The 143,339-nt window shown below is 39.1% G+C and overlaps 10 protein-coding genes across 18 annotated transcripts in view; 5 read left to right on the top strand and 5 right to left on the bottom strand.

Moving 5' to 3' along the window:
• LOC113128431 (serine/arginine repetitive matrix protein 1) overlaps positions 1–6,235 on the top strand; it is an 18,822-nt gene extending 12,587 nt beyond the window's left edge. For 2 of the 3 annotated variants that reach the window (XM_026303757.1, XM_026303755.1), the window contains exons 6-9: positions 1–873; positions 1,562–2,391; positions 2,634–2,867; positions 4,405–6,235. The exon at positions 1–873 is cut by the window's left edge and continues 248 nt beyond it. In XM_026303757.1, coding sequence (XP_026159542.1) covers positions 1–873; positions 1,562–2,391; positions 2,634–2,867; positions 4,405–4,658 — 2,191 coding nt within the window. In that variant the 3' untranslated portion in view covers positions 4,659–6,235. The remainder of the gene's footprint in view (positions 874–1,561; positions 2,392–2,633; positions 2,868–4,404) is intronic. The other variant, XM_026303756.1, reaches the window with a different exon arrangement.
• Positions 6,236–19,012: 12,777 nt separating this feature from the next.
• On the bottom strand, positions 19,013–24,453 carry ankrd49 (ankyrin repeat domain 49). 4 transcript variants are annotated; one of them, XM_026304360.1, is made up of 3 exons: positions 24,338–24,453; positions 22,952–23,197; positions 19,013–20,987 (listed from the first exon to the last, which is right to left on the bottom strand). In XM_026304360.1, the coding sequence occupies exons 2-3, from the start codon at positions 23,168–23,170 to the stop codon at positions 20,511–20,513; spliced, it is 696 nt and encodes a 231-aa protein (XP_026160145.1). In that variant the 5' UTR covers positions 23,171–23,197; positions 24,338–24,453; the 3' UTR covers positions 19,013–20,510. The 4 variants fall into 4 exon arrangements, with proteins under 4 accessions (XP_026160145.1, XP_026160146.1, XP_026160148.1 ...); XM_026304361.1 differs by having other exon boundaries at positions 22,952–23,191; positions 24,338–24,435; XM_026304363.1 differs by having other exon boundaries at positions 24,279–24,384.
• Positions 24,454–30,263: 5,810 nt separating this feature from the next.
• Positions 30,264–38,687, top strand: LOC113128620 (probable G-protein coupled receptor 83). The gene is made up of 5 exons (XM_026304078.1): positions 30,264–30,509; positions 31,403–31,528; positions 36,427–36,560; positions 37,970–38,560; positions 38,627–38,687. Exons 1-5 carry the CDS (start codon positions 30,264–30,266, stop codon positions 38,685–38,687), a joined length of 1,158 nt encoding a protein of 385 aa, XP_026159863.1.
• Positions 38,688–50,362: 11,675 nt separating this feature from the next.
• Positions 50,363–54,536, top strand: cdk2ap2 (cyclin dependent kinase 2 associated protein 2). Its single transcript, XM_026303605.1, has 5 exons — positions 50,363–50,464; positions 52,162–52,317; positions 52,424–52,515; positions 53,255–53,375; positions 53,850–54,536. The coding sequence occupies exons 2-5, from the start codon at positions 52,263–52,265 to the stop codon at positions 53,915–53,917; spliced, it is 336 nt and encodes a 111-aa protein (XP_026159390.1). The 5' UTR covers positions 50,363–50,464; positions 52,162–52,262; the 3' UTR covers positions 53,918–54,536.
• Positions 54,537–54,653: 117 nt separating this feature from the next.
• On the bottom strand, positions 54,654–61,136 carry aip (aryl hydrocarbon receptor interacting protein). The gene is made up of 7 exons (XM_026304425.1): positions 60,987–61,136; positions 60,289–60,471; positions 60,013–60,201; positions 59,217–59,393; positions 58,889–59,030; positions 55,814–56,043; positions 54,654–55,697 (listed from the first exon to the last, which is right to left on the bottom strand). Exons 1-7 carry the CDS (start codon positions 61,083–61,085, stop codon positions 55,692–55,694), a joined length of 1,026 nt encoding a protein of 341 aa, XP_026160210.1. The 5' UTR covers positions 61,086–61,136; the 3' UTR covers positions 54,654–55,691.
• A 540-nt stretch (positions 61,137–61,676) lies between these two features.
• tmem134 (transmembrane protein 134) lies at positions 61,677–64,856 on the bottom strand. Of its 2 annotated transcripts, none has more exons than XM_026303563.1 (8): positions 64,665–64,856; positions 63,983–64,239; positions 63,827–63,894; positions 63,629–63,715; positions 63,462–63,550; positions 62,933–62,977; positions 62,142–62,195; positions 61,677–62,031 (listed from the first exon to the last, which is right to left on the bottom strand). In XM_026303563.1, exons 2-8 carry the CDS (start codon positions 64,193–64,195, stop codon positions 61,949–61,951), a joined length of 639 nt encoding a protein of 212 aa, XP_026159348.1. In that variant the 5' UTR covers positions 64,196–64,239; positions 64,665–64,856; the 3' UTR covers positions 61,677–61,948. The 2 variants fall into 2 exon arrangements, with proteins under 2 accessions (XP_026159348.1, XP_026159349.1); XM_026303564.1 differs by having other exon boundaries at positions 63,462–63,538.
• Positions 64,857–66,124: 1,268 nt separating this feature from the next.
• On the top strand, positions 66,125–70,604 carry serping1 (serpin peptidase inhibitor, clade G (C1 inhibitor), member 1). The gene is made up of 11 exons (XM_026303603.2): positions 66,125–66,242; positions 66,567–66,614; positions 66,779–66,887; positions 66,988–67,149; positions 67,257–67,556; positions 67,756–67,965; positions 68,194–68,337; positions 68,465–68,668; positions 68,758–68,897; positions 69,622–69,844; positions 70,078–70,604. Exons 2-11 carry the CDS (start codon positions 66,567–66,569, stop codon positions 70,320–70,322), a joined length of 1,785 nt encoding a protein of 594 aa, XP_026159388.1. The 5' UTR covers positions 66,125–66,242; the 3' UTR covers positions 70,323–70,604.
• Positions 70,605–73,530: 2,926 nt separating this feature from the next.
• On the bottom strand, positions 73,531–101,972 carry doc2g (double C2-like domains, gamma). 2 transcript variants are annotated; one of them, XM_026303730.2, is made up of 11 exons: positions 101,878–101,972; positions 97,594–97,999; positions 97,019–97,098; positions 96,381–96,455; positions 92,634–92,743; positions 86,936–87,062; positions 86,638–86,694; positions 85,862–85,986; positions 78,264–78,345; positions 77,897–77,993; positions 73,531–73,986 (listed from the first exon to the last, which is right to left on the bottom strand). In XM_026303730.2, the coding sequence occupies exons 2-11, from the start codon at positions 97,979–97,981 to the stop codon at positions 73,847–73,849; spliced, it is 1,281 nt and encodes a 426-aa protein (XP_026159515.1). In that variant the 5' UTR covers positions 97,982–97,999; positions 101,878–101,972; the 3' UTR covers positions 73,531–73,846. The 2 variants fall into 2 exon arrangements, with proteins under 2 accessions (XP_026159515.1, XP_026159514.1); XM_026303729.2 differs by lacking the exon at positions 101,878–101,972 and adding an exon at positions 99,913–100,034.
• Positions 101,973–115,258: 13,286 nt separating this feature from the next.
• On the top strand, positions 115,259–129,035 carry cabp4 (calcium binding protein 4). Its single transcript, XM_026303483.1, has 8 exons — positions 115,259–115,314; positions 115,491–115,592; positions 115,984–116,122; positions 121,013–121,043; positions 121,407–121,550; positions 125,256–125,365; positions 126,777–126,924; positions 129,007–129,035. The coding sequence occupies exons 1-8, from the start codon at positions 115,259–115,261 to the stop codon at positions 129,033–129,035; spliced, it is 759 nt and encodes a 252-aa protein (XP_026159268.1).
• Positions 129,036–129,607: 572 nt separating this feature from the next.
• On the bottom strand, positions 129,608–140,713 carry lonrf1 (LON peptidase N-terminal domain and ring finger 1). Of its 2 annotated transcripts, none has more exons than XM_026303481.2 (12): positions 139,961–140,713; positions 138,306–138,424; positions 137,285–137,407; positions 135,482–135,637; positions 135,121–135,352; positions 134,893–134,998; positions 134,659–134,773; positions 134,417–134,538; positions 134,160–134,318; positions 133,777–133,939; positions 133,510–133,662; positions 129,608–130,999 (listed from the first exon to the last, which is right to left on the bottom strand). In XM_026303481.2, exons 1-12 carry the CDS (start codon positions 140,571–140,573, stop codon positions 130,841–130,843), a joined length of 2,220 nt encoding a protein of 739 aa, XP_026159266.1. In that variant the 5' UTR covers positions 140,574–140,713; the 3' UTR covers positions 129,608–130,840. The 2 variants fall into 2 exon arrangements, with proteins under 2 accessions (XP_026159266.1, XP_026159267.1); XM_026303482.2 differs by having other exon boundaries at positions 135,121–135,334.
• Positions 140,714–143,339: the final 2,626 nt, after the last annotated feature.

The following is a 143,339-nucleotide window of genomic DNA, read 5'->3' as shown; positions in this document are numbered from 1 at the left end:
TCCACATCATATCCGCCCGCTTCCTTCGCCCCACGCTGCAGCGCAGGACACTCCTCCTTGCTCATCTTCCTCCTCCTCTTCAACCAAGCCTGTGTTTAAAGCCCCGGCTCCACTGGGCTCCAACAGCACAAGCAACGGCAATGCAAATGGACCTCGAGGAGGAGTGTCAATTGAGTCCATGCGGCAAACCTGTGACTACTGTGGACGCCACTTCCGCTCCCTTGGCCGCCACTTAGACAAACACCACGCCCACCAACCCGAAGTGTGCTCTGCCCTTGTTGAGCGTTACACACAGATGCCCCGCTTGCATGCACAGAACACAAACCCTACACACGCACATACTCAGCAGCACTCAAAACCAGCACAGGTCTTGGGACAGAACTGCAGCTCAGATCTTGCTCAGAATGGGATCCAGGACCTCTCTATTTCTTCTCCCATTCTCACTGCAGCCAACCAGGCACCTGTTTCCTCTGGAAGGAACTCCACGCCTCCTGTGCTGACTCCTCCAAGAGGGCAGAACGCGGTACCGGTGTCCGTCTTAAAGAGGAGCCCTCCGCCTGTGGCTGTGACACAGTCCAGAAAGGGAGCGGTGAGAAGGCTTAAAAAGGAACGACAGGATGAGGAGGACGAGGATGAGGACAATGAAGATGAAGAAGATGTGGAGGTGGTGGAAGTAAAGAGGTCCAAAGAGGAGGAGGATGTAGAGGTGGTGTGTCCTCAGTCCTTCAGCAGCAAGTCAGCCAAAGAGATGGATCCATTAAAAGAAGAGGATGATGAGGATGACGAGGAAGAAGATGAAGAGGAGGAAGAGAATGGAGTGATGGAGGTGGAAGATGAAAGTGGGACAGAAGATAAGGAAAAGCACTTGCTGAGGTAATTTAAGGTCTTTGCCTACTTCTAGACAAATTTGTAGGAAAGTTTGGATAATTCTGCGACACTAAAGAGTAATTTGTACCCACCAATTACATTATTTTTTCTCTTGGTTGCACATGATTACCAATGTTTTGCAGCTGTAAATACATTTGGGAAATGCAAAAGACTGTGTTTGACAGGCAAATTCACATATTTCAGGCCAAAATCAAAACAGAAGTTGACGATTAAACACTGTAGCATTAAAATTGTACGGGAAAGAGTGTTGAGGGAAAAAGAACAAAAGGAATTAAAATAATACTTTTAATTTGCGGCTACCAGCACGCCTACACCATAACATATAATAGGTCTTTGCAATCTATTAAGCTTTTTTACCCTCAGGGTGCCTTTGGTATTATGAGTGTAGCTTATATAGCTACAATATGTAGCACACAATATATGTCAAAATGTGAGTAAGTGAACCCCCTCCAAGAAGAGTGTTGAATAAAACTCAACCATGGCTTCCAAAAATTTTGAAAAATGCGAGGTAATGCAAGGGTTAATCACCTCTAATACCTACTGGGCTTTTTAGTAACATGGCAGCTGGTATATTAAAAGTTACATTGCATGATACAGTAATAAAGTTGATCCTTAAGTGTTGTAAGGTCATAGAAACTTTTAACTTAACGGCTCACTGTCTCTCTTTTTTCAGTAGTTCGGGACGTCACCACATGCTGCCGCTGCTCTCATCGTTGTCCTCTCTAGTGCTGTACCTTCGTCGGCTGCAGCACTCAGCCTTCTTGTCTCTGTCTCGGCAGCTGCAGTCAGCCGAGGCCTGGCGTCTTCTCTGCCACTCTAGCCTGGCGCTCCTAATACTGTATAACCGACGTCGTGAGTGTGAGGTCTCTAAGCTTTCCATTGCTGAGTATCGCGCTCGCTTCACTCCCCAGTGCCCTGTTCCCGTACCACCTGGAACCCCTCCAGCTCTCACACCATTGGAGGCATCCCTGTCTCCCTTTGAGCGGCTGGTGCTTCCTCACCTGCCTCGGGTGGGGGTCCAGGGTAAACGTGGACGTGTGCAACCTCTTATCCTCCCCCCTCACTGCGAGCCCTGCCTGGAGCTCCTTCTGCAGACGAGGCAGGATGTAGGCGTTGATCCTGCAAATCCATATGTTTTCGCCAGGCCCTACCACTCCCCAGCCACACCACTGCGTGGTACTGACCTTCTCCGCAGCCTAGCCCGCTCCAGCGGTACCCGCAATCCCCGTGCCCTGACTCAGACCAGGGTCCGTCGCCAGGTAGCAATACTAACCCAACTGCTCCTTCTGGGAGAAGGAGAGGAGCCCGGGCAGCTGGGAGGCAGCGCTGTGGAGAGGCTGGAGCACTTCCTTGAGAGGGAGTACCATGTGACACAGAATTGTGCTGGAATTGGCCAAGACCCAGGGCTGATGGGCAGAGTGGGCCGAGTTGTTCTGTGTGGAGAAAGAGATGGAGTGCTGTTCAGAGGAATGAGCCTGAACCACATCTGCCTGGAACTGGATGGTGAGAAGGATGGCTGAATGAATGAGTGGGATTAATGTTTTGTTCTGTTGTCCAAGGCAATTTATGTCATCCCTCTTGCTATGGTTTTTGCTGGAAAAGCCCCCCACCCACTCACCCGTTTTTGTTGGTGTTCATATGTGAATGGAAACAGGAGTTTTAATAACAGATTAAATTAATCTGCTTCTCTCCTGTCCTTTCTTACATCATCTTTCTGTGCAACACCACCCCCCGGCTCTCTCTAGTCATGTCAGGAAACTCTGCAGACTCGTACTCAGAGGGAGAGTCTGAAGGGGAGCAGGTGAAGGAGAAGCCTGAGCCGCCCACCCCTGCACCTGCTCCAAACCCTACACCTACCCTGCTGTATGTCAGGAAGGGCAAGAACAACGGGCGGGTGGGACGACCCAAGAAACTTAAGAACCCCCAGCCACCCCCTCCACCTCCTCCACCTCCGCCTGCAAACCGCAGGAGAGGCACAGGTCAGTATCAAGTGACAAAACAGTAGGTAACAAAAAGCAGAAAAAATATTAAGATGGTTAAAAAACATTGTAGTCACACCTGAAGGGCAAATGTCAAAACAAAGACAATTTGTCATAATAAAATATAGAAAACCACAAAAATGGCAGTAATAAAGTAATGAAATGAAAATATCAACACCATTGTAAATCTAGAACAGGTGGAGAAAAAAAAGTATGCTTAGGTGTCTTGTTTAGGTGTCTTTTCCCTGTGTGTCTGTGCAAACAAGTTATCAACATTAGTATCAAGGTGAGAGGAAAAAAAACTGGGGAAATTCCAGTTTGTCCGACATATTTTCAAGTTAGTATTTGAACGTGATGCACAAGATGTATCAGTGCATTTATCTAAGCTGATAGTGTTCACTGCTTAAATTGTGGGTAATGCACATAGCCGAGAACCCATGCAAAAGAAACAAAACAAGTTGCACAAGTTGAGAATTCTGCATTGAAAGTGACCTGCTGCATTCATCGTTCTCAGTAATGTTGGTGATGTAGACTGATAGACAGGTGTTACTGTTCTGGTCAGGATCCTCTGCTTATAATGAAGAACAACATTTATTTAAGACAAGTATTATTATAGATAAATACATTCCTCATGTGCAGTGATTTCAATTTCAAATTAATTGAAAATCTGATACATGAAAAAAATAAGGAATATGCAGTATATAAATTAATTGGGAAAGATTTGTAATTTTGTAGTTAATTCAAAATGACCTAGATCTGCTTAGAAGTGGCCTAGATTGTCAGTAAACTGTGTTGTAACACTTTCCCTTAAACATCAACATCAGAAGCAGCTCCCATTCCTAGTTTCAGTGCTTATGTATTTTCTGATTTGAGGGCTGAGGACACACTAACCTGAACCTCAGGCCTTGGTGTGGCTGCCAAAACCAAGAAGCATATGTGGAGCCTTTTCTACCTTCAAGTGGAACATTTGAATCAGTATTTAAGCAGTTGAGTACATATTATGCTTGCTGTTGAAAATTTCTAGGAACTACTACCCTATGACCCTACTATTGCATTCCTCCCTGTTTTAAAATTGCTTACCTTATTTTTTCAGTTACAATATCATGGAAACATGGAAACTGTAGGCTGAATTTGTCCACATAGAAATTCAGTATAATCTGATACATGTACGTTGATAAACAAAGACCTTGTGGCCAAGCAATCTAAATATCAAATGTTCTGATCATAAACATTGTAGTGAGATTGATTTTGCAGTTACAGTAACCCTACCTGTTTTCTGTTTGTGTGTACTTTTGCCATGTTCAATGAGCACAGTAGCAAGTTTAGAAATGAGAGCAGAAAAACAACTGAAATGTTTTATGATCCACAACAACTGTGACTTTTGATGTCTCAGTCTTTGTGGTTGCAAATGTTTTTAGAGTGTGAGCAGAAGTGCGTGGTATAGATCAATGTGAGGTCCCACTATCCTTGTGCCAAATTACAGAAGCTGTTAAAACACATATAGTCTATAACTCCATTTATCTCTAACCCCTTACAGGAAAGCGAGGTGTCCTGAAGCGTCCTTGGTCTGAGGCAGAGCGTGCAGCAGTTGAGGAACACCTGACCAAAAACATCAAAGAGCTCAAAGTCCCTGCCAAGGCTGACTGTGAGCGCTGCCTGCAACAGTGCCCTCTGCTGGTCAGCAACCATCGTGACTGGCGAGCCATCAAGTTTTACTGCCACAACCGCATTCAGCTTCTGAAGAAAAATCAGCGGCGTGAAAGCGAGCCCCAGCCCCTCACAGTCTGTTAAGAGGGGAGAGTGTTCGGAGGAATGTGCAGCTGATCAGAGCAGATCTCAAATGGTACTCTGGTGCCCAGGAAATGCACTAATTTTGATAGGACGGTCCTAAATTTCATTGTACTCTGTTGGTAGCATGGTTTGCTTTTGAAATGCCCTCTAATTTGACTTTTTTATTTGAGTCATCCAAGAACAGAAATTCTGATTAACTACTTATGCTGCTCTACTTTATAGTCTTAAAAAAATTACACTAGTCTTTATGGTGCTCCTGGTTTTAGGGTTACAATGCAAGTCTTGTCAAAAGCAGTGTACTTGGTCGGGTGCCATTTGAGACATGCCTTCAGAGACCATAGCACTGGCCACAGCCTATGTTGTGTTGTATATGAGCATTTTTTTCTCTTTCCGAAACAAATACACTAAACCGAAATGTAAACAAGGGAGGCAGTTGAGCCCTACAGTGTTGTTATATGAACGTCGTGAAGTAGCATTAGTGTTTTATGCACTTGGAGACGTTAATAGGACAAATGGCCTGTGCTCGGGCCACACTTTTCTTAATAGTGGCTTTATAATTAGAGTAGGCCTAACTACTGCTAACCTAGAAGAATAGCCAGATATTTCTTTAAACAAGTTCTTCTTTTCATACAACTGACTGTGCAATTCTGACTATGGTTTCCTTATATTTGCACCTTAATTTTCATGTAAGGTACTATTGATGAATGAGTAAACGCTTTTGAAGTTATTATGAAGTTTTGTTTTGTTTTTTTTTTTGTATGATGAAATGTTAAGTTGTGGGTTTCATGACGGAGAAAACTGAATGGCATCAGAATGTTGTGAAGTTGTGGATACCTAAGATGTTTAGTTAAACCAGAAACATATTAGTAAGAACTGTTTTGACACCTGACACATTGTTCTCTTTCCCTGAAGCAAATATACTGAAGATGTCAGCAGCTATTATTTTCCCCCAAAGCAGTATATTCATCTTTCCTACTGTTTGTTGTTTCTTTTTTCTGCCTGTTGCACATTTGTTATTCAGAGCAGTAAAAAGGTGCTATAGGCCAATCAACTGAATATCACTTTATATGTAGAGAGGAGATTACCCATGCTTATGTTAAAAGTTTTTTAAAAGTGGGCATTTATGAAAGCAGTGATTGTTCTGTGTTTGTTGTATTGTCTGTGTTTTTTAACGGCTAGAGCTCCTTCTGTTCCTTTCCAGCCACACTACACAATTTGCAGCTAGAACATGTTTCTCTTCAGTGTTGCTGGAAATCTGTATCCATCAGACTAAAAACCTCCATGAAACCTCAAGACAGATACTTGAAGTTATTTAAACCTTTTTCAGAATCTTTGTTTGTTCTTGCTCTAGCCTTGCCAGTTACACTGTACATAACAAATATATTAGCATTATGCTAACTGGTTGTTTGTGCTAGACTTTATGTAGCTTTTTCCCATTTCTGAGTTATTGCTATCTGTACATAAGCTTGTTTGTAAATACTCCTCAGAGAAACGAAGAAAAAACACAATGTATGACATGCCTTGTTTATTGTGTTATGTTTTTTCTTTTTTATAAGTCTTATAAAAATTTAAACTTCTATGCTTTGTGCTGTGTTTATTTCAGTGCTCTATTTTTCAAAGGTGAAAAGTTTATTTCTGGTGGAAGCTATACAGTGATTTATAATGTCAAACCTAAATCTTTAAATTTTGCTACTGTAAAATTTATTTGCAGCTTAGAAGTTTGTTTTATGCTTGGACAGAAATTTAAAGATTTAAGTCAGAAATCAAATGTGCTGTTATGTACATTCAATATAGAAGGTCATGTGAAAAGTTGGTTCTCAGAGAGAGGAGATGGACTGTAACAGGTGAATCAGGGCATGCATAATTATATATTCAGAAAACAATTTATACAGGGACATGAACATACAAAAGTGAACAAGTGCAGTAAAGTCATTTTACAACAGTGCCACAGATATTTATGTAAAGAATGAAGAAAGCAGAGTGGCTTTGGTATACTGGGCCCTATAGCTGTCAGTATGCTACTTCAGAGGTGCTTGTCCAATAGTTGAATAGTTTCAGAAATTCCCTCCATGTGTCCAACCATTTATGCAACTTTCCAAAACTATCAGTCCGACATTCACACACCCATTTCACTCTGACTGGTCACTTGTGTGTGGAAGACAATGTACACTGGATATCACTTTTTATTTCTAGCTCTTTTTTAAGTTGTTAGACTATGTATAACTATTTATGACCTTTTCATTTGAACAGTCAAGTGCAACACTATGAATATCATCCATTTTTTCTTTATTTAAAAAACACGTCGACTCTATGTAACTGCCAGCTTTTCTACTCTGCCTTTAAGAATGGAAGTTCATATTATTGTTAAACACAATTTCCTACATGATCAAGTAGTATTCTTCCATTTGCAATTCACAGATACGGACACTAGATGGAGGTGTTGGTTCATAAACAAGTTCAAGTAAACATAAATCCTACACATCAAAGTGTGTTTTCATTCCCTCTGATGGCTCTACATTGACTTACATTTATTTCCTGGAAACTTGCCCTAACCTTAACCTTCACGACTACTTGCCTAGCCCTAACCCTCATCCTACAGACCCCACAATGTGTGTACGCAGGTTTTGGTTCCCACAACATGAGTAATACCAAGTACACACACAGACACAGATGTATACTCGTATTTCTATCTTTGTGGTATCTTTGACATAATGCATTTCCTAAACCCTTACCCTAACCTTAATCATCACAACTAAATGCCAAATCTCCAAATGTCCTCAATTTGCCTAAATGTCCTCTTTTGGACAGAAGATAGAATTACAAGAACACACACACACACAATTTTCTTCTTGAATTCAGGCAGGCTTTGTAGACCACTCTGAGGGCCAACTGATTCAAATAAACACAGATATAAAGATCACTTATAGCAGTTGTGGGGAAGATTACATTTGTGAAACAAAGGTGCCTGTTAGATTAGTTGTTAAAATATATGTACCATATATATATATATATATATATAAAAAACTGTTTCCAGCTGGGGACCTAGGTTGCATACTCTCATTCACTTTCAACAGCAAAACTTTCTCTGAATTCCACCCAATAAGCTTGGCAACAACACCCAGGAATCTCATTTAAAAAAGGTCAAATGCAAATGAAACCCTCAAGCTCTGGGCAATTTTTCAGAATTTCTGCCAAATTTAATCAATAATATCTCCACAAATTTAAGACCAAAATCTATGTTGATAATCCATTTGGGAGAATATTCAGATTCAATAAACCTCCCTAATCCCATCATCAGGCCAAACTGAGATTTGAAAAGTTCCAGCAATTTTTTTTACTTCCTTCTAATCAGTATTCAGGAAAAAAAAAAAACTCCCAGGATAATTCATTAGCTGATACTGATTCTATTAAACCTGTCCTAAAAGTTCTGAACTGTAACTCTGCTAAATTTGATGCAGTGTGAGTAAAGCACAATGAGGTAATACTATCAATTTAAACCATTTAGTAAGCTTTGGAGAGCCAAATGTGCCAGTCATAACAACCATCTCAAAATGGCAGTGGGGTGTCACATTTTAACAGATACAGCCTGGTACTGTCCCAATACTGGGTGGAAAGGGTGAAAAAACACACCATGACTCAAGCAGCTAACAAAACACTTGAAAACCATTAACAACATGAAAAATGTAATCTGGGATGTTAAGATAAAGATAAGCTGAGGTGTCACTGAAGATGAAATGACTGCTAAATGCCAAGATTTTCAGATCATATCTTTTATTTCTTTTATTTTCCAATGCTTTTTTAGTATAATACTTTAGTGCAATCTCATCACAACAGGCTCCTCAAGCTACAGAACTACATAGAGGCTGACATTTTTCAGGGATCTTTGTTCACACAAAGCTTTTTTTTTTTTTTTTTTTTTTTTTGAACCTATTTCTATTTTATGACTTTTTCATATATAAAGCATTTGCAGAGGTTTTCAACAAGGTGAAAATAAAAGGCAAATACAGCTAGCATTTCTTCTCAATAAATGTCAGTGCTTTTAAAAAAACAACTGAGATTAGGGTGCTCATGTTTTTGAGCCAATATTGTTAAAGAATGTTGTTTGCAATCATTTGTATGTTAAGAATTTAGGAAATGCAGGAGACACTGCTGTTTTTGTTTATGTCCAGGAAATGGCAGAACACCTTGACAATTACATGCATTACATATTATAGAGAAAGCGGAAGTTGATTTACCCACTAAAATACTATGTGGCTGCCAATCCTGCCTTTCATGATAATTGCCATATAATTTAGCCCTCTTCAAACACTTCAATCACACTGAAGAGGAGAATCAACGTAAATGTCATCATTGCCCTCATGAGATTTGAATCAATTACAATGGGTAATGTGTCTGCAGATGAAGAGAAGCTGATCATTTATATGAGTAATGTCTAAGCTTAAAGTGAGTGTATTTTTTGTTAGGATTAATAGGGTTAAAAAGATTTTCTGTTAAAAAAATAAATCAATCATCACAATACATGTTACATGTTATTAGAACAGGTGCTGAGTCCAAAAAACAGATAAAAAGGTGTTGTATAAAGACTTGCAACTTTGTTGACTGTTCCCCTTGAAACCTCTTCTTTAAAACATACAAGAGGTATACAAGATTGCAGGCTGCGGAGTCACGCTCACAGTACGGGCCAGATTGTTCAACACCTGAGGAAAATCGATACCTTTCTAGCTAAAGGAGGGTCATTTAGTAACTGCGACTTTGAATTGCTTTGGTATGTAAAAAAATAGAGATTTTTAAGGGAGCAGTCAGAGATTTGAGTGCCCCTAGAGTCGGGCCCTGTAATGGTCCGTGCCACCCTCAGGACAGACCACACTTTTGGCTACAACACCCTCTGAGGGTCCAGACGTCATGCAAATTATTTGCCTCGAAGATTCATTTATTTACTGTTATCAGAGCTGCTCCGCCTAGGGCTCATTGTTCCACACAGACCGTAATCACTGTCGCACAACGCATTTCAAATTTGGCGCCATGGCAGAGAGAAATCGTCCGTAAATGGCAGAACGTGCCCCAAGTTTGGGATCGTTTCAAACTTAAAAAAGATGACAACAGTGTAAAGTACAACTGGTTAACCACAACAATACTTCCCCAATGCTTCAACATCGGAACAGAAAACATCCAGTTGTGAACCAGACCTCCTCACCCGGCGGAGCCGACACGCGGTAACGTCATTTCAATATAACCTGTCGCTTCTGTCATGTATAACACAATAGTATTATTGTTTCAAAATGCAAAAGTCTATTTTATCCGATTACTCGAATAATCGCTGAAATATTCGGTAGAATACTCAACTCCGAAAATGATGGATAGGTGCAGCCCCTAGTTTTAATTAAAGCCTTTGCTGTACCTTGAAGTTGTGCATTGCCGTCTTTATATTTCTCTGTGATGGACAACGTAAATATACGGTTCTCCAGCTGCTTTGTCTTTGTGAGCCTGTGCATGATTTATTGTTGATTTTGTTAAACGTGAAGCTAGAGACTCCAGCGACCATAGTCAAATCTTTCCTGGGGCCAGAGCCACATCGAGTCAAATCTGAAGCTGCTGTGTCTGCTCATCGACCATCTCAATGATCTAAATTATATTAATCACAAGAGGAGTTTTTCATAAAAATGAATAAATCTCCATCAGTCATGAAAATTGCCAAGTTCCTCGAAGCACAGGCCGAGCTGAAGAGTAGCTGCAATCTTCCACTCAGACTTAATGAACTCTAATCCTAGAAACAGGTATAAGTCAAACTGGAAAACACAAAAACCAGTTCTATTTGTCATTGTGTACCGTCCACCTGTTCATTATTCAGAGTTTTTAACTGAATTTCCAGACTTCCTGTCTGATTTAGTGCTTAGTTCAGATAAAGTCATTATAGTGGGAGACTTTGACGTTCGTGTAGATGTTGAAAATAAGTCTCAGCACTGCATTTAATTGAATTGAATACACCCAGTGTTTTAATCACACCCTTGATCCTTTTCTGACAAATAGCATTGGAACTGAATATTTAATAGTTTTTCCCCAAAATCATCTTTTGTCAGATCATTCTTTAATAACTTTTAAATTTGAAAAAATGGATCATGCAGCATTTGGGAGAAAACTCCACTACAGTAGATGTTTGTCTGACAAGCTGTTAATAAATTTAAGAAACCGATTCGGATCGGGGCATCGGCAGCAGTAATGCGGTCGGTGTACCGGTCCGTTGTGGTGAAGAAGGAGCTGAGCCCGAAGGCGAAGCTCTCGATTTACCGGTCAATCTACGTTCCTACTCTCACCTATGGTCATGAGCTCTGGGTCATGACCGAAAGGACAAGATCTCGGATACAAGCGGCTGTAATGAGCTTCCTCCGCAGGGTGGCCGGACTCTCTCTTAGAGATAGGGTGAGGAGCTCTTTCACCCAGGAGGAGCTCGGAGTAGAGCCGCTGCTCCTCCACATCGAGAGGAGTCAGTTGAGGTGGCTCGGGCATCTGTTTCGGATGCCTCCTGGGAGCCTACCTGGGGAGGTGTTCCGGGCATGTCCCACCGGGAGGAGGCCCCGGGGAAGACACAGGAAGAGCTGGAGGAAGTGTCCAGGGAGAAGGAAGTCTGGGTATCCCTGATTAGGCTACTGCCCCTGCGACCCGGTCCCGGATAAGCGGAAGAAGATGGATGGATGGATGGAAAATAATTCCATCTTTATTTACATCTATGGCATGTGCCAACACAGTGGCCTCAGTATCAGTGGCCTGGTACTCCCTACCAGGTTGATTATCTTGACAGTGCTGTAGCCTCACTGTGTGAAACACTTGGTACTGTGGCCCCTCTGAAAAAGAAGTTAGTGAATCAGAGATTAGCTCCATGGTGCAGTTCACACACCTGTACCTTAAAGCAGGTATCACGAAGGCTGGAAAGGAAGCGGCGTTCCACAGCAAAGTTTTATTTAGCCTGGAAAAACAGTCTAATAATATATTAAAAAAGCTGTTCGTGAAGCCCGAGCTGTATACTATTCATCACTAATACAGGAAAATAAAAACAATCCCAGGTTTCTTTTCAGCTGTTGCCAGGCTGACAACTCTGCTTAGCTCTTTTGAGCCCAGTGTTCCCTTATCTCTCAACAGTTACGGCTTTGAGGTTCTTTACAAATGAATTCATAACTATTAGAGATCAAATTTAGCAGATGCTTCCTACAGCTGTCACAAATGTATCTTCTACTACAGTAACTCTTGAATCATCTGTTATGTTTAGACGGCTTCTTTCCCGTAGATCAGAAGCTGGGGGTTACTATTTCACTTTGTCTTCCCTTACCTCCATCCTCATCTGAGATGATATCTTCCAGATAATAATGGTCTGAACACACCTGATCCAGGTAATCAGCAGTGGGTAGGGCAGGGATAGTTAAAAAACAAGCAGGACAGTGGCCCTTGAGAACCAGGATTGGGCACCCATGCCATAGATCTCTCTGAATTCACGTCAGCAGTTCCTTCTTCTAAATCATCATGTCTCTTAGACCCCATCCCGACTAGACTGCTCAAAGACACCCTGCCATTAATCGACTAATCTTTATTAGGCTTGATAAATTTGTCTCTAGTAACAGGCTGTGTACCTCAAGCTTTTAAAATTACGGTAATCAAAACCCTATTCAAAAAGCCTAGTCTTTATCCAGGAGTCTTGGTTAATTATAGACCTATATCCAACCTACCTTTTATGTCTAAAATCCTTGAAAAAGATGTTGCTAAGCAGCTATCAGACTGCTTACACAGAAATTAATTATTTGAAGATTTTTTTTTTTAATCAGGATTTCCCATTGTGGGAAATAGTTTGATATGTGGGGAAAGTCATATCACGTTCTTAGATCTGGGAAATGCATTTATGCAAATTAAATGCAAAACACAAACAGTAGCCCACCAATATCAGGGGATTTAATTTTATAATGGTTTTAGGCACATTAGGACCATTGGGGGCTGCTTAACAGATCATAGATTGGGTTGAGTTTTGCTGAGTGCATTTTGTGATATTTCCTAGATGTTTAATTAAATTGAGTTTTGAGACTTTTCTATTTTGCTACATGTCAAACCATTGGTATTTCTGGTAGAAAGGGCTAGGGATCAACAAAATCATTAGGAAAAACTCAATTAAACTTTTGAATTTATCTGGTGGAAGCTTCTTTCATTAAAATGTATTTTATCATCACTATGCAGCTGGCATGTTATGTCCAAAGTATATAAAAAAAATTTCATTATGTAAAATAGATTTCTAAACACATGGGTGAACCTGTTTCACCTCAACTCCCCCATGTCAAAAAAAACAAACATTAGAATATCAGGCAAATGGTTTTGAAAACGTGTTGATGTCTGGAGTCTAAGGATCAGAGGTGCCTTCAGGGCAGAAGCTTGGTGGCAAGAGGCTACTCACCTTATGCCTTGTCCCTGTCCGTAAACAAAAGAAAAGCATTCCTTTATTAAAATATAATCAAAGACTTCACTATATTTGCCTGTGTGTAACTTTTTTTTTTTTTTTTAAATTTTGATTTTTTTATTATTGAGCATGGGCACCTCGCAGAAAGAAGGTCCTTGACTGGAATCCCACCATTGGCTTAGAGCCTTTGTTTGTTGCATTTTCACATCCTCCCTTTCTTCATGTCAACAAGTCCAAACTCACAAAGCTCTGAAAAAACACCTTATAATTCAAAACTCAGATCTGTTTTTGTGGTATAGGTTTAATTGGGCTCCTGATGGACCTGTCCAGGACAACTCCCCACTTCTGAAGTGATGTTTGCTGTGACTAGCTCCAGGATAGCTGTGCACGAGCATAGTAAGCTGGTAAAGAAAAAACATGGATAGAATGAGAGGCCATGATAAAACACATTATTTGATAGTTTTGTGGCTTGGAGCAAAATATTATATGAAGGCACTGGGGGAAAAATAGATGTCCGTCCCCACTTTTAGTTTCTGTGTGATATTAACCAGTGGCTAGCTCCGGCTTCATGTTTATCTACAGATGTGAGTGGTATAGATTCAACTCTCAGCAAGAAAGTGAATATATAATATATTCACTTTCTTGCTGAGAGTTGAATATATATATATATATATATATATATATATATATATATATATATATATATATATATATATATATATATATAATATATATCTTCCTTCAAGTATCCCTGGCTTTACCTCATGTACAACTTGGCCTCTGCACCTGGCCCTTTCATCACATTTAAATGATTTACTTTATTTGCCCTTAAATTAAATTTCCCATGGCTATCCATTTTGACACTTATCTTGGTCCAGATTGCATCACATTAATTAAAACCTAATTCATTTGACTTATCTAGATTTATTTTTTAATTAAACTATAAAATAAAATGAGTTAAACTGAAGTTGTAATTTAGACATCTTAAGCTCTAAATTTGATATATATTAATTTAATTTATTAAGATTACATAAATAGAAACCTAGATTATCTTTAATACAAAAAAGTTGAATACATTATTTGTTACAGCAAGCCAACCTATAAGTTAAACATATTCAATTAAATTGTTTGAAATGTAAGTACCCTGCTAGGTGAATGGCTGCAGCAGATGCCATGTATTCACAAGAATGATGTTGCGTCACATTATTTGTTACAGCAATCCAATACAACATTAAATAGATCAAATTAAAATTGCGGGAGCTAGGAGCACCCTGATAGCCGAATGATTACAACACATGGCACAGAATCACAACATCCATGGCAGTGGAACATATTGCAGGTCATACCCCCTGTTTCTGTTTCTATGTATTTTTATTATTGCTATTGTTACTATTGTTATCAATGATATTCAGAGGCTCTTTGTAGTTCTGGCCCTGGGGCTTCATCCCAGGAAGGCCCATATTTTAAAACACCCACGCTTACATATAATCTATAATACTGCATCATATCCTAAAGATATTGTTGTTGTTGTTCTTCTTCTTCTCATTGCTATTGGTATTTTATATGAGAAGTTCCAGCTTTAAAGGAAAATCTCAGAACTGGCCCTTATCCTCAAGAATCATCACATCATTTGTATGTAACATTTTAATCTGTAAAGTAACCTTAAGTAAAATTGTCAAATTAAATAAAAACTACAATAATAATAAAACTGTAGTACTGTACTGTAAAATTAACTAAAGTAGTAATTTACTGTCATTGTGTTGTTTAATTAGGTAATCATATAACGCCAGTTACCAACAGCATGGTGATTACGTGGTTAACACTGTTGCCTCACTGCAAGAATGTTCTGGGTTTGAATCCCACTCGACCTGGGGTCTTTCTATGTGTTGTTTGCATGTTGTCTTCTTGCTTGCATGGTTTTCCTCCAGGTACCCGGGCTACCTCCTACAGTCTAAAGACATGCAGGTTAGGGTTAGTGTAATTGGTGGCACTAAATTATCCATTGGTGTGAATGTGAGTGCAAGCGTCTGTGTGTCAGCTCTGTGACAGACTGGCAGTCTGTCCTGAGTGTACCTCACCTCTCACCCAATGTCAGCTGGAACTGGCTCCAGGCCCCTGTGAAGATCATACTGGATTCGAATATTGTGAAAAGTCTTAACTTGCTTTCCAAAGTGATATATCACAGTGTCTGAAACTGAAGCAGGAGCAGTCTTTATATGAGGTGAGTCATGATCGTGTGACTCACAGTCTGGAGGAGTGAACTGTCTGTCTAAACAGAGACTTATACACAGCGATGTATTATGTCAAATATGTTCTTTTATATATATATATAGCTAATTAACTATCCACAATCCTAGAAAAATATTTTGTCAATTTTAAAGGCCAGGCAGCAGTTGATGAAATGAAATCAGATGTCTGTTTAATCTTGTCTCAGAAATAGTCATTATGACAGAAATAGTTTGGATTTATTTTCCTTGTTCAAAGTTACATCAGTATTTTTCACGTTAACAGTGCTGGTTCGCTTTCATTGCTCGTATAATGTAATCTTTCTTATCCTTTCTGTGAAAAGGCTGAGTTGCTATGGATTTGATGAAAACCATGCAGTGAGGTTGAAAGTGCTTGTGTGTGTGTGTGTGTGTGTGTATGTGTGGTGAAACACTGTAAAATGCTTTCTCTACTACAATAGTGTGCTATGAGGTGCAGTCTATGACTTTTCTTTTTTTTGTACCAACCTCTAACACGTATACAGGCTCAGGGGGCAGAACCAGCTCTAACGCAACCACTAAAGGACTGCAGAGATAATAACACACTCGACCAAGAAAAACAGCACAAAGGAAGAACATAAAGTCTAATTACTTCCCTTTCTATCAGCATGTGCCTAGTTTCCAAGAGACAGCCACATAACCTAAACAGTGTGGCCACATCATAGATCCCCTAATCCTCCTGAGACCCTTTTCTGCCCATCTCTTGCTGGGTAAGGGCTGTTAAAACTGCTCCCTCTGCTTGCCCTGTCTAACTGGTCCTGTTTTGCAGGTGCCTGCAGGAAGCAGGGGCCATTAGTGTAATGTGGTGGCAGTGCTTTCAAAAATCACCACCTTCTCACTGTCTATGTCCCTTTCCTAGTCTCCACAGCACCTGGATTTTGTTTGGTTTAACATTATGACTTGCAACATCGCAATCTTCACATTGTTCACTCATCCATATGCTCCATAGACCACTGATTCTCACACCCCATGTCGTTTTAAGTAGTTACGTTTGTTGATTTATAAATAAAACATTTATTGACAGGTTAACTTGACTTGCATCGCCCCTCCTTGCTGCAAACGTTAAGCCGGTTTGGGACATAACACATGCTTCATTCTCCCTTTTGATTAATTACCTGCCATCTAATTAAATTCCCTACACTATAAATGGAATTGCTAAATTAACTACGCTCCTACCAGTGAGTTATCCAGCTGAAAAATTAGCAATCCAACCCTGGTATTCATTGTGTGAGTGTAACATCTGCAGTTCTGTTTTACTATCTTGAAATTTCACACAGCTAGGCAAACACACTTGTGTTAGTGTGACCTTAAATATCTAGTTTATATCTATTCCCCAGTTCATATGTTGATTAGAGAAAATGCTATAATTAATATGCCTGTCCTTTCCTTCTACAACCTAGTACTTAATTAACTTTATCAAATTAAAACTAAAGTAAAATGGTGTTTCTCATTATAAATAGGAAACACCTTACCTCCTTGTAGCTTATTCTGGTGTGTAATGAAATGTACTGAAACAATCAGCGATGCTCATGGGGGGGCAAACATGTTTTTATTTACACTGAACCACAAAAGATGTCTCTAGCTGCGAGGTGCAATTTGTAACCTTGAGCAGAGTCAGGGTAGCTGTGTGGCTCTTTCTAATCACCTCCTGGCTGTAGCTTCATTCTGAGTGGATATTCCAGTGAGACCAACCTTTTTACCTAATGCCCAGCAAATGAGCATATTCCTCAAAACAATTTAAGATTATCTAACATTTAATCTAAAATCACATTTTATACTATTTGGGAAGCTGGGATTTAACCTACAATTATACAAAGAACAAACAAACTAAGTATGAACAACCGAAATATATTTATGTAGACAGAAATGCAGTATGCAAATTAGGCCACAAAGAAAGAGGAAAAATATAAACTCTTTTGTCATTGCTAGATGGATGTAATTAAGGGATGAAGGGAACATGGTGTAAAAGATGTGAAGCACCACTTTGATGTGCCCCGGGGTGATCTGCTGGTGTTTCTACAGTAAATACTGCCAAAAACTGAATAGTAATTATAGTATGCTTTAGAGTTGTTTTGAAAAACCTGATCAGGATTTAACAGCAGCTCATGTGAGAGACTATAGGACATATATCGACACTAAACGATGACACCACTAATGAACACCTGTCTGTAAGAGCAGTGACGGCATGAATCTGTTGCAAACCTAGTACGGTCTTTGCTTTATTACTTGGTTTTAGGAAAAAAAAAAAAGTAACCCTGTAATAGAACACAGACACATTGTCATCTATGTAATTCTAATGATGCCTGTGCTGTCTACACCACTATGGAGTGATTGCATTGTGAGTGCTGTTTTTATTTGTATTTGTTTCACTAGCTGGAAAAACAAGACTGAAAAATGTAGGCATTTATGCTGTCACTTTTTGAGACTTATTGACTTCAGCAAAATTACAAAGCAGTGAGGAAACTGCGTTTGAAAGAGAAATCCTTGTCTTCATTCACTAATTGATTATGTTTGTGGGTGTACAGAAAAAGCTTAAGAGTGGTAAAAGCTCAGATGTGTATGTGTGGGGAATATTGAGTGTGGAGTGATTTGGCACAAAATCACCTGCTGCCTCCCTGATTAAATGTTAAATCATCCCTCAACTGTTTTTCTGCAAGTAAATAATTACATAAATATAGCTCATCGGTGTGTCATTAAACATAAATGTTGCATCTGCGCTGGCACAAGGGGTGATTTAGCTTTGCAGTAATGGATCTGAGGTTTTGGTAGAGCTTGCATGAAAATGTGATTATCAAGCATTTTTTAGGTATTTTTAAAAATGTATTTCTGATAACAGTTAAACTTGTTAAAGCTGCCCTAATCAATAGCTTTATTTGTGGTTACATTGCGAGTCCACTTGTGGATATAGGCAGAAATTTATGATGTATATATATATATATATATATATGTATGTCTGTGTGTGTATATGTATGTATATATATGTATAGAAATTCTTTGCTTTGGTGTACGGCGCTTTGTGTCAGCTCTTGCTGTTCCTAAGGCGCCTTATAAATAAAGGTATTATTATTATTATTATTATTATTATGTCAGTGACAGAAATCATGAATATAAAACAAGATCAATCTATAGTAATTCCACGCTTTAATCTTTAAACCTCAAACAGCCCTCAAATATCAAGGCCTCCTAGTGGCTGTACACCCTGTATAAGAATGTGTCCTGTAGCTTCATGTCCAGATTATCAATTAGAGAATAACTGCCTTAGGTGGTCTGTCAGTGAGCTGTTTGTCCATACAAAGGACTGTTTTCGAAGAACTGGGAGTTCTCATATTCACCTCTTATGTCAAGAACTGATGTTTGAAAGTATAAAGAAAGTAAGATCAAGACATAAAGTTACCTATTGCCATCGCCTGGAGCTACTGACTCTTCTGGGATGCTGATATCTTAAAATTTATTCCTCCCCGAATTCAAACACTCTGCAACCACTCATCATATTATGCTTGATGTTCAAAGATGAGATGAATGACCTGGGGCCATTTATTCCATATGGCTGCAGGTCATTTACCTGCAGGCTTTTTCTCCTTTCTGAATTCTGTACAAAATTGTAAAAGCCAAAGGTGCTAATCAAACTAAACATATGACAGAACTTTCTCACAATGTACTTTTATAATTTTTCACTTTAATATGCTCAATCATTATTCACCAGTTAAGTCAATTTACGAGTTATCTCTAAATGACTGAAAATAATATAGCATTGTCCTGTTGGTACCTCCTTTCATGGGACCAAAATATTATATGTATTATTATTATATTATCTGCCCCTTAAGGCCTTAACCCAGTGTCCTGGCATGTTCTGATGTAACTTCACTTCTATAGTACAATTAAATGAAAGGAGCCTGTTGAATGCACAGTAGGTGCTACCTCAAAACTTGTCTTTGGCATTAACACAGAGAGAGAGGGAAGGATGTGTGAAATTCCCCTGCAGAGCAAGCCTTCCTTGCAGGTAACCCCCATTCTGCTTTTCTAATACCTAAGGATCAATCTTTGAGCCTGACCTTTGTTTTGTCCTTTTACTAACAAGCCTTACAAATTCTGAACTTGTTACTGCATTCTTGCACTATTAGTAGCTGTTTGAGGCTGCTGGCTGGCTTTAATTCCATCTTACAGGTTTGTACAAGAGTCACAATAAACAGTTATTCAGAAGGCCCCACCTATGGGAAAGAGTTATTTAAAAACACTGAAAACTTGAGTATTAAGTTTGTCTTAGGTTGATGCGAATCAGTTTCAAGTTGTTTACTCAATTGGAAGTAAAAAACTGATTAGTTCATTGTAAGAAGAAATATCTATTTTGGTAATTAATCATTTGTCAGTGACGGAAGCTAAAATGCCAACATTGAAGATTCCAGCTTCTTAAATTGTGTATGAGCATTTGACGTGCTACAAACACTTCAAATATCTTTGCACTGCGGGACAAACAAAAATGGCATGGAGAGGCATCACCTTGACCCTGGCTAAAAGAGAAAGGGAATATCTAAAAACCTTTTTATATCTTTACAAAAAAATATTTTCAACAAATCCACTGCTCCCTATAACCAGTATGCAACACACTGAATTAAAGTGCTGAAAATGTCTGAAACTGTCCACATATGGCAAGGCCATTAGGTCCAACTTTCTGCAATATAGCTGTATTTTTGCCATGGTATTAACACAAATCCTCCTGAGATTTCACATTCATTAAACATATAGGAATGCACTTTCTGTTACTGTTGAGCCCACCAGAGCTTAAGCGTGTATTTCAGAAACACCAAATGGAACCAATTTTATGCAGCCGTTTACTATGAAATATAACTATGGGCCAATCTCAACAGCGTGAACTCTAAAAATTTGGTGCCATTCATCTGAGGGTGCTAGTCATTTAACTCCAACAGGGACAGCATTCTTTCAAAAATCACCTCATCAAGACCATACAGAAGTGGCATGGATATTCAGGTGAGTCTATCAAAACATTCTCGTCATATCAGTTTAACAAATACATGTACGTGTAAGCACTAAATGGTAAGCAATAGGATACTCATGGTCATGTCTTTTTTTTTTTTTTTTTTTTTTGTCCATTTCCTAATAAATTTTTATGTACTTCAGTGAGTCCATCTGTGTTTCCGTTCACGAGATGGGTACCACATTGACACAGTCTTCTACCATCTCAAACAGGAAGTGATGCGGCCCACTGCGTCGGGCCACCTCACTGGCTGTCTCCCCGCTGCTGCTGCAGAGCCTTGGCTTCAGGTGTCGCTGGGAAAGGAGGAGCTCTAGGGTGCGGGCGGAGTCTGTTTTTGAGGCGCTGGTGTGACAAGCAGCCAGGTGTAATGGTGTGAGCCCACCGTTGGTCTGGGCATTTAGCTCTGCTCCATGCTGCAGGAGAAAACTTGCCACAGTGACGCGGCTCCAGCGACAGGCGCTGTGAAGAGGCGTCCAGCCGTCAATGGTGCGAGGGTTAACTTTAGAGCTGGCAGCGAGCAAGGCAGAAACAACATCAGTGTGTCCGCTGTATGCTGCACGGTGCAGCGGGGTGTAACCATCCTCATCACAGCAGTTCACCAGAGAAGGATCAGCAGTTAACACCCTGTGGACTGTGGAAAGCTGGAAGGAAAGCACAGAAATAACTGAAGGTTGGGAAACTACAAACTAATAGTGTCACATTTTCCTTGAAGATGGATTATTACTTATCACTGTCATGACTTTAATCTTGTTCCAGCCTACAATGTCAATTATTTATATCTCTCTACACATTAGATATCCCAGACTAAATTCTATTTTACTTTGAGAAAGTCATCTAGTCACACTTAACCTGCGTAAATACATAGTGGAGTAGCAAGATGTCTGTCTTCACAGGTATGAACTGCCATTTTTCTTATATATCTACACTAAATAACCCATAAAGTTGTGACAAAGTGAAAACACACATCTGGACATTTTGTATTATATAATATTTATCTCTCATTATATACATAATGAAGTATGATTAAGTCAGGTTGTAATTTAATTGGAAGTGAATCCATTTTTAATTATCCACACGGTGTACTGTTTTCTTTGACATCGCTTTAAATGTGTTCATTCTTCGTCAACTGTGTGTCCTTGTGTTATTAATTGCCATGTGGTAGGCAGTATCATGCAGCTTTTGCAGACTAATTTCACCATTGATTTTCAAATACATTGCGGTTTTGAACACTTTATTTTTTTCTCTTTCTAACAAGAGGCTGAATATTCATTTAGATGTAAAGAAAAGGCAGATTCATTTTCAGGCATTTTCAACAATTCATGTAGAGGTAAACCCAACAATGAATTGCTCATGGTTAACCAACAGGGTGGTTATTCACACTTCTCCTTTTTTGTTAGCTGTATTTTTTACAAGAAGAAACAATATTCAAAATGAACGTGATTATTCAAGGAAAACACTTTTAACCACATGGCTTTTTTGTAGTATTGGTTGTTATTCCTATCCTCTATGTGACAGGCAAAATTATCAATTTTATCATTCTTTCAATAAAAACTCAAATAGTTCTCCTTTGTGTCTGTCCATTCAGCAACCTTTGATAAATAGCATTCTGACATAGATAATTCACTGTGTAAACCCCCTTAGCTGTGTAACAGTACATACTTTGTTCCTAATCAACATTCATAGCAGCTGTTCTCTCACAGACACCCTAATAAGGCTCAAATGAATTTTCATTAAAATGTAAGTGACAATATCAAAAAGCAGGCACACAATAACATCCAGGTATTGTCAGTAATAGACAGTAATTGCTTCTAGTCTTGGTTCATAATTATTTTGACAAACGATGGGGGTGAGTATGGTAGGGCTGGGTTAATGTACATCTTATTCTCCTGATCTAGATTTTTTTTTTTTTTTTTCCCTCCAATTTTTTGTTAGGGTTGTGCAATATCACAGAAGTAGACTGATGCCTCAGTCAGGTTGGTATACTGGCCAATAACAGTTTAGAGCAGATACAATATATTAGTATTGTTATATAGTTTACTATATTGTGTTGTTTATTATAGTTTATAGCCACATTATTTATATCACTTCTGTGATGGAATGGTGACCTGTCCGGGGTGTACCCCTGCCTTTTACCCAAAGACAGTTGGGATAGGCTCCAGCAGATCCCTGTGACCCTAAATAGGAATAAGTGGGTAGAGATAATGGATAAGTAAAAAGGACTGTTTTTTAATCCTATCACTATTTTTAGTATGATTTTGTATATCTTAGATGATTTTTCATTGTGGTTTGTGATGATGTGAGATGATTTTTCTGAAAATGTACTTTAAGGATGATACTGATTATTGTTGATAAAAACACTATTCTATTTGTAGTGTTTGTAGCAGATGCTGGTACTGAACAATCTCCTCTATTGCTGTCCCATGTGAATGACTCTCAGCTGACACTTTATGGTGCCCTCTGCTTTTATAACTTTACTATGACTTTACACTGCATAGAGTTTGTTTCTCTGTGTAGATAGTTTCACATCAACTGATCAAAGGTATAAAAACATAAGTTTGGTGGGTCATGAGTTCTGAGGGTGGTACCAGAGCAAAACATGACTTACACGATTGTTTTCTGCCGCCCACAGAATGAGCTCCTCTGGTTTGTCTTTGAGAGTTTCCTCCTGTTCCAGATACCACTGCTCACTATGTTCTCCCTCGTCATCCTCCACTTCTTCCTCCTCGTTCTTGCTTCCAGTCCACAAGCTGCTGGCCCCACGTGGGATCAGATGTCCATGTGTATTCAGAAGCTCAAGCTGGTTGAAATCTTCAGGAAACTCCATCACTCATATTTGTCAGACAATCTAAGACTTAGACACAGAGATGTAGACACATATACTGACCTAAATTAATTACAATAAATCAGAGATGATACATTATGCTTTACCAATACAGAAAAGGTATTAACATTCCATACTTTTACCTATGGTGCCCCTGGACTGAGTTTTACACAAACCCACACTGATATTTACAATTTGCTAATTAATATTTTGTGTTAAACAGCATATTGGACGCATTTTAAATCTTCATATTTGAAAAGCTGAACTGCCTCTGGACATCGTTGTTACTTAGTTGTCATTTGTTACCTTGACTTTGAATATGGCCAGAGTAACGGTCTCTGCCCTTCAGAATAAGGGTCATTTGAAATCCAGCTTTGTTGCTATATGGTAAATTTTTCAAACTGGCCCACAAGGCCCCCTAGCACATTATGAAAGCCAGGACTGTAAGTGTCAGGTTAAAGTATACAGGAACAATGATATTACAATGAGCATTGTGCTCAGATATACGACCCATATACAAATAAACAATTCAGCACAAAATTAAGTTTTAAGGCAGTAGTGGAATGTGCATTTACATTTAGCTACTAAAGTAACGCTACTGGAGTTAGCTAAGTACATTTTGAGGTAACGCTAACTATATTACTATTCAAAGTACTTTTATAGTTTTCATGTCACAATACAATATTGAAAAAATATTCCACTAGATTTATTTACTCTATATAAGTATTCCGTACTTATATAGAGTAACGCTAGGCAGTATTTTTACACTGTAGTACTAGTACTTATACTTACGTAACGTCAGCTAAATGTTCTGAATACTTCTTCCACTATTGACTGTGGGACTGTTGTATTAGCTACAGCTAGAGTAGCTAAGTCAGGCTGCTAGTTAGCTGTTCATATAGTTAAACTAGTCGCAGTAACTGGACACTGTTGGTGTTACGACTAGTCCGTTAGTTAACGTTAACTAACGTTAGTGAAACAGACTTTAACGTTACTGACCGTTCAACGGTTATAAGTTAACGTAAAGGTTGAAGTTGACGTTACGTGTAACCGCTGAGGCTAACATTTGTGGAGCGTCTATTATCTAAAAACAGCAACTATTCTCACTCACTCTGGAGATTTTACTATTAAAAAGAGAAACCCTAAGAGCCGACACGCTTCCATCCTCACCTTCCACTTCGCTGGTTCAGACAACTGCGGTGAACACATCATGGATATGTAGTTATTTACCAGGTTAGCTTCAGAGAGCTACAACGGTGAAAGACGCCATTACCCATAATGACCAGCGGCAGAGTACTTCTTCTTCGGCTCAATTAAAGATGGTCTAGACGATGTGTCCGCCTGTTTCTGCCACCAACCAGTCATGGTTTGCTTTTGGCATCAGAATGACGGGATGATACCGTAGACGAAATTAAATTAAATATGCCGCGGTGTTTTTGAGTCCTGGACTGTCTAATTTAGACTGTATGTATCTATTTATCCATTAAAACACCCAGAAGTTAATCAACAAGAAAGACTGCAGAAAGAGACTTTCAGTCATTGCGTGTGATATTTAACAATAAGAGAACTGAGCTTTCTATAGCGTTGGTCCCAAGAAGCTTTGTATGGAGAGTAAATCCATCAGATGGAGGGGGAAACAACAGAGGAAAGACAGGCTCAGGCTTTAATGAAATAGCAGTTAGCATTAGCATTCAGTTGAATGGATTCAGCCTGGCATATTTAAATAAAAAAAAAAGACAGACAAATCACAATAATGTACAAAATTTGCAGTATGAAATACTGTACTACGCAGGTGTTTCATCCTTTCGTCACAGAAATACAAGACTCAAATCTCATTAAAATAAACTTTTTCAGTAATAGGTTTGGTTTGTAAATTTGAAAGTATATACTGAAAAATATTCCTTGAATGTTTTTCATAAAATATTACTGATGAAAACATTTGACGCACAGGTGTAGGTGCACGTTATCGAAAAAGGCGCAAAAGTCTTCAAAATATCTGCTTTATAAATCTGTCATTTACTTTTAACTGTCACTGTAACCATTAACATGCTTATTAACATGCACACTGCATTGTGACTGTTCAGCTGTCATGTACTTTGACCCTAATTTAATTCAGTGGAACAGCAATAACACATAAAAAAAAAAATCAGACCAAAACTCTTTGCACACTGTACAAGGGGTCTTTTGATAGCTTGGAGTGGAAAAAGGACAGGTTGAGTTTCTGCCAGCCAAAAAAAAAGACATCTCAAATTAGTCTTTGCATGAGCCGCATCTCTTGTCTCTGTAGTACAGGAGCCTCTTGATTAATAAGCACAATGTCCCTGTGTCTACATTTCATTGTTATGAGTTACACATGGTTCGTGTAGTCCTTGGCAATCTGATGTTCATTGTGCTTGAACTGAGAATATAACTAGAACAGCACCAATATGGAGCTTCATAACAGATAAATTGTGTTGTTTCAGGTGTAATGATAGTGCTGAACCCTCTTAAAGTAGTGTCATATTGTTTTTTCCACTTTTTTCCAAAGAATTGTGAGAGCATAAAACCAGTAATAATAACCATGATATAGGTAATATAGTTGTTAATAATATAGTTGAGACTCTGAGATAGGTTTTGGGGGAAAAATGTGCCCTGGGCCATTAATCCTCTAACAAATGAAAAATCTTCTCATGGATCCTATGTCTTTGTTACAAAAACTCATTTTACAGCAGTGTAACATATGATGTATATGAATGTCACACTGAAGTAAAACTGTTCCTTGATCTTGAACCATACATAATTCTGAAAATATGAACAATCTTTATTATTTAGTTTTTGAAAACAAAACAAATTATAATCAACGATGATACAAACAAATACAAGCAGACTTGTAAAAGCCTTAAAGTAATTTGTAACACATAATATCAATCCTCAAGTTCAAGTCTGAAAAATGATAAGGCTGCTAGGCAACATGGTGGATTAGTGGTTAGCACTGTTGCCTCACAGCAAGAAGGTCCCAGGTTCATAACACGGCAGGGGCCTTTCTGTGTGGAGTTTGCATGTTCTCCCTGTGCTTGTGTGGGTTTTCTCCAGGTACTCTGGTTTCCTCCCACAGTCCAAAAACATGTATGTCAGGTTGATTGGTGACTCTAAATTGCCCATAGGAGTGAGTGTGAGTGTGTGAGGTTGTTTGTCTCTATGTGGCCCTGTGATGGACTGGTGACCTGTCCAGGGTGTACCCCTGCCTTCCACCCAAAGAGAACTGGGATAGGCTCCAGCTGATCCCAGTCACCCTTAATAAGGACTTAGTGGGAATAGATAATGGATGTAGAAATTATAATTAATTACTGATTTGATTAACAACTGCTTCCCATGTCCTCACACCTTCCACACTTCCTCTCATCAACAGTCATCACTTACAACCACGTTTTAGGCCAAGAAATATTAGTGTGTAATAATATAGTGAATGAATGAGTCTGTGACTGAATCTCACATTATTATATTCATTGATCGTATGAATATTTCACACAATTGTTACATGTTTTTAAGTGATGACTCAAGGTGAAAAGAAATGATCAGTGACAAATTTGTTCTTTCAAGTGATACATTTTATTATTCACATCATGTTCAGGGTACCTTACAGCCCAGCAAATTTGCAGAATGTTTTTTTGCTTGAAGTAGTGAGGAACTAAGTCTCTGACTTAGATACTTGTTCATCATTGTTCAGGATCCATCCCTCCATCTATTATCTATCTTATTCCTATTTAGGGTCACAGGGATCTGCTGGAGACTATTCCAGCACTCTTTGGGTGAACGGCAGGGGTACACCCTGGACAGGCCTCCTTTCCACCGCAGATGGTTCAGGGTCTTCTCTCCAAATAGTTTTAAACTTTCTTTTATTTCTACTCTTCAGATGGTAATCAGATTTTGATTACAATTCAACTCTACCCACCACATTATCCCCAGCCAAATGTTACACTGAAAACAAGTAACAGCAAAAGTCATTTCATGGTTCCTTTAGTATAAAAAGTGATCAAATAAGTTACTAACATGAATAATTTGACAACCCTAGCCTGAGCTCTAGACAGAAATAATAATCTTCCTGCTTTTAATTTGCTGTTACAGAAGTGGAACCACTGGGCTTCAAGCTGCTCTGTTCATTTAGCTGCTTTAATGCTCGTATTTGTATTTGCCATTTGCCCTTAGAGCATGTAAAAATGAATTCCGTACTACAGTAAAAGTGTATGCTGCTTTTTTGAGAGTTATTGAAACCGTAGCTTTCAAGATGGAGTCTGTCGAGTACATTTACATTTGATGGAGTTGATTTAAATAACAATGAAGCTGTCATTTGATCATTATGCTACTTGATTGTGAAACAGGCTCATATGCAAATACAGGGTCTGTCTATGTGGACAGTTTCAGGCCTCTTTGGTAACTAAACTATGAATATACACCATATATGCACAACATAAACTGTAGACTTAAGACTTTATGTTAGAGCCTTTCATTAAGGAGACATATATAACTACCCCTCTGGCTCCTTACTATCATCCCACACATGAATATCTGACAAAACGTAAAGCACATCACTATTTCAAAGCTCCTTTTCCAATAACACTGTACATATTTAGTTAGTAATACTCATTAGTTATAATTCCCCTTATCTATCTGAATGCAGCTGTGGAGGGATGTTGGCCTTCAATGCTCTGAACTATTCCTGTCTGCTCGTTTGTGCCCTCAGGGCTCTGTACTTTTTCCCTGATGGTAGTGAAACACACTGACTATATCCTTTTAGATAGAAATTAATCAAAATCTGTGGAGATAAATTGGCCCCCTTCAATTTCCTTTAAACAAAAGCCTTTTGCTTTCTTGTGGTGGACAGTCTGAGTGAGGCAATGTGTTATAGAGACTCCTAGAAACCTAGTGCTTCAGACTTTCGCACTTCCTCACCCTGCATAGCAAGAGCGACGTGGACAAGCCTCTTTGATTTTCTTCAGTCTGCAATAACTCGGTTTTACTGGTCATCGTCTGTGTGTGCACCACACTACTAGATGCTGCACCTCACCCCTGTAGACCATCTCATCACTCTCCACCTCATCATAGCGGTATCATCGGCAAACTTTATTAAGACATTAGATCAGTGAAATGGTTTTCAATCATGCAAGATGAGTCAAAAACAACTGGTCTCATCACACAGCCTTGTGGTACTCTTGTATTTAACCAGAATGTCGAGAAGTGGAAGTGGTATTTGCCTATTCTAACATTTTGTGGTCTGACAGCAAATCCATAATCCAAGAGCAAAGTGAAGCGCTCACTCCCATATTCTGAACTTTATGAATGAGTTTGAGAGGATTTACAGGAGGTTTTTAAAGGTAGAGCTAAGATCAACAAATAATATCTTCACATTAGTGTTTTGTTGCTCAAGGTGAGACAGCACCACATGCAGTGTGAGGGAAATTGCATCATCTGTCAATCTGCCTGCCTTATAGGCGAACTCATACCTGTTCAAGTTCTTTGAAATGATGGTCTTTACTATGAGTAAACACCGGTCTCTCTTGAAACGCCCAATGATGAGTCAAAGGCACTGGTCGATAATCACTGAGAGATCTGACCACAGGCCACGGACAGGAATATAGGGGTATGGGGTAGATATTAAACAGGAAGACAGTGTTTTTGGCTTTAAGGAAAAATTGAACAAACCTCCAAGAGCTGGTTGGCAGACGTCTTCAGTGTTCGACCAGTAACTCGATCTGGTCCTACTGCTTTATCTCCCTTAGACCAGCCCTCACCAGATGATGTTGGAGGACCATTGTTCTTCAGCGATGTTATAGAAGTATCTGCTTTGTTCATTTGACTGTCAAAGTAAGCAAAGAGCTGATTCAAGACCTCAGGGAGTGAGCCATCATCACTGTGAGGAATTTGCATTTGTAATCCATGAGTTTTAATCCCCATCCACATGGACCGGGGGTCTGTTTTTCAATTTGCTGTTTGTACTTAGCTTCCCTGATGCCTTAGGTTCTTTTCTATGCTATTTATCATTTGATTTGAATGTAATGTTCCCTTGTTTTTCGAACAATGGCTTCTGATTTGGATAGACTTCAAAAATGTTAATATATAAGCATGTCTCTGCATGGGCCAAGACCGCACAAAGTTATCGTCTTGTGCAAACATTTCCTGGTCGATCTGGTCCAAACAGTCCTGTACTGACTACAGCTTCTTCTTTCTATACTTTAATTGACAGCGGCCCTGATTCTGCAGATCTGAGGTTTATAGAGAAGAATAAATTCAATCAGTGATCTGCTGAACCTGAATGTGGAGAAGGTTACATTATAGGGACTGTATCCTCTGGTAAACAGTCGGTGTTGTTCCTATCAAATAAGGCTACCTATAAGCCGACCAAGAGTATGGTAGGAAAAAAAAAACAAAAAAAGACTGAGGTGTTGCCAGAGTGATGCCTTGTTTTGTGCATCTGACTTCTAAAACCGTCAGTCCATCCACCCTGCAGACAAACATAGCTCTGCTCATACCCTGCCCAGTACACTGGGCCACATGAAGTTTTAGGAGCGCAAATCAATACGAGTGGAAGGCAAATCACACACGCTCCAGTTTCGATTGCTGAACTTTTCATTCAATTGTTCATCTTTCAAAAGCCAAGACTTGAAAAGAAAAGGCGAAGACACACATATATATGTGTGTGTACGCGAGCGAGAAAGCGAGAGAGAGGTTCAAATACTACCATAAGAGGGTCTCTCTCACTCTCTCTCTCTCTCTTACGCACACACACACACACACACCTATATATAGGCTATGCGCTCGACATTTGCAGCATCAGACAACCTGTTGCTTTTGCGTGTCCTCGGGCAGCTGGCAGTCCGCATATCATCACATAATACAAACTGCGCCGTGGGAAACTGGGAGCATGAGGTCTGAGTGGTTTTGGTTATCTGTGGTCCTGTGGACGTCCAGCTGCGCTAGCTGGGCAGCAGCTGGACAGGAACTCAACGACTCTTCAGCTCTGGGAGAGGAGATCTTTTCCTACTCGCAGCGTTTAACTAACGTTTCGGGACAGTTGGAGAACCGGACTTCGGGCTTTTTCCTCCTGGACTTTGACGAGGGGATGCTGGAGGACTGGCGCTCTTTGGCTACCAAGAAGCGCCGCGGAGGGGAGTGGCAGGACGGCAGCGTCAAGGCGCTGCTGGTGGCCGCCTACTCTTTGATCATCGTGATCTCCCTGTTCGGGAACACCCTGGTGTGCCATGTGGTGGTAAAAAACAAGCGCACCCAGTCCTCTACCAGTTTGTTTATTATGAACCTCGCCGTGGCAGATATCTTCATCACTGTCCTCAATACACCCTTCACCCTGGTAAGGGCAACTATGTCACGCTTGATCTGTTCACTCACTCGTATTGGAGATTCTTACACTTTTAGGGATCAAAGTGGTCAGATGCTTATGGATTTAATTAAATGCCACAAAACAAACTTTCAGAATAAAATACTCAAAGTAGGTGGGGGAAGAAGAGCTCAAACCTCCTTGGTATTTTTAAAATGTGTCCTGTCATGAAAGTGTTATTAAAACTGGAAGAGAATTTTTTTTCTTAGAAACTCTGCAAATGGAGAAGTGGTATGAGAACATAGTTTCCCTGGTAGGTGTGAAAAACACAGCCACATGTCATTAGGAGTAGTGTAGTGGTACTTTTCAATCCCACTCCTGGTGGCAGGCTGTTGAGCCCCCCCCCCCATATCTCCCTGTCCTCTACAGCAGCTAATGAGCGTCAGTCTTACTAGATCAGGTATGGATTATTATCAAGTGCTGCTCTGAGCTGGGTGTGCTGGAGCAGGAGTGTCATGTGTCTACAAGACCAGCACTAAACAACACTCTTGTTTTAACTTTTTATAATGTAACCTCCTTTTAACATGCAACATGCATTGTTGCTCTCTGCTGACTTGGGTCCATTAAATGTATCAGACGTGCTTTTTATTTTATTTTTCGCCCCCCCCCCCAGCTTTTCAGGAAGCCTAAGCCCACCAGTGGTTTGTGGGCAGAGATACTTCTTTCCCTGGAGGTCTTATGGCTTACCTTGAATAAGAAGAAGTTTTTGAAAGCGTATTCCCATTGGCAATTAAATATTTAAAGACATGGCATTAATATGTGATAATTTTTTGTTTGATGAAAATCATCACATGCCTGAACTTGACAGTTTGGGAAATTTGATGCGTGTATATGGCCTTAAACTGTGTGTCTGTGTCTTCCCTCAGGTCCGCTTTGTGAACAGCACCTGGGTTTTTGGGAGGACGATGTGTCACATCAGCCGCTTTGTACAGTACTGCTCCCTGCACGTCTCCACTCTCACGCTGACCGCTATAGCACTGGACCGACGACAGGTTTGTCCATCAAGAAATGCAGCAATGGTACTCCTCTCTTCTTGGAGAGGGTCACAGTTCTGTGATGTACGTTATACTATGAGTCAAAATTGTGGTATACATTACATTTAGTCTGCCATAAATCCTAAATCCCTATTTATTAAGTAGTTTTGTCTCAGGAACTCCTACCTGGCAATGCTTCGGTTGTCTATATCAAGCTCCTGTAGTCTTAAATGACAGGTAATCGTACATTAAAGATTTTTGGATATTTTGGAAATGAAGTCCTTATATTAAAGAATTTAAAATCAAAGTCACTTAATCCACATCACATATTTATTATGTCCAGTTGTCCACTGTAGCTGCTTCTCTGGTCCATCAGGATGTTGGGAAGGGGGTGATCGGTGTATTCCAAGATGGACTCTGTCTTTGTGTGTGGACCTAAGGTACCTTAGGAGAAAAAGTCATCTCTGCCCTTTTTTATAGACTGTCTGTGTTCAGTAACCAGTCAAACTTAATGTCCTGCTATACACTAAAATACACTACCATTGCCTTTATCTTAGATGTGTTCAGTTGGAGGTATTAGTAAATAGACAACTAAATCTGAAGCATTGAATCAACACACACACAGACATTTGTTTTTGAAAACTCTTCTTTTAATCCTGCTATCCAAATAATGCTGCCTATGTTAACATGCTTTCTTTGGGTCTTGACAAGGTAATAATATTATCTGACAAAACTGATCAAAGAAAGCTGTAGAGTGTCATATTTTCACTGATTTAAAATGTGAAGACATTGTATTTGTGTGGCTTTAGGAGCACTGTGAAAGTGTGGACATCTGTTTCTTTTGAATATTTGGAGAGAAAAATCAATATGCATTCACTCTATAATAAGGATTTGTCCACTCCTGCTCCACTAGATGAATGAATCTGGTTATTAGTAACAAAAGTTACACATAGCACACTCTGACTGGCGCACTCCTTCAGTGTGTCAGACTACATGGGAGTTTGCATCTTGTGGTGCTAGGACGCTCAATAATGCATTAGATCTGGTTGCTTTACTGATATCTTTTAGTGCGTGAGCACTGACATCAGCTGAACTGTGTACAATACTGCAATGCTGGATAACAATACAGTAATATGAATGTAACACGGCACTCAGACAGACCATCTACACCATTGTTCTTAAGCACTAAGCATCAGGATGAGAAAACCCTTATCTCCTGTCGAGTCCCCGAAGCAGGGCCCTGCTACCATTGTTCTAGAGAGCTATAAACCCTTGTTAACCACCATCTGCTGTCAGCCCCCTTGTTGAGAATCAGTCAACCCAGCAGTCTCCAACTTTTAACCTCTGAGCCAACTCAGATTTTGGGATTCAAATAACAGGCACAGAAATACCCTGGATACACAACCTTATGCAGCGAGTCAAATTGGAAACAAAAAGCTGTTGCTGTTTAAATGTAGTTTCTGCTCAGGTTCTGTGTTATGGCAGTCAGTGCTGTATGTTTATATGTGTTTGTATTCAATATGTGTCTGCTTTAGTTAGATCCGTGTTACTGTTCTTTATTATTGTTGGTAGTACAAAGTAGTTCAACTTGAATTCTCTTGTTGTATCTGAAGGTAATAATGTAATTGTGTACCATGCAGACAAACACTGTTATTTATAGAGGTAATACCTGAGAACACCATGTTTGAAATGAACTTTTCCCTAAATAAATTCGAACAATTTGACACAACCAAAGTTTCCAATGCCAAAAATCTATTCTCACCATCAAACATTTCCCACATGGAAAGCCCTCTTAGGATATTTTACAGTGAGTCATAAACAGGGATTTTAGACTTTCATGGCTCATCATTTCTTCTTACTGCTGCAGGCGTAGTGTTGAACAGCTGTAATTTCCGACTATTACTTCAGGAGCTGAAGCAAAGTAGTGGAAATGCAATTGCATTTTTTTTTAAATTTCAAAATTAATTTTTGACTTTGGAAATTGCTGCTGAATAGGCAAAATTACCTCAGAGTATGAACTAATAGGGAGCAGATCCTCATTAGAAGATCAACCCTGACTTTTGAGTTATGGCATTGGATTTTAAGGACTTTTTGCCCATGCTGGTTTAAAAGTTGTTCACACTTTTAGCTCCATTTAGATTTCTGCAGATAACTCAGACTTTGAATACACTCTGGCTAAATGGTTCTCCTCCTCAAGCTCAGGACAACTGGCTGATAAGCGAGAAACATTATTCAGCTCTTGAGGCTCTGAAGGCCCAAAACCATTTGTATCTGTCTGTTCTCCTCCTTCCTGCATCCACACACACACACACACACACTCACACTAAAATCAATGTAATTCTCAGTCTCACTTGTTATTGTGGGATAGTAGTGTCCATATTATTATGCTACATAGTATAGTGGTGTGCATATTTTATTATGCTGCCATAGACAGTGTTATAATTATACTGTATTTCTTCATTTTGCACTGTGAACATACTCCCTATTGAAAATCTGCTCAAAATGAATATTGATTTGGGCTGTAGTGTGGTCCTGTCCATGCTGCTGAATTGAAAGGGAGACTGTTGCTTTTCATGTAAAGCCAGTCATTTTCTTTTGGACCTTTGGTTATTAATAATTGAGTTGTAATTATGCTTTCAGTCCAGATGTACCTGTATATTAAAACATTTCCACTGAAGTAGCAGGTATACCTCCAATTCAGTAAATTGTCTCTACACAGCATAAATGTTTAGACACAGTGTCTCAACAGCCTTTGGTCAAATTGTTAATGGTAGCTGTGATGAATAATGTGACCTCTGCCGCTGCTAGAAATTACTTTGAGCCATTTTTATTTGCTTGTAAATTGTGACTCCACATGTCTCATCACCATCAATGCCTGGACCATATATTAGGGGCTTGCAACCACTTAAAAATATAGTTGTAAAACAAAGACGTGAGTGTCCCTGTCAATACCAGTGCAGTTAACAGTGGCCTGTATAGGTTAAATATAAATTTAAATGTTTAAAGCATTGTGGCTTACACTTGCTGCCAGTAAACAATAAGAGACATGACATAATGTTCACCAGGAATGTTGTGTTGCCCCAACAAGAGAGCATATGAAAAATTACAGCCTTCAACTGGCATTGAAGCATCTGTAGCAGCTATGATGTTTTCTTAGGGTTTCTAAGGCTTTCAATAAATTTCATTCATCAGCCAGTGGTTATTGCCTTTATCTGCCCCATTGGTTAAGCAGATGTTCATCCTCTCCTACTTTCTTTGCAAGTGCTGGCATGCCTCTGGATACAGCAAATATCGTGTATTAGAATCTCTATTATTTTCATAATGGATGGTGGATGGCATGAAGCAGCATTATGAGCAATAAAACTGTAGAACAGAGTGATGGTCATTCAAAGGGTGAGATGATTCATTTGAAAAGAAGGGCTGAATGTGCAGGTCTTTAATGAGGCTGCCAAATTCCAAAGAGCTTCTATTCTGAGTTTTTTAAAATGAACGCTTTAACATCTCCATTTTTTTTTATCTCCAAAGGGCAATAATAACAAGAATCACTAACAACAACAAATAATCACTGTTTTTATTTTTTATTTATTTAGACCCCACATTTTGTTTGTATGGGTTCTGTGTTCAACAAGAATGTGCTCTACCAAATGGTTGATCTGAATTCATAACGGGGATGTTTGAGTGGTTTGTTAAGCTTTGTTAGGTCTGAGAAAAGATGCTGTACAATGAACAGATGGTGATTATTAGTAGCTTTTCATGTAAGACCAGTTGTTCTTGGATCTTTGATTATTCATAATTGAGTTCAATTACTGGATGTTTTCAGTACAGAGCAGCAGTACTTCCAGCTCTGTAAATTGTCTCTGTAAGGCATAAATCTTTAGTCACAATATTGCAACAACCTTTTGGTCAAATTGACCTTTTCTGCTGGTGGTTTTTATTCTGTGATAAAAACGACAAATGACATCCATTGTTTGCAAGCAGAATGAAAAGGATTTATTATGGCGGTTTTGAAAAGTAAGGGTTTTGTAAGTGTTTTGTTTGTGCTGAGAGATCTTTCATTCTTATCAGAGTGAGTTGTGACATTTATTTGAGATGCTCGAAGAGGTCGGTCAAATCATGAGTAACCCTGAGATTCCTGTGGGAGGGAGTTCTTGATTGTGGGTCCTTTTCTCTTGTTTTTGCCGCTGTTTGTTCATTTTCATTCTGTGGAGTCTGTTTTCACCCAAGAAATGTGTTAGAACAGTCTGTCTCCACTTATTGTTAAGAGATGCCCACATGAACACTGAAGCGGGTTGTGCTTGCTGTAAATATTTCTCCTGTTAATATTGGCTAGTGTACACTTTGTAAGTGATTGGGACAGAATCCATAAATAAATGTGTTCATGTATGAAGCTTATATGGGCTTCAGCCAATTAAAATTAAAAATTAAATTAAATTAAAATGGTTTCATTCAAAGTAAAAAAAACCTTTTTTATTCATAATTTTTTTGAAAATAAATGTGTTTATAGCTGAATGAATATGAAGACAATTGGAAACTGGATGTTAAAGTGAGAAACTGCATTGACAATATAAGGTGATAAAACCCCCATTCCTTCAGTTGTGTCCCTGCTGTTTGCAGTTGTCCTACAGTCTCTTGGTGCTGCTGATCGCCTTTCAGGTTTCTGGTAAATATTCTGAGCTATACCTGAGCTTCAGGAAAATAATTCTTTTGGGAAGTGGTGGGTTTACAATCAGATATATGTCAGATATATATCTGTAATGGGCCACTGATGAATAGGAACTAGAGCTCATATTACACTCAAAGATGAATATATAGGTGTTGATGAATGTATTTGAGGTATGGATCCAGTGTGTGTGTATTTGCCCTGACTTTGATCTGTGTGTGTGTGTGTGTGTGTGTGTTGTTTTTTTTTTCCTCAGGTGATTTTACATCCTTTAAGACCCCGGATGTCCCCTGCTCATGGTGCAGTCTGGGTTGCTGTTATCTGGATAATGGCCAGCTGCTTCTCCCTCCCTCATGCAATCTACCAGAAACTCCTGACTTTCACATACAGGTAAAATAAAACATACTCACACACTTCAAAAAGCTTAGAGCATTTTGAAGTGTCTAATAATAGTTACTGAGGTTAACAACAGAGGATGGCTTCAGCATTTAGACTATACTCACTTGATGTGAAGCGTCTTTGGAGTTTTATCACCTTGAACATCCTGGAGGTCACTGTGGGGATGGAGGAGTGTTCAAGAAACTTGGCACAGAATGAGAGCAATCAGGTATAATGAGGTTAGAATTACTTAATAGAGGAAACTTGAAAATGTGGGAAAACAGAAATGGCTGTGAAGATGAGATGAAGAAGAAATAGCAGAAATGAATCTAGTAATGGCAAAGACATGAGAGAAGAAGATCTTCCTTGTTTAAATTTTGCCAAAACTTCACTCTTTGAATTTCTGGATAGGCTTGGTTTGCATTTATTCTGCCACAAAACAACCTACAATTAATAGAAATTTCCACATATTGAATACAGACAACCAGCAAAAGCACATAGATTCAATTGAAAACAAAACCTGGAAACCGAAAGACAGTAAAAAGAAACCAAAAAAAAAAAAAAAAAACTCCCTACACAGCAGGAATGAGTGGGTCTTATCCTGGTCTGTCTTATCCTGCTGCCACTGTCCGAATACATGCAGGTTAGGTTGACCGGTAACTCTAAATTGCCTGTAGGTGTAATCATGTTTGTGTGTCTCTATGTGATAGACTGGAGATCTGTCTGGGGTCTGCTTCATTCACTACATTCACAATTTGGAAATTTTACAAACAAAAGAAAACAAACTGATCAACATTATAATTGTTAATGAAAATGATCTTTAGTTACAGTCTTACACCTGTGATCCTATAGTGTGTTCGGACATACAGATAGTTCTATATGTCTGTAGTTTCTGTATTCAGAACCTGATTTACATACTTTACTCAGGCTGTGGACAGTTGTTTTCTGACACATCAGTAGCAGTGGTGATTTATTTCCATGTGTCATTCTTCTTTCTTATGTCAGGACAACTTACGTTATAGACGTGATAGAGAATTGGAAAAGCAGAGACTACCTTGGTCAGCTTTTCTCTTATTTGTTTAAAATTCCTTCATGTATTGGAGCGTAGTCGTAACTGCCTCAGTCCTTCGGCTTCCTCTGGAATCACAATTGGCTCTCTGTCAGAGGAAATCTGCATAGGTTTGAGACTTTCTCTCCTTTCCCCTGTAAAAGGGCCCTCACAGTGTATTTGACTGCTTTTTTAATCTGTCAAGATAACAGCGATCTCAGCGGGGAGCACAGAGCTGCAAAAGCAGATGTCATTCAAAATAACAGCTTTTTGGGCCTGTATGTGTGAACGGTTTGTAATTCTCAACTTCTTTACGTTCTTCCTCTATTTACTTATCTCTTATTTTTTGTTGCATTGTAATTCTTCTCATCAGTAAGGAGAAGCAGCGTAGCTTGTGTGTCCCAGACTTCCCAGAGCCATCAGATGTCTACTGGCAGTATATTGACCTTCTGACCTTCATACTCCTCTACATGCTGCCGCTCCTCATCATCACTGTCTCCTACACCACAGTTGCCCGCCGGCTGTGGCGCCACAATGCCATCGGTGACGCAACAACAGCCCAGCACGCCACCCAGAGAAGGAAACGCCGGCGGACATTAGCCATGTTGCTCCTGGTGGTCGGGGTGTTCGCTGTGTGTTGGTTCCCTCTTAACTGCTATGTGGTGCTGCTATCCAGCCAAGCCATCCATTCCTCCAACGCCCTTTACTTCTGCTTTCACTGGCTGGCTATGAGCTCCACCTGCTACAACCCATTCATCTACTGCTGTCTGAATCCCACTTTCCGCCAGGAGCTCCGGCTCCTCTTCAACATGTGCAGGAGGAGGCGGAGAGTGGTGGCAGGGTTGGAACCTGAGCTCCACCCTGCAGCCGACTGCGCTCCTTGTCACAGGACTGCCTGGCCCGACAACCACGAGTCCTCCAGACCAAGACGTGCTTTGTCACACCAAGATCCCGCTTTGTCACAGCAAAATCATGCCTCTTCCAGTCAGTCCCACAATCTGAAAGAAACACATGTGCTTTTTACTGCCAGGCAGGCCCTCACAGGGAGAACTGACATCCTCTCAGTAGAGCCCATTGTTGCTGTGAGCTGAGTGCAACCACTATATGTTGTGATTGGCCTCAGTATTTGAAATCCTTATTAATTCTAATTTAGGATTTCATCCTGTTCCAAAGAAGACAAGAAATCTGAAGATCACAGAAATATATAGACAGGACTTTAAGAGCAGCAGAGCAAGATGAGAGGGTTTTTATGATGGCTTTCAATTAGAAGAAGAAAGTCTGATGTTGTTTTTCCATTCCATTTCCACTTCAATCATGAACTGGTGAGTGGTTGTATTCACCTATTTCTCTTTCCACACTGCTTTTAAAAATTTCCCGATCTCCTTTTTTATATTGTCAAGAATTGAGACCCTTACAAATTGCCCAAACAGTCTCATCTCAAGATCCATTTAAATGTCTTTTGATCATCAGTCTCTGGGCAGGAATTTTATTTTGGCTCGTTTCATATTTGACCTTGATAAACAAATATTGACAGAAAGTTGTCATTTACATTCATTTCTTGCGTTACACAACACAGTCTGATGTTTTTTCTATCGAAAATATCTTTTCAGGCATAGTTTTCATAATTTTCACTTCACTGGCCTGCATGACTGGCAGGGAAGCAAGAAAGTTCATTCATCTTCCAAAATCTCCCTGAAACTGTGAAAAAATGAATTATTGAGTAGTGATTGGATCTGCGCATTGAAGATTTGATATTTTAAAATATGGATGAAATCACATTCACATTGATTCATAGGCCAATAGGTCAAACCTGCTGCTCATACTTCTTGTTTCTCTTTGATTCACTGTCAAAGACTAGGCAGAAACAAAAAATTATATGCCACAAAATATTGCAGCAGTTCAGGAAGAGGAAAATCTGTGATATTATTTTGAGAGTTCTCATGTCTCTTTGTTACCAAAGGTTTTATGTTGTTTCCTTGTTGTACTTAAAAACATTAAAAAATCAGCAATGTTGATATTGTAGACTGATATCTGTAATGTATGTGGGATAGTGAAGTTCTTCATATTCTCTTAAGTTGTCATCAACCATACAATATTTATTTAAAAAAAAAAACAACAACATAAGGATACAATAAAGAAACAAAAATTTTAAGACTTTTCTATGACACATCAGCTCTTAAACCCAGTGCAACCAAATACATTTTGGTGCACTGAGCTGACAATTTTAAGAGGACCTAATATGACCACAGTAATTATGGCTCACTCTGTTTTGGAAAAAAAAAAAACTGCAGGTGTTTGTCCATTCTAAGGTTGAACATGAAAGCTTGCAGTTCAGTTGACACTGTAATTTCATCAACGTACTTTTACTGTTTTTCAGAATATCTGGGGTAAGAGGGAATATAAGCAATGAGCTAAGGAGGAAGATTTAGTATGATGTCAGAACTCAACATGGTTGCATATTTTTAAAGAAAGGGAAGACAATATGAGTTGCTATATAATATATATAACTTTTTGTTTGTTTTTTATGCACATATATTGTTTCATTGTAGTGCAACATAATAAAATAGAAAGGTGTTCATTAATTCAAAAATGTGAATTTTGTGCCACATGTTCATGACAATCAAAGAAGAATGTTGAGAATTTTTGTGGTGGAAAAATATTTGTTATAGACATTTGAAGATGTTATGGTGTTCGAGCATTATTAAATGAAATGGATCTGGAAACATCTTTCTCTCAGGCACTTTATGATGCTGCCTATCACATTTACACATCCAGGCAGTTGAAGTGTAACCATAACCATTGAATATACTGAAATTATAACGTTGTGAGTGTTTAGTGTTTCTTGTAAACAAATTATGTTTATGTTTAATAAAGTGAAAATAGTGAAATGTGCAGAAATGTAACACAAAGAGATGAGAAAATGTTACCAGAATAACAATTTTTGCAACTTTTATTGTGGTTTCATCTTCCATAGGTATTGGTTCAGGAATTTGAGTGACACGTATATGTAGCCTTGTGAAATGAAACCAGCACAGTCTTTGGTGTTTGTTGTAATTGGTGTTCTGAAATAAAAAGTAAAATGTTCGAAAACAATGTGCTATTCTATGCTGTCTCCCAAGCAGCTCACAGGGGTATCCCAAAGACGACAATGCTGTGGTGTGGCATTAAAGAAAAATGCAGTATTTTTCAGCTACATGTGTTTTACTGTGTCTTGATTCTAATTGAGACTTAATTTGAGACCGGCTAGAATGTCTAACAACTTTAATTATCAACGTATCATGCTGGGAAGAAAATGTCTCAGCATTTCACAACATAATGAAAATACTTTGAAAAAGAATTGAGAATAGGTTTTTAATATAATTAAGACACAAGATTTCATTAGGTGTACTGGATGTGTCCAAATAGGAACAACAGGACTGGAAATGTTGGTGGGACCTTTATATATCTGGTTTAGTCATATGCTATAGCTCTGAACGTGTTGCCAGGGGAAAGCCGAGATGCTCCATGTCTGCTGGGTGAATAAATAGGTAACTGCAAAGATGTTAGCCATATTAGAAGGTGAGAATCTACCAACACTCTGTTTACAGCTTGCTCCAGTTGGCCTCAAATGCAGACTCTTCAAGGCCTTAATGCTAAACCTACCATAAACGAAAAGATCTGTATGGAATAAAACCTTTTTGGATTCAGAGAAAAATCTTTAACAGGGTCTATACAGCAGCTCGGGTGACATAACGTCAAGTCTATAAGATTTGTATTCTGGCACTAAAGCTAATATCCAATTTATGTGACTGGACCAGAATCTAACGAAAATCAAAATATATATCAAGGATGTCTTAGACATACTGTATTATTCTTTCTCTGCAAAGTAACAGATATAAGTAATCTTTTAACAGTCATGTTATGTGACATGGCTCTTAAGAAAAGACTGTAAATGCAGACAGCATGCATCAACCTCCTCATTGTGAGCATGCTGGGCTTTTCAGTGATTTTAAAATGGCTGTGTCTGGTGAGACTGAAATAGTAGCTGTTAGTAGCATTAGTCAAAGGTGATGCAGTTTTATTGACAGCCTATAACAAAGGTTTCTGAAAGAGGGTAGTGGGGTGGATAAATTATCTTTTTATTATTAATAATTTTTTATCAGATCAAAGGAGAGGTGACATGCCATGACAGGTCTTCTCATATTGAGCCCCTCAAAATTCAGCCCATGACAACTTCACTATACTGCTCCTACAGAAGAGCTGCAGGGGAATTCACACTACGCCACAACCTGCTTCAAATTATTCTGTCACAGATCAAAGTAGAAATGAGTTGAGTGATAGATCAGAAGTAAACATGTCAGATTAGGAGGTCTAAAAACCTACAATGGCAATACAATGACATTTGCAGAAGTTGTGTATTAAAGCTGGGGTGATGGGCCAGAAACACACTCTCAGCATGAGTCAACGTTAAATTGATTGTGCCAACACTGACCTGCTGTACGTTTGTCCATTATGAAAATGCCACTAAGCTTTATATCTTTGAAATGATGGAGAAAAGTGCACAATGATTACTCTGGAAGATTTGCAGTAGCATAATAATTTAACAAATTTTATGCATTTTACCGCTTTTCCTTCAGTTTAAAATAGTATTTCTTCTGCACTCTCACTGTCGTATGCCTCCTCTAATAAGCCATAAAGTCACCAACAAGCCACGATGCCGATACAGCTAAGAAGACCCCTCTCTACATTTGTGAATGCTGTCAGTAGTGTTCAATACCCAAATGCCCAGCTGTTCAACCAGCCAAATGCAGCTGGGCTTGTTTCTGTGGTAGGAGACAAACGAAGTCACCAAAACTGCTAAAATCTTGCCTTTCCTTTTTGCTTGCAAAATTTCGTATGCAAAGTTTTGTATGCAACACTTGTGGAGGGTCATTGCTGTTTTGGTAGTGCAAGGGGACTCTTCAGAATATTAGGTGGGTAGTTTTGAATATGGTATCTAATATAATCTTGTAGTCAGAGAATATTTTGAATGTGTCTTTAAAAAATTTAATTAACCCACATTTCTGCAGAAGACTGGGCCATCATTCGTTGAAAATTCATTCAACTTAATTATGCAAATAAAAACTGATGTCTTGGAAACCTTGGTCTTGTTCAATACACAGTTGGAGTTCTAAAGTCAACCAAAGGAGGAAGTGCAGCTTAGGGAAGTTCCACGCCATTTTAGACATCAGCGTCAGCATTCACCATGCCCACCTGCAGTCTGGCTGCACTTTCTTTCCTTGCAGGCGAGAATGTTTTGCTGATTGGCAGAATCCTGACCATTTTTTAGGTTTTAGCTGATCAATACTGTTACTGTTTTGCAACTGTTTGATTTTCAATAATGTGTTTTTCTATGATCTCTCTCTAAAGTAAGTTGACATTTCCATTTTTCCTTTTAAAGTCTATACATGTCTGTTATGTGAGCAACCTGGCCCTCACTTGTTTCTGTTTTCATTCTGTTCATAACTAATGTCATAGTTACATAACTCAGGCACAATGTGGGCGACTGGCAATCTTTCCTCCTAAACTCCTTGACCGCAATGTTGCAGTCTTCAGCAAAGCCATTACTAAATGGAAAAATGTTGTCACATTTAAACCATGTGCACATCTTTATGCATGCCCTTGTGAATGTATATTTCCTATTTTTTTTTCTTTTTATTACATGATTTTCTATCCATTATCTACCACTTATCTTCATACATCCGGAGTCAGTGGGGGGTAGAGGGGAGTTGCGGGAAGCTGGAGCCAATTCCTGCTGACAATGGCTGAGAGGTGTACACAATGGGCAGATTGCCAGTCTATAGGATGGCTTTCTATGAATCTGTAAAACAAAAATATGATAAAGTAAATGCACAAGGTTGGTGAATTATTATTATGAAATTACCTGTGGGTGTGAATGTGAGTGTTTGTCAGCTGGGATTGGCTCAAGCCACTGACACCCTGAATCGGACTAAGTGGTATACAGAGGTTTGCAAGCTCTCTGTGGAGTTGCAATTTTCTCCCCATGCTTGTGTGGGTTTATCCCTGGGTACTCTGGGTATTTCCTCCCACAGTCCAAAAACATGTATGTCAGGTTGATTGGTGACTCTAAATTGCCCATAGGAGTGAGTGTGAGTGTGTGAGGTTGTTTGTCTCTATGTGGCCCTGTGATGGACTGGTGACCTGTCCAGGGTGTACCCCTGCCTTTCAACCACAGAGAGCTGGGATAGGCTCCAGCAGATCCCTGTGACCCTGGTTAAGGAATAAGTGGGTATAGATGATGGATGAATGGATGGTATATAGAGAATAGATGGAGAGAACACTATAGTTCTAGTCTGTTATTAAAGGATGTGAAACATAAATAATTTTTTTACTAGGTGTGCAGGAGATGAAGAGGCATTCTTAAAAATGTCTGGTCAAAGTGTTGATGTAATACAAAATTTTATCTCTGCTACAGTTTAGGTAAATAATTGTAAAAGGCAGTTTTTATTGTTGTAGCTGATCAAGTTGAGGCTAGTTTTGCTAGTCTGACTTCTTGTAGGCCCTACCTACAAATTCAAAACTTTACAGCCTTTCAGTCCAGTGAAAATGTAAAGAATGATGTAGTATAAGCTAGAGAAAACACTTAAGATTGGTTCAGTCTTAAAGAACTAACAGCTGAACCTCAGGTTTTTTACTGAAAAAAACAACCCGGTCAATATGCACATCTTTCCTTTTTCATTACCTCAGTGTTCCTGAATTTGTTTCCATGTTTGAAAAGGTTTCTGACATAATCTGAATCCACACAACAGATCAGCCTATGTTCTCTTGGCCTTTTGACTCTGCGTCCTGCCATGCTGTGGCAAAGTAAATAGCTTAAGTAATAGCTTTTGAAGAAGCATAAAAGAAAAACAGGCAAGATGTTCTTTTTTCCCCGCTGTTATATAAAAAGAATGGGCAAAATGCAGACACCAATTGTTATCTTTCAATAGGTAAACAGGTCTGAGACACTAGCGTGACCTGAGATTATGTTATTCATGTGTCCAGGTACATCACACTCAGAATCACATTTCATGTTGTCACTTGTCATTTCATATATTGTAAAAATATATGCATTATAGCAGCATTCATATATTAACTTGGTTATATATATATATTTATATATAGAGAGAGAGACGGGGGGGTGGGAGATGTTAGCACAAGTTTTAATGGATGCAAACCTAAAATAACATAATTTATGTGATTGTGGCACCAGTGTTATGAATTGAATACCTGCTGTGAAAGAGAAGGACAAGGACAGTAGGTGGACATGCACAGAGCCCATAAAAATGCCATTAACAACCTCTGGATTTTCATGCATATATACTACCTTCAGTGAGCATAGTGTACATTGGACATAACATTGCATTTTCCGCACTATGACGTACGGCTCAAAAACTTGAACTGCCAGTTCTCAGCAGTTCTTTAGGATTGAACACTCCATCTGCTCCTTCATAGTGACAGCCATTTGTGGTGGTAGACATTGAGGCTGTAATGTCTCTTTGGGAGAAGTGTTTTTCCACTCTGAAGTGGCCTATGCCATCTACCTGCAAAATAATATTTTTTTCTTTTTCTTTTTTTTTATTCCTGGCACTTTGTCATCCACCGTTTTGAAGAGGGGAGAAAAATTCAGCTCATGGTTGTTAAGGAATAAGCAGTCAGTCAAAGCAAAACTAACATTAGCTCTCTGCTCGATGGTCAGTAAATCCCCCCAAATTCTAGGATTGTCTGCTTTTTAGACCACAAAGTCTTGTGTTCTGTTTCAACATGTGCTAATTACAGCATATGTAACATAGATGTGGAGGGGTTGGACGGGTTTAAAAGCATCTCTGCCCTCACAGCTTCTGTGGCTGTTTCAATGAATGCACACTGAATTTCAAGACTGCTACATTCACATTAAGGAAGAAAAGGAAACAAGTCACATACATAATCCCGTGTTTAGACTCTGTAGCGTCTGGGTAAATATTCCTTCTCCCCAGCCGTATTTCATGAACATAGATTTTGTCATAATTGCCATATGAGCTCAATAATTGACGTAAGATTAAGTGGATTTCCTGAGTTTTTATTGATGTAGTTTTTATTTATTTTTTGTCTAGATGTGTCCACAGAATAAAAGTCTATGTTAATTAGTAACATGCTGCATTATGTGTAGAGCAGCAATCTTTTGCTGTTGAGAGCTCAGCTAAATGACAGAGTGTACCTGCTGACCATGTTTTCAGCAAATGGAGTATGTCCACACACTATAAATATTACAAAGGCAATTGTGCTACCAAAGCCTGTAAAAAAATAGCCTGTAAAAAAATAGAAATGTGCTCCAGAGAGAGCTGGCAGGTCATGATGCACCTGTTTCAAACTCTAAGATCTGCAGCAGCAACATACAGGTAAGTGTAATAAACAAAACAAGGTAAGGGAATTAAAAGCAAATAACTATAGTAATTTTAATTTCCTCAGTTAGTGCACACAGTACAAGCCTGTAAAAGCAAAAAGAACACAGATGTGCCTTTTTTCACAGACAACATTTTAGTTTAGTCACAGCAGAAAAAAATATGGAAATTACAATTGATGAATTCCATTTAGTGTCTTCATTTTTTGTGTCTTGCTGTAGTGCTTGCTAACTCACACACACACTCACACTCACCCACAGTCACACACTATCACAATTATGACTTTTAGAGGCAGTTGACCTGGGTACAGCCATCACTGATGCTACTATGCTTTTCCTAATATAACAAATCTGCTGCATCCTGTTTAAAAGGATGAAAGCCTCCAAAGGCTGGTACAGAGAAGCAAATGGTATCACCAACAAATTATAAATAAGAAACTTCATACCCAAGGCAAGAACATGGCTGGCAGAGATGCATATTTAATCTCACTGAATCTGTTTGCTGAAGGAGTTTTTTGCTAAATCTAGTGTGAAACCTTAGTTGTGTTGTTCTGCAAAGGTTACACTTTTACTTTAATACCAACTGAAAATATTTGGAAAGCATAATAATATATTTTATTCAAGTTTTGTGATGAAAACTGCTCTCATCCATAGAAAGACAAGACATCTGACTGTGAATCACCCAGTTCTTTTAGCATTTTTCATACACCATCCAGAGAAAAAAAGCTTCAATAACTACTTGGGAACAACATATAAATGTGTTTGTGCTTTCCTGGCCATTTCAGCTATCTAAATAAAAGTCTCAGTCCTGTCAGCTATATCAAAAACAAAACAGGGCCGATAACAGTCCAGAACCATTTTCACACTCATAAACACTATGACAAGGCATTACCCTTTTTAACGTTTATTCATCATCTCTCACCTTATCTAATGAGGAATAAAAACACCTGGCCCTGATTATTGGAATCCCTTCCTGGTTTTCTTATCAGGATCACAAATGCTTCCTTCTACCCAAATAAGAAAACATTTCTTACATTTCTTTGGTTTCTTTGGTTTCTACTTGGTACTCCGGTTTCCTCCCACAGTCCAAAAACATGTATGTCAGGTTGATTGGTGACTCTAAATTGCCCATAGGAGTGAGTGTGAGTGTGTGAGGTTGTTTGTCTCTATGTGGCCCTGTGATGGACTGGTGACCTGTCCAGGGTGTACCCCTGCCTTTCACCCACAGAGAGCTGGGATAGGCTCCAGCAGATCCCTGTGACCCTATATAGGAATAAGTGGGTACAGATAATGGATAGAAGGATGTATTTGTTCATGTAATAACTTCATTGTGGGTATGTTTAGGCTGTGGCAGCATTTGGTGACCATCACCGGGAAAGATCACGGTGTGTTTTGATTGCAAAAAAAATGAATAAATAAAATAACAGAGACATAATGTCCATGAAGTTTTACCAAAATTATTATCTCTAAAGAGCCTTATTTTGCTTAAACACATAACCTCTGGTGTCATAGCCCTGTGCTTTATTCATTCACTCTGACCCTGCTACATAAGTGCTGAGAAAATCCAAGTTAATACAGGCAGTGATTATATTTGAACTACAATATAAGTAGAAAAACAACTGCAGCATTTTAAGAAATTAGATTGTTTTCACAAAGTTCTGTGATATTTTCCATCTTGTCATCGTCTCATCATTATTCTCATCACGTGTCGCTAACAGCAGTTTTCTTTTACACTATCCCATCTTTTCATTTTTCCATGTTCCACTTATTTCTCAGAATCCAAAGCAGCATTTGTTTTTGTTCTGCATTTTGTTTCTACAGCCTCATTTGCAATACACAACCAGGATACAGTCACTGGTGCACATAATTTGTATTTCACAATACCAGTAGCAAAACAAGCATTTATTGTGACTGTTTAGGAACCTGTGTTGTGCAGTGGGTAAAACTCTAGCTGTGCTAAAACTCACCAAGCAACACTCATTCCATGCAAAAGAATTTGTCATTCATGCCTTGTAAAATGGCATCTCTGTTTTACTAAGGTTATATTCCTCTAGCCTACACAGCTGAGTTAACTCATTTGACCTACATTGTTTACCTTTAGAAATCTATAATAACAAATTATTATCAGGGTTTCTTCGACCTTGTCCTTTATTCTATTTTCATGTAATAATAGTGGAGTTATTTTTAGAGTATGAAATAGTAGTCTGAGTCATGGACTATTTAATTTTTGTTTTTAAAAAAACAGACAAATCTTTTAAGGCTTTTAAGCTGCCTGTGCCTAAGGGTTGAGCTAAACACCTCTGTACTTTATGAAATTTTAATTTAATTTCTGCTTATGTGTCTTTGAGCAAAACCTTTAATATCGTCCACCTTACAGGCCACTGATCTGTACAGCTATTCCTGCACCCAATGAAAAAAAATGGCACAAATTCAATTATCTGCTCACTTATGTGTTTCAATTAATATCTCTTAAGAAACTGCAAGTAAAATGGAACATTATGAAAAAAGATAGGAAGAAAAAATGGTAAAACAACCTGAATTCTGTATGTTTTTGCCATGACCAAGTTGAAGTATCGTTAAAACTATTTATCAAACATTTAAGAACCAGTCATAAAATGATCAGCCCTGAATGTGTCAACGAATGAAAACCTTTCAGACAATCAAGGGGAAAAGATGAGACATATAATGGACCTTTATTTGTCCCACAATGGGGAAATTCACAGTGTTACAGCAGCAAGTGTTCAACACAGTGAAAAAAAACAAAAAAACAACAGAAAGTCACAAACAAGGTCATCACGACAAGTACAGGACAAAGGACTGGATGAAATGCTACCTCTCAAGTGCCACATGTTTTTTGACAAAATGAAGGTAGCTCCTACACTACCTGATACCCTTAGGAGTCAAATAAGGAACATTCTGCTCTGGTGGGAGTGATCAAAAGCACTGTCCATCCTTGCACAAATCTTCTAGAAAATGATGAGGCACCATCTTCAGCATCTGCTGTATTACACTCAAACTTTGTAGTGAGTCATATCTTTCTATTTTATGCTGAAATCAAGTTCAATCATTATTAGTTAAGTTTAAAAATAATAGATGTGTTTTGATGCATTTTTAAAGACCTTCTTTCAGTGTATTCTGATGTCAATATGTGAAAATGCCACAAAAATGCCAAAGCATTTTCTGTCCTGAAATCTCTAGATTTAGCAGCACAAAGGGGTCAAATGTTACAGCAGTGGCATGTCTACAGTGATGAAGCAAGGTAAATGAGGAGCTGTGGTAATGTGTTTGAATTATTTTGTATATATAAAAAAAAGATTAATTCAGTTTCAGGCATCCAAGCACCCTGGCACAATTCTGACCCAGAGCTGGAGAAGCCAAGAGCACTGACCGTCAGGGCCTCCTTTCCCCACTCATCTGCCAGATGTTGTGCTGGAGTTCAAGCTGTTTTCCATCTCTCTCGATCTAGTTCAATCAGACATGCACTGACAACCTGAAATTTTCTACACTTTGTGCAACTGAGCTGCACAAACATCCAGGTCTTTCAGCAGACTTTACTCTGCCAAGTCCCTAGTACAAAGTCCGGGTTTAGTACAAATGAGCAAATTTGAGAAGAGCAGTTTATAGTCCGGACAATTCGCATTGAGATATGGAGGTGCCTCTACCCACTCATTGTAGATTGCACAACTGCAAAAATCAAATGCAGTATTTGCTATGTGAGGACACATCTGACCAGGAGTATTGTGTGCAACTCTAGAAAAAGGCACAAACGTTTTGTTTGTTTTGTTGTTACACTGGTAATAGCAATATGAGGTGAAATAGCACTTACATGGGATTCAAACTTGCGTGGAAAGGTAGCCCCAGTTATGTTTTTTACATACTGCAGCATAACACAGATATATCTGTGTATGGCAAGGCAGCTCACTATGGATATCACTTGGAAATAGGGCATTTGATTGTGCAACCTATGGTTATTGAGTTGGTTTACATGTGCCTTTTGTTTTTTGGAGACAATGTACGCACGCTGCCCCTTCCTCTAAAATTTAACCTTTGCATCCCATTTAGCCCAACAAGCAGTTTTACTGGCATACTAATAATATATATATATATATATATATATATATATATATATATATATATATATATATATATATATATATATATATATATATATATAAATAGGGGATCTGTTAGTGATAAAACGGTATGACACAGTTTTTGATTTTAATTTATTTATTTATTTACATGTGTTTTAATTTTTAGTAAATCCTGAATTTTTTCACAGCGAGTCCTTGGGGTGACTACGTTTTGAACAGACGTCATCATAGTCGCTCCATCAGCCAATCACATCGCTCCCAAAGTAAAAAAAAAAAAAAAACAGCACTCCACTACTCGCCTCTTCTGCGCAGACTCACACACAGAGGAAGAGCCAGGGCTCGCGTCCCGCGGAGGATTTCAAGTCTCCTTAAAAAGGTAAAAAGAAATGCAACTCTTTTGAATCGTTTGTGCTGTTATCAGTGGCCACAGGTGTAGGTAGGCCTCCTGTCTTTCACCGTCTATCTACAGAGTGTCCCCGCGGCCTAACAGCTGTTTTCGTGCGCTGTGTTTTTGTTGTTGTGCTAACCGGCGAAAGCGAGCTAACGTGGCTAACGCTACCATCCGTGGTTAGTTAGCACGGACGTAGCTTTTGTTTCAGCCCACACCTTTGGTTCCGCTTCAGACAGACACGTCAAACTAATCAGTAACATTGTAAATACGCACCTTATGTCACATCTGTTGGGTTTGAACCTCAAGTGAACACTGTCACTATGAACTATTTACATAGCCAATTTGAATGCCCTCACGGTGTCAACATCAGATATGGTATTGGTATAACATTTGCACCATTGTAAAGTTTTCGCTTGGTGTTCATCCGCTTAACTCTGGGAAACCTATCGTCTAAATGGCCATTTAGAGATTTTTGCTCGAATATGTCTCTTATATATTCTCGATATTAGTGTTAATGAAGTTATAGGGATTTATTTTTTTTGTCAAAAACTGATCAGCTGTAAGATATGACATTATTATTCGTCTAACATGCATCAGTAACTAGTTGAGTGGACTACTTTTTACTTTACTTTTTAGATAAATGTAACGGCCTGTGAGATGATTCATAGAAAAGAAGCAAAAACTAAGTTCTGATGCACAAATCTGTTTTCAGCCTTTGCACTTTATCTAATGATTAATTTTTAAAAAAGTATATTATATCAACCACAGCTAATACACATCTGAATCTTGACAAGGTGCCTCAATTAGACAGTCTATGAAGGTTGGGTATTTTGTTAGTTATAATCTCATAGTATGTTATTTTTACATTTTTAGTGTGAAACGTAACTACAGCTGTCACTGTATCTCTTATCTATCACTATCACTGTCTCCCTTTGAAATGTAGTGAAGTTGAAGTAGCATAAAATGTAAATACTTCAGTATAATACAAGTATCACAAAATTGTGCTGAAGTACAGTATTTAAAAATCCTTTTTTCACTCCGACTCTCTATATATAGTGAAATATACTGTGTAATACTACCTATTTATATTGTGACCCATCCAATTATCTTGCTGGTTACTCCAGTTTCCTCTCACAGTCCAAAGACATGTAGTTTGGGGTTAGGTTCATTCTAAACTCTAGATCCTAAATTGGCATAGGTATGAATGTGAATGTAAAGGAGTGAAAGTGAAAGTGAGCTGTCCAGAGTGAACCTTATAGGAATTTATTTTGCCCATTGTCAGCTGGGGTTGGCTCCAGCCCTCCTTGACCCTGGATGTACCAGGAAAAGCAGTAGATAATGAATAGATGGATGGTGTTTTCCAGGGAGGGTTAATTTGTATATCAAATATAGCCACAAAGATTTGCTGACAATATTAGCAGATTTTCTGTAGTGCTTTTCCATGAAAAGTCAGAAACTAAAAACTTTCCAACACAGTTTCTGTTCTATAATTTGGTATACTTGACGATAAACCTGAGAAAATGGGTTTGAATTTTGGATTCTCTTAATTAGTTCTCATGTTGAGGTGGTGGGTCTCTACTAGACAGGCTGCGATACGACTGCAAACTTCCAGTCATTTTCAGCATGAATATAAATGTGATACTATCTTCTTTTTTTGTTTGTGCTTCTTTTCTTTGCATCAGCTCTTAGGAGCTCATCACCACCAGTAAAACTGTATAAGCACCGGGTTGACGGGACCGAAGGAAGTGGGTCGTCGTACGGGGAGCTGCCTGCTGACATCGCCATGAGTTACAAACCCATTGCTCCTGCGCCATCTGGCTCCAACCACACTCCTCCAGGTACTCTGACACCACACAGCCTATTATGTTGTTATATTATTATATACAATATTGTGTATATCAGCTATAGTGTGCTATATTAGATCTATTCTCCTCTTCTGTCCAGGCTCCTCTGTGCCTTCTCCATCTCTCCCATCGTCGTCCAACTTTAGGCCAGCTTTTAGTGACTTTGGCCCCCCCTCCATGGGGTTCGTCCAGGTTTGTCTGCGTTACAGTTATCTTTCCTGTTCTGTTGTGTTATACACTGGTAATGATACAAATAAACCACAACCACTCTTTATATAGGTCAAAAAGTTGAACTTGGCATGAGTTTGACTCTGAACACAATACTAAATGAATGAAGACATTAAATATTTTAATGTACAAATGAAACAAAAATGAAAGAACATGCAACTTTCTGTATTAATTATTGCTCCGTTTCTACACCGTGCTATTGAAGTACAATTAATGTTGGTAGTGCTGGAAGGCTGTTAATGTGAGGTGGCTGCAGGCATGTGACCTACACAGCTGGTGCTGAGATAGGCAAGGGAGTGGCTGTTGGATTGAAATATGTATATAAAAAGCTTGTTTTTTAAGATGTTTTAGGTAAACATATTGGAAATGATAGGAAGAATAGATGTCATTACTGTCAATGCCCATCAAAGTGGAGAGGATTAGACAGGAAGAGCTGGGGCACTCTGTTGGAGAAACAAATCCATGAATCATTTGAGTGTAGTTTGAGTTATTCAAAGTATTTTATTTTATTTTTTTTGACTTACTGTCTTGAAAATAGAGATACCCAGGCCTTTGTACTTTACTCCAAATTAATACAGTGTTATTTTAGTCTACACCCTTCATTGATATTTCTCTTCACCTGTAATGTTAATTCCCAGACAAGTCATGATGAATTTTCTTCCTTCTCCCCCTACCAAAAAAAAAAAATGGGAAAAATATACAGCCTGTCAAAGTATCTCAAGGGTCCACCTACAGTGAGCTTCTGTCTGTCATTGAGGAGATGAGCCGTGAGATCAGGCCTACATACGCTGGGAGCAAGAGCGCCATGGAGAGACTAAAGAGAGGTATGTTTTAAACAATATTAAAACACAGCACCTGTTGTCCTTGCAAATAATTTTTTCTATGTTGTGTATTGTGAATAGTTAATCCATAGAATTTGGGAGTTGTTAATTCAATTATGTTAACTAATGGAAGTAAAACAAATTTTTTGCACTTTTTTGAGCAGTAGGTCTGTGTCATCTATGTAGAAAATGTAGCTCGGTAACGGCAGTGGCTGTGATGTTGATTTAGTCAGTAGTACTGTGTCTGTTAATTAACAGGCACAAAGACACTAAACCTATTTTTGCCTTGACCTGCAGTTTGGTTAAGGGCAGCCCTATAACAAATGCATCAATAACAACTGTCTAAGATGATTGTTTGTATTTCAGAGAAACCTAGACAGAATACTTTAAAATTGCTGCTAATTATTTGTGCAATTAGTCTCATTAATGTGAGACTGTCGATTTAACACGTCCTTGCACTTTGTCTGTCTTCCCCAGGTATAATCCATGCCCGTGCGCTGGTCAGGGAGTGTCTTGCAGAGACGGAAAGGAGCGCCCGCACATAACCTTTTGGAAAGAACCCTTCACTCCTTCCCATAGCAGCCTGCCCTAAACATCATCTGTTTTAAAACCATTTTTTTTACTCTCCCACCTTTTGCTCTTTCCCCGCTGGGTTTTTATAGGTGCAGAATGTCCTTCTTGTGTCCACTGTTTCCTGCATTCACACTCAGTTTGATAATGACAAACTTTTTGTGACCTGTGGGGTGTATGCAACATGCAGTTTTATATCTATTTTGAAAATGGGTGAGGGGACCTTACGCATATTTTTAAGTAGACCTGTGGGTAACAACTTTAGGAAAAATGGAAGGTAATGTTCATAGTATCTATTTCATAATAGCAGTTGACCAACAAAATTGGCTCTAAGTCTAAATCTAAGTTGAAGGTGCCCTTGTCTTCAAGTTTCTATCCTTAATGCAACCACTGAATATTTTCTGAGCATCTTGAATATACCCCCTTTCCCTTCACCCTTACTTTGTCTTCATTGTATTTTGTAGTGTTATCATGTTAAAATGTCAATCCCAAGAAGTCTGTACATCAAGTCAATTTGTTAGTATGAAAATTTTGTAAACCAGATTTTTGCAGTTCAGTATGTATATCTTAATTAAATAAGAGAAAGTTCAAATATGTTTTTTTTTTTCCATTAGTGAAACATTATCAGTGGGTTTCTGTTAGTGGGTATATTGATTAGCCTAAAATATTTCAAACATGTATGAATTATAAATTTAACAAAAAAAAACAAGGCAAGGGATAAACACTTTTAATTTCAGTTGCATAATGACAACCTTAATGTCTCACTGTAGAGAAGCTGAGCTCCCTACCTCACATGTAACTCTAAACAAATGACAGAGTTTTTCTGAATACACTGACAGAAGCTTTAGCATTTCTTACATAAATGAAATAAGTTCACAGGAGAAAGCAAAGACAACACATGTTCATTTGTGTTACATAATGACTACCATGAGGTCTGTTTCCACGTTACACCTACCAGAAATAATGGTCTCGATTGCTTCTGCAGTCACTAAGACAGAACAGTGGGCCTGGTGGGGTGTGTGTGTGTGTGTGTGTGTGTGTGTGTGTGTGAGATGTTCCCTCTACAAAAACACAAAGATTTTCTGAGGGGTAGTATTTTTGTAAGAATTTCTAACCTTTTCTTATTAGGCCTTAAAATAGAAATATTAGGGATTCAACAATTCTGCACATACAGTATTTCAGAGAAAGCAAAATAACATAAAATGTTCAAGCTACTCATTTCTAATACCGTGGCAAAATGGGGTATATACATATATATTAATTGTTATATAATGACCATCACAAACTTTAAAAGCCATTACTACCTGTGTAGGGAGCTCATTACTATAAGTTTTTTACCAATGAATATTTAGATTTCTGACACCTGTTCGCTTAGACTTGAGGACCCACAATGCACTGAATTATTAGTGCTGCGTGACAGACCTAGGGTTTCTATGGCAAGTTGGACTTTCATTAAAGCCATGCTAATAATATCTGCATGTCTTCATTAAAAGGAGAAGAGTTTAGAAGAATAAGGCAGGAATGCATCATCACTGCATCTTGGTATACAGTATATGTCAGTGACTTTTGGGACTGCTTGAGTGTATGACCTCACTGTGAGAATGCATCTATGTGAACCATGGAGGGCAAGGTGGAAGAGTGGCTTGGACGCATCAAGGATAAAACTAAAACACCAGCAGTGTCTATAGTGTCTCCTCCATCTCAAGATGAATATTCACAGGCATCCTCTTGTTTCCATCTCATAGAGATTCAACCCTGTGAGGAAAAGAACAATAAAAAATTCCACATTGTACACCATGCAAACTAGATTTTAATTTCAATATTTAGTTCCCACAGAGGGCAGAGGTGTAATTAACACAACTCAGACTTACGGTCGTGGCAGTGGCTGGTGGTGTGTTGTAGTTGAACAGCCCTTTGTAGCGACCTTTTTCCTCTTTTTCCTTAGTGCGGATCCTCTCCTCCATGGCTCTCAGCTCTTTGCTTATAGACGGCCCCAGTGATGGGTCCAGCTCCAGCACCTTAGCAAAGTCTGCTCGTGCCTCTGCCTCATTCCACACTGCCGCATGGGCCTTAGCCCGCTTGTAGTAGGCCTTCACATTGTCTGTTAGGAAGAATAGGAAACAAATGAATAAATATTTTACATATCTAATTTAGTAGCAGGTTCTATAAGTCATCAAAAGTATTCAGACCCCCTTCACTTTTTTCAATTTTGTTATGTTACAACCTGATACTATAATTCTTTAAAATACTTCTTTTTTTCATTAATCTAGACTTAGGTGCCATATAATGACAATCAAAACAAAATTTTAGAAATAATAAACCATTTTATTTTAATGTTTTAATAAACCATTATCACAGCACAGCAGGGTGCTGTGATAACCCTCAACACAAAAACACAACATTTAGTAGAATCTAAATGAAGCAAATGGTGATGTGCTTTTGTCACACTGTCCTTATTTTCCACTTGCCACAGCAAGTCAGTTTGCCTATGCCCCCTGCTGGCAATTTTGGATTACCTTTGAGAATATACAACAGGTAAATTAAGGTATTGAACACATCACCATCATGACGTTTCTTGTGTGACACCTTGGTAATGAGACATCTTTTTCATAGGCCACTAGTTGGGACTGAACCAGTTGATATTAATTTGTGCTGATGATTTTAGCTGTTGTCTTGGCTTTCCATGTCTTTTTGCTCCTCCCTTTCTCCATGTGTTCAATACTTTTTCCCTGTCATTTCAAATTATCACACATTTATGGACATCTATGGTTTGATTTCTTTGCATGTGTGGATTGCTTGGGTTGTTACCAACGTCTGCTGAAGATTTCATGACAATAGCACCTTTAGAAATATATTTACTGAGAAAAATGGTGACGTGTTCAAGATTTATTTTACCTGCCGTACCTGCTGGGGTTATGAATGACTTTTGTTATTAAATTAGGGAAAATTAAATTTTCTTTCCTTAACTCTGAATCCTTACTTAGTTCCTGCTAAAGAGAAGATTCAGTTGCCTGCGCTATAATTTTGTAAACTGTTTTCTTTTCGCTCTAACGGGGATGCAGTAAGACTTAAGCCCCTGGATCAAGTCTCAATACACTGCCTACAACTTCAACATTTTTCTGTATCCAGTATCTCTATATTTAGTTGGAGTTATAAAGTTATTCATAATTTTTTTTCCCTTTATATAGTTAGTTATGTTAGTCATGTTATCACTGTCAACTTCACAAAGCTCAAATTTACATACCTATTAGACTACTCCATCCCTGTAATCACAAGAAAATATACAGTGGGTACGGAAAGTATTCAGACCCCTTTAAATTTTTCACTCTTTGTGTCATTGCAGCCATTTGCCAAAATCAAAAAAGTTCATTTTATTTCTCATTAATGTACACTCAGCACCCCATCTTGACAGAAAAAAACAGAAATGTAGAAATTTTTGCAAATTTATTACAAAAGAAAAACTGAAATATCACATGGTCATAAGTATTCAGACCCTTTGCAGTGACACTCATATTTAACTCACATGCTGTCCATTTCTTCTGATCCTCCTTGAGATGGTTCTGCTCCTTCATTGGAGTCCAACTTGATTAGGAAAGGCACACACCTGTCTATATAAGACCTTACAGCTCACAGTGCATGTCAGAGCAAATGAGAGTCATGAGGTCGAAGGAACTGCCCAAGGAGCTCAGAGACAGAATTGTGGCAAGGCACAGATCTGGCCAAGGATACAAAAGAATTTCTGCAGCACTCAAGGTTCCTAAGAGCACAGTGGCCTCCATAATCCTCAAATGGAAAAAGTTTGGGACGACCAGAACTCTTCCTAGACCTGGCCGTCCAGCCAAACTGAGCAATCGTGGGAGAAGAGCCTTGGTGAGAGAGGTAAAGAAGAACCCAAAGACCAATGTGGCTGAGCTCCAGAGATGCAGTAGGGAGATGGGAGAAAGTTCCACAAAGTCAACTATCACTGCAGCCCTCCACCAGTCGGGGCTTTATGGCAGAGTGGCCCGACGGAAGCCTCTCCTCAGTGCAAGACACATGAAAGCCCGCATAGAGTTTGCCAAAAAACACATGAAGGACTCCCAGACCATGAGAAATAAGATTCTCTGGTCTGATGAGACCAAGATTGAACTTTTTGGCGTTAATTCTAAGCGGTATGTGTGGAGAAAACCAGGCACTGCTCATCACCTGCCCAATACAATCCCTACAGTGAAACATGGTGGTGGGAGCATCATGTTGTGGGGGTGTTTTTCAGCTGCAGGGACAGGACGACTGGTTGCAATTGAAGGAAAGATGAATGCGGCCAAGTACAGAGATATCCTGGAAGAAAACCTCTTCCAGAGTGCTCAGGACCTCAGACTGGGCCTAAGGTTCACCTTTCAACAGGACAATGACCCTAAGCACACAGCTAAAATAACAAAGGAGTGGCTTCGGAACAACTCTGTGACCGTTCTTGACTGGCCCAGCCAGAGCCCTGACCTAAACCCAATTGAGCATCTCTGGAGAGACCTGAAAATGGCTGTCCACCAACGTTCACCATCCAACCTGACAGAACTGGAGAGGATGTGCAAGGAAGAATGGCAGAGGATCCACAAATCCAGGTGTGAAAAACTTGTTGCATCATTCCCAAGAAGACTCATGGCTGTACTAGCTCAAAAGGGTGCTTCTACTCAATACTGAGCTCAGGGTCTGAATACTTATGACCATGTGATATTTCAGTTTTTCTTTTTGAATAAATTTGCAAAATTTTCTACATTTCTGTTTTTTTTCTGTCAAGATGGGGTGCTGAGTGTACATTAATGAGAAATAAAATGAACTTTTTTGATTTTGGCAAATGGCTGCAATGACACAAAGAGTGAAAAATTTAAAGGGGTCAGAATACTTTCCGTACCCACTGTAATCTGTAGTAGCACTAGAAACCATGCACAGCATGAACAACAAAACCTTACCCTCATATTTGAAGATCAATGATGAGCAGTGTTCAATGACTTCGTAGTACTGGTCCTGAAGTAACAGGCACTGGCAGTAGTTGAGGAGCAGTGGTGTGATCATATGGTCCAGCTTAAGCCATGCCTGATCTCCAGGATGCTCCTGAAATAACAGACAAAATCAGTGAGAAAAGTTAGACTGCATTAAACAAGATAGGTCCAAAGCTACACAACATTAATTCAGGTGCAATACTTATTCAAGAAATAAAATACATTTCTATATGTGCTGTTCAATGTAGATATTTTGTATTCATGCTAATTACAACAAAGCCATTAACTGTCCCCTAACCTTCATCTGTAAATTTTTAAGGCAAGCAATGCCATTGTAGTATTTCTGGGTAGCCTCCTTAATTTGGCCTTGTTTGAATAGCATGTTGCCCTCCTCGTGCACCTGAGGCACAAGTTCAAGTTTCTCTTTGTCTGTCATAGCCCACACATCAAGCTGGAACGATCCTGGAGGTAGAACCTGGGCAGACAAAGAGACAGGAGATCAGTGGCTGCTGCAGGTTTCACTGTAGCTCAGTCTAACTTTAGTCATATGGTACAGTTCTCCATGGCATGCTCTTTACTATGATGCAATATCACGATATGAATCCCATCTTAGTGAGAAGTTGATAAACTTCCCTTTTTGCCAAAAAACAAGTCCATGGTCATTTCTCAGACCATATGGTAGTGTCTGAACTGAATGATACTGAGAGGTGTTTCCAATATATTGCAAACTGGACTCAGTATTAAACCTCAATGCTTTTTTGGTGTTGACCACAAAGTGTCTGTTAAACATTGCATATCAACTGCAATCAGTGACTTCTGGTTTCTAATTTTTTTTCTAATTTTTGCTGAGATTCGTATACCTATTTAAATTCTACCAACCTTTATGTTCAGGCCAAATTCTTGCACACCTTATTTGCTTTGAAGAGATTTGATGTTTCTAAGAAAACTTTATTTTTTCAGCTGTAAAAATGTTTATATTTCTCAAAGTAAGATATCAAAATAAGTACCGGTATCAAAACTCAAGCATTGTGTTGGCACCATGATAATACAAATAAATACCATCTCAGTCATATTGAACTCTGCTGTTTGCTCACCTCCAGCAGCTCAATTGTGAAGACAAGAGGCTGTGGATTGGCCTGAAGCTCATCCAGGTCATTGTGTCCCAGAGAGTGGTGGGAGTGGATCTGGGCAATGCCGCAACAGTGCCTCTGGCCTTCCAGAGGGTCCTTACCAGCGCTGATGTTTCTCAGGGACTGTGACACGAGTGGGTACAGAGCTGTGTGCTGAGAGACAAGGACAGAGCCAGAAAGAGTCAGCAGGGAGTAGGGACAACACAACTATGCCTCATCTAGTATGGCCAGCTCACACACCTTAGTTTCGCAGGTAAATTCTGCAATTTCCCCTTGTCGCATGGTGATGATGACTCTCTCCCACGCAGCCAGTTTGAACTTCTTGCCCAAGATGAGCTCCATGGGTTTGTTGCGGCCCCCCATGGATCTGGAGTCGTCAAGCAGTGTACCATTGCACAGGCTGGTGCGATAGTGGAAGATCACCTGGTGGAGTAAATGTGAGTTGGCCCGAGAGCAAAACAAAACACTGTTGGACACAGCTATGTTGTTCAAATCCGAAGATCGATGTAGATTTAGCAGAAAGACAAAGCGCAATCACCACTAAAAAAGGCCTGGAAAACGCCACCACCACACACCAACTACAGCCATAAAAATGTGACTGACACGGAAGTTGACCAATCAGCAATCACAAACACGCCATCCTGTCCCGCCCTCCATCTTTCCATCAGATGAAAAAACTGAAGAAAAAAAATCTACCCCGGATTAAAAAAAAACAAACCCATGACCAAATCTAACACTGTTTCACCACACAGCTAACACAACAAAGCTTCGGTTTCTTTACACAAGCAAAACGTTTACTGCAATATAAACAGTTTGTTAGTCATAACGCTATATGTATTTAGCTAAGCTAACAATAGCTACAGTTAACTGTTGACAGCGTTAGCTAGCTAACACGCTATTTCTTAGCCGTGACTGAACCAGTGACTGTGTAGTTTTACCTTGGTGCCATTGGGGAAGGTGGAGAGCTCTCCTTTACCAGGACTGACCAATTTCTTTCTTATTCCTTCTTCGAGCAGCTTGCGTGCCTCTTCCTCCATCCTTGACTGAGTCTTTCTTTACGACAAATAACGATGTTTGCCGAAGCAGGACGCATCGTCAGAGGAGACAGAGCGCCCCCTACAGGTAGACCAGGCTACATGAGGCTGGTAAACAACCTCTGTCATTGCCATAACACAGAAAATACAATGTCAGCTACCTTTCTTACTCATTTATTAAATTGTTTATCACACAGCAGGTCATAACTAATTAATCTTAATCTGTAAATACAAGCTGTGGAAGAAAGTACAAAATTTCCTTCAGTAATAAGTGCAATTAGTATCAAACTGATCTTGTTTGTTTGTTATTTTGGTTAAGCATGTCTTTTTCCTCATGCTTCAAAAATTCTAAATGAAATTTAGACTCAAAAATGAGTGAATGCACTTATGGTATATCTTTTGACAACAGACTTTATAAGCAGAATGATCCACTTTAAGGCGTACATTAAATTATTTTAGTCCAATTCTTGGAGACAGCTGCATCTGTATTGAACTTTTCCACACACACTATCATAGATTATTCCGACCAGCAAGGCAGAGCAGGTAAAGCTCTCACAGTGACCTTTTTGGGGAAACTAACCCAACCCAAACAAATTTAAATATACAAAGGTTTTATTTTAATTTCACAGTCATTATTCACACAATGTAGAAAACACAGGCAAGGCCAAGCTTCTTCTTTTTTGTGTACACATACAGCAAAGTCAGTTCATGTAGTGGAAACAGGCACTGAGTGGTTGAATTAGTAGTGGTCTATGCAATGACAAGAAAAAAAAAAAACAATATATTTTCGTTACAGGTGACAAAACACAATTCATTTTAAAAAGCAAATAAAGAAATGTAGTGAAAACATAGTGTCTCATAAATTTTCATTTTTCAAAATAAGGTAGGTAGAACAGTTTGAAGCCTCTTCTTCCACGCACAGCACAGCTGATGTATATCACATGATACACTGAGGACATACAGGGAATGACATTGTTATGATCAACAAAACAACACATGCATTAAATGGTACAATCAAGAGGCATGCAAAGTAAGTCCCAGCAACTAAAATCAACTTACCTCCAGGGATAAAGAGAAGAAATCCAGGTACAAAGAAAATAGCACTTGAAACATCTACAAAGACAAGTTTCATTAGTTACAGCACGTGGTAAACACACAGTTGCCAACAGGAATCAATACAAGCACACAGAAAAGAACCAGGTATACACTTTATTTACATGTTTATCTTCTTTTTTGGTAGGAGCTGCAAAGATTAACACAATTCTCAAGATAAGACCCACATAAATGTTCCTCTACAACCCAAAACTCACAAGTCCACCTTTCCTGAATGCTTTTTGTTTTGTTTTTTTTCCGTTCTTTTCCTTCACACCAGTAGCAAAAGCAGAGCTAAAAGACAACCAGGACAGATTGGCCTTGAGCGTCTGGTTGGCAAACAATGCTGCAGATCATCGAAAGGACTATGACCTTGAAAGACTGGTGCTTTTTCACCATCGAAGCAGAAGACTGTGCAAAGTGGTATCATAGAGGACAGTATAAAGTTGCCAAGCAGCCGGGATACATATTCATTGTTTCCTATAGAAACATACACTCTTAAATTATACCATTAAAATAAACCAAGAGACAAAGACATATGTTGTTTGTTGATAAGTACTGTTTTGTTTATGATTTGGTAATTTGTCTGATTTGTACAGAAAATATTTGTTTTGTTTTGTTTCCAGTGTTGTTGTTTTTTTTTTTAAATTATTCTTCAAGACAAAGATCTTCATTGATATTTCCACTACACACATTTACCATTGTGTCACTTGTGAAAAACCAGTCTACTTTAATGGTTTCTTTCGTATCTTCCTTACCTGCATTTGGATTCAGCTGTATGACAACACCAGTGAAAATTAGAGCTAAAAAGAAACAACAACAAAATATATTAGTGAGGTGGTGAGACAACCCAGTACACATATCAAGTATGTAAACACTTTTTTTCTCATTAACTCTGATATTCTGGCAAAAAATCTATTACAAACAGTGGATCAACAAAGGGGCCAAAGTTCGCTATGTGATGTGCCAAGCATGTCCCTCACTTGACACAAGAATAAACCACCTGGTGTTAAACTGAACAACTATTTAAAGCGATATGCTTGTGTTAAAATAACATATTTAGAAATTCATACAGAGTGCAGTTCCAGCATTTTCTGTGGCTTTTAAAAATTCACATTTACTTTTGTGTGATCCATCCAAGTGTAAAGCAGAATTCATTTTAAATTCCATAAATTACCAACAGTTTTGAACAACTGATTCTAAAGTGGAAAGCCTAAATTACTGGGACACTACAAGAATCCAGCAAAAAGAACTCTAGGAAACAAATGACAATAACAAATGACTCACCAACTCCAGTTATGAGGAGAAGGAATGAAGCAAGAACTACTTTTCTGTTTTTCTTCACCAGCGGATGGGACACCCACCTGAGAGAGGCACTTTTTAAAGTAACTGTGTATATTGTTGTTCTTCTGTTTGTGAGCTTGTGTATGTGTGTTGGAGTTGTTTTAAATTACCCGCAGCAGTGTGCAGAAAGCTGTGTGACAGAACTCAAGGTGCTGAAGGACCACTGGGAGCTACAATAAGAAAGAGTTGCAGGGTCGCTGTGGAGAGAGCAGAAAAAAAAAACTGGGTTGATCTCACATTCTAAGAACATGCTGGCCATGACAAAGAATAAACAAAACCACATCAATAGCCCTTACTGCAGAACACACCTGATTTTGAAGAAGTTATTGAAAGAGGAATTGCCGTTGTTGTCCATGGCGTCTTCATTTTCCAGATTCTAAGAAACAGGAGATCATAAAGGAATTGCAGTTTCAAGTAAACAACTTACAGCCCTATGTTTATACACACAGATGATGCACATGTACCTGATACTTCAAGTTACTGTGTTCAGGGGAGCCGGGGGCAGCGGGCGAGGGATGAGTCTGTTGTTTGGAGAAAGTCAGGGGGCCAAATGTCATCTCTCCTCCTTCTCTGTCCTTGTCTAAGTCCTTCCACCCCTCTGTCTCTCCGTCGGATGCAGCTCCCTCCTCATCTCTCTCCAATACGAAGGCGTCATCGATGCTGAACTGCGTTGCCATGGCGATCACCTCTTACACCCTGAGATCCTGCAGGTTGATGCTCACTGATGGTGAAGAGTTAAGAATAAAACAAAACAAAAAAAATAAATCAGTGTTTCTCAATATATACTGTGCAAAACACATCACATCGTGGTAGCTTTTAGTGATAATCACTGCCTTCAAACCCATGTTCCTACATCAGCCCAGCTGAGCACACTGCAGTCTGGTTAGAGAAACATCTAGTACCATGAAGGCTTTGCTTTCTGTTGTTAACACTGGCAGTCCTCTTTAGATGCTTCGAAGTAGAGGCAATTTTCATCAATGTAACACAGTTAATCACTACCAACAAAGATAAACCCAGTTGTAAAGCTTGAAAATAACAACGTAAATGACCGGACCACCGTTATCTAAAATAAAGCTGCGGCTCCATAGCGGCTCTCTGCCATTGTTTGGGCTCTTTCCGCTAACGTTAGTCCATTACAAAACTTACTGTCTTAACGAGGCGAAACTCAACTTCACGTTGTTAAAACACGGGTCACATATTTGCACACTCGGTGACCAATTTGTACAAAGCTTTCCTAAAACTCTTTTCTGGCTTTAAGTTATGAAAAGCGCTCTAGTCAAACTTTTGAGCCCTATCCTTTTTTAACACCCGGCTCTCGATTACGCACGACTGATTACGCCCAAAGCTCTTCAGCCAGTCAGTCCACTCAATCGAGCCTCGGTTCGTCGATGGAGAAAAAGACTTGGAGCAGTTGTCAGGAGCCTCTCATGGGGTGCAGGTGTTAGAGATTAGAGAAAATATAAATCTTTAACATTGAGATTTAACTTTGATGAGAAGAATCGAATAACTTTTGGTTGGGAAAAAAGAGAGAATACAGCACCTGGGCCCCTGGACACAGACATGTAAAAGGCCCCTGTGTCTCTACATCACATGATTTGTGTCTTCTTGTAGTTGTTTGTGTGTAGGTGTTTTTCTTTTTTTTTTTTTGGCATTTTGTGCCTACATCTCTCTCTCTCTCTCTCTCTTTGTGTATATATATATATATATATATATATATATGAGAGATACATACATACATACATACATACATATGTATTTAGTGCTAATCTTACTTCTGCACTCATATTTGTATTTATGTATAGTACCTCATGCAACCTTTGGTAAAATCCCATTGTATAAATCACTCGGGGCAAAAAAATATCATGCGACATGAAAATGAGCCAAAGTGAAGTAGCTACAGTAATTCACCCCCATCCGCTGATTATTATTTTCCAGCTGCCAACACTGAGTAAGTGTAATTGATGAAAAAATAAAACATAATACAATATTAAACATTTTACATTACAAAAGTAAATTGCATTCAGATAAAATACCAAAATATAAATAATCTTACTTAGTATATGTTGCCAATGTGAAATCATGTGACTTTCAGTAAGTCATGCAAACACAAATCTCTAAACCAACAATCATAGATTAATCATTGCTGGTTGCTCCTGGTAGTCATCCTACTCCTCTAAGGCATTGTGATGGAGCATGATGGAATTTACCATTGTGAATCTGAGCATTGCATGCATCACTGGTAAAGGCATGTTGGGCATACTTCTCTCTATATTACTCTGTTACTGCAAGCAAATTTAAACCATTTATTATTGTTGTAAATGGCACACAAACAAGCTATGAATGGCTATTTATTTTAATACCAATGCAGACTCTAATCTAAATACCTCAGACTAAATACAGAGTTAAATAGTAGACCATGATGAGGTGTTGTTATAAAACATATGTACAAAATCTATGTACATTTTTAACCATAACTTTCTGTTAGCTGTTACCCCTATTGCCATCTGTTGCCAATATGTGCAATCATGTGACTTTCAGAAAGTCCTGCTTTATGCAAACAAACATCTCTAAACCAACAATCACAGATTAATCATTCAGGGTTGCAGTTTGTGGCAGTAGTCAGAGGAGGCAGATGAAGTGATCAGTGGTTGATGTGGCAGAGGCTTTACTGGTAAAAACTGGTGCCATTACTGAATTTGGATACAGTTAGAAAATTCAAGCGATGTAAGTTATTTAATATTTTTCTGACTTTTTATTGATTAATCACTGAACCAAAGGAATCTAATTTGCTGTGCATTATGCATTATAGTTATAATCAACTACACTTAATTGTTTTTATGGTGTTAATCTCTGACAATGGTGTAATTACCATATTATCCATAGAAAAGCCATTTAAAAGGTTTAATTCTGAGAAATATCACTGACTGGGCCACATATCGCTATTTTTTCCGGCTTGGTGCCATATTCATTTCGAAATCCTCAATTGCAAAACAACTCCACTACCATGCTAATTTTTTTTCACTTCGTTTGCTCTCTGCCCTGTCTTAGATGAAACAACAGGCCATACTTTGCCTCTTGCTGCAGCTCTTTTTTGAGGTAAACATAAGAAATGTTGAATTCGCTCCCTGCAGCTCCGGTAGAAAAATAGCTTCCAAAGCCAGGAACTGCAGTAACTGACTGACAAGAGGACTCAAACCTTGGCATTGTCTTGACTCTTGAGTTTGTCTGTTTTGTGTTGCTGACATTTTGTTTCTGTTCAGCTTGCTTCATGTAGACATCTCTGGGCTATACCTGGATCCTCCCTGGTGCTGCCCTGTGTCTCATTCCAAGGGGGCTCCAGTGGAGCTACCATTACCTGGAAATTCAATGGTCTTATTATATTTCTATGACTATCACCACTGATATTGGTATATTGCAAAAGAACACTGTTATATATTTTCATATATTGTTTGATCTTGTTTAAATATAGGTATAGCTATAGATGCACGGTCACATGGCCCATTTAGCATTGCAAAGGATGGTTTGGAACTCTCTATATCCCCCGTTACTGCTGCCAATGAGGGCAAGTATGAGTGTGTGATGAAGGAGGAAAATATGGAGATGACAAGGATGTACAACATCACAGTTGAAGGTGGGATACATGCTTCTCAGTATCATACATACATGAATGTGCCTTCTGGTTTTATTTTTTGAGTTGATTTCAAAGCTTGAATTTAAGTGTCATCTCCTGCTCTACAGCACTGATTGACTACACCATTAAGGTAACTAAAGGCTCAAACATTCATCTGCCATGCCATTTCCCACCTACAAGCCAAGGCACGCCCAATGCACTCTGGTTCAAAGAGGTGGATGGTGGAGAGAGGATATTACTGGATCTTGAGGAAGATTCAACATTTGATAAGAAACTCTTGCTGCTTTATCCGGGTGACAAGGATCAGACCCTACTACTCACAAACACTGAAATGGAGAATGCTGGAATTTACCACTGTGAATCAGCTAATGGGGAGAAACTGAGCACTGTACGCATTACTGTTGAAGGTAGGTTGGGAAAACTTTTCTTCTATGTTACTGCAAAAAAAATTGAACCATTTATTATTATAGTCAATTCTAAACCAACAAGCTCCAAATTAGTATTTATTTTAACACAAATACATTTTTTAGACTAAAATCCTAGACCATGATGAGATGTTGTCATAAATTTACATTTACTCACATTTTTAACTCTAACTACTTTTAGTTGCTACCCCTGTCCATCACTCGTGCAGCAACACTACAGCTTGGGAGCCCTGCCAGGACGAGAACAGCCGCTTATGGGAACCCATGTTGCAGGAATCAATGACAGAGTTTTCCATGAAGCTGTATTCTTTCCTCAGAGAGTCACTTCCCTCGAGCAACCTGCTCTTCTCTCCAATCAGCATCAGTGGGGCTCTCTCCCATTTGTTATTAGGTAGGAAAAAGGGAAGCAAGTTATATCTTATTCCTCTGTGCCACACTGTTGCAATGTATGAGACATTTCTTGATTATGATGAACACATGCAGAGTAGTAGGATGTAACTTTTCTTGCTTTGAAATGCCACAGCAGTTTGCCTCTATTTATATTAAATGTCAGACATACTTTGAAGCTTTCTAAAGTACTCTGAAGTAAATCTCTTTCTATATTATGTCTTTTCTTCAGGTGCAAGGGGTGAGACCCGTAAATCCATTGAGACAGCGGTCTGTGTTCCTCACAATTTCCACTGTGTCCACCATCAGATGAAGAAGCTGAGAGAGAAGTTGGTTGGCTCCTTGCAGATGGCTTCTCAGATCTACTGTAACCCAGGTATTAATACAACTGTGGGAAGCTCATAAAACAAATGCAATCAAAGAGAACGATGCAGAGAATTCCACACCAAACTAAAATGGTTTGTGCCTCTGAAGCGCTCGTGTTTTTCTGTTCTTTTCCTCAGAAATGAATCTGCGTAACTCTTTTATTAACCAGTCCATTCAGTTCTACGAGGCAGAGCCCACCAGGCTGCTGGAAACCAGTGAGAAAAACGCACAGATGATCAACAGCTGGGTGGCAAATAAAACAAAAAACAAAATCACAGATTTGGTTGATTCGGTCTCACCCGACACACAGTTGATCCTGCTCAATGCTGTGTCCTTTAATGGTCAGTAAAGTGTGTGTGCCGAAGTGTGTGTGTGTGTGTGTGTACGTGCATGTGAACATAGAAGAAAATAATCTTTGTGTGTGTGGCAGGTCAGTGGAAGGTCAAGTTTGATTCGAAACCAAAGAAGGGACTTTTCATAAAACTGGATGGTGACATGGTAAAGGTGCCTCTTCTCTATCACCAGAAATACATGATGGCTATGACATATGTTGTTCCACTCAAAGCACAGGTAAGAAACACAAACACCCATCATCACCTACCAATTCATGTGCTATAACAGATTTCAGACTGTAAGGTGCCTGTTGACTGCAGCACTTTGAAACCTCGTGAAATCGTGAAACCGGCATGAAAATCTGTACTTTTTAATTCAGCCAAATCTGTCTGATGCCTTGATACATATGTTTTTAGAATCAGTGTGACAACAGTTGCTGAACATTGACAGACATGGTTAAAAGTCATTAAAAACAATCCCCCTATAACTCCAGAGTTTACATCGTCTTCTAAAGTTCTGTTTAGTATTCAAGTTATCCAATCAGAGCTGTCCACAGCTGTAATTCATAGGTTCCTGAAACTGCTAATAGTGAATTTGGCATAGTGTTAATGATGTCAAATAATCATAAATAAATAAATAAATAGGGACTGAATTTATAGTCTACTAAACTGCTCCATGGCAACATTAAACCTCATGTTTACATTGTACCATGGTTACTACCAATGCAGCCTCTAAACTGAAACCCACAGACTTGCATGGATATCCCCCAAATGAAGTTAAACAACGAATAATCATGGACTTGTTAATATGGCCTGTCATGTTGGACTGTCTACATTTGTTACATTATAAGAACAGACTAGAACCTTTTGGAGTTGTGGCACAGATTAATCCATTTTGTCTAAGAGCAGCCCCACAGAGTCTGATTTTTAAATAGCTTATTTTTTTTTAATCTTGCCAACAGGTGGCGAGGCTTGCTCTCACAGGTGACAGCAGCCTTTATATCCTGCTGCCGCTTTCCAGCGGAGTAACTGACCTACAGCTAGTGGAAGAGAAGATGACAGACACGGCTGTGCTTCAAATGATAGAACAAATGAAGACGACAACTCCTCAGCATGTAGAGGTCACTCTGCCCCAAATCAGGCTAGATATCCAGCCAAACATGAACATACTTTTGAAGAAACTAGGTTTGTTTCCAATTCTTATGTTCTTTTCTGTCTTTCAGATTCAGATTATTAACGGCACATATTGCACATAATTTAGCTTGTCTACCAGCCAGTACACACCCATTAAGTTGCATTTGTGAAATATGTCTTCCCATCCGCTCTTTGATCCTGCCATATCAGATCCAATTGCTTTCCTCTCTAGCTTTTCCCACCATAATCTTTTCTGGTCTTTTCATTCCTTATTTCCAAAACAGGGCTGTCATCACTGTTTGAGGGTGCCAACCTGTGTGGCCTCTCTGAAGAGAAATTGGTTCTGAATGATGCCAGACACAGGGCTTTCCTTGCACTCACCGAACAAGGAGTGGAGGCCGGCGCTGTCACCACTATGTCGTTCTCTCGCTCCTTCCCTTCTTTCTCCGCCCTGCGGCCTTTCATCATGCTGCTGTGGAGCGACCAGGCCAACGTGCCGCTCTTCATTGGCAGAGTGACTGACCCATGAGAGAGAGGAAGGAGGGCAAACACAAAAAATTAAGGCAAAATTAAGGGAGTGGAAATGTAACAGAAGCACGAGGAGAAAAGAAATAAAGAAAAAGAAAAGACAAAACAAAACAAATGTAAACCAATACTGCCTGATACGTTTGAAATACTAGCCATTACTTTACTATCCTTTTTCTGAAAAATCAGTTGCTTTTACAAAACTTGCTGTAATACAAAAACATTCAATATCAAGATTGTTTTAAGTAGCCAAAAAATTGATATAAAGACATATACAACATGCAAACGCTTGGATTGTTTTCAGAAGTGGTGGTGAATAAACACATATTTAGCCAACATGCATGCTGCCTGTTTTATGGTGCTGAAGAATAAAGCAAAAATGTCGCTCATGTCATTCAAAGAAAGACAGACGACCATTGAAACAACCTCGATTTATTTTGCGAAGTAGTTACACAAACCCACCACAGGATGGCAGTCATACTGCGTGGTTGACATTGACAGTGAATACACAGGGACCGCAGTAGTTATTTCCCCATCTCATTCCCTTCTCAGCCCTCCTGCATCATTACCACTGATATCAATTTTAGGAAGACAAGTGTCAAAGTCTGTGACAGTAAAGGTTTGAAAGCAATAGCTTGCTTGGTAAAGCACAGCAACTGAGCAAAAAAATACCCTGAATCATCGCATTCACAAACAAACAAACAAATACACACTGACAGTAGGAGACTTAATGGATGGCATAGACTGTAAACACATCAACATTCAGGATGATTAGCTAAGGTTGCACTCTATTATACAAGCTGGTCGTGACTATTAAACATGCAGCTTTATTGCACATAAAATGATTACATAAGCAAAGCGGGGTCAGTAGACAAGAGTCAGAAGATTGGATGGCTGTAAACAAAACCAACAGATCCAGACATTGAAATAAGCAACTTTCCAAGCAGAACTGTGCACCCAATTAGATCACTGTCAGATCAGCCTAACCCCAAACAAAGTACAGAGTGTTCCCAGAAATTCATCATGGAAAACATGATAATGTTGTTGTTTTGGTTTGATTATCTGGAGTTTTAATGTGCATAGAGCAAGTACAGAATAAACCTACCATCTCTGCCAAAACCTTGTTAAAGTCATTTAAGGTCCTACTGAAAATGTGTTTAAGCTGTTACAGTATATAATTTAATTCTAAGCTTTTATAATGCCCAAGCCCTTTTTATCCTAATTAGTTTTAATTCACCACTGAAAGATCCATTTTTTGCAGTCACTGATGAGACATTCACAAGGTTGTCGAAGGACACCAAGAATATGAGCAGCCGGATCGATTCAACAGTTAGAAAACTCCCGGAGGCCACTGCCTGACTGTGGGTGTGCTTTTGTGAACCAGCGTATGGTCAGATCAGTAGTGACAGATGAATCACAGGGAGTACATTTGATGTCCAGGCAGGCAACAAGCCAGCCCCTATACACTATGAATATGCAGAGATGTGCATAGAGACACATAACACACATGCAGGTTAAATTTACAGCATAGTTTCTCAACATCTTGGATCCTGGTCTGTGAATCCACTGTCCCCCTGCACTCAAATGTGTTAAATGCAGTACGTTAACTCATTTCACCTCCTGAGGTTAAACTGGTGTGTGGGAAGGGGAGGTGGGGGGTGTAGGGGTGGGGCTTTATTCTTTATGTCTGCATTTCTACTAAGTACATACAGTTTATGTCAGTAGTCAATACTGTGTTAGACAGATATAGATAGATCAGTCCCAGTGGTCCTGTCTCCTGTCCAGAGGATGAAATATGCCACCGAAGCTGATATTTAATAGATCAGAAATTATGGGATGGATGGAACATTGATCACAGCAATGACTCCCAAATAGTGGCTGATATAGATTTATGTATTTATAAACATACATACTACATATTTCTTTAGAAACTCACAAGGAGACTGGGGGAGTAATGTAGGTTGATTAGGGGTCCCTATTCATGCAAATCAGATAACAGGACCAATTAAATTTTCAAAATAATATATTACTGGTGTGATGTTGCCCTGCATGAGTAAAATGTTGCATCATCTCTGACTCCGTTGAGCACATTTGGAGACACTGAGCTAAATTCACGTGGATCATGTTTAAATCTGCATCATAATACTGCAGTGAAGTGAAAGTACAATCAGCACCTCTAAAAGCAATATCCGTTGTGCCTGCCACAGACACATCTTTAACCTTTCATCAGTAAAAAAAGAAAGAAAAAAAAAAAACAGTCAGAGATTATCTATGCAAATATACTTTGTTTTTATAGTTGCTCTACTACTTTCTGGGAATGGGTGAAAGAGATGAGGCTCCAGCACCTTGTCAAGTATTCCTCCAGCCAGGAACACTCACACCACTGTGGTGGTGCTGGAGGATTTCTCTGTTGTGCATGTCTTTCTTATCCATTGTTATCATTACTTCACACTGTGCTTCTTAAGATGGATGGAGATGTTTTGAATTGCGCATGACATGACTGCAGATAAACACATGCTGCACAGACAGAGAATGTAGGCACTCATATTCTCATAGCCCTCATGCACACACACACACAGACACACACTGTGAGGACATTCCTTGACATAATGGATTCTCTAGCTCCTTACCATATGCTTAACATCACAACTATATGCCTAACCCTAACCTAACTCTAATTCTAACGCTAAAACCACGTCTTTGCCCTCACACAGGCATTTAAAGGGGTATGAGAAAGTGTGGACTAACCAAAATGTCCTCACTCCTATAACATTATACTCAAAAAGGTCCTCACTCTGCAGGCCATACAAGCACACACACACACACACACACAAACGCACACATGCTGACATGTTGATGTATAACATGGAGGTGTATAGAAAGCTACTGCAATTGAAAGATAATGAAAAGACATACCTCAGAACATGAGCACTGAAACAGTAAAGGTACAAATCCACTAAATGGATCATTTTGTGCTTTATAACAGGGTGCGTTGTTTTGCATCAGATCACCAACCACTAATATAGAAACTTCTCCGAACAATCGCTCATTTATAAAATCCCCACCCCAGTAATTATATACCACATTTTGAGTCACTAGGATGCACGTTCTGTTGATCTCCTTACACTGGATGAATTTGGAGTACATTAGTGTCAAATCTCTTCATTGAATTTAGGTGTAACGACAAAGTATGAGCCACTTCCACAATACAGTAAGGTAAGTAAGCACAATTTTGTGATTATTGTTTTGTAACGTCAAGACTTTAATGAGGACATTGTCACAATTTGGTTCACCTTTAAAAAATGTGTTCAGATTACACCTTATTACTATCGCTAATATTAGTATGAATATAACAATATTTGTAATTATTGGCATTCATGAGGGATTTCATTATTATTATTATTATTATTGCATGTTTTTTCCTTTTGCTCTTCTTACCGCTTTCAACCATCACTCAGTGAGATAAGTGTGTGTGTGTGTGTGTGTGTGTGTTTACATGTATATGTATGCATGAATGTCTTGTGTAATCTAGTCCGGTTTGTCACTGCTCGGGGCTCCTTGCTGTGTGAGTGTATGCCAGTACTCCACTTTCTTCCCTTTGTTTTTGAGACACTCGAACCAGTGTCTGAGTCTCTGACCGCTTGCATTAATACCCAGCTCCACTCCACCTGAAACAAGAAGCAGAGTATTCAGAGTCACCACTGTGCTTAAGATTAAAGTGTGCGCTGTGGTTGTAATATATTTTGAACATGAACATTTATCCCATTCGTACTGTTGGTGATGTTTGTAGTTCTACATGATTACTTTACACCCTGCACACGTTTGGTCCTCGCTTCCTTCTTTAAAATATCAAAGTTAAATTTGATAAGTAAAAATGTCAGAGTACCCCCAGGGCTTGATACTAGATCTGCTCCTCTTTGGTTTATACATCAGTGTCCTGCTTTCATCTTTATATGCACAAGAATGACAAAAGCGATTATTCTCAACAACATTCGGTTTAGGTATTAGGTCAGAAGTTACAAGTGGTTTCCAGTTTTAGCATCGTTTTAGATTCAGCCCTCTGCTTCAAAAAACACGTTTCATAAGCATGTTGCTGCAAAAACAAAATTCATCCTGAACTATTAGAGATGTATTTGAAGAAGTGCTACAGATGCCTGACATGCTAAGGTGTATGTCTATCCTATCCTATCTTTTCACTTATACTGCACCACTGGACTGATACAATAACAAAACCAGTGCACTACATATTGGCTGTTCAACTGTTCCATGTTTTGCCTGGTGAAAGTTTAATATCTTTCATGTTTTATTGTTACTGTAATAAATAATTACAGTCTCACTCATGGAGGGTTAGACTGGCATATTTAAACTGGCATATTTAAACTGGCATATTTAGAGTAATATGGATTAAAGTGCATTGTCCCTGGAAAAATAAATAAAAGCAAATAAGAAGTCAGTGGAATTTGGATGAAAATGGGTGATAAAGGGAGACAAACATTTAGAAGAAGCATGGAAAAGAATGAAAGAAAGGAGGATAACAGTGTGGCATCTGCAGTGGAAAAAAGCACTCAAGTACTCTATTAAATAGAAATACCCTAAAACTCATAATTACAAGTGATAAAATGTCCCTGAAATGATTATGAATTACATTATTAAATGGTTAGTACTGAAGCATTAATGCACATTTCATTTTTGCATTACAAGGAGCAACAACCATTTAATTCTTTTTTGTATGTGGTCACAAAACAAAGAGGTTGGGAACCACTTCTTTAATTTTTGACAATGCGTTTTTATAACTGTGTTGTATTGTTTTAATGGAAAATCATAATGGAAGAATAACTCATAATTATAGTTGTCAGATAAATGTAGCATAGTAAAAGTTAAATGAATAAGTAAAGTTAATATGTAACTCAGAAATATAATGGGGCAGAAGTGGCATTCTCAAGTACAAGTAACCTCACAACTGTAGTTTAGTACAATATTTAAGTCAATGTACTGTTGGTACATTATGTACTTTAGACCATAAGTGAGAAGACAGACAGACATTTGTATTGTTAAAATCTAAGCGTCAATATTATATAACTGATCTTCTGCAATATTATACTTTACATACTTTACATTTATGTAAATAAAGACTATTATTTGACTGACAGGGGAGCAAAGAAGGAAGTCAGTAGATATTCAAGAGAAATTCCTCAGATAGACAGAGAGAAATAGACAGGGAGATAGGAAATTACAACAACAGATTTAGATAACAAAAGATTTATTGAAAGAGCATGGCTACTGAGCATGATGGGTGGCGGAAATAAATATATATACGGAGAAGCAGGAAATGTCTCAGATGAAAGTGAGCGGAGGTGATGGAGCTGTTGTTGGAGGCGTAGACTGTAAGGAAGAGAGATGCAGCCAGTTGTCATATCGAGGTTGCAATACAGCCATTCTCTTTGCTGTGATTGCACAAGTAATGAAGCATGAAGTTTTAAACATGGTATTTTGGCAATACTGGCTTCTAACACCACCTTGGAAAAAGACAGTCGTGAGCAAACAAGTCTCGATTGTTGAACTGCGACTCATCTGAGCTCAGCATTGAACACTGCCTGTAATGCTTCTGCTGGGAGGAGAGAAGCATCCTTTAAGTACTTCCTAGCTTCGATCCTCCTTTTCATTCCTCTTACCAACAGATAGACAACTTGGAGAGCGCGTCTAAACCTGTTGACAGAGTTTCAATAGGATGATCACACAAAACAGGTTGTCACTGCCATCCCCACCCCCCACACCACTCCCACCTCGTCTGAACAGAAATCAATGGAGTGTTCCCTGAGCCGGCAGATTGCTAGTGACAAACAAACGGTCAGCCAATCTGACATGTGTTTGGGGGGCTGGAGTAGAAGGATGACGAATCGGTGCTGGAGGAGATGACATAGACAAGGGTGAGGCTGACACATGGAGCGGCAATCAGATGTGCACAAAGATTCACACAGCTTTGACCCTGTTGTCTCTCTTCTTATTTTTACACAAAATATCAGCCTCGCTCAGCAAAACATCAGCCTCGCTCAACCAGCAGCTACATTATTTTTTTTTGTAATGAACCAAGTATCTAGCTGTTACGGCCCCTGAGGTGCCGTTTGGCTGGGACGTAACACTAGCAGAGATGTAGACCTAAAGACATCGGTATGCTTCAAATTTCTTGCTAGAACATAAAACAATATTTCTTAACATCCTTTGGGGCCTGTTTGTGACACTTTTTTGAACTTTCTAAGACCCAAAGTTGCACTTTTTTCTCTTAGGCTTTTTCACACATCACTGCTTCCCTCATATTTTAGTGTACAGTACCAGTAAGTGAGTGCGACACTACGATTATCTGTCAAAAAGTGTACACCATCATCCGCATTGGCTGTGACACTGATCTGGTTCATTGGATCATCTTATTTCCCCTTTAGAGGGTACAAAAAGTATTAAATAACTCTGGTATCTATAGTGTAGTTTTTTTTCAGCAGCTATTCTCTGTAAAATTTTACAATTTTGCTGTAATGAGACTTTTTATTTGTAACACAAAACACTGACAGCCTTATAGTGGTTTAGATGTGCTTCATGGTAAAGATGAAACTTCCCATTCATCATGTGTATCAATTGCTCCCCCTAAGTCTCCCACTTGATTTATGGCCTGTGTTTTCTTCTCTACTTTTGCTCTCACATTTTCTATTGTTCGGTTTTCTCCTCCATGTATTGCTGAAATCTCACACTTTACCATTTGACATCTTCTGCATCATATGCTAGGCCTATTAGCACACTTGTTATTGCTCTCAGTCATATATTAGTGCATTGGCAATACAGTCTGCCTCTTCATCCACTTGTTTTCTTCATTCCTCTCTGTCTCAGTGTCATTTTTCTCCCAGCCCCAATTAAAACAACTGGCAGGCGACTGGAGCTAAACGTGTAATGATAATGGTCAAGGGAATGGTTGTTATCTGGAGCTTTATGTGAGACCGATAGCCTTTTCTCCCAGCAGGGCTAATAACTCACTGGGTTTATCTAAACACGGGGGGTCTCCTGCCAACCCACGTGCACACACACACACACATATATAAGACAGAGTGAGATGCTTTTATATGAAGATGTTCAAGCTCACAGGATGGTAATCCATTTTCACTGTGCCTGAGCACTAGTTCCCCATCACTCCCTAAGCTCCCATGTGCTCTATTGCTGTGATATACACACCAGGCCATGCCAAAGCTGTTTAACAGTCTGACGAGGCAGCAGCGATCTGATGTGCCAAGTCCATGAAAAACGGGGATTCAGTGAAAATGTCTTCCTTTTTGATTTCTAAAGCCTCTCCACTTCCTTTTTCACTCAAACTCTCCTTTGCTCGCTCAATCGTTCTCCACAATCCTCATAATTACCCCTCATCTCTCCACATTTTTTTTTTTTTTTTTTTTTACTCCTCTCTCCACCCACGCTTGGCCTGGTTTTATGTTGTCTGCAATTGCTTTGCTTTCATTCAAACACTTGTACAGTCATCTACTTTACTGCTGCTGCTTTCCTCCACTCCTCCCTTCCACATTATAGTTTTCCTCAGCGTACCTATGAAGTCGTTGCTCATTCCCAAGTCATAGTCCCACACAGAGATCTCCAGGGTTTTCTTTGCCAGCAGGTCCAGGGAAACTTCATATGAAAACTCCTGTCCAGGTGGTGCACACAAGAGCATATTTATATGATGATTGCACAATGATTCATAAACACAAGAGCTTGAAAGATATTGAATTCATAATTTAGGTAGAAACATGCAGATTGATGGTAATGACACATTCAACAAGATGTCAAAAGGTCAAGTCATTTTGAAAAGATAAGCTTATTTGATATCCTATACATAGCATGAAGGATTGGAGCTCAGTGGAGGAATGAAAAATGTTCCCAGGTGGATTGTGGCTATTTGTAGAGCAAGATTTACCTCATTGAATTCAGGGTTGAGTGTCTTTTTCTTCACTGAAGTCTTATACTTGGATTTTTTCCCCATATCTGGTTGCAAGATGCTGAGAAATGAAGAAAAAAAAAAGTAGACACAAAATCATTCGGTTCTTACAAATCCTCCGTATGTGTTCGACCACAAGACAACACACACACTGAATGTACAGTAGTTCGGAAAATCAGCCTCACTTTAATTTGCTTTGTTGTCATGAGTTACATCAACAAAGTGATACCACTCTTTGTTGATTAAAAACTGAACTACAGCCTGTTAACTTAATTTGGCATAAAGACAGGAAGTAGAGGTTAGCCTGATACTTCTCTTTTTGTAGGAATTAAACAAATGGGATATATGTTAATGGGTCAGCTCGACAGCCTCTGGTCCATAGATTTTATTACCTTCCGAAATTAGCAACTTTAGAAACAGGATTTGCACAACATTTGCTATTCAAATACCTTTTACATTTCAAACAGAGCTAGAAGATTTATTATCTCTGATAACCAATTAATCAGACTTGATTTCCATTTGCCCTGTTGTGACAGTAAACCTTCCTCAATGGCAAAGAACAAAGGAAGACAGACAGTTTGCAAAATCATGGGTAGAGATAATTGTGACCTAGAAGTCTTTCGAACAAAGGCAGGGACAGAGAGCCAGTTAAAACAAAAAGACACAGAGCGAGGCAGACAGTAGGCTACTGCAAGATCATAATCACACTGATGTTTGAGGCGTACACACTCCAGCAAAGAGGCAACAGAAGGATCACTGGAGGGCAAGGGGAGTCATCTTGAGCATAAACTCCAAGTCAAGATGTTCACGGCAGTGAGATATCTCACTCTTCCTGCCTCCCCCACCCCGACAGTGACGAATCCGGGCCTGACAGCTGATGCATGAGATGGGCTTGGGGCTGTCACTGCAGAGCCGGAATCAGAGCAAGGGAAGGATGGATGGAGGTACAGAAAGAACAGGAGGAGGAAGAGGAACTGATAGAAAGCAAGGTGGTAGCAAAAAGGCTTGAGTGTGCTACCCTTTTCTATGATATGAAATGATCTGTTAAAGTTCAGGTTAACAGATTCCATTAGGACTTAAGGCCTCCTTCTTCTTCTGCAGAACTAGAAAAGGCAGAAACTCACACAATTACAACTTATGAAATAACAATATTTAACCTGCATTTATGAGAGGAACCTCAGGATCAGAGAATGCCTTTACCATCTCATTTAGTATCATACAATAGTGATTAAAGGTCAGGACAGAAAGATACCAGGATGCCAGGAGAGGCAATAAAAATCTGAGGAATCAAACAATATTATAAAATGGAAAAGAAAAAAAAATTGTATTGCATCTTTCTAACATGTCTTTTTTGTTTTTTATAAAATACTTTGAAGTCCAGTCCAGTACAAAGCCATATCCTTTTTTGCTGCAGATCTGATTTAACTGTTAAACCTGCATTTATTGATTTTTTTCTGGTTAGTGGGCATTGAAACAAGCTGTGCACACCTATGATTATATTACAGTATATAAAGATGTTTTGATAACAAATAGCTGCCTATTTCCACATCCAGTAATTTTGTTACTACAGTAAATGCTGATTTGTTGGTGCTGGGCAGTGTATAGTTTATCAAGGCTTTTTCACTGAAGACAGTTGCCTGCTATGGCTGAAAATGAAGCTCAGAGGGCAATGCTGCAGGTCTTAAAACAAAAACAATGAACTTGTAGATGGGAAAAGATTCTAGAGGAACAGCAGAGTTGAATGAAGTTGGCTTCCCACCAGATGTGTTTGGAAAATTGCTTCAAGGGACATTATGATCCAGTTTTGCACATCATATGTGGTTAGTGTGCTAACTTACGCTGCCACTGTAATGTTTATCCTGACAACTCGCATCAGAGAAAACAGGAGTAAAACTCGAAACTGAGAAGATTCTTAGAGTGTCTCTCTTCTTTGAAAATGAGGAGAAATCTCTTCAAATAAGTATCAACCAGTAAAAAACTGTCTACATATTGAAACCCTGACCTGCATTGCAATTAAACATTGTCTTGTCACAGGTTCAGTTGGATGTATTGCACTTTAAAAGGAGATTTTCTCCACGAGGCAATCAGCATTTATTCTCCAAAATACCTGGTGCGTATACAACAGTGTGTCTACCTTCAAAAGAAAAGAAAAGGTAAAGTGGATGAAAAGAACGAATAAATTGAAAGAGGCAGCCAAACAAAGCCTCTATTTGACCAGCAGCATGTGAGAGGGAGAGGTGAAAGCCATGGGGGACGTCTCAGCCTGAGCTGTGCCAAATCACATTTTACATATGACTCTGAGGCAGCTCAGACAGGGGAATTCCAATTTTCAGAATAACAAAATGTCATTTGACAGCAATATTCCGAATATTGATAGCATAAATAAAAAGATATTCCATACAGCTGCAAACAAACTATGCTCAGATTACCACAAACAATTCAAAGGAAGGCTGGTCTGTTGAGATGGGGATGTCCCTGTTTTTTTCCCCCCTTAAAAAGGAAAGTGGTTCTCTGTAGAATACAGTAAACTACCTAGTCACACATTTAGTGCTGTATTCTTCTACCATTTTATATCTGTCACCAGCCTCCACTGTCTGATAAGGTTCAAAGGCTGTCTGCTGTTCTCTAATAACCAAGATGGTGTTTAAACACTATTCAGGAGAAAACTGTTTTTCGCAAATGGAGCAATGTGAGCAACCAAGGTTAACTAAGAAAGACTAATAAAGGTTGGGTAAAATAAAAGCTACACCAACCTGTATACATATTGAATTCAGAACTATTTCTGCAGGGCTTGCTGTATGTGTTAAATGTATGTATTGCAGGTTTTTGTTCTTGCCCACCCTTACCGTATTGTCTTTACATTACAAGAATCTGTTATTGTAGCTGACTTGACCAATTATTTTCTAACCTGCACCTTATTTGCATGTATGACTTTTTTTTCTTGCAGATTCTATTCTTCTGTAAAACAGTATTCACGTACCTATAGGTGCATTTGTCACAAAGTGCTCTCTCTTTTTAGCTTGACTACACTGGAAATTATGGGTGTCAAACCATTATATGGTATTCCCTCTTTGGGTTATATAATGAAGCTTCATATTAACTCCAGATGAAGTTTTTTGCACAGAGTAGTGTATTTGATCCTATTTGATCTTACATTGGAGCATAACAGGATCACTTCAGATCCAGCATGGAACCTTAGAACTCTTTCAAAATCCATGTGGGTATGTCAGGAATGTGATAAGAACTTTTAATCTTTTAATCAATTTCTTATCTTATTTGATCATTTTATTCCTTGTTTAAACTTGGTAAGGGATATCAACTACAGAGACTTCGGCATCAATAATGTTTTTTAGCTGTTTCACTCATGTTTTCATTTTTTATGTTGCATGAATCTAACAGGCTGGAAGTTGTAGCTTCACTATTTTCTGTGCTGACATGAAAATGGTATTGATTTTGTCTAATTCTTAGCATAAAAACACACTTGCATATAGCCACTTAATGTTGAACCAAGCCTTTAAAGTTGGTGTACATATCTGCAATTTATATTACATGAATGTTACAATTCTCCATCACATCTGCTGAGGAGCACATGACATTTTTTGATCTTGCTTCTTTTCTCACTTCTCCCAAAATACCCCTTTCATGTCACAGACGTCACGTTGCACAGTCACATGATAAGTTGACAACTCTCTAATGGGTCTTATCATGACAATACGATAGATTAAACCATCATCACAGCATGTTTAGGTTAGGGAGAGAGCATCCTTGAGAATGAGAAAAATAAACAGCAAAAATACTGATTTGTGTCTGGGAAAGACCAAGATGTGGTGTTAAGAACAGAAACCAAACCATAGCCACAGTCATGTGAAAGTTAAAAAAAAAAATGTGATAGTGAAAATGAGTGATAATTGGAAAAGGGGGAGCTAAATATATGCCTGCTGCAGGAAGGACTCGTGATTTTCACGTCACATGAGTGTTCAAAAGGAAAAAGAGAGAGAACAAAATGTAAAGCATGACATTGTGCTTAGTAAGCAGAAAATATCTGCCATGTTTTGCGTTTTTTCCACCTTTTCATGTCTTTTTCCTGACAGGAACATTTATTTATTTATTTATTTATTTGATATTTTAGGTAATACGAGTACCAGGGGACAAAAATGCAGGCCCTTTTGACAAATGTAAACTCATTTGCTGCTGAAATGTTAATTTGTCCTTTTAAATGAAAGACAAATTAATTGTAAGATATCTTGACCTTCTGCCACTCAAATGGCTTTGAAAGGTGAAATGAGAGTCACAGAGAGAAAACCATTTAGAAAAACCTTCTGGCCAAATGCACACACACATATACACACACAAACAGGATGAACAAAGCATGAGTGGCATCCAGATCGTTTACATCATTTGGTTACAGATTCCTCAGGAGGATTGCTATCTTTACAGCTGCAGGACATCACCACTCTAACACCAGTCAGAAGGCCAGCTTAGCAAATTAATTCTTGTATTGATTCTCATATTGACTGCTCAGATGTAATTCACTGGTGCCAGAAATACATTCACCCCATTTTTTTTTTTTTTGTTTTTTTTTTTTTTTTTAACTTGAGTAAAACCTCTGAGCATTAATTGTGTTGGGTCTATGGTGGAAACCACAGACGGATGCATTTAAAAGAGCAGCATATACTCTGTAGACCATCCCCTGAGCTGAGGTAAACAAAGCTCTTTGTGATGGATACAGAGTGTTGGTGGTACAAAAACATTGAAATAAACAAAAGGCAGACAGGCAAATGAAAACTCCAAAAAGCTGGAGTGCCAGAAATCAGAATTGGATAAAAGCCGTGGCTTAAACAAATCATGTAACCTACTGTAAAAGTGTCTGTACAGAAAGAAATAGCTGGTGTGAGGATGTTGAACAATAAAACAGACAAAAGCAAATAAAATGCAACAAACAGAAACAAACACAGAGAGAAGGGGGACAGAAAGAGGCACAAAACTAGACTGCATACGTAATTCTCTAGTGTACTCATAGGCCAAAAAGGCATAAGGCATTAATAAATCAATAACAAAATCAATAAATTCTCATTTGGGCATTTGAAAGTATTCTTTTTTATAAGATGTGAGATTTCAGGTTTTTGTTGCTCACATCTCCTGCTACAGTACAAGCCCTTCAAAATCCCATTACTGTGGGTGAGTGTTGAAAGTGTTTCACCCAGTGCTTCCCAATCTTGAAAACAACATCCGATAAAAATGTTTTTCCGTACGGTAATTCTAGCTATCCCTTTTATTCAGTCTAAACTTCCCAGTATTGAAAAAACAATCTGTGTGGATCTCTGCTTCTAATCTTCCCTTCACCACCCAGTCCTTCATTTATGGCTGGACTTAGTTCTGCAAAACATGCGCATACACTTCTCTGCAACTCTAGGAAGAGAAAGCTTACTGGTGAGTGCAGAGGCAGACAGAAGAGCCAAGACGCACTCTTCTAAAATCTGAATATGTCAGGCAACCCTGTATGGCTGACTGAAATTCCTGTCAGGAAATTGGTTCAAAATAGAAAAATACATAAAACAACTAAGGTATGCAAATGTTTCTGAGTGACACCAGCCGACAGCATCTTTAAATGTAGGTTAAGCGCACAAGGTGCCCAGAGGATATTGAGGCTAATCCCTCTTCTTTTCTGCAGCTTTTACCATCATTTGTAGGCCATAAACAAACATCAGTTTGGTCAAAACTCAAATGGGTCAAAGTCAAGGCAAGAATGTATCCAGCCTATCTGTTATTCACCCCTTAAATCATCGTATTCCGATCACACTGTTGCACAACAATCTAATCCACTGAACACGAAAATTTGCTTTAAAACTTCCTTTAGAAGCCATTTCAGCATCCCAGTGCTCTTTCTGCTGTGAACCTTCCCACTGCTGGAGGTGGTGTTGTTTACATGATTGGTTGTCCTGTGTGGGAGCTCTCACTCCCTGCACAATTGGTATTTAAGTGCTGCAGGCAGATCAGAGATTGAGCTGTGTGGGTTTAATCTGTCACTGCCCATGCCTTACAGGCAGGTTGGCTCAGGTGTACAGTGTCAAACACTTTGCCTCTCTCTGTTTTAGACTTTAAAAAAGGAAAATCACCAAACAAAATTGTATTATCGAGAAAATGAGTCCTCACCAGTGTGGGACTGCACCACCTGAATGGCTGCAATTTTTAAGTTTCCTATTTATGTTGACTTTACAGTCTCGTCTGAAATGCAATAATGTCCTGAAATGCCACCTCTGTACAGTATGTGTTGTTTCCTGGGTTTGTGGGTGTTGTGTCACATGCTGGTGTCAGAGCAGACCATCTGGCTACTCCCCCTCAAACGTGTCTAAGTGGTTAAAGTGAAAAGCATGTATGAAACAAAACAAAGGTTGTGCACTCTAATTCCAGGCTCAATGAAGAGTCTCACAGCTTTCTAACCTCATCTGCATGTAGACATGTCCGTAGTGTATTCAAAATGGGCAAGTGACAAAAGTGAGGATTCTCAAAAAGTCTGTACAATGCTTGAATTTTGAGTGTGCTCTTAATGTACATTATTGTACCACAATGCACAAAGCAAATAGAGGAGCTTCTAAAAGTTGGAACTTTTTAAATTAGTTTTACTGTGAGTGCTGCAGCTCCAGAGGCACCCTAAAAAAAACCATATTATATATATGTACAGAGTCTCTGGGAAAAGATGTTGCTATCTCTGTGAAATGTAATGGCAGTGGCATTCTAAATGTGCAGCTTGACTGGTGTTTTTTCATTAGCACAAAAGAAGAATATATGCAGTTTATTTGTGCATGCTAACTGCACAAGCAGTGTCTAAGTATAAGGTGCATTATATATGCAGTTAGTAGGCAGTATGTTATGGGGACACACCATCCTGATTCTTCCTGACTTGTGGACTGTGAAGTATAGGTTTGTGTATGATAACTGTATTGTAGATGCAAATTTTAGCATCCTGTGCTACAGGGGTAAGTAAAGTATGTTAACACAGTTATAATTTTTGTGGGTTTGGCAGTATTGGGCAATATGCATGAATCTAAGAAGACATTAACTCTGTTTTGGTTAAATCCTTTATGTTTGAGCTTATATTGAGTGTGGCAGTATTGAAGATGGGATGTTTCGAGGCTAGGAAACACAATCTGTGCAGAGTGGGAGCAGTGAAATTCAAATGAATCACCCTGATTCCCAAATTAAAGCCTTTGTTGAGTCAAGTTAACACCCAATGGTTTTCTAGTGTTATATATTACAGTATAGTTGTTGTAAACATCTTTACAGCAAATTTTCAGTATCAGTTCATTCCCTCAATATCCATGTATGGCAGCTAATAGTTAAAAGAGAGTTAATATTATAACCCTTTAGTTTTGGTTCAATACATTATGGTTAAATTAAAAAAAAAAAAAAGTGAACACGCACTAATCACATCAGACTGGTGATCCAGACATGCTGACATCCACACCCTAATTTTGCACTGCCACTAAACATTGCATGCAATGTGAATTGCTAATGTAAACTGTTGCGTTTGAGAATAATTTGTAGAATTGTGTTCATGAATATTTGATGTGACTTACATTTTGACAAAAGGGTCAGAGTAGCCATTGGAGTCCATGGCGGCCAGATGGGCACAGCGTATGATACCAACCAGCAGACAGCCCTTCTCTGTGTTATAGCACAGTGACACCAGGATGCGGCCACGCTGGGGACACCAAAAACAACAGTCAGACACAGCACAGGTTTCCACCCTGACGTTTCCCTCTTCAGTGAACGCAGGAGTGGAGAGTCCTACATTAAAACACCTTTTTATTCCAAGAAACACAGACAAAAGTGTCACTAGATAGAAATGGGATTAAAATACTAAGTGCAAATAAATTTGTTGTGATTTATGACTATTGGAAATCGTGTTTGTGTGAGCAACAGGGCAAATTAGAGTTTGTAATTCAAAGCCTTATCTGAGTCTGGCAGAGTGACACTGATCCCCCAGGTTCAACCAGTCTAATCAAAGACTAAAAGCCATTAGCCAAAAATGAAAGAAGATAGTGATCACCAGAGAAGAAACACACAGGACTACCAGTACTGGTGTGATTTATAGTCTGTTGCTATATCGTGCCCATGTTAGCTATTGTCCTTCACACTAGTCCTATGAAAGTTCATGCCACTGAGATGTGATAATTACAAACTAAGCCTTTTTTTGCTTTTGGTTGGAAGGACCTAGAGGATAATTGAGAATTGCTGGAGCGATAAGAACATGGATTATATATAGAAAAGAAAGAGGAAATTACATTTTGACACGTTTTGGCTAAAAATGGAAATAATAAGATTGGTGATGATAAAGTTGACTATCTATTACCTCTTCTTCTGCCACGAGTGCTCCTTGCTCCACCAGTTGATTGTTCGTTTCTTTATTCTGAAGTGAAAAAGAGAGAGAGAAAGAGAGATTATGTTTATAGTCTTCAGAGCCTCCATGTGAATACCTATTGCACAATATAATGCAGCATTCGAAATCGATGCCTTATATCCCCCAGGCAAACATGCACAATGGAAATAAGACACAGCTTGATATATATGTCCACAGAAACCCATTTGGTATGTACAGTACGTATATATGAACAGTCCATTTCCCGTCATGCACACAAACACACACCTACCTGTGCAATTCTCTCCAGGCCCATATTGTAGCGTTTGCTCTCGCCTTCTTTCAGTTTCTTCAGAGCCACTCTCACCTCTCCGATGAATTCATTTCGTCCAAGTCTGTCCATGTCACATACACACAGCCTTCACACACAGGACAGACACACACACGTGCACAGGGAACCAGAAGAGAAGCAGACAACTTAGTGAAATGTCAAAGATGAATCCTGCCACTTATTTGCCTTGCTCATTATTGTGAAGCAAGTGTAGACTGTGCCAAATATATCCAAAGTGCATCTGAACAATCAATCAGCTCCTTCATCTGCAACACAAGATGAGCCCTCTGTGGTTTCCTATGAGCTGCATTATGAATGATGAGAAGATGCATGATTGCTAAAGAGAAAGAGGGTTTCCAAAAGGTTTCAATCACTTCCTTCTTAGCTGTTACTCCATCAGACACTAATTTGTCATAATTGAAACACGTAAAAGGAAAAAGATTGTTTAAAGCAGGTAATCAGTTTTCATCCTGCATTTCCCTGAGCTGAAAGGATGTACTGATTTTATATTGTACGCAGGCAAAAGAATCTGCTATCAAATCACTGGCATTTATTGTGTCGTAGATTTAAAGCGTCTCTTGCTCCTTCAATATGTTAGTTTAAAGATTATTAAGATAATTATTCAGACTACATTACTACAGACTGAATGAATTCTAAATTATGTTTGTATCAATGAAAGCTGGCAGTCGCCCGTTCGAAGAAAATCACGGCATACAGTGGCTTGCATAAACGTGGAAGTAAATTACCCACAGAATACTTGCATGAATAGTTATGAATCAAGCTTTGTGAAGCAAGATTAAACAAAGCTTTTAAATATATAAACCAAAGTACTGGACAAATGATCTATGGATGGTGTTAGAATAAAAGCCATCGGATCACTGAAGTCACTAGGATTCATCCTCTAAGGAGCATGTATGTCCATTCATCTAATAGTTTTTGAGATAATGTAGTATAGACCAATGTGATGGACCAGTCGGCCAACTAACCATGTCATCCCAATAGAACACTATTAGCATCAGTAGAAATAACTAATAACATAATGCACCAAATCTGTGTGTGTGTGTGCTTTTTGAAACAGCTGGTGAATTTGGTGGTGTATGCAGTCCATGAAGTGTGAATTCACCACGGTGATGATTGCTTAAATATTTCACCTTGATCCTCAGACTAGTCTATGAACTGTTTTCTGTTTTGTACCTCTCTTTGTTTGCACACTAAATTTAAAAAGAGACACCTGAATCAGTATCTTCCTATATGCTGCTACATGTAAAATGATTTCTTCCACAGTGTGCACTTATTCACTGACGGTGACGGTTGATGAAGAGTGAATATTCCCTCAGCTGCGGGAGAGTCTTCACAGCCTCATCACCTGCTACAATATTCCCTCTGTGCAGAAACATTCTCTGATGGACTGTCATTGCTCTTGATTTCTCCCTCACTCCTCGCTCTCTATTCTCAAGCTTTCTGTCTCACGACACGCATACGCAGACACACACACCATTCACCTCGTCCTGTTCTCCTCCTGTCCCTCTGACGTTTGAACGTTTGACATGCTGGTTCCAGCCTTTTACTCATAACTGATGAGTATCTCTAGCAGAAGCTTCTGAATAACTCTGACTCATTGACCACAGCTGACAGATGATTTATGCGCCTTTGCTCTGTCATACATGTAGAGTGTCTGTGATGAGACGAAGGTTGTGGTGAAATGTGACACCATTTCCACTCAAACTTTTGCCACCCACACTTTTCCGGCTTTAGGATCCCTATAAAAACTGAACAGGTGCATGTGGAATCTGTTAATTCTGTGGTGCCAAACTGAATTAAGTATCTATATGTGTATGTATATGTATGCAGGTATTAATCATAGAACAAAACACTGGGTAAATTAAAAATTAAACCTCATAATGGCACTAGATGAAAAGTGAATGGATCACCAGAGTCATCACAATTCATCCTTAGGGGATCATAAATGTCTGTACAAAATTTCATGGCAATCTGTCATTCAGATATTGCAGAGTGAACCACAGTACTGGACCGAACAATCAACCCTGGAGCATGCTGCTGGCATGGCTAAAAATCAAGCAACCCCTGCCAAAAATATACAGCTCAAAAAAAAAAAAACATTAAGGGAACAATTAAGGGAACGTTACAGACAACATGATATTCACCACGGTGTCTCCAGACTCGTTCACGCCTGTCACATGTGCTCAGTGTGAATCTGCTCTCATCTGTGAAGTGAATGGGGCACCAATGATGGATCTGCCAATTCTGGTGTTCCCTGGTGAATGCTAATCAAACTGTACAGTACTGGGCTTTGAGCACAGGTCATGCTAGGGGGCGTCAAACCGTCATGCCACCCTCATGGAGTCTGCTTCTGACAGTCTGGTCCAAAACATGTGCACCATGAGCTGCTGGAGGTTATTTTCTAAGGCTCTTACAGGGTTCCTCCCATTTCTCCTTGCACTAGGGAGCAAATACTGGTTCTGCTGTTGGGTTGTTGTCCTTCTAAAGCCTTGTCGAGCTCTCCTGGTGTATCCCCTCTGCCTCATATCTCATTTTTCTGTGGCCACCACATAAAAAACAATTCCCTTTATGGGGATTGTCTTGCTTTTGCTTCTCTATTTCACCTGTTGTCACTTTAATATGCACCGAAGCAGGTGAAACTGATTCACAATCACTTGTGCTTCCTATATAGACAGATTGGTGTTATACTGTGATAATTAAGTGCTCCCTTAATTTTTGAGTAGTTTATTTTTCTTTTAGCTAAACAAAGAATTTTTTTCTGTCCGTCAATATAAAACTTCACCTGAGGCATCCAACAACAAATTTCAGTCTCACCCTTCATTCAAAACCAAATCAAGTCCTAGATTTGTTACAATTTCCCCACAGCAAAGGACAGTGTGGGTCTATCACAAAGCCTGACAGAGGACGAGACAGCGATGGGGGAATAAACTGAGAAGACTAGACTTGGCACTTACATCATGTCGATAGTCCTCAACATTTTAGTGATACAAGCCATCAGAAGTCTTAAAGATGAGACTCTGCTCAAGGTATGAATGAATTAATGCATAATTCACCTCCATTGTATTGTGTGTCATTAAAATTAGAGAAAGGACTGAGGCAACACTTTCTCACCATCACTGCTTTTTAAATTATGAGACATCTGCCCACTAGCAGAGACAGCCTGCAGCAACTGGAATCTCGACCCAATCTCAAATTTCGATAGAAATTTGTCAACTCTCACAAAATCATTCTTGAAACAAGCCAAATTTTAGTTCCAAACAGTAAAACAGTTTCAAATGACATTGAGTTACTTAGTCATAGACTAAAGAACAAAAGTTTTTTTTTTTTTTTTTTTGTGGCGTATTTCAGTTCGGTTGACTTTTAACACACAACATAAGCACCTCCAGCATCCTTGTGGCTTCAATTAAAAGATTAGCCAATATGAGGCCAACCGTGAAGTCTGGATTGAGGACATTAGTTATTAGTTTACTCAGCTGGTTCATTCTTAGTAACAGACTGGCCCTCCAGTGGCCCTTAAAGATAAAGTCTGCACACTGAGAAAGTTGGTCAATGGAGAATGTAAAAAAATGAATGCTGTTATAAACTTTGAGAGGTTTTTTTTCTCCGAGCCATTTCATTACCAACTTCTATTTAGCCTTCCCTTTTGTGTTAAGTGCATTTCGCCTCGGCATAATGGCTTTATATAATCACGGTAACTACAAATGAGTGAATGAATAGGAAAATAAATAATTATACAAAGTCAGTCTTCTCCCTCCAATTTGTGCACTGGAAACATGTTTTTTTTTTTTTCACTGTAGCAGAACAGACTTGACAGCAAAGACATTTTTAATGACTGAAAGGATTTTTACCTGCACACTCATTCGTTCTTGCTCATATGCTCCACTACTATACCATCACTCTCATTACCACCTCAGATATGGGCAGAAGTGCCAAACAGCAAAAAGCTTAATATTCTTTTTCTTTTTTGTTATGATTATAGTCTGGCCCAGGTTAACGATAAAGTTTGCACACAGGCAGGTTTACAGGTAGGCTGAGTCCCACTCAACAGCCCTCAGACCATATGGATCATCTGTGGAGTATCCCCTCCTCTGCACCCTGCTGGGACAAGCGGGATGCAGCAGGGTGCAGCTCAATGAGTAAACACCTCTGTGTGAAAGCCACTCTGTTCCTCCATTCTCTGACTTCTGTGGAGTAATGAGAACAAAGTGTGTGTATTGGCTGAAGTATCATGCTGGCCCCAGAACACATCCAGAGAGCGTTTGAGCAGATTTTCTTCTCCTTGTTATCTCTGTCTGTCGCTCACCCCCCCCCCAGCCTCCTCTCCTCGTCCCTCACGATCAGACAGTGTTTCATTCACTTTCGCTCGTTTGCTGCCTCACATATTTTCTCACTGTCCTCATTCTTTCGTTTTTTTGGCTTCCCTCTGAGTAAACTCCTCCCCATGACTCGCTCTTTTCTCTCAGCTGAGAGAATTTTCTAATTTATTCCTTTCTCCATCTCACTGTCTGAGCCCATCTCTCTCTTTCAATTGACCCTTGGATTCTCTCCATCCCTCCATTCTGTCATCTTCCTCAGTCTTGGCCTCCCTAGTTTCCTCTTCCACACCCCCTTATCTGCCACTTGACATCATTCACGCTTTTCCTCCTGCTTTGTTGATCTTGGCAGCCACCTCTCGCTTGACACTGGTCACAATCCTCCTCCTCCTCCTTTTCCTCCTTTTGGCAAACTAGAGCTCCCCTGCTGGTTTGTGTCTGTAGGCTGTGTCCTTGAACAGAGGTCAGGAGGGTTTCCTCTAGTTTGAGGGGTTTCTTCACAAGCTGCTGTTTGTATATATATATATATATATATATATATATATGTGTGTGTGTGTGTGTGTGTGTGGGTGTATGTTTGGGAAGGGAGAGTAAATGCTATTTCCAAATGTGTACTTTTGTAAAAGCTCAAGGACATGTGTTGTTTGAGTGTGTGTGTTTTTTCTCTACATACAGAGGAGGGGCCATGTATGTTCTTTCCTGCCAGTGATTGCCCTTGACATACACACAAGAGGATACACACACACACACACACACACACACCTGACTGCCTGGATTTGTGTGCTCTGGGTAGATGAGAGTCACGCTTATATATGTGTGTGCGTGCGTGTATATCTGTGTGCATTAGTGCTTGTGTTTCCTCAGGATAAACAATGCCATCCAACTCTATTTTGAATCCACTGAACAAACTGACACTGACTGTATGCAGCGCACGTGTTCACAAGCAAAACACACACAAAACTCTGTCACCGAATCAACTTATACATGCAGGATGACACAAATGCGTCAGAGCTTTTTGGGCTGAGATGGCTTTGCTTGACCTCAATCACACTATATGGAGAGCACTCTTGGAAGGAGGGGACGGAGACTCACCCACAGTTACACCTGAGCAGTTACCACAGTGAGTGGAACAGTTGGCTGGGGTCACCTGGCTGCAATAATGAATTACCTGGAAAAGCCCACAGGGAAGCATAGATGTCTCCTGGAAGTTCACTGGAGGATTAGAAGCATGGATCTCCATCCTCCATATAATAAACTGGTCTTTTGGCTGTTTGGGATATAGATCTAATTGATGTCCAGTGTGAAGTGTAGATATGAGCATCTACCTGAGCGTTTTGGTGGTCATGTCGGCTGCTGTGATGCCATGATACACCAGAGTTTCATTCCAGACTGGGTTCAGTGTATTCTTCAGGGTTTTTGTGCGTAGCTTGTTTGCCTGGGGTGAAAGAGAAAATGAAATATGAACTCTGAGGAAAGGGAAGGATCAAAAGAAGAAAACAAGACTGAGGAATGTATAAAGGTTGAAAGAGCAAATTCGTCAGATCAGAATGAGAGAAAGAGAATAAAAGATCACGAAGAGTACGCGAAATGAAGGACACTAAAAGATCAAGGAAGAAAGACACCGAAAAAGAAAAAGAGTGGGGAAACATCATATGTCTCTGTCCCTCAGGAAATTGCAGACATCTGCTGCCTACTTTGTAGAGGAGAGTGAGAGGACACCTCCCCTCACCTGTCCGTCTGTGTCCTCTCCAACACTATGAGACAGGGCCTTAGCACCAGCAGGAACCAGACCTCCAAATTAAGCATCAGGTCTCAAATGCAACCCAACACAGTAGCCAATTAAATTTCACAACACAATCAGCGTGAAAAACTTTCCAAAAGAGAAAATTCCATGATCCCCTGATAGTCTCACCATCAATAAATAAAGTTTGCAGCCACTTTCTGTCTTATCTCTCAGTTGACTTGGGGACGTGTTCATCTGATTTAAGTTTAATATTTCTGTTTTTTTGGTATTTATTTTAATTATTATAAACCCTTGGAGAAATTAGACTTGCATCTGAGTAAAATAAAATCCCATAAATCACGTAAATTCCTTCACACAACTTTGGCAAAGCAAAAACTCTGGTTCAAATGCTGCTGTATTGTTTTCTAATAGTAACTGTATACAGTATTTACTTTAAATTTAAATTTAAAAATCTTGCAATGGACATATACACTAAATTACAATGCAGAAAGACTTACAATCTACAATACTGTAAGATAAAATAAGCTAAGAAAACCTTTATTTGTCCCACAGTGGGGAAATTGCATTGTTGCAACAGCAAAGAACAAGTACACAGCAGAGTGTCAGAAGTAGCAAAGAGTCTGATCAAATTGAGTGTTGGTCAAAACAATCCCATAAATGTCAAACTCGATTTGGTCTGACATAGTGTTTCCTGTGTGTATTAGATCTCTACGGACAAAAACTATTAAAAACATAAACGATCTACATCACTGCACTGGCATGATGTGCTCTTTCTTGATGGTTAACACTGTACAGTAGTTTATTTTGAGTCAACCACGCATACCGTACTCTGCCCTGGAGCTATATGTATTTACTTGCACCCAAATGGGTATCGATCTGTCTCCAACAGATGCACTGTTCAATCCTTTCTGAATAATGCTTGCCAAAACCTACAGTGCCTAGCTTTTAATTAAATATTTTTTTTCACCTTTGGAGATCACTATCTTCAATACAGACAATTTGAATGTATAATAAATAATAGAAATATTAGTATGTTAAACCGCTGCATAAAGTGACAGTGACAATCATCCAGTTAATGCATTTTTCTAGGAGCCTTGGCAGGAGCGTTGAATAATAAGCAATTTTATTCTTTATATCAATAATTCCAAATTTTTAGGAAATTGTGAATGCAGATGTTTGGCATATTGTACATTGCTGATCTATTACTTTTGTTTAAGTAAAGGATTTTCCGCCACTGGTAATCATGTCAAACTACACTCTATTTACAATCAGTGTCTCGAACTGGTAGGGAAAGTGTCTAGCTTATTTTCTAACATGCTCCTGCTGAACCTTATTCTTTCTCTCACTTTTTCTGTTCTGTCACAGCCTCTTGCTACAGTGCCTTGGGGCCAGATGCAAAACAATCCCTTCCATCTCCTTTCTCTGTCTGTTTTTGTCCCCACATCTCATTGTTCTGCATATGCTGCCTCCCCTCTTCCTCTCTTTCCACCCACTGTCCCATTTTCATTCTGCATTTTCAGCTGGGAACTTTTGGCTTATCTATAAGAGTCAGCCCTCCAGAGCACGCTCCATGAAGGGAACAAGTGTTTTCGATTCATGTCATTTGTTTGATTCATTAATGTGCAGGAGCAGTCATACACAGGCAGTCATGACTTGCAGCTCAGCTGTATGTGTGCCAGCACAACTCAAAAAACAACTACTTCCCAAATGATCGAATCAAATAATAATCAAATTATCAGTCCTTTTTGACTGAATTAGGTTGGTTTTCTGAGCTCACGTCTTAAAACATGCTCAGTCTACAAACATTTAACGGTTCCATCTTCCTGCCCTCTATCACCCCGTTTTGATTTTCCCTGTATACTTCTGCATCTGTTTCTAAATGTTTTCATCTCCAGTCGTCCATCCGTGCCTCACACTCTCCCTTTTGTTTGTCTGCATGGATCTTTTTTAGTTATTTCACAATCGCTCTCTCTTAATCCCTACTTCCTAGAGCTCGGCGTGAACAGTCTGACTGTGAGTAAATGAGTGAATGAAGTACTTCTTTTTGACTGTGACTAAAAGCACGTGTCTACACATATACACAAGGTCATGTGCGGCATGTGCTAGTGTGTGTTTGACATCATCACACGACAGCTTGCCTAACTGCATACAGCTAAAAGAGCATGTTCTGAAGGATGTGAGTGTAACAAGAAAGGAAAATGTGTGGGATTGTTCTCAGTGTTTTGACAACTCAGAAACTGAAACCTATTATGTGCTAGATTATTCACTGGAACATTTGCATGCTGAGTCCAAATCTGGACAAAAGTAAGTGCGTGAGTGTGTGTCCCTCATCCTCACTTCTACTTGTGCCATCCGCTCCCACTTTTTAAGTGACGATGGTGCCTGTCTGGGAGGGTATTTAACAAACTGCAGTTCATGGGTACTTACCTACTAACTGACGCTTTCTCTGCACCCCACCCACCCCCACACCCCAACACACTACCACCTCCACCACCCCTCAACATGCGGCTGTTGACGTGAGCCGAGTAACAATCATCCCTGTTTCCATGACAACCACCTGCTGCTGTCCTCCCCTCATCTGTCTCTCCCTCCCTTTCTGCACTCCCTTCCTCACCCCCCCTCTGAGTTGTCTCCCCGCTTTCTGCACACTGTTGGTATTTCAAGGTCAAACAGGGTCACAGCCAGATAGTGAGATTGAGACTGAGATAGGGGTGGAAGTGGGGAAAGAAGAGCATCGGCAAGGAAGGGAGGCCGACAAAGGCAGGCTAGAGGACAAAAATCCCCCAGACAATGTTATTGTTAGCACCTTAGACCTCCAACAGCAGCCTCATTCAACCTATCTGCTCAGCGTCCTCCCCATGCTTATCATAACCTCATTTCGTGGCAACCTTGAGCCAAGATGGCTGACAACAGGTTGCATTTCGCAAAATGCGAGGCTTTCTGTTGTGGGGACCCTTATCTTTCCTGCTGCTTGAGCTGAAAACAAGACAAGAGCAGTGCAGCAGACCTGAACATGTTTTTGCTCGATAAAGCAGAGCGCTGGACGAGCCATATTAAGCAGAAACCAACAGAAATGCTTCCTGCTCAACGGCTTGAAACAACACACTAATTTAACCCACTGCCATGTTACGTTGTTTTTTGCATGAATATTTTGACCTTTTCATAATGTCTGATAAACAAGAATTGACAAGGGAGAATATTATTTACAAATACCAAATGACTGTTTTTAGTTTTTATAGTTAACTCTGTGTGATGCAGGAGTGTCAGTGTTTGGGAAAGCCCAGTCTGGTTACATTTCATGCCACTGAGGTGAGATTGGAGGAGTGACCTTGCTGGCCCCGGGGAGAAGATGAAGCTTGACGTATGGATCAGCCAGCCCGTTGGAGTCCATGGCTTTCAGTCCCTGTTGACACAAGCAGAAACCCACACAAACACAAACACACACTGTAGTGTCAAAGGTGACATCATCATGCCCTCAAACATTACACACAAATGACAGGGTCAAAAGAATAAAGAATAAAGTGAATATGACAGACCTCCTCTTGCTGTAGTTAGATCCCAGTAAAGCTTCTGAGTGTTATTTTCTACCTTCTTTGACTTCTTTGTGTTGTCCTAACCGTTCAGCAAGATTTACATAATTAACCATGCAATCATGTGACAGTACACAATATGTAATACTAGACTTCTGTCCTTGTATGATGGCTATGACAAACGTATCCGCTACAGCAGCGGAACAACAACATCTAACTATTTGAAGCGCCATGACAGGACTTCATAGAGAACTGACAGGTTTTCAAGGGTGTGTGGCGAACGTGTTTGAGAGAACTCAGTCTTGCGCAGACATAAAAGCAACGCATGAGAATTATTTGATTGGGTCTTCAAGGAGGATTATGCAACCACCCACAGACAAACAGCCAGACAGACAGTGGTGTGTTTTGATAAAGAAGATACTGAAAATTTGTGTACCTTTGCCTTGTGAATAGTACAATGAAGACAGTTGTTCTCCTGATCAAAGAGCAGGCTGAACTCCAGCGTTCCCAGGTAGGCTGAAAAAAACCCAAACCACAGCAATTACTGCCAGTAAAAGGACAGACAGACACACTCAGTCACAAACACACACTCAAAAGCTCTGAGTCATATTTTTAGCAGATGGCCTCTTACAAACATGTCGCTGCCTAATATGAATTGATCTGTCTTCTTTGATTACTGTTTGAGAATGAACGGAAACTTTCTGGCTTAGCCCTACTATTGCAACACTGTCTAATAAATCATCTGAGGCACTGTGTCACATAAAGTGGGAATGACACTTTTGGAAAAAGGCTTGACTCCACAATTACTCTTCAAGCATATGCTGAGCATCTAAGGAAAAATGCAGCAACTCACTTTGAGTAAATCTAAAAAAACAAACAAACAAAGATGACTCCGTTTTCAAGTGTTATAATAAGCAGTAATGTTTTTTTTCTGCTGTGTTGCTTATTCATTTTCACGGGAATAGACAAATACAAACCACTCAAAATTTGTTCACCCAACACAGAACTCACTGTCATCATCATCGGAGTCGAACAATTCCTCTCTGTCTCCGTCGTTGTCTGCCCTCCTCTCCCCATCCTTGTACCCTCCACCCGTCTCCCCATTAAAAGTTTCTTCTTTCAGGATCTTCTTCTCCCTCGGAGGCGGTGGCGTGCAGGGGTAGTCGTGGAAACGTGGGAAGAAGTCAGAGATCTGTGGGATAGGGAGTATGGGGCCTGGGCAAACATTGATGGCAAAGTGCTCCTGCATAGAGATCTTGACTGGCGAGGGAGGGGGCAGAGTGGTGGTGTGGGATGTCGCCGAGGGGGAGGAGGCAGATGAGGAAGGGGTGGAGGTGGAGGAAGGGGGGATGGCCAGGTGGGAGGTGGAGGGGGGTGGCGGGGGTTTGGAGACGCTCATGTGGACTGTCGAATGAGACTGTGAGGTAAAGATACGGGGGTGACAAGGAGAGAGGAAGAAATAAAGGAGGTGAGAAAGAAAGAGAATAAGCAGGGATCACAACAAAGGGGAGAACAAGATGCTGAAAACTACACAAGAAAACAAAACTAAGTCATAGCCAATGCCTCCGCTGAGTTTCCATCGTTTCACTTTCTGTGAGTTTGTACAGCAGCAGTGGAGGTCGGTTCTGTTCAAGGCAAGTCAACATTGGAAATATTATAAAATTCAAAACACACCTGAAACTTCTTGGATAAAACCAAAAATGTGTTTGTTTTCATCCACTGATGCAATGATGAATTCTAAAAGCCAAAATAGAATTTTCCAGAACCTTTGGCACTTTAAGTGTGACTCACACATTGTGTCAGCACACCAAGTGTGTGCTATGAATGAATATTCAAATGTAGTGCTGTAAAATATGAACAAGTGATGTCACTTGTGTATCTGCACTTCACTCTAATCCTTGCCTTATCTCTCTTTTTCACTCCTCTCTCTTATCTGCAAGTCCCTTGAGCATTATTTACATAATACTATTTGAAGTCTTAGCATATTTGTCACTAAATAACTGTTACCAAACTCCAACCTCAATAAACCAAATGTCATGATTCCCTATTTTTCATTCCTACCTTGAGGTGCGACCCTTATCTCTTTGTTTACTCACGTTGGCCCAGTTTAAACTGCTAACGCCAATCACTGGTCATTTTGATGCTCGATATGCAGCAGACAAAATCGCAGATCCATTTCATAAACAAGCAGCTTCACTCTATCACCATTGCAAAGAGTGCAAGATGCGTGTCACTTCACATTGAGGTACTGTATATACTGCATAATGTATGTCCATCACGCCACTGCTGGTTAGTCTCATCTAGCTTTCACTCTTCCTTTATATCTGTTCCCCTTTTCTGTGTTGGGTAAGTGGGTAATTATTTTTTCTTCAGCTGACTCTAGGACTGTTAACTGTAGGGCTGCAACTAACCATTTAATTTGTCTTTAATGGTTAATCTTGTTATTAACACATTTGTTGTGGAGCTATCCATAAATAGTAATCATTAAAAAAAATAGGGCAAGCATCTAGAGTCCAGGGTGATTTGTTCAAATTGCTTGTTTCTGACTGACAGTCTAAAATGAGTATAATATTTGATAAATGATTTAAACAGTTAACTGGTTAAAATTTCTGGTAATTCACTCAGCAATACCCTAGCTAACTTTCATAGCATTTTAACTCAGTATGATCTGCTCTTGCAACGTTGTCATTTTAGATAAGTTACATCAGAGATTAATTCCTTTTTCATGATGTGACTTTCCATATATAGTATGCATGCTGCTAATAGAGTAGACTCTTGGTTTAAATTGAAAATATCTCAGTTGCATGTATAAACCACACAAAAAAAATCAGCCATATATCCAAATGTGTACTAATGCGATTCCTCTTTTTAGGTCACTACTGAAAATACTACAAAGATTTTGATTTGCTTTGGTTGGATCTGTACATATTGACTCTTTCTTACACATACACTCACATACATGAAGTAATATTTAAGACTTAACTCAGTTGAAAACACTTCATAGAGCATATCCTTCCTTCCTCACAATATGAAGTTACAGTACTTAAACTCTCTCACCCACGACCACACGTGCATTAAGATCCTGCGCCCAGATAAAGACCCCAAAATGCCTGTTCAGATCTTCAATACCTTTACTCATTCAGTCACTCATAATGCTCTTACGTAACAACACCATAAATTCACCCACAGACAAATGATCACTTTCAGCATGTTGCTTACAAACTCATGTGCTCTCACTCCTCTTACATACAGACGCACACATGCAAGCTCACATGCACACACACACACACACACACACACACACACACATGCACATCCACAAATACGTACCCAGGGACAGTCTTCATCTGTGCCAGCACTCCATCTTGCCTGTTCTCATATCCTCTGTCTCTCACATACTGAGGAGCATGCAGACCAGCTTAGAGTCAATATGTCCCTCTCTACTCTCTCTCTTTCTCTCCCTGTCTCTGTTCATCGTTTGCTCTCCTCCTCTCCTCTCTTCTGTCCCTCCCTCCTTTCCTTCCCCTTTAGTTGTGACGTATCTGGCTAAAATCCTCGTCAGTCGCTTGAGGACTATGCATATAGTACTGTCACTCACTTTCTCAGCAGTGGGGTGATTTAAGGAAACCCGGGAAAAAGGGCGGTGAGTGTGCGTGTTTTGCTGGTGGATGATGGTGTGTTGGAGGGTGGGCTGGAGCGGGGGGGGGGGGGCGTTCAAAGAGAGACACAAAAAGAGAGAGAGGGTGACAGAGAAGCAGACCAAGACAGTGAGACAGATGAGGAGACAAAACGACATCATACAAGCACACAGACAAACACAAACCGACACCAGCGAAAACACACACACACACACACACACACACACACAGGCAGACACATGTACAGTACATGGAGAAGAAAATGCTTGTGATAACACTGAATGCACACAAAATGCATACAAAAGAAAATACTGCCCTGGGATAAAAATAAAATAATAAAAAAAAAAACAGGCTGAAGGACAGAGAACGGAAATTAAATTCAACATGTTGACGGAACTGAGAAAAATACACTGCCAGCCAAGCAATGACACTGCCACATTACTTTGTACTGGCCAAGCAAATGTGTGTCTATGCATGTGTGGGCTTGTGTTTTCTCTGTATGCGTCCAACTGTGGCAAGCCTCATAGTAAACAGCTGCCACAGTAATAAAATGTGTCAAACATAACAATACACTACCATCAGTGAACCTGTGCAAAGTCACTCTGCAGTATTATTCCTGGTGGAGAAAAATTAAAAAAGTCAATGGTCTGAGAAGAATAAGGACTATAAGAGCTTAAAAACAAATATCTAGTATTTGCCTGTCCTGTTTGGTCTTTTGGAAAACAAATACATACAGTAATTGTTCATGAAAATCCTACACAACCATATAAACCGTATTAAAACAAATTCCAATATATTCCCTTATTTGTAATAACAACACTATGGTCATTTCCATATTTTGGAAAGGCTGAAATGTCTATAACAACTGGAAAGGTTACTGCTGTACATAAATACTTTAAATTCAGAAGAAATAATGTAGTACATAAGACCAAAGTAGAAGAAAGAAACAAAACAAATCATTCCTGCAGCATCACTGCGCACGTCCAATGAACAGAAGACAATACTAATCGTGAAAGTGAGCTGAAAACACATCATCTTTCTCAAATATAGCAGGGGACCTCCTTTGGCTACGGCATATGGCAGAGAATATAAAAGCCAAACCACATGACATTTTCTATGAAATATGGTTAGTTGAAAAACCATCAGAGCACTAATTGATAACCACACAATTTTCTGTGGTTGAAAAGTAACAAATGAGCAAGAAGAAGTCTGGTGAATGAAATTAATCATCAGCTGGAGGGAGAATGGGGCCAAATACACGTGGCTGTATGTGCTTGTCCATTTGTAAACACTATGATTTAGTTTGGACATCTCATTACTATCGGCATTACTCCATCAATACTGCATTAACAGACCATTACACTGCATATTCATTAATTTGCAAACAGAACATACAAGCTAAATGAACTGAAATGAGAAAAATGGACACTCGGTTTACCATTGCCCAAATATCTGTCGGTAAATAGCTGCTTTAAACATGGGCTACATGCTTTAAGTGGCTTGCAATGAGTGCGGAAGTGCTCCAGATCTAGACATCTGTTAAATCACTGGCTTTCAGAGTTTGCTACATGGACAAAAATGATGACAGTCCTTTCATGGTCTTCATGGTGCTGATTTATACAGTGAAGATGAAAAAGCACAGTAAGCAAGTACTCACCACACAGCAGCAGTTATCAGACAGCTGCACAGCTCTCACAGCTGACCTGTCGACCACCAAAACTCTCAGATGCTCTCCATGTGGCTGGGCACTGAAGAGACACACCATGCTCTACTAGGAAGGCTCTTATAGCTCTCACAGATGGAGGCTAAAGCCAGTGTACAAATATCTTAAAGTGCAATGCCACTAAGAGCCACTGGATGCTGGTTCCAAACACTCCTAGCTGAAATTAACTCCCATTTGTAAAACCTCTGCCGACAAATACTGTCCAAATATTTTTTCCAAGTATCATCAGGGTGCCAAATAATTAATATGTCTCCTCCAAGGGTGATAATTTTCTAAAATATTGCTTTGCTAAGATTTTTAGGCTTATAGAAGGTTGTGCTATGCAGGCATTGATTTACAGCTCTGATTGACAATTTATTCATCTGATGCTGGGCTTGCACTTATCTATATTGGTGTTTCAGAACTTCTGTTTATATAATAAATATTATTAATTTCCTGACAGATGGTTCTGCTGTGGCTGGGGCAAGTATGTCAAAGACAATATATTCATGGATATATATTCTATACAGATAGGTCTAATGGTTACCCAAGATGGCAAAATCATGTATTCTTTCCTTCTAACAATGGCTGCAGTTTACCACAAGTTCTGGTTTTCTCAAATCACTATAACAGCTACAGTACTGTGCAGAAATTTTAGGCATTTTAGATGTTTTAGATTCTTATGACACAACACCATCACATGTCTGATTGAGCCCAGGTTCATTATGCAGCCCATTGTGCAGGACAAGACCATAAAGAACCCACTAGAGTCCATGAAGAACTACTTTCAGGGGCAAGAAGAACCGGGAGTCCTGGAGCAGCTGATGTGACCCCACAAAGAGCCCAGATCTGGGCAGTGTGAAGTCAGTCTGGGATCACATGAATAGGCTAGAAGCAAGACATTACTGTAATCAAACACAACTTTGTGACTAGCAGTAGGCTGGTTTGGCTGGTTTTTAGTAAGGTAATGTTTGGTGAGAGGTGGCAAAGGCTCCTAGGCCCTTGCTTTAAGTAGAAAAGAAGACATTCACCATAATCAAACTCTTGCGGTGCAAACCAGTGGGGGATGTCATGCATCGCTATGTCCTTTCCAGGTAAACATGGTTCTCGGTTATACTCCCATAAAAAGTTAATTATCTAACTCATCCCAACACTTCCATGCTGCCAAACCCTTAGGCAATACTTTTAAATTGATGTGAAAAAGTAACAGGTATGATGTCCTTTAAATGACTCGGGATGATCATTATCTCAGGCTTAATTGACACTGTTCTCTGCTCACACTGACACCGAACCACATGGATTTGTCTGGTTTACTGTGTCGTGGCCAGTTCTGAGGAAGGAACGTAATCAATTGTGCCTGAAGAATGAAGTCTGGACAATGGTGCTGTGGTATTGATCTTTCTCCAGGGCAAACATTAGGTAGCCTGTCAGATGGAAATTTAAGACAGTGGCTTTGGCCATGAGCTGACAAAAGTAAATAATTGTCAGCAGCATCCAACAAACACAGAAGAGCGGCGCATGATGATAAGTCTGATGATGACGTAGCATACGGCATATAGACATACGACTCACAATAATAATAATTTTTAAAAATCCATACAATAAACTGTCTCAATGACAAAAACAGCAAATATATATGAAAACAAGATAAAATGCATGACCAAAACCGCAAATCCATCCTTGCACAACAGCCATAGATTCCCCAGCCTGTCAGCATATTTAAAGCATCCACATTGCTTATGAATACAATATAAATAATAAACATCTAAAATGAGAGAGAGGGGGTGTTGGTGGGAAGGAAGTAGAGGGTACAAGCAATTTGTGGAGAAGCATTCATCCAGTCCTTCTGCATGGCAAGATAATCTCCTCCCATTACTAGCACAAAGCAGTGCAGGTTTTCCATTAAGTGTACAACCACAGCCTCCCCTGCCTCTCAGCCAGCCATTAGCTCTGAGAATAGGTAAACCCCTATTTACATACTGTAGCACTACAGCATGCTGAATATTTCAATATCTGGCATCACATAGGATGGGAAATTACATACATTTTCTGATAAAGATCAAAGGAACTGCTCACCACAAACTACATTCACCCTTGAAAGTATGTGCATACATATCTTGAAAACTTCCTTTTTTTTTTTTTTTTTTTTACTAAATGCAATACTGAATCTGTGCTGCAGAAGCCTTAAGTCAAAGCTGAACTGAAAATGTATATTTATATAATATATCCTTGGTGTTTGTTTGGACTCGTGTTTAATGAAAGCAGTAGCATGTTCTATCAACCAACCATAGCATGACAAAAATATAAGGTGTAAATGGGCTTAACAACTGCGGTCACTCTGTTTATATAGAAGTTAATATATGCAAGATGCAACAAAGCATACTGCTTAAAACAATTAACTGAAGCGATGTAAAAAATGGGCTCAATAAATATCTGTAAGAAGGAAGGCCATAAGATTCCTCAAATGAACACATAAAGCACTAAATGCAGTGATTTTCATCACATTGTCCGCACTGTTTTTGTTCCATTGAGGTCTCTTTAAATTCCATCCTTTTGTTGGACCCTCTTCTTCTGCGATGATCTATGGCCAACCCCTGCTTGTTTTCCAACTATCCCTGTCATTCCAGCTTTTCATTGGCTGAGCACATCTGATCCAGGTAATCAGCAGTGGGTAGGGTAGAAGCATGTCATTAGCTCTAGAGGACCAGAGTTGGCTACCCTGATCTATGATACCTGACCAGACTATTAGCACCACCATCTATTTACTGTATGGTGCTTTGAGTATCAGTAGTGAATGGAAATACACATTAATATTTATATATAATATAATATTTCTTTTAACAACTTTCTGAATTTTTTTAATTTGTGCCACATTTGGATGGAAACTTGTCTAATGACACTGTGGTATTGAAATAATGTGACAGGAATTAGTACCAATACAAACAAGCTAGACTACCTGGCATCCACTTTTTAAGTGGATACTGTAAAACACACTGGTTCTTCTTCATATGCAAATGTTACATAACCAACACAATACACAAATGAAAACCTTTTCTTTTATTGTGCTTATAGTAGGTGCTTATGCAGTAGGACATGCTCCAGTCAATAGTGCACCGCCGGAGTTGATGGTGTGTCAGTAATGCCAGCTCTCACAAATATGAAAATATATTCAAAAATGAAAAAGAAATGAAGACAATATGCACATCAGCTGCAGTACTGATAGTCTATTGTTTATAATTCTATGTACAAAAAGGGAAAATAACTCAAATTGCAGTTTGGGCATCTTTGCCCATCAACAGCCCAATCACAATAGGCCATAAAGTCACCAAACTCACATCACTATCTCCCTACATGAGTTAATTCTACATGAATTAACTTTGGCGACTATTAGCTAGTGGTCATATCAGAGCTAGTAAAACTGTAACAGCAAAAGTCCTGAATGCAGGAAGGATGCTTTGCTTTGCCTAAGAATTAAAACTGTAAGAGAAGAATTTCTACAAGCTACATAGACTTCCTTTAAGTGAAAAACTGTAAAGGTATCTTATTGAGCAGCAGACACAGGATATGTTTCCAGATTAGGGCAGAAAGTGAATGAAGCTAATTTTCCTTGAGTGTTTGACAACATGTTCAAGTGACATTTGAATTCAGGTCAAGCGTCATTAAGAAGCAGTCTGCACATGTCAAAGTGGCATAATTCTGGGGAAATTCATTGAATTTCACTGGCAGTGTTATGTTGCCAAGTGCATATTTTAACAGGTGGCTATAGCTGATGTTCCCCCGGGGTGGCAGTTGGTGTCACAGGTGCTGCTCGCACTCCACATCACTCTGCTCTGGGGAAAAAATCATTGGTTTTGTTGGCAGAGTGTGCTGTTCTGTCAAGGTGCATTATTCTCTTCACCACATGTCACATCCCCAACTTTACCCTTGCATGGCTCCTGGTCTCGCGCAGGAAACAGCTCCTTCTGTGTTTTCCCTTTCTGCCTCAGCTACACCTCAGTGCTATCATCTACCTATAGCATCACCTTTTGCTCTCACCTTTCCCTCATTTGATCAGTTTCTTCCTCTTTCTTCCTCTATGAGAACTGTTTGGACACAGACAGATCCCATTAGCCCTAAAGGGCACAAACGCAAAGAACATATGTGGGTTATTTTTATTCTAAATTCCTATACAATGTCACTGAGCAAGTTTTCATTTTTCTAATAATGTGTGGCAACCCCAGTCAGCAGTGCAAAAGAAGGAATGACCCCTGTCAAATAAAATGACAGATTGACAGAATGATATTGCCTTGGGTTAAATGTTATTACATTCTTTACTTTGCAGTCCTTGCTCTTTTTGGGGTTCAGTGGGTCACTCTGGCATTTAGATGACAGGGGTTTGTTCTCAATTCCATGTTTTGCAACTTACATCATGGTTTCGGAGGTAGAAACAAGTGATTGCATTTTATACGCACAGTCATGTTGCTCTGGAGGTTACCTTATTTCCTTTTTTTTTATCTCTCATGAGATTAAATTACTCTCCTGCTGACGCTGATCTTGAACCAGCTTGCTGTTCCAACTCCAGAGCAAAGCTCAGCAGTAGCACTGCCACATTATTTGCTACTGACCCAATTAGATCCTGGATAGATCCTGTGATACATATTTGTCTCCCCTCCCTTTCTTTTTCACCCTTTCCTAATTTTTCTTCAGCTCTTTTTGATGAATGGTTTTGCTGTTTAGGAAAAATGACAGCTAACTGATTAATTGTGTGTGCTCTTTTACTCTTCCACCTTCTCACGTCTTTTTCTATTTCAATTTCTACTTCTCACCCTGTGAAAAGAAAAATTCTATCTTTACCTGAGTTTGCCCCATCAGCATATTCCCATAAATAAAAGAGGGGGAGAGGTTGAGGTGGTGTGGAGATAGAGAGAGGGAAGCATGGCCCAGAGGCAGGGCAGTGGGCATGTGCAAAATGGAGGGGTGTGGGAAGGGGAGAGGCAAGCCAACTGCTACAGATCAAGACTGTGAAGGTGACTGCGGACTACAGATGAAATGCAAGTAAATGTAAATGTTAAAGAGTAAAAACCAAAGGGGAGACAAATGACAGAAAAGTAAAAGCAGCCTCAAACTGAGCAGTAAGAGACGTGAATTAAAATGCCAGGGAAACGGGGATAAACAGGCAAGGCTGACAAATAAAAAGGAAGATTGTATGAGGATGTCAGAACAATTTCCACAGAAAGAAATGAAATCCATGAAAAATCCTTCAGATCACAAAGTTCTATCTTAATATGTAGAAAAATGGTCTCCTCGAAGAATAAAGTACCAAAGAATAGAAGCAGCGTAGAGCCAGTACATAGCAAGAGAATGACAGCAAAGCACCAGATGGATTAAAATGGGGACGTATTGAGATGGTAGCGATTATAGTGAGGTGCTGCTAGTGGCCCGAGGCAGGGTATCATGCTGTGCTTAATGAGGCAACAATACTAGTAATTAGTTCCTGATATGACATTATCAGTCACCAATAAGTGACCACATCATTAACCAGGAGACCAGTCCAATAGCCTGTCCTTTTCTCTTCTCACTCATAGACAAACAGCACATGCATGTGTTAATCACAGAGTAACATAACAACCATATATTACTCACTAGCCTTTCTCCTAGAAATGACATTTATGGAGTACTAAATTGCTTTCTTAGTTATGTTGCAGTAACAAATACTGCCACATAGGTCGAGGATTTCGATACCAGAGATCGGAGTTTGCACCCTGACTGCTCTCTGTGGTAAAGATTGTGGTTTCACATCAATAATCACGTCGTGGCAGGAGACTCCAGTGCAAAAGTGTGATATCTACCTGTACAGATCACCTTTCTGTAATATGTGTGCTGCATGTGTGCCTGAAAGTAACTACCAGTATATAGATTTAAATGATGCTGTAGTGGCTATATTGGATTGCAAGATCATACATTCTGGTGAAAAATAAATAAAATGTCACTAATGAACATTTTGATTATACCGTATATCTAGTATTGACATTTTTTGCAACTTGCCAGATACAGAATTTAATAATCATTATGTTACTAGAAAATGTGATGTGGTCAGCATTATGTTTCCTTTAAAAAAATCCTGTATGTTATGAATGTTATTTAGACCAGAACTGCCAACTCTGTAATTAGTACAATAAAACCATTTAACCTCTGACACCACTGTGGCACCTGACCAATAACTGTATTGCATTTGTTCTCCCTAAAATATCTGCTCCTATTGAACATAGCATGATACATTGTGGAAAATTTAGGCAAACCAATTACGGCCACATGTCAGTTCTTTGTAATGTACTACCACATCTCCCTCAAAAAGTTACAGGCAAAACAAATGAGTAGCACATATATGGCATTTCCAAAAGACAGGGTTGAAAAAATTAAAAATGTCCCCATAACATCTGCACAACATATGACCTTATAAGCAGCATTTCCCAGGTCTGGCTTCATGCTGCTTGAAATTGCACCACTGCCTCAAGCCAACCCAAGCCAAACTAGCTACAAAAGTTGATTTCCACTTCAGTCAACAATTCAAAGGTCTACACTCCATTGGGAGCTGACTGGTGCATGAAATGCAACAACCTTATTGCATTTCGTTGTCTTTTTTTTTGTGAAGCTAAGGGATGAAATAAGTTTCTACTTCTTTAAAAAAGCAAAATGCTATATCAGGGCTTTGGCTGAACGCACTAAGCACATTTGAGTGTGGCGAGGTTCTGATTGCACAGGGGAATAGGTTCCGAACAGTTTCCCACTGCATCACTGCCTCACTGGGCAAAGAACAGGAGAGAGAAAGAGAAACACATAGTGAAAGAAACCAAAACAGGGAGAACAGCATAAAAATTAGACTATGCTTTACCTGCAGTTTTTGTTTCTCATAAGCACAAAGTTTTTTGCTGTACTTACTGGACTATCATCTACCTGATTAAAATAGAGTTGCTTAAGTAGATTCAGAGCGCTACCTATGCATCTGAAAATACAGCACTGACGTGACAAGGCAGAAAAGATTTAGAAATTGTGCAATGATGTGCATTTTAAGTGAGATGTGACATTTAAAACATTCACTGTTCATACAAGATGTTTGTCCAGTGAAGTGAAACAAAGTTCAAGGACTGTCCCCTGTAGAGCAAAGAAGCATAAGAGAGAGTTTGTATGGCCATCTCATCTCTGCCGTTCAAAGTGAGTGACGGTTTGTCATTTATGAAAAAAAAGGTCACTGATATCCACCCTGAGGCCTGTGTAGACGATGTGCAGTTGACATCATAAACTGCAATGAAGGAAAAGACACTTCATACCTTGTTTACGGGTTAAACTTACAGTGTCCTTTCAGCAACAGTAGGGAACATGTTTAGGACAAGATGGCAGTCAATAAACATTTTAGTGTTCAATAAGAAGTGGCCCCTGGGGACCAGAAATCCCTCTAAATCCTTTGCCTGACTAAACTAACAGCAGTCAATCAGTGCACTGTGTCAGTTAAGAAACACTGTGATAGAAGGATGGACAATGGAAAGCATTGTTACTCTGTGTGTACAACACACACACACACACACACACACACACACAGTCTTACTCAAACTGCTGAGTCAGATTTATAGTGTCCTTAAGTGTAAATTAAATTTAAAAAATTAAAAATTGTAAGAGTGACTCCACTGTCATTGCACTGGCAATGTTCAAAGGTTAAGGTTAGCAGGAATTCCTAAGTACATAAATATGTTGTCATTGCAACAACTGCATTTTCTAAAGCTGCCTTCACATGCTTGTTGTCGGGAGGATGATATTTCCCATTTGTGAAATCGGAACTACTAGTGCATTCTGTTCAAGTGCTTTTGTTGTCAGAATGAAATGAAGAATGGTGAACTTATTCCTGCTAGCATCTGCTCTAACAGTAGCTGAATGGTTAATCCGCCATGTTGAAAATGTCACAGGTTATCCCAGCTTGGCAACTCGTGTATCAATATTATTTCCCAATTCCCCAGTGGAAATTATGACGTGAGGGGGCATTCATGTGCATTTTACAAGATGGACGCTCGTATTTATCAAAATTCCAATAGCACGTGAAGGCAGGGTAAGTCTTAAAATGAGACTATGTAGGAAGCGGGTCTCCTTTCATGGAGGCAGCCATGTTGCACTACCATATTTCCACAATAGCCCAGAATAGACAAACCAAATACTGACTCTAGACAGGGAATCAGGTTTTGTTTTAAAAGTGATGGCCACCATAGCCTCGCTCAGATCTGGGAACAGGCTTTCTGTGTGTGCAGTATCACCACTAGATGCTGCTAAGTCTTTCACATTTTACACATTACACCTTTAATATCCTATGTGTCAGTATATGAATTTAAATGGATGCTGACTGTCCTCTCTAACTTTGATTTCTCCCTCAGTTACATACAGTACAGTATGGATTTTTTTTCTTGCTCATACATAATGTACAACTTATACCGTACAACTGACATCCAAAGGTGCCATTGTAAATTGCAACATTAGATACATCATGTGGAAAGTGTCTATATATCAAATGCATCAGCATGACATCTTTGATATTTTTTTATGTAAAGCCCTGATAATATGTCCCATGGGTGACTTGTGCTTTCCAAAACCAGTTGATTTTATGTCTATGATGAGCTGATGTTCACACTAGTCACTTCAGTTGTAGACTGTATTTGAACGTGATCAGTTTTCATATAGCAACTTTTAAGTTAACAACAATAAAACCATTAAGAGACTTTTATTCTATATTTGCATAGCTAAATGTGTATTACACTAATAGTAAACTGTTGGTTTGGTGTTTAGTTGTAGTTGATGTGTGTTTCCCTCCCCTCATTTGTGTAACTGGTAGGGTGAGCCAGTATGAATGGTTCCCTCCTGTAAGTTAAGTTTGTGTTTTAGTGTGTGCTTATTTTAGTCACTTCATTTGAATTTTGAGCTCGCTTTTTTACAGACTGATTAAATTAATAGACACTTTTGCTTTATTGTTTCTCATTTTTGGGATATATAAAAACTGACTGCCTTTCTGCTTGGTTTGTACAAGGTCATAAATTAAATAGGCACACATTGTTTACTTAAAAGACTAATTTATAAGCGAAGTTCTTCCTGCTGTTTAAGTTTCTGATCCTTGAACTTGGCCATCCCAAAGCCAATAATAATAGTAATACAGTAATAGTAATAATCATTACTGCTTGGACAGTGGATTTAAATGCAAATACAAAGTCACCACACAGCTATGAAATCCAACAGCTGGTCCAGCTATGCTGTCATCATCAGAAACTGGCATCACTTCAGATGACAGTTAGGAGGAAAAGACATCTCATTTGTCTAAAAGCATATTGCCTGGATTAAAATGGGACTAAGATGCAAAAAAAAAAAAAAAAAAAAAAAGATGCAAATAAATGAAACGTGGATACACTTAAGGGAATGGAGATATACCCATAAACTTACATGTCCTGTACACTCTTATTTGTTGTTTCAGTGTGCTATTGCATGTAGTGCAGTTCATACAGGACCCATAAGAGCTGTATTACTGGTGTTCATATTCAAGTTAAAGTGGTTTTGTTTTCCAGTTGGTAAATAGAGCCTGAATTTGAAATTCAGCAAGGTTGAGAAGGTGTAATGACTGAGCATCTCGAATCTTAACATTGGAATGAAATATAAGTTGAACCATCTGCCTCCACTGTGGTTTGCCCTTTTTGTTCTTGAAGACAGAGGCAGCCAGGTACAGCTTTAATCCAGACATATTTAGCTGGATAATCACCTTTCATTATCTAATCCTCAGATAGGCAAGGCTTCATAGAGATACACCTCATTCGTACCTGTCATCCAAGACAAATAAAGAGAACAATCAGATTAAATAAGCATAGAATAAAATCGTCTTTCTTCCTTTTCTTTTGGTGCCTGGAGAAGGTAAGCTTGTGTAAAAGGGTATTTTGTTGTAGGCTACTAATGGTTTATAGTGAAGTATCAATTTGTTTGTGGCAGCCCACTCACACTCTTATGAGGCTGACAGTCATCTGTTCTGTGCTACAGTATTTGATTATCTGGAGCTCAAGTGTATTTTGTTGTACAAGCTGACAGATGGCCAGCCCACTGTTTGCATTTGTTTTGGATCAATATTTCTGCCCCTGTTGCTTGTTGTAGTTGATTTAATAATTTATTTGTTCATTTAAAAGGGACCATTACAGAAAAACATGGTTACATAAAAAATAAGTCGAAGGATGTAATGTGCACAGGCCTTGAAGCTGAAGCTGATTTGCAGCCCCAGTCTCAGTTAGGCTTTTAAATAAAGATTAAAACATCTAAAGAAATAATGCATTTCTGATAGTGACTGTGATAGTTTCGAATTCCCCTACTATCTTAAAGGCAAAATTGGCACTGCTGAATTTTATTTGTATTGAATTTTTCTATACATTTACAGTGTAGAGCAGTCACATCAATGTAGACTTATTAAAACCAGCTCCACTGTGTGATTATCTGGCTGGGCTCCAAAAATACAAGGAGGAAGGGGATGTAATTAGGCAAGAATTATACAAAGCAATAAGGAGATTTTTACAAATGAAGAGACAGGAAAAGAGTTTTTTTTTTTTTTTTGATCGCTTGAGAATGAGGAAAATATCTCATTCTCAACCCTTGTTGTTCTGTATCTGGTCCAATACCGAAGGCGACAGTCTCATTTCGGGGCTGTGACACAAAATCAGTGCTGGGGTGGTGGGGATGGAGGAAGGGGTGGAGGGGTGTTAAGATAGGTGACGATAAGATGAAGTGCCAGACCCGATTGCATTACTATCGGTTGTTTATGGATCAGACACAGGCTGGTTCGGCCCTCTGGGATTGATTGTCTCCTGACTGGACAGCAGGCCGATAGAAAGACAATACAAAAACAAAGAGAAAATAGAGGGGGAGTACAAAAAAGGTGAGCTCTCACCTGAACTCATAGCCAGTCTAAGTGGAGCTATACACTATTTTTTTTTCAGTGACATCACATGTTGTTTGTTTCCATTTGTTTCTATGTTTGCCTGTCAGTTAGAATAGCATCTCAAAAACAACCCAACACATTTCACTGACATTTGGATTAATTTTAGGCTCTCTGGAATAAGATAATGTGGAAAATGTGGGTGGCTCAGTTTCAGTAGAAATGTAGGTACCAAGTTTACAGACCACACTCATTTCCAACTAAACAGAAACATATACCAAAATGTGCATTATGCTTTTTTGGTTTGAAGAACGTGCTGGAAGAGTATTAGCTGTGGCATAAATCACCCTGACTCTTGAATGCAATTGGAACCAAATTTAGACAGTAGGTGCATAATGTATGTCAGCTCTGAGCAATAATAAATATCAGCAACATCATACATTCATTCCTGGTGGTTATAAGTGTGACTCACTTGATTTTTTGGATCTCTGATACCATTTTGTGTGTATTTTACAGATTTACACCCAGATAAAGAAAAAAAAAAAATCTAAAAATAGCAGAGTAAAATAAGTGTGTGTTTTATGTCTGTGTATGCTGTGTATGGGTCTTGTTTGTATGACATGTAATGAATCTCAGTGGCTCTTGTGGAATATATTTAGAATCCCTATTTTGTGTTTAACCCCTAACATTCCAGCCATGTCCATTCATCTCCTACTGCAACATCTCAGCCCATGGGTGCAGCTCGCCCCACCCATCATCAGCGGCGTTAGTTGTGTTTGTTTTAGCCCAGTCCACCTGGCCCTCCGTTTCATTACTTCAATTAGCCTGATTAGGATCTAAAATTGCTTGTGTTTGCTCGGTGATTGACAGCAATTGGCCACTTAGGGAGGAGAACAGCAGGCATAAAAAGTGCTGCTCGGTGGTGTGTGTAGTGAAACGCGCATGTGTACAGCCTGTGCGTGTCAGTGTGCGTGTGTTTGTTTACTCTGATGGGAGCTGTGCTCACTGAAGAAGAGAGCAATTCTTCAGGCAAACAATGTGAGACCACTACCATATAAAGTCTAGATGTTTTGCTTCACCCCCGTTGCAACATGAATGTTTATTGTGAAAGAGATACTAATACCACACCTCTCTCTATAATGCAGGGCAGTTTGGCAGCAACAAAAATTGCAGCCTCCATAATGATCATAGAGTTGGATCAACACAGCAAAAACTGAAAATTATCAGAATATTATTACTGCAAGAAAGGAAGATTTATGTATTCCTTTTAGCTTGGTGTTCAAGGATTGTAATCATGTGTCTACATGGTAATGCCTCCCATCTACACCTGCTCTAAGCATGTTACAATCAGCATGTACCACATTCATGCTGATTGTGTGAAAGCGTGACAGACAGGCAATCAGTACTCAGTCATGCCACATTTTGTACACCCCAGTGGGAGTTGGGAACGCAGAAGCACATTAAATGCTCAAGTGTAATTTAGAGGACTGGCTGGTCTTCACGTCTCTTCTCGTTATAGTCTACCGTGGTCTGTGCAGCTTTAAGCAGTGATCACTGGAGATGATCTTTAGTATCTGTCTTTGGACCACTTTCATGGCATGTGAGAGCCTGGAGTGAGGCGTTATGTTTATAGCACATCGGTGCCAAATACACCCGTTCATCATCAGGCTTTGAGAATCAAAACTGCAGAGGTCCACGACAGAACATTAATCTGCCTCCTACAGAAACCACCAATCCTCCTCTCCTCATCCTCCTCCTCTGCAGACATGTGATTGTCATTCACTCCCTCTTTCTTCATCGTTCTCTTCTACCTCACAGTCCCATCTTTCCATTTGTACACCATCCTTCCTTTCTACACCTTAAGTCCCATTTAACTCAGTTGTCTCAAACTTTCCATCCACTCTTTATTCTCTTTGTGTACGAGTTTGATTTTATTGTTTGGGTGTGCATGTGGTCACTTTTACCTGAATGTGGTCACTTTTACCGACAAACTCACAGATAATTAGTTACCTGATTTTGCAGAGCATTTTAGGGTTTTTACAGCTACAGCATATAATTTTCTACCATTTACCGAATTTGTGTTTTGTAGCTTTAAGCTCATTGTTCTGGTTTCACCCCTCACAACTCTAATGTTCTGACTCATTCTCAGTGCTCTCAGCATCATTTTCAGCACAGGAGGCAACTGCTCACTAACATAGTCACTCTAATAACTATAATACCTTAATGTTGTGTGTTCAGCTTGTGCTGCTGCTAAGTGGCTAAAAATATCAAACAGTGCAGCTCAAACAATGTTGAAAATAGTGGGTTTTTTTTCTTTTTCAAGTAGACTGCTCTTTCTTCGCGGTTCCATTAAGGGATGTCTTGTGTTTTCCCTGCACTCAAATTCCTCTCCACATTTATCTCTTCTGTCCAGCCAAGATGTCTGTGAAAAATGCAAAGGGAGGACCAGAAAGTAGACCATCGTCTGCTGCCAGGTCTGTGAGAGCAAAGTAAACCCTTTCAGATATTCAAACTATTTTCTCCCACTGAGTTCACGTCCTCATATGACAGTACACATAATTCATTTTTAGTGTTGTTATTAAGTGTAATAATTAGTAATGAGAGACATTCAGTGCACTTTCAATTGATTAAAGGCTGTCTTCTGTCCTAGTGTGTCTCCGCGAGGGGGGAGAGGTGCAGCAGCTGGCAGATCACCTGCTACTGGGAGATTCAAAAACAAGGCCCTTCAGCTCAGCCTCTCCAAGAAATTTTGGTTATTATCATACTTTGTTTCTAATCAACATTGATTAGGACAAGGGGAGTGGGTTGTGAAGATTTGTACACCCAATTAGTGTCATCATTTGGAACATTAGCTGTAAAACAATCCTTCAGGATTTCAAACTTGTTCCCTAAAAGAAAGACACTCCTTTCCTTTTTCTAGTGTGTGATGTAGCCACTGGAGATTCAACTGCTCATGGTTTTCTATCATTTCAATCAAGCTGAGCAATTATTTCAAGACAAGCTAGATGGGTTCATAGCTTTCTATAATTATATCAGCCAAAGATTTGAGTGTGTTTGTTAAAGTAAGTTAGGGGGGAGAATTATTAGCCTGGCTTTGACACTGACAGCCCTCAACACTTGGCATCCAAATACATACTTCACAGCTCAAAGTCACAGGCCCCATCAGCTCAGGGGAAAGGCTCTGGTGAGAAGGAGCCTCGTCTGCGCAGTAAAAGGAGCCTCAGCAACAGCTCGATGGTGGCTGCTGCCTACATCTCCTACCTCAATAAACTCTTCGGACAGGTCAGTTCAGTAGCGCTCACACTCACATGCATGTTGCTACTGCAGCCTTTGCACACTTGTGAATGATTAGTAGAGTCACTCCAAAAAGGACAAGATTGCAGTTCTAAGCGTCATGAGGAACAAGTAGACATTTCAGGAAACAGCTTAAAAATAACAGCTGATAAAGTGGGCTGATGATGTCACAAGCCTAAACTGCTTGTAAACACAATTTACGTCAACACTCAGTGCTCTTAACTTTGTGTAATTGCTTTATGACACCTTATTACCTGTTCCTGAGAGACTGACCTCCAAAGAAAAAAGACACAAAGCGTTTTCCACCCTAACACCTGGAAGATGTCCAGTACAACCACAGTGTGACCTGCTGTCCACTGAGCAGCTCCTGTGGAGCACTCGGGTTTTGGGGTCCTTGCTCAAAGGCACCACAGTCATGTTAATGAGGGACAGGCAAGCTTGTCCGACACAGATTTCTCACTTCTCTAACATTTAGGTCAGCACTGTCACCAATTCATTCACTTAATGCTGGGTCTCTATAGGCCATGAGTATGTCTGAGAGAAAATGAAAACTGGCGAAGAAAAGTCGAGGTTTATAGGCCGAGTCACAGCTGAAATATATAACATTACACTGACTTAAACAGAACTGTGTTGAGTTGGAAAAAGGATCCATTTGTTCAGCTGATCACAATAGCAACTATCGATTGAAAAACTATAAACTATAGTCTATAGTGTTGACTGTGAACCATGAGTGTCCAAAAAAAAAGTAATGTTCTCTTTGCAAACCAGTAATCACTGATACAGAACAAATGACCATGGAAAGTCAATAACATTTCCCACCTCTATTCATTCAAACATAAAACCATCTGATCAGGACTGCAGGACATTACCTCATCCTCTAAATCCTTTGAAAAAAGTCACTCCAGTCAGTCCACTTCATATTGATTTACTTCCTGGACACTGGACTGGCTTCTATTAATGCTCTGCTTGGCTGAAGTTAGGGGCTGGCTTTGTTCAGACCTGATAACATCATCCCAGATTCCTGTAGGGCAGCAGAATATTTGGGAAAATGACAACTGGAAATGATCCAGTTCAGTGGCATAGTCCAGCATTCTGTTAAAAACATTGCTTGACAGTGGATTCATTTATTTCCAGTATGAGACTAACTGTAATTTAAAATATAATGAGTAGTTTTGGCATACTCTAAGTTCAGCTGTGTAATCACAAGATCATTCACAGAAACTAATGGCGTGTTTGAGGTAGTCGGCATCAAAGAGGAAGACTTTGGCTACAGATGGATGTGGATCAGATCCAGGATGTTAATAAGACTGACTTAAAAACTCTGCTCTGTCAAGGACAGAACCCCCGAATGGCAGAATCATTAAAAGCATCGCAGTAATTCTTCCTCCTCTAGGGGTCACCACAGCAGATGATTCTCATCCACATATAACTGATGGGGTATAGGTTTTACACCAGATGCCCTTCTTTGTCCTTGTCTTCCCAGGTGGTCTACGATCCAAATAAAGCGCTGCTTAGTTACTGAGTGTTAGCAGAACCAGGGTTGCACAGCCTGTGGGAGCCACACATAACGCACAGCAGGGACTTATTCTATGGTCTTCAATTGTGTGACATGCAAAAGAATACTTAAAAAAGAGTATCCTGAGTTGTGAACATATTTAGAATACTTTCTATGCCTATATTAAATGTAGTGACATTTACATAAACAATACAATACGAAGACAATACAAAGTCATTTACGGTTAATGGCAGGGTCTCATAGACTCTGAATGGCCCACTGAGGCAAATTTTGTATTTATGCAACAACAACCAACACTAGCATGAAGGCAAGTATTAGGGATATTATTATGTTATTATTATTATTATTATTGAAAAAAAAAAGTAAGATCCTTTAAACATGAAATCTTATGCGACCTTATTACAAAGCACAGCCAAAGGCTTTTCCATAAATGCTTTCATCTTAGGAGAGAGATTTAGAGTAAAAGATATCAGAGGAATCTATGCTGAGGGGAGTTGTTTGCCCAAGAACGTTTTAATGATGTTTCATAACTAGATGTCTTAATAACTAATGGGACTATTCCGTTGTTTTAAAGCAATTTATGGGAAATAAAACCCTTTCAATGACTTCGGGCTACTGTAGGTTCCTCTGGCACTTCTTTCCCTGAGATACTACCTCATCTGCCATGACTGATCTCCTTTGTTGCACTTGACTCCCTGTTTGAATTTACTTGTAGCCAGGTAGAGAGGTCTTTATAGAGATAGAGGGCACACTGTTTTCATTTCTGCCCTGACATTGAGACAGGGTGACCATCCATATCCATCCTACAGTGTTTGCAATCCCTACCTCAACACAAATATTAATAACCCCCTAAGCAAGGTTCACTGTCAGTCCTCATTAGAGCCAACTGAAGAAGGAGCTGGGAGGGACAAATAGATAAAGAAAAACAATCAATGCATTTACATGTCAGATAGAGCCACACAGCGGAAGACAAATGGCTGCACAGCAAAATGGATTGTACTCACCATTTTGTACTCTATGGTCATTTTAAGTGCCAAAGACAATCAATGTTTGAGCAAAATATCTAAACGCCTCAAATAATGTGCTATGCTTATAAAGGAACAGGATATTCAGTGGACCATGTGGATGCAGGAAGAATGAAATTAACTGTTAATGTGCATATTTAGACAGATGAATTTGGAGTCTGCATGGCATACTGTCTGATCTTTTTGGGGTGAAAAAAAAAATCCAATCAATGTGTTGACCTTGCTATCTAAATATGGCCTTGTAAGCTCGAGGATCCAGTATAAGGTAAACAGGAGTGCTGCTCTTTTAGGCTGCAACATCAAAAATCATATAAAAACATAAAAGGCTTATATAAAGCATAAGTGTTTGAAGAAGGGAACACATACTGTAGTAAGATACTCTTGATGCAATTGCATGCTGGCATTGCACTTGTGTTTCGACTCTGTTGGAGATATTATACAGTGAATAATCATCTGAACGCCTGCCATGTGGAGCAGCTTCCAGATAAACTGTGGAGGCCTCTCCTTTTCCTGAAGCTATTGTGCACTCGAACAGGATGACCTTGTATGATTTATGTATTAGCCACCCTAAGTGCCAACATGCATTAGGAGGAAAATTTTGCACTTTGCTTTGCATTTCAGTTTCACTACTGCTCTGATTTGCCTTTTTATGTCTCACTTTTTTAGAAGTAAAAAGAACAACTGAAGGTTGAAAAGTAATTTTCCTTAATAAAAGTAACAATAAAGTAATGAAAATAGACACTTGATTAAAAGCAAGTGTCATACATATAACTTTAAAAGTGCGCAAAGAAGAAAAAAATCAGCCTGAATTTTAAATGGACTTGAGGATCAAAACTACAACACTCCTTTTAAAATCTGAAGCTACACCATTCAAACTATTATTAGCACATTTGAAGTATCTCCATGTGGTGTACTCTAACAATACAGCAAATTTCAGGTTTGTTCATGTTAAACCTCAAAAATAATAGCAGTAGCAATCGGACAAATGTAATGAGAGGAAAAGAGAAAAAATCTTCCTCCTCCGTCCAGATAAAACGAGAGATTTAATTTTTTACATCCACCTACAAGTGTCCTAAACTCTGCTAGTGAATTCTGTTGAGATTCAGTATTTTTCTCACTGCATGAAATGGAGGAATAACAAGCCTACAATAAATGTGTATACATTTATGCTCACAATAATCATTGCTTGTATGTCTCTTCTTTCTATGAACTTACAGATATCTTCAGGCTTGTGGTGTCTTTGTGCTAAGCGATATCTTCATCCATATGTCAGGATCAGTTCTTCTATAATAAGATGACATGGTTTGGATGTTTCAGGCGTTCCCTGTGGACATGATGTTTCTTCAGAAGAATTGTACATTACCCTAGAGTCAAGCTGCTATAGGCGCAGGAATGGTTTTAATAAGTCATCTGGCTAAGGCATATTATCAAATTGCTCTTGAAAACATGATTAATTTTCAATACAATATTTCAGTATTTAAAGTTGCAAATTGAAGTGTCATTGCTAAAATATATGATCACATTCGTGGTCAACATGCTGCAAAATGGCTCTATGTGAAGCTTTCACACCTCTAAATGCATCCTTTCAATGTATCTCCTTCCTGAGGATATGCATTTGTATAGTATTGGAATTGATGGATAAATTATATGTTTTTAGCAAAATGATCTGTCTAAAACCCATGAAATATATTTACATATTGTTATTTTAAGCCCTAAATGCATAGCTACATTTTACTCCCATCCATTATGCATAATGACTGTGGAGATTCAGTTCTTAGCTCCTAGCTTTGCCTCTACCTCCTTGAAAATACATGAAAAAGAGAGAAAGAAAAAAGTGAGGCGAGATCACCCAGAGCAAATGTCAAAACAAAGCAGAGAATACTGAATGATTCACACAGAAAGCTACATTCAAATAACATGCCTTGTGTCTATGCAGGCAAGTGTATATGTACTGAATGTGTAACTGTTTCTTTGCAACAGTGAAATCAGTGGAAACTCACATATGGTTGTGCGTGGGTATATATTTGTATGCAAACAGAATGAGTTTGTGCTGCAATTCCCTGAGCATGCTGCAAAGGTAGGGTGTGCATGTGTGGTATTGTGTCATTTTGTAAATTAGAAGGACTTATCACTGGGTGAAATCCCATTTGAGTTTACTGTCAGCATGTAATGGAGTTGACATGATATGCATGTTATTCGAATTTGATAGTCTAAAACAGATTATCACTGGGATATTTCTCAGGAGAATGATCTGTTTTTAAGCCACCCTGATTTTACATCCTGTCCGCCCCTGCTGTCCTCTAATTATTTCCACTGTCTCTTTTCTTGGTCTTGCAGGAGAGAGAGCTGATGCCAGAGGAATTAGACGGTAAGTTGTTGAAGTAATTTCAATGTAAACAAATAATAAATGACTACTGATTGCACAGATTTGTCAATCGCATTGATGTTTTTTCTGTTAAGCTTACCCCTCTTCATGATTCATTTAAGAGATTGAAGGCTTCTCCGATTTGCCCTAAAATGTTGTATGCCAACGACTCAGAGCTACAAAATCAATTAACCCACCATGACCTGCTGCTGCAGAAAGCTCTCTGTCTCTTTTTCCTGTTGGAGTCAACAACTTATAAGTTAACTTTGCTGAAACCGTTGCTGTCTGTGTGCATGTGCTGGGAAAATACTTTACCTTACTTTATGTTTTGTTGCAATTGCTGCTATTTGTTTGTGTGTCTGTCAGAGCTGCAGGAGGCATTTAAGGAGTTTGACTATGATGCGGATGGTTTCATCCATTACAAAGACATCGCAGATTGCATGAGAACCATGGGCTACATGCCGACAGAGATGGAGCTCATCGAGATCATCCAGCAAATCAAAATGAAATGTGTGTATTTAACTGCCTGTATGGTTTTCATTTATTCCTCAGTAGTTAAAATTTGTGCGTGACTGATGGGTCTTTCTGAGGCAAGCAGGTGTAAATGTATGAATGATGTGTCTATGTGCTGCTCAAAAGTATATGCTGGTATTTTGGCACATTCTCCCCAGTGAGTCTGTCAGGTACTGATGTTTGTCTTCGAAGTTGGGGACATTCAAGACATTTTAGCAGAATGATTAATGTCCCTCATGCCGCAGGTGCAGGGGTTTACGAGTATGCGTCCACATGTTGAAAAATGTCTTTAGTTGACACCTAACTTTCCTCACTCTGCTTGGGGTGTGTTTCTCGTTTTCTTTTCTGAGTGACCAAGTATATATTTGTGTGCAACTGGTGATTAAAGTTTAAGGATCACTGGTTTGCTGCCATAAGCCTTGGGACAACTTGTGCCTTTAACACCTACATAGTGTAACAGCAAGGCCTGACAATCTGAACAAACCTATTTTACCTTTACCATGAACCTTTAAGGACACACAGAGAAACATGCATTAAGTCTGACATTTTAAAATACCCCAAATTCTAATCTTAATGTAAGGTTATGGTTCAGGAAGTAAAGCAGGTCATCCAATAATCATAGGGATAGCAGTCATATCCCCAGCCATGTCCACATCTTGAATCGTCCTTAGTCAAGAAACTGAATGCCAAATTTCTGTCAGGCCATCACCTTACATGGATTGCTGTCACTGGATATTCATTAGACTAGGTGAATGAGATGAATGAGGGGCAAATTGTAGAGTAATAATTCGATTAGAAACAAATTGCATATACAGCTAATATTTCTGTTTCCATCGTGCTCTATCACATTTCACTTCGGCCAAGCAAAAAGATGGAAAGTAACTGGTCACACTGACTAGCAGCCCAACAACACCCTGCTACACAATCCCAGACCTACACAAGCCACAACACTTTCCTGGCTCCTTCTGGTCTAACTTACAAACATGGACACGCTCTTTATCTGCACCTTTGTTTGTTGAAACAATGACAAAACAAACATTTACCTGGGAAAAATGCACCGCCAACTTCAGTTTAAAGGTTCATTAGCTAAATGGCTGCTCAACTGCGGCACAGTAAACAGCATGTAAATGTCTGAAAATGTCACTTTGGAGAGGTTAGATGCTGGCTGGGTCCTTGCTCTTCAATATCACTAAAACACTGTGTGCCCACGACTTGTAGCTAACAGTGGAAGTTATTCCCCTGCCAGTGAAGCTCAGCCAAGCAGCTGCTGTCAGTCAAACACAGACACTATCACCCCTCCAGCAGGCTGAGACAAAGAGAAGCATTTCCCCAGTTAACACCCTGATATTTCAGTTCAGTTTATTATTTCACCAAAAACATATCCTTATTTATCCCATGGTATCTAGCCTTGCAGATAATTTTTCTTTTATTTGCTCGGATTTCTTCTGAAGCACTAGTCCTTGTGCTAACTGTTTAGGCAATGCTCCGTGGATAATTATGCGGGGGCATTGCTTTTTGAAAGGGATGTTGCACTGGAACAGCCTACATTGTAATTTTTCAATGGTCTTGTAAGCACCATTTTTTTTTCCACCTACATTACATTACTATGGAAGCAAACATTCCAGACCTCAAAACACAGGCAAACGTGGCAAGACAGCCTTAGAAATTATTTATTTCTCATTTTTAATTGGTGGAGCCAATCATTTAACCAAGTATGTATAAAGTAAATAATAATAAGTATGCATTTATTATCTTATAGACTTCAATATGTTCATGTGCCTGTTTTGAAACAAAGATTAAAAACAGGATCAGTTCACATATATAGATTTAACCTAGCACTGAGCCCTCACGACAATAATGCTGATAATGAAGAACGTATTGGACTTGTCCCACAGTGACACCTTTCGCTAGAAAACTATTACATTACGATGGATAAAGTGCAATACACCAGGACTGGAGTGCAGCTGGTTTTTTGTCATACCAGCTAGTTAATTAGATAGACCTTGTGCTTCAGTTGTAAATAATTTCTAGATTAGCTAATAAAAATGACAAGAGAAATGATCTTGAAAACCATAAATGCAAAAAATTATATAAAGCACAAATTTATTTGGCATAAACAATTGTTGTTCAAGCATACAGCACCTAATTCTTGTAGAGATGCTAAGACATCCAAAAATACCAACTATATCATTCTGAAATGTGTACCAAATGACTCATGCTTTATTGCTGCTCTACCACTTGATGTGATGCTGTGGCCATAAAAATGGTGTCTCAGTTTTAAATTATAAGCTTTACACAGCAATTGGCTGGAACAAGCACATTCTCACAGTATGTGATGCTTCAAACAGCGTAGAAAAACATTGCCGTAAACACCTTACAGGGAAAATTTGAGGGGAATTTTGAACATTTGCTGGTTGTTATAAAATTTCATATTTTATATTTTTCATACTGTGCAGTGTGAATTATTCATCTGTTCACTGATGCTTTAATTTAACCAATCATGGGCTTTAAACATTCCTAGCTCAGTCTCTGTATAGCATAATCCCTATAAAGCCATTAATACCAAGAAACTCAGTCTTGTTTCTATAACTTGTGCTGCACTAGCAATTAAATAATAAAAATAATAATCTCCCAAGACCTCTGGGAAAAATTTTCTGCTCCATGATTACAGACTGACCCGCTTAAGGCACAGAAATTCTTCAAGGAGGTGTCAGGAATCCCTCCAGACTGCTGCTCCACAAGGATAAAGCCAGTGAGCTAAAAAATATACCTTACCTTGAGGCAAATACAAAACTCCTTAGCTAAGACAAAATCAGAGAATTACTTAGATATGGTCCATGGTTACACCAGATATGGTCCTCTGTTTCAGATTCCTTCATCTGCTGTAACTAAATTGTTTCAGCCATTAGTTTCATGATTCACACTGTAATAGCCTGCCATCGTTCCATTTATTCTCATCCTCAACAGTCCTGAGACACACAGCACTGATTAAATTTTTGAACCACAAAATGACCACATGGCTTTATCGAGTAGTCCTTCACATCCTCTGCAGCCCAGATAATAAAAACAGACCAAGCCTTTTGGTGTACACTATCAAATAAGCCTGTCTTTTGTCAGACTAACAGCATGAGTTTTCCTATTGTATCAGTCCATTTGCCACGGGGTCAATAAAGACTGAAGGACTCATAGCACACAGATTTGCATGCATTATAACCTCTATGCACGTTCATAAAGACAAGCATGATAGTACTGCAACTCTTACAGTACAGTACAATTTTAAGTACTACTTTCACCACTCTAATTTAGAGGGAAATACTATACAATATTTTAGAAATACTGTACCTACTCCATACAACTGTAGGCTTTTTATCCATGTTAAATATTTATTACATACTATATTATATTTACCTACATTCAATTTGCCATAATTTGTCTATAATCAAAAAATTGTTCTGATCTTACACTAAAGTTCACTGTCCTCTTATACTGCACATGAGCCAAACTAAAAGTATGTAGACTTGATGTAGTTTGCTACTTAAAGGTTAATGTATCCATTTATAAATAGCCATTCTTCATAAGGAGTACTGCCACTTGTGGTATTTAGGTGTGTAGCATAGACACCCCAGGGAAGCATAGAAGTTATTACTTGGTTTTGAACCTGTGTATGTGTGTGTGTGCATCTACTTCTGTGTGTTTCTGCAGGGGGTGGTCACGTAGACTTTGATGATTTCTGTGAGTTAATGGGGCCGAGAATGCTGGCTGAGACAGCTCATATGGTTGGGTTGAAGGAGCTCCGCTGTGCCTTCAAACAGGTAAGAGGTCCCCAGCTAAGTACTGTAAAGAAGTCTCGCTTGTGACTCGGCACTGTGACAATACTTTGAAGTGTACAACAGGGCCTTTTCTTTAGAGAGTGCCAAGAGTGTATGGCTCGTACTTGTGAAGACGTTTGAGAGGAGAGGGCTAGCTGGCTATGAATGTTGAAGAAAAAAATAGAAGAGGCTTTTATATAACTATCCAAAAACATATTCTATATTTCATTTCATTTCTTAATTTGTGCTCATTAGTCATGTCCAGCTGTATTTGGTCCGTTGGTCTGCAGGAAATATCTATTACGTTGCTCTCTTTGGCGTCAATACAGAAGCAGGCACACAGGTACTGATTTGATTGTCCTCCAAAGCCAAGCTCTGGTGTGATATAGTCTCAGACCAAGCAAAACAAATGAGGTGATGATTTATGATGATTTATTTATGATGTACACACACACACCTGGGTTCAACCATTTAAAATAGAGCATGATAGGTTTTTAATGGTTACTGCACAACAGACAACACTAATGAAGTGCTGTTAATGATTCTAACTGAACACATATTGGAGTGTATAAGCCTAATATGCTACTGGGATAAATTTTATATTTATATATATATATATATATATATATATATATATATATATATTTATAAATTTTGTCACATTTGTTTCAAAAGTTTGATGACTTTTTGGTTCCTGCAGCCTAAGAGAAGTTGTTTATGTCAAAATGGTGCCAAATCCAACACACTCTTGAGTGAACCTGAACTGTCTTAAAATTAGCTTTGTAAAAACATTTCTATCTCCATCAAATTCTTCCTATTCTTTGATAAATCAAGTTTTTTTTTTAATCAAAGTCTGTAGGCAGGTAACACGGTCTCCACTGTATCTAGAGTCTCTCCCTTACGTGTCATCAATGTACTGCTGTCAAAGGCGAGAAATTCACATATTCTGACGTTTGAATTGATTTGTGGAGAATAATGAATAACTCTTCTGAACAGAAAGTTCTACAACTTCAGAACACAGACTGCTCTCTGAGAATACATTTTCAGTTCATCCCTACTCTCCCTCATAGTCACTTCAAAAAGTCTTTCTCACTCCAGTACCAACACCTCATGAGTCAGCATTGCCCCATCTGCAGACTGGAGCTATTTTCAGACTTCCAGGGACCTCGTGCAGCCGTGTTGTAACTACATAAATGTGAAACTCTATTATAGACTGAGCTATAAGCATTTCTGTATTTTATAATTTGTTTCCCTCCGTCTACTTCTCTTTCTCCTTCACCATATTGTATTTAGTGTTTCAACTCCATATTAGTACATATATGTATTGTTGTTCCTTCCTTCTCTCCTCACCTTTGATTTATTTATTTGTTTCTACTTACTTGCTGCATGCATCCACTAATGCCACATAATACAGTTTGACTGTGATGGTGATGGAAAGATCACATTAGATGAGCTGAAGGAGGGTATGAAGACCCTCCTGGGGGAGAAGCTGAAGAAAGGCGAGCTGGAGGAGATCCTCGGCGACATTGACCTCAACAAAGATGGCAGCATTGACTTTGACGGTAAGCAGTGTGAGGCTTGAGGGGGGGCGACTCCTGCAAGGTGTGAGATGATATTAAAAGTAGTAGTCATCATCATTCTCACGACACACTGTTCATGTTTCCATCAGGACCTAAAGAAATCCACAGCTCTCCTCGCGGGGTTCGTGAACGCGCATTACCATGACAACGAAATTAGCAAGTGTAGCAAATGTAGCTAGCGTTAATCAACTAGCTACAAACTACGTTGTTTTGCTGTCTCAACAACCTGCAGTTGCTATAGTTAACGTCAAAACAGTGTACTTATATTTGCAAACTAGCCAGCAATTTATAATATCAGCGGAAAGTAATTCGGGCAAACAGGCTAATGTGACGCAGGTGGCTAACGTTAGCTATTTGCTTGCTAAAGCACTAGCGTATAATTTGCAGACACATAAAAAAGATTACATAACTAAACAACATCACGTTGATACATATGATTTTTAGTGGAAACAAATTTCTCACCTTACCTGCGGTAAAAGAGCAAGCTAACTTTAGTCTTGCGGCCATCTTCATGCCTTTTAAATCCCAGTCAAGCGGCTCCTAAACGGGTCTACGGCCTCGCCGGAGAATAGTCCTTTTTCAGTTTTAGTCCTTCTGGCCTTCGTCTCTTCACCTGTTTTGCAGGTAGATGTTAAAGAGAACATTTGAACTAGTTAGTATTTTTCTATACAAAGTCTTGTTTGAGTACTGATACTAGTTTCAGTAGTATAAATACCACTCTGGCAGCAGTTGCTGTTGCTATCGTCTGCATGTGAGCAGTGATGACCTCTTTATTTCAGATAATTCAAATAATGAACTTTTGTTATTTAACTTTGAAAACTGACACAACACATTTGATGTTTTTATCAATAAAAATGAATGATCCATATCAGAATTGTTATCATTGGCCCTGGTATTGATATCACATCATGCCTGGACACCCTTCAAATGTTAAGCACAAAAAAAAAAAAAAAAAAAACACTGCTGGGCAGGTCTAGGATTTTGCAGAAAAACACATTACCATGTGTCACCTTTCAAAGGCTATAATGGTGCACAACCATACACAGACATATGCATACAAGTCAGTCAAGCACTATCAACACCACGTGTGCTAGTGCAGTTACAGGCTTCAGCACACAAAGAGCTTAGAGGTGTCTCTGCAATCCAATCAATTCAAATTATTGGGAACATATGAGCAGGCGTGTCAGTCTCAGAAGGGATCAATAAGTAGGTTCTCCTCATCATCATTAATCAGTCAGAAAAGCAGCACTTGAGTGTATCTGTCCAGTTTAGCCACATGTGCAGAACATCCTGCAAGACACCTGGCTGACTATCATCCACAGAAGCTGAGGGAGCAGTGACAGTATCCCAGTGGCAGCCTACACTCACGCATTAGGGTGACTAGGACAGGGTTATTGTTCCACCTGGTTTACTTCCTTTTATAGAAAATGGTTAAAAGAGATAATAGTAGTGGGTTAACCTGGTATTAAGCTTAAGTACTCAGGCAGTCAATAGATTCACACCTACCATCAGACATATTTCAGAGCAAAGTCCTTCAGGAAGACAAAGGGACATGATTGAGTGGATGGATTTAGTAAAACCTGCCTCAAGCCATTTGCAACTGGGTCTCATTGACAGGATACATCAATAGCTGTCTTGATTGACAAATGAATTCACAATAATGGATATGGCAAGCTGAAACAAGTAGTCAAACTGATTAGTCATTGCAAGAGTAGCCTGGAAACTGGCAACTGCCACATTGGAGTTGTTAACCTTTTCAGTCTAGGACTGGGTTTAATACTTACTTGATTTTTTTTTCAACAACAGACAAATTAAAAATGTGACATTTAAATTTTCATCTGAAATGCTCCTGTATCCTTCCTCCTCTTTTATCACCACATCACTGCTTGAAATTTTCATTAACTTGGTGGTAATAAAAACATTTTACGATTACATCATTCCATGAGCTGCTTTAGTTTCCAGTACAATTTTATGTGGGTTGATAATGTGGCAGCATCCCATACTGTTTTTGATTAAAATGCCATTAGTCCTTATCAGTGAATCTGTTCCTGTCTCCCTCTGCAGAGTTTGTTATGATGCTTTCTGCACATTGACCTCTGATGAAAGAAGATGGAGTACAAACACTGGATTCATAAGCTATATACCAGCTTGAGACCAGTCTCCTTCATTGTCATTTCTTCTGTGGCATGTATTGAAATGTATGTATTTAAAACTGTGAAAAATAAAAAGAAAGAAATAAAAAACACAACAGAGGTAAATAAATCTGGTTAAAGTTTCATAAAAGTTTAGATTAAGTACAGAGGGTAAAGGGTGAGTTATAAAACACCTAACTGTATGTGACAATAATGCTGCACTGTCGCCTCCTTGTGGCTTAGAAATGTACAGACCTCTGTCGAAAAATGGAACCAGATTTATTTTATTTTCTGCTTCTATACTTTTGTGACTGGCTTGAGATTGGTTTGATTACAGATCTTTCAAATTGCTTTATCAATCTGATAAACACAACCGTTAAGATTTGGGGGTCAAATATTTAATATCCTAGAGAAATATTCTAAAGACATTTTACAGGATGGCTACAAAGTAAGGTCTTGTGAGGTGAAACTCCAATACACTGAAATATTTTGCTCCGCAATGTCTTCTATGTAATTTGTGAAATATGTGATGCTTAATTTGAAAAAGTTGCATTTATTGAAAACTTGATAACTTACAAACGCATAACATTTGACTTAATCATGACCTCTTTTTTTCCATTGTGAACATGTGGTGCCTCAATCCAAGAGGAGAAAAAAATGCAATTAAATACACACTTCATTCATGGCAAAAAGGAATGGTTACCAAACTAAAACATGTTTTTCAAATCACAATGCTAAATGTTGTAAGGCAAATGCAGTGCCCTGACAGAAGCACTGCAGGTACTGTCTTCTCTCCTCCAAGCAGACTAAGAGCATCTTAAAATGAAGAACAATGCCAACCCACTGGTTGTATGCATGCTGCCTTAGTCTCATTTCCTTTGCCATAATATTGCAGGACCCCTTTAGAACTTATCATACAAGAACATTGTCAGAATGTACAAATACATTATATTTTAACTTATAAATTAATTCAGTTAATTATGTTGGAGACTGCATCTTGGCTTTGTGGAGACAAATAATATTGGAACAGAACCACTAAATCTTACAAGCCTTCATTGCAAAATTCTCACACTCCAGCAGGATCTCTGAAGACCCAGAACAAACATACATTTTGGAAGATTGGCCTACCAACCTTAAGATTTTTTGCAAGAGGAAGAAAATCATTTAAAAAACACTGAATCAACATAAGATTTTAGGGTCATGACCTTTCCTCCAAATTCATTTTGGGAGGCACGAAGTGGCTGTTCAAAATTGGAAGAAACTAAAAGTGGAAAAACATGGGAAGAAATACGGTGTCTACTTTGTCAGGAAGTTCGCTTTACCACAACTTATCACACATTGAAAGTGATGAATGGTATATGTAAGTGGGAGAAATGAGCAAGACGAAAACTTGACACCCAAAAGTGAGTGATTCATATACACAAGCCTTTAGCTGCACTGGATTTTGTACACGTCTCTTCTGAATGGTTCCTCCAAACCACATTGCATTACATCTTGGTATCACTTTTTGGACATTCAGCATTTAGGATTTAGTTTCACAAAATCACTCCATCCCTTCTCCCTATATAAACACAAATAGTAAAGCCAGGAGACAAAACAATAAACACTGGTCTCACCAGAGAAAAACTGCATTAAGAATGGGAGCTTGTGAGAATAGCTGCTGTCATATCTGTCCATTCTGACATTTTTTAAAATAATTTTTGACAATCAGACAGCATGTCCTTGAATAACTCAAGGAATGTTTGTGGCGGAGAGAAGAGGAAGCTCTAGTTGTTGGGGATGCTCTGCAGATATGTGAGGATGTGCTGAATCTTCACCAAGCGTTCTTTGAGGCTGGTCATGGACAGGACAGAGAGCTGGTACCGTGGGTCAATAGGCAAGACAGCCAGGAGCCACCAGCAGCAAGCTGGACCATTGGGAGTTGCCTAGAAGAGAGAAGGAAGAGTATTAATCACTGCTTTCACAATAAAAAAATACTAAACCTGTAATAGATTTTTTTGTGATATTCAAACAAAGAACATCTGAGTCAGCTTACTTCTAAGGTTTGGCTCTACTAAGGTTTGAACGTGGGCAAAAAGTGGCATACACATTCCACTTGAGTAGGACATAGTATATCATTTGAAATGTACTAGGATTTTATAAATACAGCCCTAAACTCTGCAATTAGTTCAAACATAAATGACCTTTTATGCTAAGCCACCAGAAGAATGCCCCTCAGAGTACATAGCTGAAAAGCCCTGTTTATTCCAGTTAAGAGAGCCCAAGTTATATGTTACAAAATGTGCTAAACCTGTAGCACATGTAGGATTTTAATTAATCATGTGTACTATGTCTGTGCTGCATTTCATTTTAAGACAACATATAGTCCCTTTACATATACATAAAATATGTAACAGTAAAAATGCTTTGGTTTGTTTTAGTGGATGACTTATGTTCTGAGCCAATTATTGCCATTTTTAACATAATTGGCACTGCCCAATGGCAGAGCATACTAAGCCAAGTAACAGGCAATTTTTATTTCTTAAAGCCATATATATTTAGTTAGTTTTAAATGAAAGGTTTCTTTTCACATGGGCAATTCTAGACCCTTTTCAAAGGTGCTCAAATTTTGTCTCAGCACCTGTAAAAAATAATTAAAATGATGAGTAATAATGACCTATTATTAATCATCCTTAGATTTTATGAACATGTTAATTTTGCAAACTTGTTTTGTAATCTGGCATACATATAAAAGTAGAAGAAGGTAGCGATGAAATTTCATGGTGGAGATTAAAACATGCAAATACAGCTGCTGATTGTTCTGAATATTGAGTTATTTTTGTGACTTTTTTGTATGTTTTTTTGAGTTTTGTGTGAACATAATGTAACCTTTGCTCCACATGGCTAATTTACATATCAACATGAGCACGTGGCTAATTAGCAAACCACAGCTAAGGTGCATATGTGTATTTATGCTCTAATTACTCATATTCACTATGCAGTTATGCAAGAAAGTGTATTTACAGCACATTTATTGACAGTATAATGAGCGTTGGGCAAACCCTAACTATCTGGAAATCTGGTCTTTAATACGTGGATATACAATTTGTTTCAAAGAAAATAACCAGGTTCAGATGAAAAAGTAACTATACTGACTGCATTGCCCATAGCAACTAAATGTTCAATTACAATAATATATTATAAATCGATATGGATCAATTTATGACTTTTTATTAGAGTATAAATTCTGCAATTGGTTGAGTGTGCTTTCACACAGCTAGGACACAGGAGAGAGAGGAGGACAGTGAGGGAGAGAGGGGAATGAAGGTGTCAGAAAGACCATTTGGCTTAAGGCACTGTATAAATGTTAGCAAACCTAAAAATCTTAACACTAGAATAGCCCCTGACTATTATAGACAGAAATGTGAATACCCAGTAAAGGAAAATCAGCCCAATATATCGTCCAAAAATAATCGATATCCTAAATCAGCCATGAGGTGCACCGCTTTCTAAAAATTGGCATCCTTCATAGAAAAAAGACGTATCAGTCATCCTCTACATTGTTTACTGTGTGTGCAGGTGGCAGAGGTGGGAATTCTTTTCATGACACTCTCTGATGCAAGAGTGCAAGAGGAATTAGGTATAAAGCACCTATAAAGCTCTTTAGCCTATATTGTCAATAGACTCTGCCCCATATGAGTGGAGCTATAATCCCTTTCAGCACTACAAGCTGTGAGCTGGAACCAAAGCCAACTGCACACACACCAACTCAGTTCCTATATTAGGGCCTCTGTAGCAGGTAAATCCATGGTAATGTAGGTTTCCCCACAAAGCAAGCATGTCATTAGATCATCCAATTTTAGACTAAGACTTCAAAGTGTCTTGCAGTGTCAGGCAAAGTAATAAAAGCTTTTTCAAATTTGAGGAGAATGTTTTGTAGGGCTAAGCTCATACTGGTTCCTTAAATAAAAATAAACTATATCAGCTGGTGTTGACCACATGTACATGGCAGGGCAATTAAAACAAAACACCTAGTTTTAACATACTCTGCTTAAATGGCAATTAATATCTATATGTTAATAGATCTGTTAGACAAACAATATAAAAACTATGTTTAAATCACTAATGTTGTTTTTAAAATTATGTTTTATTCTGGGGAGCCAACACCACCAACAGATGTCTAAGTACAATGTTTTCTTTTCCAGTTTATTAATTCTAAATCACCTTAAGATTTGCATTATGTTCTAGCACAATATTCATCAATAAGTATTACTGAAAAGGTCATTGTCAGTCAGGCACGTCAGCCCTCCACTATACCAATAAAACTCCCATTTTTGGGAATAAATGCAATGGCTTCTACACTTTTTCAGATACTGTGCTGAGGTAAGCACATTTGGTCTGAGACTAGTTAAATTCTACAAGATTTAAGTACAGGGACACTGATCTCAATATTTACCTGGATATCAGCTTCTCGTTCTGGCATTGGTCCAAAGTGCTGCAGGATCTGGTTGTGGAAGCGGATCTTGAGGTTTTGAAACCAGACACGAGCCTGCTCGTATACTGCGTCATGCAGCTCTTGTAGTCTCTCTAGCTCATCACTGTCCTCCACCTAACAGGAAAGAGTTAATCAGTAAATACACCAGTGACTTCTACATTGTCTGAACGTCAAAATAAGAATAAGAATTTGAAAAAAAAAAAAAAAACCGTGCTGTGTTTTTTTCACCTTAGTATCCTCCAAGTGTTCAATGTCAGCAGTCCTGTAACCATCCTTTACTCCTCGAGACAGGACCCGGAAGCGTTTTCCTCCAATTGTGTCTACTACTGATCGTCCATCAGGTAGGAAATGGACACTCCTGATGATCAGCATGCAGCCATAATCAGCAAACCTGCAGTGACGGGGATGGATTTAAAAGTTCATTCAGTGATCGTTATAATATAATTTATAACCAGTGGATTTATGTGTACAATGTAAACTAACTGACACAAACAGAAAATCTGTAACAGATTGTAAGGAGCTGACAAGTCATGTTTTCTGTAAGGAATCTCTTTATCTGCCACTTGTTAATCATATAATTTTTTACAGTCTGTTCGTGCTTGCATTCTTACCCTTTCTGGGGATCATTAATACACATCCCAAACTGCCGCGTGCCCGTGTCCATACAGCGGCGAATCATGAGGCGGTAACGTGGCTCAAAGACATGCAGGGGGCAAGGCACGGTGGGGTAAGCCATTGTACACACAAAGATAGGCACATTCTTTGACAGACTGCACAAGAAAGAGATAAATATTTTAAACCTCTCAGAACCTCTTTCCATCTTCTGCATACAGAAACATCTGATCACAAACACAAACAAAATGCTTACTCAGAAAGTTCTTTAGTCTCATCCAGATGAGCTTTCGCCCTCTCAGCATACTCCTGACTCAAATACTGTTTGATAAGCGTGTCCAAGACTGCTGTCACCATGTACTTCCTACATGCTAAATACTGGAGAGAGAAGAACATAATGATTAAAACACTTTTTTTTTTTTTTTTTTTTTTTAGTGAAACACTGTTGATTAGGAAGATTGCTATCCAGACTGATTACACATTATAAGTATTTCTCACCTCTTTCAGACTCTCCTTACAGAGGGGACATTGAGGCGTGTGGTCTAAGCAGCGTTCAAGACAGTTTTTACAAAATGTGTGGCCACATGGTGTAGTCACAGGCTCAAAAAACAATCTGTATTTATAAGAGAAATGCAGCAATCAGCTGGTTGTTCTGAATTTTCAAATCATGTACAAATATACAGTGTGTAATCTTCATGCTTCATGGTGTGAAGCACTACTGCTTGTTTTTACCTCATGCATAGAGAGCACTCAAAGTCACTGGCATCCAGTAAGTCCACAGGAACACTTCTGTAGGTTTTAGCTATGGCAGCCTGTTGTTTGAAGCCTTTTGTTGCAACTAAACATAAAAGGAGGGAATGCATTTCAGTTTTATTAACAAAAGAATTATCTCTGATACAGTTACAGTTCTAATTAGGTCACACATAGGAGTGTCAACAGAAGCAAGGGTTAGCAGCTGACCTTGTTTTTTATATTTGCTACTTCCGCTGTCCACAATACATGGCTCTGCATCTGACACTGACAATTTCCTCTTTAGCAAGCTCCCCTTCTCCTGGTCCCCCAGCTGAGGAGCAGAACAAACTCTCTTCAGACCCTCCTCATCACAACTTGAGCCATGGATTCGAAGTGAATGAGCTCGACTGAGGCCAGGGCGCTCCAGACTTTCCCTGTGTTTCTGGATAATCAAACAAATCTAAGGGTAAGAAGAAGACTGCACTGAACCAATCCATTAATGGTTATGTAGAATCAGTCGTATTATTATTGTTCAGTGTGGTAATACCTTCTGGTTGTCCTGTTGTTTGTGTACAGAGGTGGCACGTACCTGGTGTTGGTGTTGTCTTTGGACTGGGCTCTGTGGGTGAGCTTGGGCATTGGCCAGAAGGGTTTTACTTCTCAAGTGAGGTGATGTGTTCTGTGTTGTTTCCTTCAGGCCAACCTTCACAGTGTCATCAGCAGGGGAAAGGAGGTCAAACAAGATCTGGAAAAAAAAGGAAAAAAATCTGTTTATCACCGGAGCAGAGATGTATATGCAATAGTGATTCATTAAGCAGCGCTTCTTGCATCTTGCAGCATTTGCAGCCCTGGATATGCTATCCTATCCTGATATCTCACTGTCGACAATGTTTCAAGTGAGGTTCAAAACATAGTGTGTGGCAAATGAACTACATCTTTCTGCACAAAGCTAGACTACACAGATTTTTTTCAGTTCTGGTAACTATGCTTAGAGGTATCACTAATAAAAAGATTCTTATATATTTTTCTTTGTTAAGAGAGCGCATTTAATGTGGTGGCTGTTGTTTTCATTTTCGTCAACATGCTGTTTTTATTATACAGCTATTGGAGAAGCCTTTAAGGCTGTAGATGTGATTACAGACTGCACAAAATAAAATTTGACATTATACTGATGCAGCCTGTCTGTGTTCCATGCTTTTTTTTTTACGCTTGAGCACCATCACTCTTAGAATTAGAAGGATAAGGAATTCAGACAAGATATCAATACAACAAGCACCCTTAAACAGCAGGTCCAATCAATTTCACACTTTTTACCAAGTGAAAACTGAAAATGACTAATGAGATTATGTATGGCCCCTCATGAAATGATGATCACGCATTAACAACATTGACAATTGAATTGAGTGTAGATTTATCAAACTCTCATGCAATTCTGCCCTGCATTCATGCCAGCAGTATGTTACTTATGTAACTACAATACTGTGTTGTGTCTATTAAGTGACACTAATGTCATTACAGATGATTACAATTCCATGACAGATAACTCTAATAGAAACAATGGACAATGTTTATGACTTGGAAGCAGATAGAGCATAAGAGTATAAATGCTGGCTGATTTTTGATTACTTTTGGAATTCATCCATTTTGACTATAATCTGCAACAAGTGACAAATGCTTATATGATTGTATGAGAGCCCAAAATCATGTTTCTCAAAATAATTTGTCTCTACTTTCTCAATTTAAATAGAATACCTAGTTTCCTATGGTTGAGCACAATAATAATGCAATTGTTGGTAATCCCTGTCAGCATGTTTCAGACACGTTTTGGGAAATGCACAATGTTAATTCCATTTAATTCACAGCATTACAAAAGATTCTTTTATCACAGTGCCTGTAAAACACAGTATCTTTGGCACATTTACAGTTAAACAGTTTATTTAGACATAAAGCTAAAGGTGGATTTTAAGATCCATGCCACGAAAAGAGATAGGTTCCATTAAGTCAGTGTAGTATAATGGTGTATGCTCACTATGAAAACAAAACAAATAGCTTTGTGCAATAAAAATACATGTATAATTTATAACTTACTTCAATTATTAATTATAATGAATATAAGTCATAATTGACTAAGCATTCCAAGGTATACAAACATGAAATTGGGAAACCTACTCATGTACCTAAAATCCTTGATGGAGGGTTACAATAAAATAAGTCTTAAATCTTTGCCTTACAGTGTATTTAGGCTACTTCCTCCAGAGCACCAGCTTAAAAAATGTGACCTCAACTCCACTGACTGCCAGACTTCAGGATAACAACAGCAAGTAATATTTTTGTATCTTTATCTTCCCACAGTCCCAGAAAATGAATCATAACTCAATCTTCATTTTCTCACCTTTTCCATTTGTCTCTTAGCACAGGGAAATTCCTCATCCACAGCCAGGCAATGGAAGAAGACTTGGAGAGATTCATCCACTTGGCCCATTTCATGCAGCACCATAGCTTTCCTGAACAAAGGCTGAAAGGACAGAAGGGAGAAGCAGAAAGAGGTGACACTAACTTGTGTATCAATATTTATGTTTCCACTGGGTATGCAAGTGACCTTTCTAAGTAAATACTAGATTCAAAATCTTACAGATTGGTTAAAAAAACAGGCAGACCACATATTAAATGTCTGAAACACAAGTTAGTAATTCTACTGTTCCTAAATATGATATTTTCATGCTTGTCAATACATCTGTATGAAATTATCACATATTCAAGTGCTTTACATTATATACTTTGCACGACAGATAAAGGAAATCCTATATTTTAACAGAGAAATTTGGTCTTCTGTTACTGATGTAATAGTCATTCATGGCTTTAAACTTAATCACTGCCTACAACACTTCCTTTAGACACAGTTCTCTTCATAAACCTATTTTCCCTAAGAGAACCCCTTTTATACAACACTTAGATAGATTATACTCTGATTATTCTCTGTAAATAAATAACCAGGAACACAAGAAAAAAAAATTGTGGATTCAACAAATTCAGGTACAAGCTATGCCCCCAGAATGGTTATATTTGATAACAAACAAACGAATCAGAAAACATGATTATATCTAGTGTCTGTAAACTGTCCCACAGTGTGCAGGTTAACTTGTAACCATAATACGTCCCTGTGGGACATATAAAGGTGCATCTTATCTTAATCCAATGACACAACAAAGTAGGTACTCTGTGTCTGTAGCTTTGAGGGCAGCAGTCTTAAAATACAACTTTTCTTACCAATGGTTGGCTGACCAATAAATCAGCACAGACTGATTGACAGATTGACAGACAGACAGATTTTTTTTATTGTGGGCTTTTACATAACATTTGTGCTTTACCAAATATGGTGTACCAAATAGCTGCAGTATCAGTGAATGACCTACTTCAGCAGAACAGCAGGACCCAGGACAAAATTCTGTGTCCTCCAAAGCCAAACAGTACTGCTTGAGAGCTGTATAGGCCTCAGCTCGAGACAGTCGCACCACTGCTGCCGTCTCTGGATCTGCAGGAGCCATGGAAAAATGGAGAGGGCAAAGAAAATCTTTATTAGCTATACAAAGAGGTTTTTTTTTTAAAATTTCTTTATTATAAGTCATATATTACATAAAAATACGGCAAACACAAAATATACTGTAGCCTATATTAACTGTGCCACTGATTTCTCAGCATCTCTGAACTCCAACAATACATTGGAAAAATAAGCTGCATAACCCATGAAAGAGTAGCCAGAGATCAGTGGATTTTGTCCTTAGTGGCGGCAGCATTTTGTAGGATAGCTGCGATTTGGATTGACAGCAAATATTATTAGAAAACTCAGGCCAACTTTAAATATGTTAAGTTATTGGTAAATGTTAAGTGAACATGCCCGGATATACCCTTGCTTAAAAGTAGAATACATTAAAGTTAGACACCATTTTTTGTGTGAAAGTATCAAACTTCTTAAACAGTCTATCCTGCACACACTGAGTAGATTTAGTTTTTCAGCATGTCCTCAAAAGTTCAAGCAATTTAACTTTCTTGATGGAGTGTCAGGTGCTAATGTGAACAGGCTCACAGGTTGTCAAATATCATAACATCAGCGAAGCACTCTAGTTATCTGGAAGTTTCTGTCCTGCTTCTCAAGTTGTCATCACTCATCAACACTGAGGGCCAGGGCTTATAATAATCAGGTGGTATGACTGCATCACTCCCACAGCGGTAATAGTAATCGTTATAAGGTGACAGAACAGTTATCCTTATGTGCCTTTAAATGACACATTAATCACAACAGCTGGAGATTATTCTTCTGTTAATTGTTTAATTATTTCAGTTCTGGTTGGTAGTGGTGTCACTTACCCCTATACAATTTGTACAGGCAGTGTTGGGATCTGAAGTAGCAACCCTGTTTACTACAAAGCTCATCTCAAGCTTGTAAACAGTACATCATTGGTCACAACAGAAAACTGCCCACATTCTCTCACCTCACTGCATAACGTTAGTCTGTTACACTTCTTTGATGATTGTGTATTTTGACCACCAGCATTCCCCTGCCCTCCTAACTGACCCATATAATAGTGCATTCATCCCCTCCTTTAAAGCATTTATGAAACACTGGCCAGTAACCTCCATAGGAATTACAAAATCCAAACAACACCCCCTCTCAGTAAGTTACAAAACCCGCCCAGTACGTGTCACGACGTGCCTTATGCAACGTATACCGATCACGCATGCGCACCTGGTGGACTTTCATAAGCAGAGCCTACCGGTACAATGACAACCAATGAGCAGCACAACACATGGAGCATTAGTGACAGTTTTCGATATGTTGGTCAGTAGAGCTCACCCTACTGAACCCTTATGGACCCTCTGACAATAAAAACACTATTATATCAAACACGTTCAAGCATATATCCATTATTTTTTATATAGGGGAATTAAGTAGCATCTCAATAACATCATGTTTATATCATCATCACTGAAGGTGCGCAGCACACACAGCAGCAGGAGACGCCCATCTCCTAACAACATGGATTCTGGGTTATGTTATAACAACACTTGCCTGACTGGATAACATTAGTTGCTAGCGACACAGCCTCCTGGTAGCGTTTTCTTCTACACAGCTCGTCCACTTCGCAAAGCGTTTTCGACTTCTTCAGCTCGTCGGGGAACCATTTATCTAAAAGTCCGCAGAGAACTACACTCACTTTCTCCTCTCCACCCTTCACGGCTTCGCGGCACAGCTTGCATTTGGAGAGCAGCCGCCGCTGTAAACATCTTTTACAATACGTGTGTCCACAGGCTACGGTCACAGCTTCACCTAAAAAGTTATGGCAGTTGGGACAGTCAAACACATCGTTCCCAGAGTTGTCCCGGATCTGGGCCGACTCCTCCGGTCCAGCCGCTATTGTCTTAAAGTTGCGGAGGATACACTCCACGAAAGTGCTTAATTGTTCGGGTCTCACGGGACCATACCGCAGAGCTACGGAAAACCAGTAAATGGCTTCTCTGAGGCAGTTTTCCGATGCTAGCGCGTTGGCTTTCTGCAACACAAGTTGATGGTGGTGGCCCTCCTCTTCCGAGACGTTGTCCGAGTCCGCAGTGCCGATGAAGAAGCTACTTCTCTCCTCCGGGGCGTCCTCCACTGACGTCTGGAGCGACATAGTTGTTGACATTGTGAAATAAATGTTACGTAAAATGAAATTTTCGTCTGATAACGTGTTTATACATTTCGTTAGCTACCGCGCTTCGTAACAATATAGTGAGCGGACTTTCCTATAGACAGCCGTTTGTTACATAAAAAAAACACAGGCACGTGAGCAGCAGGCTCGAGCCGTGATTGGTCAGAGCGTCTCGGTTACAAAACCTGCGCTGGAAAGTTTCGTAACTACGGAAGGGACGTAAGAAGTTTATACTGTTAGACTGGACCATGTGGATCCTGCTGCCCTGCTCTTACATCCCTCCAATAACAATAAAACCAAACAAACACTTTATATAACCGTTTGATATGTCAGTCAATAAGATAGAGTTTGTAAAAGCTGTCAGGAAACGTACTGAGAAAAAAAACCCTTCATACCTGGTTATGCAATTTGAGTTTGTAACACCTATAATTTATTTTTAGCGTCCTTAGCTGTCTGTCTGTTTTTAATGGCATTTTCTGAGACTTATTTCTTCATACCTATCTCTACAAAAAAATTTACGCTTCAGTCTGCTGCGGAGGCAGCATAAAGCAGAAGGCTGCAATGAGACTGGACTCACTGGACGCTGTGGTGGAGAGATGCACACAGAGCCCACCCTGGAATACATTGATCATACCCTTCACTACATGCTGATGGAGCAGAGAAGCAGCTGCAGTGGACGACTCACCTCACTGCGCTGCAGGAGTTAAAGATACAAGAGATCCTTCAACCCCACTGCCATCAGGCTCTACAACACCTTAGCCAATGGCAGATAATAACTGACTACTCACTATTTGACTACTCTCTTATTCTTTATTTGTAAATTTAATCACCTAATAAAACTATTACTGTTTGTTGGTTTTGTTTTAACTATAGTGCATTTTGTTCTGTTTGGTAAATCTAACAATTCTTGCATTAAAATGTATTTTTATGTTTCTCCATTCAGAAGAAACACTTCACTTTTTTGGCATTTCATTCAGGAAACTATGTTTTTTAAGCAAACTTTGTGACATATCTTATATATTATTATAAGTCATACATGGACAGCTTAACTGTATAAAAAATGTCTTGATTTTAAGTGTAAGTGGGTCATACAATCCTTCAGCATAATTACACAAAATCTATGTTGAAACCTAAACATTTATTTACCTGTCAAGACCAAACCTGTTGTATTTGTTGATAAAGTTTGAGACTTGTTCATTTCATCTTCTGTGATATATGCATTTATCTTAGGAAAGATAGAAGATGTCGAACTTAGTCATCTATTCTACGCATTGTTTATGGACAATATTAGCATTTCTTGTACTACCCTTCCATATGAATGCTATATGAAATAGCTCTTCAAGGGTTTGTTTAATTTCATATATTAGTCTACATACTCTTTAAGATGCAACTGAATGGCAGCACTGGCCTTGGAACTGCCACAGGGACAAAGGCAATATTACGCAACACATACAAAAGTCACAAAGTGTGACTTTTTATTATTTATTGTGTGTTTGTGTGACAAAAATAAAAAATATAGAAATGTGTTTTTGTCTCTCTTGTGTCTTACAGACCAAAAATGCCATGGTTGAAAAAACACCCTTTAGCAAAGTTTGCATAAAAAAACAAAGGAAGAAAAAAACCATGAATGCAATACTGTGTAGTTATTTGAATTAGCTATTTTATTTAGGGTGGTTGTTTGAGCTTGGGGGCAGCATAATAATTTAGTCCAGCACTAAAAACCTTTGTCAAGTGGCCTTTAGCCTTCAGGAATATCTGGACATGTTCATTCAGGTGTTGCTAAGTTCTTTTGGGAAGGGTAATTTGCTTAGTTGAAAGGCAATAATGTAGAAAATGTTTCAAAAAATTAGTTATCAGTGTCTTAACCACTGTCATCTATGCATGTAGTGTTATGATGGTTGGAGAAAGACTTTTCATAACGTAGTTGAGTTTGTGAGGCCAACAAAGGGAGAACATGCTGGAGTTTTGTATTTTATGGAGAGACACTTCCATCTAGTGGCTAAACGGAGCTATCACTACCTCGTATCAACAAGGTACAGTACAAGCAGTAAGAGTTACTGCATTGGAAAATATCACAGTTAATAAAATGCTTTATGAAGAAGCATATGACACAAAAGTTAAAGGTGTGTCAACCTATTTCCTGTTTTGTGTCATGGGATACTCCTATCATTAGGTGATGTTTTTTGGCCCACTTCTCTCTGAAATATCCATGGATCCTTGGAATAATGGCTTTACAAAAATGTGTTTTTGCCTTATTCCATACAGCCACCAGAGGACAGTGTTGAACTGTAAGACAGGCATACAGTTGTCACTTTGCCAGTTCAGTGACCTCTTGTGTTCGGCCTTAGATAAGGACTCAGCTGAATATTTTCAATGGCTTTAGCTCTTGTCTGCCACACAGGTCAAGACAGAAATATTTGAAGGATGGCAGAAAACCGTGGAACCCAAGCCAGAGAAAACATGGTGTAAGACTTTACAGATATGATCATCACCACACAGATCACATACATTTTAATTTAATTTTAATTTATTCAAGTGGTATTTGCTCAATTCCACAAACTCAACATGCACATTTTTAATGGTATTTTTAACCCTTGCTTACCTGCTTCACTTAGTGCCATTTAATGCACTAATGAGCATCACTTTCCATTTGTTTCAGCCACGTCCTTTTTCTTTCCCTCTGCGCTACACGCACACTCACATGTGCACACAAACATGAACACTCACAGTACTGTATCCAGACTGTGCCTTCATTGCATG

Source organism: Mastacembelus armatus, chromosome 1, assembly GCF_900324485.2.
Source record: "Mastacembelus armatus chromosome 1, fMasArm1.2, whole genome shotgun sequence".
Lineage (NCBI taxonomy): Eukaryota > Metazoa > Chordata > Actinopteri > Synbranchiformes > Mastacembelidae > Mastacembelus > Mastacembelus armatus.
This window is presented reverse-complemented; position numbering and strand designations above follow the sequence as displayed.

Bases quoted from the DNA above. Each gene is read 5' to 3' on its own strand.
- serping1 (XM_026303603.2), top strand. From the start codon at position 66,567: ATGAAACAACAGGCCATACTTTGCCTCTTGCTGCAGCTCTTTTTTGAG. The intron at 68,338-68,464 runs GTATTAATACAA...TCTTTTCCTCAG, and splicing joins TCAGATCTACTGTAACCCAG to AAATGAATCTGCGTAACTCT. The intron at 68,898-69,621 runs GTAAGAAACACA...TCTTGCCAACAG, and splicing joins TTGTTCCACTCAAAGCACAG to GTGGCGAGGCTTGCTCTCAC.
- aip (XM_026304425.1), bottom strand. From the start codon at position 61,085: ATGGAGGAAGAGGCACGCAAGCTGCTCGAAGAAGGAATAAGAAAGAAA. The intron at 60,472-60,986 runs GTAAAACTACAC...TTACTCCACCAG, and splicing joins CCTTCCCCAATGGCACCAAG to GTGATCTTCCACTATCGCAC. The intron at 59,031-59,216 runs GTTAGGGGACAG...CTGTTATTTCAG, and splicing joins TTAAAAATTTACAGATGAAG to GAGCATCCTGGAGATCAGGC.
- doc2g (XM_026303730.2), bottom strand. From the start codon at position 97,981: ATGAGCGTCTCCAAACCCCCGCCACCCCCCTCCACCTCCCACCTGGCC. The intron at 97,099-97,593 runs GTGAGTTCTGTG...GGTTTTTTTCAG, and splicing joins CGACTCCGATGATGATGACA to CCTACCTGGGAACGCTGGAG. The intron at 73,987-77,896 runs GTACGCTGAGGA...TTCTTGTTTCAG, and splicing joins AATGAGCAACGACTTCATAG to GTGGAGTGGAGCTGGGTATT.
- cabp4 (XM_026303483.1), top strand. From the start codon at position 115,259: ATGTCTGTGAAAAATGCAAAGGGAGGACCAGAAAGTAGACCATCGTCT. The intron at 125,366-126,776 runs GTAAGAGGTCCC...CACATAATACAG, and splicing joins TCCGCTGTGCCTTCAAACAG to TTTGACTGTGATGGTGATGG. The intron at 126,925-129,006 runs GTAAGCAGTGTG...CTCCCTCTGCAG, and splicing joins TGGCAGCATTGACTTTGACG to AGTTTGTTATGATGCTTTCT.
- ankrd49 (XM_026304360.1), bottom strand. From the start codon at position 23,170: ATGGAGTTTCCTGAAGATTTCAACCAGCTTGAGCTTCTGAATACACAT. The intron at 20,988-22,951 runs GTAAGTCATGTT...CTTTCCTTCCAG, and splicing joins GGGCGGCAGAAAACAATCGT to CTTTCCACAGTCCACAGGGT.
- cdk2ap2 (XM_026303605.1), top strand. From the start codon at position 52,263: ATGAGTTACAAACCCATTGCTCCTGCGCCATCTGGCTCCAACCACACT. The intron at 52,318-52,423 runs GTACTCTGACAC...TCTTCTGTCCAG, and splicing joins CTCCAACCACACTCCTCCAG to GCTCCTCTGTGCCTTCTCCA. The intron at 53,376-53,849 runs GTATGTTTTAAA...TGTCTTCCCCAG, and splicing joins CATGGAGAGACTAAAGAGAG to GTATAATCCATGCCCGTGCG.
- LOC113128620 (XM_026304078.1), top strand. From the start codon at position 30,264: ATGCTGGAGGACTGGCGCTCTTTGGCTACCAAGAAGCGCCGCGGAGGG. The intron at 30,510-31,402 runs GTAAGGGCAACT...GTCTTCCCTCAG, and splicing joins TCAATACACCCTTCACCCTG to GTCCGCTTTGTGAACAGCAC. The intron at 38,561-38,626 runs GCAAAATCATGC...TTTTACTGCCAG, and splicing joins CAAGATCCCGCTTTGTCACA to GCAGGCCCTCACAGGGAGAA.
- lonrf1 (XM_026303481.2), bottom strand. From the start codon at position 140,573: ATGTCAACAACTATGTCGCTCCAGACGTCAGTGGAGGACGCCCCGGAG. The intron at 134,999-135,120 runs GTCAGCTGCTAA...TTTTATGTTTAG, and splicing joins TAGCAAATATAAAAAACAAG to TTGCAACAAAAGGCTTCAAA. The intron at 134,774-134,892 runs GTAAAAACAAGC...TTATAAATACAG, and splicing joins GAGTGCTCTCTATGCATGAG to ATTGTTTTTTGAGCCTGTGA.
- tmem134 (XM_026303563.1), bottom strand. From the start codon at position 64,195: ATGGCAACGCAGTTCAGCATCGATGACGCCTTCGTATTGGAGAGAGAT. The intron at 63,551-63,628 runs GTAATTTAAAAC...TACTTTAAAAAG, and splicing joins CTTTCTGCACACTGCTGCGG to TGCCTCTCTCAGGTGGGTGT. The intron at 62,978-63,461 runs GTGAGTCATTTG...GTTTCTTTTTAG, and splicing joins TCTCCTCATAACTGGAGTTG to CTCTAATTTTCACTGGTGTT.